General features: G+C 42.6%; 5 protein-coding genes across 24 annotated transcripts; 4 read left to right on the top strand and 1 right to left on the bottom strand.

Moving 5' to 3' along the window:
• Positions 1 to 40530: 40530 nt before the first annotated feature.
• On the bottom strand, positions 40531 to 48089 carry LOC109872804 (protein phosphatase 1D). Of its 5 annotated transcripts, none has more exons than XM_020464143.2 (7): positions 47333 to 48089; positions 46514 to 46739; positions 45011 to 45135; positions 44657 to 44838; positions 44321 to 44557; positions 44004 to 44076; positions 40531 to 41365 (listed from the first exon to the last, which is right to left on the bottom strand). In XM_020464143.2, exons 1-6 carry the CDS (start codon positions 47850 to 47852, stop codon positions 44005 to 44007), a joined length of 1362 nt encoding a protein of 453 aa, XP_020319732.1. In that variant the 5' UTR covers positions 47853 to 48089; the 3' UTR covers positions 40531 to 41365; position 44004. The 5 variants fall into 5 exon arrangements, with proteins under 5 accessions (XP_020319732.1, XP_020319733.1, XP_020319730.1 ...); XM_020464144.2 differs by having other exon boundaries at positions 40531 to 41368; positions 47333 to 48055; XM_031807966.1 differs by having other exon boundaries at positions 41252 to 41365; positions 43982 to 44076; positions 47333 to 48030.
• Positions 48090 to 56729: 8640 nt separating this feature from the next.
• Positions 56730 to 78045, top strand: LOC109872963 (amyloid protein-binding protein 2). Its single transcript, XM_020464401.2, has 13 exons — positions 56730 to 57116; positions 67804 to 67892; positions 68244 to 68395; positions 68469 to 68592; positions 68700 to 68868; positions 68967 to 69056; positions 71623 to 71690; positions 71782 to 71887; positions 71971 to 72095; positions 72472 to 72557; positions 72805 to 72995; positions 73271 to 73436; positions 73552 to 78045. Exons 1-13 carry the CDS (start codon positions 56979 to 56981, stop codon positions 73806 to 73808), a joined length of 1761 nt encoding a protein of 586 aa, XP_020319990.2. The 5' UTR covers positions 56730 to 56978; the 3' UTR covers positions 73809 to 78045.
• Positions 78046 to 80051: 2006 nt separating this feature from the next.
• Positions 80052 to 109018, top strand: LOC109872560 (ubiquitin carboxyl-terminal hydrolase 32). 3 transcript variants are annotated; one of them, XM_020463835.2, is made up of 34 exons: positions 80052 to 80280; positions 87922 to 88049; positions 89729 to 89834; positions 90093 to 90211; positions 90569 to 90728; positions 90841 to 90972; positions 91061 to 91168; positions 95720 to 95835; positions 95965 to 96027; positions 96125 to 96208; positions 96308 to 96369; positions 96468 to 96570; positions 96679 to 96868; positions 97031 to 97194; positions 97311 to 97451; positions 97558 to 97678; positions 98340 to 98494; positions 98650 to 98731; positions 98815 to 98889; positions 100343 to 100481; positions 100634 to 100739; positions 100900 to 101073; positions 101257 to 101431; positions 102157 to 102308; positions 102413 to 102536; positions 102871 to 103076; positions 103185 to 103369; positions 103488 to 103574; positions 103666 to 103786; positions 105588 to 105779; positions 105985 to 106228; positions 106332 to 106717; positions 106843 to 106935; positions 107074 to 109018. In XM_020463835.2, exons 1-34 carry the CDS (start codon positions 80223 to 80225, stop codon positions 107245 to 107247), a joined length of 4725 nt encoding a protein of 1574 aa, XP_020319424.1. In that variant the 5' UTR covers positions 80052 to 80222; the 3' UTR covers positions 107248 to 109018. The 3 variants fall into 3 exon arrangements, with proteins under 3 accessions (XP_020319424.1, XP_020319425.1, XP_020319423.1); XM_020463836.2 differs by having other exon boundaries at positions 96679 to 96871; positions 106009 to 106228; XM_020463834.2 differs by having other exon boundaries at positions 96679 to 96871.
• Positions 109019 to 109600: 582 nt separating this feature from the next.
• On the top strand, positions 109601 to 118124 carry LOC109872562 (fibroblast growth factor receptor homolog 1). 10 transcript variants are annotated; one of them, XM_031808549.1, is made up of 13 exons: positions 109608 to 109725; positions 109861 to 109993; positions 110091 to 110187; positions 111875 to 112133; positions 112236 to 112374; positions 112495 to 112593; positions 115011 to 115171; positions 115290 to 115427; positions 115519 to 115630; positions 115722 to 115821; positions 115939 to 116038; positions 116182 to 116280; positions 116561 to 118124. In XM_031808549.1, the coding sequence occupies exons 1-12, from the start codon at positions 109675 to 109677 to the stop codon at positions 116248 to 116250; spliced, it is 1458 nt and encodes a 485-aa protein (XP_031664409.1). In that variant the 5' UTR covers positions 109608 to 109674; the 3' UTR covers positions 116251 to 116280; positions 116561 to 118124. The 10 variants fall into 10 exon arrangements, with proteins under 10 accessions (XP_020319429.1, XP_031664407.1, XP_031664405.1 ...); XM_020463840.2 differs by having other exon boundaries at positions 109601 to 109725; positions 111875 to 112374; XM_031808547.1 differs by having other exon boundaries at positions 109601 to 109725; positions 111875 to 112374; positions 116558 to 118119.
• A 1553-nt stretch (positions 118125 to 119677) lies between these two features.
• On the top strand, positions 119678 to 139023 carry LOC109873170 (amyloid-beta A4 precursor protein-binding family B member 1). Of its 5 annotated transcripts, none has more exons than XM_031807624.1 (15): positions 119679 to 119915; positions 120614 to 121431; positions 121594 to 121799; positions 122054 to 122116; positions 122283 to 122359; positions 122468 to 122528; positions 126386 to 126532; positions 126621 to 126748; positions 126957 to 126962; positions 127906 to 128020; positions 128168 to 128252; positions 129831 to 129926; positions 132331 to 132446; positions 132592 to 132768; positions 133961 to 139023. In XM_031807624.1, exons 2-15 carry the CDS (start codon positions 120633 to 120635, stop codon positions 134120 to 134122), a joined length of 2238 nt encoding a protein of 745 aa, XP_031663484.1. In that variant the 5' UTR covers positions 119679 to 119915; positions 120614 to 120632; the 3' UTR covers positions 134123 to 139023. The 5 variants fall into 5 exon arrangements, with proteins under 5 accessions (XP_020320344.1, XP_031663484.1, XP_031663485.1 ...); XM_031807625.1 differs by having other exon boundaries at positions 119680 to 119849; positions 129831 to 129911; XM_031807623.1 differs by having other exon boundaries at positions 119680 to 119849.
• The last annotated feature ends 5156 nt before the right edge of the window (positions 139024 to 144179 follow it).

The raw sequence follows: 144179 nt of genomic DNA, 5'->3' as shown, positions 1-144179 counted from the left end.
CCATGTGCCAAAACCAGACGAAGCGCAAAGTCAACACAACCGGTAACAATCATTCCTACAGACAATCAATAGACAACTGGACAGAAATAACCAGCTGACTGGGTTCAAACAATCTCTGTTGGTCAAACGACCTATTTATGACATCTTAGTAATGGCAAATGAAAGGAAACCAATAATACTGGACCCATGCACACAGTGAGCTACTGACTGTGGGTCCAACACAGAACTGTAATCTCCGTTAATGATTCCTGGAAAGGTATTCCAAGAGAAGAAAAAAACCAGAGGAAAACTCCAGGTCATCCCTTACAAAGACAAGCAGCTGTTTAAACAGTTCCACGATACTGAAATTGGCTACAATTTATACAAAGCAGACTTCAAACAGCCAGAATGAGCAGACAGTATTTACATAACCCACAGGATAATGTTTCTCCACTCAGAAGACATGGCCCCCATTAATGGAGAGCAATAAAAGGGAGCCATTTCCACATCCTCCAGTTTTATCTAATGAGAGTCTGCTGATAGCGAGGACTACTTCACTTAACCACAACTGGTCTAGTAAAGTGCTTGACAGGCCACATTTACTTACATTTGTATCAGTGAAGAGAAGAAGAAAAAAAAGTTTCTAAAACTCATAAATTTGCCCCTTTACTTCATGGAAGAAACCTACTCCATTTTTAAAAAGCCCTTTTAGTAAAGAATTATAATTTAGCCAAGGGTTTCTAATGGAAATAAAGTACACTTCTACAGTATCCACACAGTCATTCATTAGTCATTACTCTGCACACCGAAAGCTATAGTTTCGATATCCAAATGTGTTATACTCCAGATACTTAAGTGAGAACGCTGAGAGCCTCGGTCTTGATGTAACCATGGTGAGATGTCGGTGACTCAGGTCATGAGAAGCCTCAGAAATACATTTCCTTGCCATGGGAAAGGACAATGTTATTATACAACCCACACACACACACACTCTCTCTCTCTCTCTCTCTCTCTCTCTCTCTCTCTCTCTTTCACACACACACACACTTTATATGAACTAAAGAGTGAACAAAAACTATTTTTATTATGCAACATATTTGAATAATATCTGAATAGTTAACTAAGAATAACAATTTCTGTACATATGATTGAATGTTTATACATTTATAATATTTGTAATGATATAGGAATTAATATTTAAAGAGGAAAAAACTAAAGGCTATTCGATATACAGTATATAAAAAATATATATATAGTAAATTATTACAATTGCCTTGGTTCCCATATCTTGACATGCCAACAATTCTGGGCTAAATTCTGACCCTTGAATTCCAAATATGTGTGATACAATATCATCATTTTAATATAATTAAAAGTCCATGAAAGTGTGCATCTAATCTAAAAACAACATAATTTAGGCTTGACAATTTATAAACACCAATTTGAATTATAGTGAAGGTTATTGCAGTTGCTGAATTGCATTTGTATCAAGTGAAACTTAACGGCACCACCTCACAAACCTTTTCTGCTACCTTCAAACAAGGTGAAGGAAGAACCAGACATAGCTGGCAGCCACATCCCTCCCTCTCTCTGCTAGGTAAATCTACAGCGCCCCACAGAGGACTTCACAAGTAATGCCATAAAGAGGCTCAAGTTGTTTTTATCAGAAACTCTGTGCATCTGAAATCCTGTTATGCAGGGAATGAGCTGACCTATTCATTCTATTAGTAATATACACTACATGGCCAAAAGTATGTAGACTCCTATAGACACAACATCTCATTCAAAATCATGGGCATTAATATGGAGTTGGTACCCCCATTACTGTTATAACAGCCCCCATCCAATCTTCTGGGAAGGCTTTCCACTAGATGTTGGAACATTGCGGGGACTTGATTCCATTCAGCCACAAGAGCATTAGTGAGGTCGGGCACTAATCTAGGGCGATTAGGCTTGGCTCGCAGTCAGCGTTTCAATTCATCCCAAAAGGTGTTTTATGGGGTTGAGGTCAGGGCTCTGTGCAGGCCTGTCAAGTTCTTCCACACCGATCTTGACAAACCATTTCTGTATGGGCCTCACTTTGTGCATGGGGGCATTGTCATGCTGAAACCAGAAAGGGCCTACCCAAAACTGTTGCCACAAAGTTGGAAGCACAGAATCATCTAGAATATCATAGTATGTTGTAGCGTTAAGATTTCCCTTCACTGGAACTAAGGGGCCTAGCCCGAACCATGAAAAACAGCCCCAGAACATTATTCCTCCTCCACCAAACTTTACAGATGACATTATGCATTGGGGTAGGCAGCGTTCCCTGGCATCCGCCAAACCCCGATTTGTCCATCAGACTGCCAGATGGTGAAGCGTGATTCATCATTCCAGAGAACGCGTTCCCCAGAGTCCAATGGAGATCTTAGGCTTGTGTGTGGCTGCTTGGCCATGGAAACCCATTTCACGAAGCTCTCGATGAACAGTTCTTGTGCTGACATTGCCTCCAGAGGCAGTTTGGAAACTCAGTAGTGAGTGTTGAAACCATGACAGATGATTTTTTGCACGCTTCAGCACTGTGAGCTTGTGTGGCCTACCACTTCCTTTCCACTTCACAATAACACCATTTACAGTTGACCGGGGCAACTCTAGCAGCGCAGAATTATTATGAACTGACTTGTTGGAAAGGTGGCATCCTATGATGGTGCCACGTTGAAAGTCACTGAGCTATTCAGTAAGACCATTCTACTGCCAATGTTTGTCTATGGAGATTGCATGTCTGTCTGCTCAATTTTATATACCTGTCAGCAACGGGTGTGGCTGAAATAGCCAAACCCACTAATTTGAAGGGGTGTCCATATACTTTTGGTATATACTAGCATATATTTAAGAGAACGATGTGTATTTCAAAATGTTGAAATTGATGAACGGAGCTCAAACCAATTAGACCACCAGTTTGTACAAAGATTAGGGAACTCCAAACCAAAAAAATCTAATTTGTCACGTACACAGTTTACAGCAGGTATAAAAGGTGCAGCGAAATGCTTGTGTGCTAGCTGCCTCAACGTTAAAGTACAATAATCAATAATAAGAAGTCAAATAGAAAATGTATTTAAAAAAGCAGCAGTAATAGAAAAGGGACTACTAATAGCCTGATATGTACACAATAGGATATACAGTATAGAGTATGCATGTTCTCTGTCAAGTATGATTGTATTTACAAATATAAAGTGGGTAGTGGCTTGGTCACACAGTTGAATAAATAGTATATACTAGAGCAGCAGCGTTGTGTGAGTGAGTGAGTGTGTGTATGTGTCTGTGTGTCCTTATGTCTGTGTCGATAGTCTCTGAGGTGCAAATAGTCTCCAAAGTGCAGGTCTGAGCAGGTAGACAGCTAGGAAATAGAAACCTCCATGACAAAAAAAATAAAGGATTCTTTACGGAAACTTAGATAAATATATGCTTTGAGAAGTGGTCAGCATTAGCTAGATATTTCTTAAGAATTAGACTTTAGCATGTATAAGCACAGATAGCTTTGGATTGTCAAATCAAAATCATATCCAACTTTATTTGTCACATGAGCCGAATACAACAAGTATAGACTTTACCGTACGGGCTTGTAAGTAAGCATTTCACGATAAAGTCTACACTTGTTGTATTTGGCACACATGTAAAGTTTGATTTGATTTTGATTTGATTTGATAGTCCAAAGCATGCAAAAAGTACTACACGTAAAGTGGTGTAAAACTGTGCTGTCACTAATGTGCTTTTACAAAAACTATTTATTGAGCATATCCAATGTACTTATTAACGACAACTCACTTAGTAATCATTTTATATGTATAATATTCAGTTGACATATTTTAGTCATATGTCCTGCATAATGCAATAGATATTACAAGCTTCATAAGCATGTGACTTCATAACTATTTAATCATTTAATCATACTGGTAGTAAAAGGCAACTTTTTACAGGATTTTCTTTCCTTCTAATAGTTTTTAGTGTGGACAAAGCTAAAACAATATGTTGCATTTGGACCAAACTCACTGAGTGGAAGCCACAGCTATTCTGCTCCTCACACAAGCCATTTCCATTCTGCCACCCAATCTACACCCACAAAACAACACGCAGAATACCGAGAGAGAGAGCAGTGAAGTAAATCCTGAGGTTGTTTTCTGGGGTTTGTGTCCATGTAAAACCTGTGAATGTTTAGTGACTTGGGTGAATCTACAGCGTTCACTCCAGAACTGGAGCACAGATTGTGTGTCCCTCACATGAAACTTATACCATCCTCTCTTATTTGGTCCTTTCTAGCATCAGAACTGACGCTCACGCAAACCCCACATTTTGGCTGATGATTTGTGAGAAGTGTCAAGTTTTATTTGAGAAAGTAGTGAATAAATAAAGTGGACACAATGTTTGAATTATCTAACCATGACATCCTCTCCTAGCGCCTGGTGGATAGGGAAGTATTTTTCAAACCTAAAAATATACTTCTATTCATGTGGTGGTTATATAAATGCATGCAGCACAAATGCCACTTTCACATGTATTGCCAGCACTTCTGTTTTAAATGTGTTGCGTGAATTATTCCTTCCCGGATACGCATTCAATTACACCTTTTAGAAGAGAACGCCTATAATGACCTATCAAATAAACACTTTGAGAATGAAGTTATAACTCATTTATTAAGTTATGACTACGTTTTAATTATAATTATATTATATTATAATTATATGTAAATAAATGTTCTATCAAACATAATGATAGTGAATTTGAGTCAAAGCTCACAATATTACTTGAAATTATATTGATCATTTTTTTCACGGTTTACAAAGCCTTCCTCCACTCTGTTTTAGTGTGACATAGACGAGAAGTGAGTGTCAACACAGAGGCTACTCCATATTCCAATTATAGACAGGTGAACCTTCCAACATCTCTTTGAAATGGAGGCTGATTTACAACACACACAGACTGCTGCTCGGAGACGCACAGTGTTTCCCTGCCATGATGTCACTCTGGCCCATTCCACATGTTACGTCCCCACTGGTCAGTCATTGAGCTGGGGAAATCAGAGGAGAGATAGGAGTTGCTGTTGCTGGTAAATAATGGGGATATTTATCTGTCTGCTGTTCATCTGCTCTGTGTCCACTGAGTGTACAAAACATTAGGAACATGCCCTTTCCATGACAGACTACCCAGGTGAAAGCTATGATCCCTTACTGATGTCACTTGTTAAGTCCACTTAAATCAGTGTAGATGAAGGGGAGGAGACAGGTTAAAGAAGGATTTTAAAATATTGAGACATGGATTGTGTATGTGTGCCATTCAGATGGTGAATGGGCAAGACAAAATATGTAAGTCCCTTTGAACGAGGTATGGTACTAAGTGCCAGGCGCACCGGTTTGAGTGTGTCAAGAACTGCAACTCAGCCCGGTTTTTCACGCTCAACAGTTTCCCATGTATCAAGAATGGTCCTCCACCCAAAGGACAACGTGACACAACTGTGGGAAGCATTGGAATCAACATGGGCCAGCATCCCTGTGGAACGCTTTCGCCACCTTGTAGAGTCCATGCCCCCATAAATTGAGACTGGGTATATTAGAAACGTGTTCTAATGTTTTGTCAATTCAGTGTACAACTCTTAAACCTCTGCCTGTTTGGGTACCCCAGTCTCAAAATGCTATGGTGCTGTTGCAATAATGACAGTGGGCTCCATATTAATCCCATATCGTCTAACAATATAAATCTGGTTTAAGGATCTAGCAATGTAGAGGACAGACATTGATAATGAAGCTGTAGATGTAGAGGCAAAACTAGAGCCAGCAGATCAACAACACTAACATCCACCACAATAAAATGCCGTCATTGTATCAAATAAGTCTCTCTTTTACAGTAAGTTTCTCCAAAAAACACTCGTGTTAAGACGAGAAGAATCTTATAAAATAACCTTACAGCATTAACATAGTATCACATTGATCTCCATAATCCATTGTTTGTAATGCCTGGCGAGGCTGCCACTCAACAGCCTTCAGACTATCTACCGGGATTCCTCCACTAACAAAACGCACCAGATAAAATCTCTTCAAATATTCCAGACATGCAGCAGAGACAAAGGCGAGAAAGGGTGGGGGTAACCAGTGAGACCATCTCAGACAGCACAGGGTCAAATAGGGATGTCTTTGTCACATTTTTGATCCGTGAAATGGGTGGCTTCAGTAGTCTCTGCCAATCCCTGGCCCCGGCCAGACAAAGTCACATGTGTACCTGTGCTTTTCATGTGGGCCGGCCTCAGACACTGAGGGAATAATTGCCTGGGCAGTGACAGATAATGGCTATATCCCTGCCCATCACCCTCTACAATCACATTCCTGGAGGATTGGCTTTCTCCCTTTTAAGGTAGCTGCTACATTGAACAGCTTTGATTAAAGCTCTGGCCTGCGATGGTTTTGGAATGTAAGGTCAAAGCAAAGGCCTCATGCCAACCAACGCTAACCAGCGCTATGCTGAACAGTCTCAATAGTGTGGCCCCTTGTTTCTCCCCAATAGTCCCCATCATGGAGTTGATGCAGAGTGATACATGATACTGTACATGTACAATTACTGTGTGAGTATTAAGGGATGGTGTTCCATATAAGTGGTTAAGTTTGATATACATACAGCCAAAGCCATACTAAAGGTAATATAATTCAGTTCATTGACTCCAGCATCTTCCAAGCCTTATCTTCAAAGGTCTGGGCCGATCCCAACTCAAGGACATAAAGTCATTCCAGGGTCTAGGACAGAAGGTATATAATGGAGACCACTGGCTTGACCCACTTGGTAAGTAAGTGTACTGCATTCTAAACTGGTTGACACTGAGTTACTGCCCTGGCCCCCCTGGCCCCACAGTACCCCCCTCCCCTGGTCGTCAGCAGGGCCCATTTCCCTCCACCACCAGCAGCAGCAACACCCACTGGGGTCAGTCCTGAGAGCCCTCTCAGAGAAAGAACAAGCAGAATCAGGCTGCCAGAAAGATAAGGCAAGGTCCCAGCCGTCCGGCGGTCACCATTATCAGTTTACTCTGGGAGAGATAACGCAGCTTTCAGGACGCTTTCTCTCTTCTCTGTGTTTCTACTGTTTACTGGGACCGGGATCAAAGCCTGACGCATGAGCAGCCTGCAATCCTCTGCTGTTCAGTCTTTGACAAATTAACCAGCACTCATCTGGACTGAGGCCTGCCCTCCCATTGCCGGCCCCTGCCATTCTCTCCTTTCCCATGGCTTTGTACACGAGCAGTCCGGCTCCCTGACGGAGCCTCGAGGTGTTTTACACAGCAATTACTCTTGCCTAATGACAGCCCACACTACACTAGGTTGTAAACTACAGGAGGGTCGTAAAGTCGCTGCCACCAGCAGAGGCGCAAGCTTTGTGGCATTGGCCTGCAGCTATGTGGACAGCCCACCCACAAACTCTACCTCACTCTCTGGGTCTCGCACAAAACACCTCTGGTCGGGGCAAGTGCACCAGCTTCCAACTCAGTCACCTCTCAGATGTCATACTAGTAAAGAATGCTCATTAAGTCAATAAACGGTATAGAGAAGGGACTCTTCCGGAACATCTGACTGTGCTGGCCACAGTGCTTGTTTTCATGCGTGAGTATGAGTGCATGTACGTGTGTGTGTATACCACGACCCTTTGGGAGTAAATATTAGTTCTGCTGAGTCAAACAGAACCTCACAGGTTAGTGAGGTCACAAAAACAGGTTACAGAGAACGCCATTTTGAGGCCGCAACTAGTCTTTACATTTCTACAACATAACAATGAGACACTGATACTTGTTTCAGAATAGCCTCTCTTAGTGGCCTTGTCAACTCTTTACACCTACATTTAAACGTAGTCTCGAAGATTGTCTCACCAAGCAAACATTTTTCAGGCCAATTGTTCCTAGGACAATAACCGAGACCTCCTATTTACCAAGTACTTCCTGTTTACCATGTACTTCCTGTTTACCATGTACTTCCTGTTTACCATGTACTTCCTACAGAGAGACAGTCAGCTCCCACTGTAAACAATGTTTGTTTTCAAGGCCAGAGATATTAAATATGCTTTATTCCGTTTCGATGGGACCATGGCAGATGACACATCAGTGTCCCTAGGCACTCTACCTGGTCAGCACTGACGGTGGCCTGAGTATGTCCCAAGGAGAGACTCAGGAATAAACCAAAATACTGAGCTCGCTCTGGTCTCAGATACTATGGGACAGTGAAAGTTTTTGACAATAAATGCACAGACTAGAATGCTTCCAGAAGCACTGAAGCTAGATATATAACCCCCACAAAAAAATGGTTAGATCTATCTCAGAGGAAATACAGACCTATACAATTGAAGAGACAACGGTTGTCATTATTTTCCAAAGGCAGCTAAGATTGAACTTCCAATTTGATTTATTAGTAGTTTAACCACCAACTTCACAATATTAGATTTTCCTTGTTGAAGCTCTGAAAGCACTATCGACGGAGAGAGGGAAAACTCAGCTGTATGAACACATAATCAGCCACTTATTACCACTTTCTAGTCATCACACTTGTTGTTTTGGCTTTGAAATATGTTGCTTTGGAAGGCAATGACTTGATTCAGAACAATGCTGCAATTCCACAGCTGCAAGACATTTTGTCGCACAAAGGTCTTGTATTTAAAAAGCAGTCTCTTGGTCTAAATAATGACTTCCACAAATCAATCCAACTCTTTCGTTTGAGAAAAAGAAGAACTATCTGGATTTTTTCCTTCTCTACGGATATCTTCATGGCAGTCCAGAGAGAGTCTGTTAAACAACACCCCCGTCATCTGGGAAAGGAGCCTGTATGTATGTCTGTATACGTGTATATGTGTGTGATGTGTATGTGTGTGTTTGTGTCTGTGTGTGTCTGTTTGAGGTTTATTCTGCTTTAGTACAGATACAGTGATTCTCAAGTGTGTCTGGGAGTCACATCTCTTGACAGTATTTAGATAACACAGGGAGTTACAGGGGAGGATTAAAGGCATTGGATGAATGGTGATTTCCAGTTATCGTTGAGACACAGAGCCGCAGTAAACACTGCACTGCTGGGTGGCCCTGCCGGAACCTAAACACACAGAGAGGGGCCATGCACTGTTACAAAACCTGAGAGTAGGGTTTCTTAACATGGCTCCAAGATCTTCTGTACCTCCTACATTACACACAGAGAGGAGCCATGCACTGTTACAAAACCTGAGAGTAGGGTTTCTTAATTAACATGGCTCCAAGATCTTCTGTACCTCCTACATTACACACAGAGAGGAGCCATGCACTGTTACAAAACCTGAGAGTAGGGTTTCTTAATTAACATGGCTCCAAGATCTTCTGTACCTCCTACATTACACACAGAGAGGAGCCATGCACTGTTACAAAACCTGAGAGTAGGGTTTCTTAACATGGCTCCAAGATCTTCTGTACCTCCTACATTACACACAGAGAGGAGCCATGCACTGTTACAAAACCTGAGAGTAGGGTTTCTTAATTAACATGGCTCCAAGATCTTCTGTACCTCCTACATTACACACAGAGAGGAGCCATGCACTGTTACAAAACCTGAGAGTAGGGTTTCTTAACATGGCTCCAAGATCTTCTGTACCTCCTACATTACACACAGAGAGGAGCCATGCACTGTTACAAAACCTGAGAGTAGGGTTTCTTAATTAACATGGATCCAAGATCTTCTGTACCTCCTACATTACAGACCGATTCATCACAAATATATTACTCCGTTTCTGTTTCTATTTCAGAGAAATGAAAGAATGCGCGATGGGAATGACCTCCACTGAAAAAGGTGTCGTACTTTGGTAATGCAATTAGGATTCCATGTCATGGTTGGTCACCCAAAGTGACTTTAAGATTAGAGTGGTGTTTTGGAAAAACAACTGCTTAAATAGCCTGACTTGTTTTTGACATTGTGTATTCATAAGATGGAGCTACCATGCAGACTACAGGAAGTCAACATATCAGCGTCTGTGCGCATGTGACCCATTATTGTAGTACATTTCCAAGAGTGAAGTCTTGGGGTGAGAAGCAATATTCAGTATTATGATTTGTTGTAGTCCCTTCGTCACATGTTTCCAATATTCTCAATGCAAAACATTTGCAGAATCCAATAAATAGTTGCAGGATGTTTCATATACAGAAGTGAGTTGCCACAGCCTCTCTCTCGCTCTGCTGGACTAAACAGATTGGAAACAGCAGCTGAAACAGTAACCTATGTCTTATAGGCAGCAGTAACAGCATTTTATATTCAAGTGTTGACTGTTGACAGACATTTTGAAGAGAAAAAAGTAGTCTTGAAGAAAAAGAGAGAAGTCTCTCAGCGGTCGAAGCACATTTGCTGGATTCACCAAGTTTTGGCATTCAGGCCAACTGTCTCTAGTCTAGGCTATAAATCACAGTGTGGAGTGTCCAGAAAACACACAATGTGGAGATGCAAAGACCAGGAAGGTAGCTAAAGATCGGGAGAGACCATGCAGGAAACAAGAGAGTGTTGATACTGAGTTACTGACTCACCCACACCTTATCACAATCCATCTTTCCCCTTGGCCACCCTAGTCTGGAATCCCAGACAGAGTCATCATACAGCACGGTCAGTTAGTTGTTAATGGTTTACCGACAAACCTGACTCACAGTTTCTTCACTTTAATTAATTTCCTAAACAAGGGGTTGCATGCTATTTTGCTCTTTGTTTATGTGTTAGTCTTAACAAATAGTTTCCACCCATTAATTGACATATGCCCAAACTCCTGGTCCTTCTCAGTGACTCCACTGTGACTCACAGAGAACACAGTAGAACAGTGATGATGACTGGACCTGCACTACTTTGGGTGGCTGGAGCCTAAATGAATCCCAGTGGTGGGAACCATCATGAGTGAGAACCAGGGGACCAGTATGCAGTGGTGTAAAGTACTTAAGAAAAGTTATTTAAAGTACTACTTAAGTCGTTTTTGGGGGTATCTGTACTTTACTATTGCTATTTGCCAACTTTTACTTTTACTCCACTACATTCCTAAAGTAAATATGAACTTTTTACTCCCATACTTTTTCCCTGACACCAAAAAGTATTTGTTACATTTAGAATGCTCAAGCAGGACAGGAATATGGTCCAATTCACGCACCAATCAATATAACGTGTCAACCCTACTGCCTCTGATCTGGTGGAATTACTACACACAAATACTGCACTTGTAAACGCTGAGTGTTGGAGAGTGTCCCAGTCTGTCCATAAACTAAAGAAACAAGAAAATTGAGTACTTTTTCCACCACTGTACTTAAGTACATTTTAAACCAGATCATTTTACTCAAATAGGATTTCACTGGATGACTTGTACTTGAGTCATTTTCTATTAAGGTATCTTTACTTTTACTCAAGTATGACAATTGAGTACTTTTTCCAGCACTGGCAGTATGGATGATCCAGCAGGGTGGAGCACACAACACCCCAGAGCTCTCACTGTGACAAGTCGGGGCCACAGCATGCCACATAGGCCCTAGTCATGGGGAGGTGGAGCATTGTTAAGGATGGTTCAGTGATAACTGAGAGCCATGATACATCCTCAACACAGTGACACCAGCTACAGAGATTTAAGAAAACCACACCCAAGGTCCCTTTGAGGACAGCGAGAGAGAGAGAGAGAGAGAGAGAGAGAGGGAGGATGGAAAAATAGCACTGGCAATTTGCTTGATACACACTGAAAACCACCAGCCTACCTTAACCACTGTAAAATCTACAATTTGCTGTTGTCCCATGTTTCCAACTGAACAAAGCCATACCAAATGTGACCAAAACCAAAGAGAGAAATATTAAGATTCTCACAAATGTTTTCTGTGTTTCTAGGAAAAATAACACCATTTCAAAAGGCTTTAGGGTTTAGAGAATGTGTAACCTTTTACTTCCCCACAGACCACTCAAATCTCAACCAAACCTCCATATCCCAGATTAGATCAAAGATCTGAACAGAGTAGCCCAGTTCCTGACAGTCAGGCAGTCTGTAACGCTCCTCTTTGTATCGGATGCCCAACACACAGGGAACATTTCACAGTCTTTACCATTCTCTTGTTCCCAATCTAATTGGCTTTGGTGGGGATTAGATTTATTGTAAACTTTTATCTTCGAAACTCTCCATAGTTTCCACAGTACTTCAGTTGTTTTGATGACATACGCGAACGTAAATACAAGTGGCAGAGCCAAATCCTGTTGTAGAGAGAAACTGTCGCCAAGGATGCAACCACAGACAAAATAGTCCTCTCCTCATGTAAAAACAACAACTCCAAACAACCAAACACACTGTGAGGAAGTTCACTTGATGAAATGTTATTTTAACTGAGAGAGATGTGGTGTGTTTGTTCCATCAAACCGTGCAGTGTTGTGTGACAAAGTGGCAGCCAAAGACAACACTTACACAATCTTAATGGAGACACCATAAAAGAAGCTACTGAGCCTTGGACCTTAAACATTGTCAAGGAACATTACCATCGGGCCCACAGAAAAATGGGAGTCTACCAGTTGAATGAAATGCACGTCTCTTTTCAGAGCCCATGGCCAAACACAGTCCAAAACCAAGCTAGTCTCTGTCTGACTGCTCTTCTGTGGAGGAGCAAATTCCTTGATTCTTATCAGAGAGGTAATTGAGGAGAATTATAGTGTCAGAGCCTCCTGGGCAGTAAGGGTCTGTCCACACCACCGCCACCCCCCTCCACCACCACCACCCTTCACAGGCTCCCATGATTTTACAGCTAATTCAATTCAGGCTTTTCCCTCTCCTCTCTAACCCTCTGACCACTCCTCCTACGAGACCTTTTTGATCATAGTATAAGCATTAAGAATTAGGGAGGCTAAACCACAGCAAGCTTGGCATGCAAGCCAATTTGCATCCTCCGCAGCCTTGTTAGGCTCACTAACGCAGGTATAACTGGTGACCGGCTTCGTCTTTTTCTTTGTTCTTTTGGTGCCAAACAATTTCACAACTAAAAACAATTATTGGGAAGGTTTTTAGATTTACACTGAATCAAATGAGGTGATAACAGACATCTCTCATTATTTCTAATCAGAACTGACAGTGGAGGCTGGGAGCGTTTGAAGTCCTCCGCATCCTGCTGTTATCTGAAACTAGCCGCCTGCAGACCTCTCGCCATGGGGCATCTGTGTTGGCGGCACTCAGCTTACCCCACTGTTTTTTAGGCCTTTCACAGAGATTAACGCAGTTGAGAAAGGTAAGTCATGGAAAGTGCTCACCACTGTAAATACAGTTGGTGCCAGAAAATATAGCCTAACCACACAGTTTTTTCCCCCATGTGTTATTATTGCAATAGTCAAAAAATATAAGAGCACATAAATGTTTTATTTTTCCTATTAAAAAAGTGACTAATCGCAGTACAAGTGCACACTTATTCAATGTGCATCTAGCCTACATGCAAAATAAACATTTATATCATTCCCATTCTATTTGTCAGGTGAATGTTGCCAACTCCAACAGTGGTGGACATACAAGTACACACATGGCTCCGAGGGAAAGTTCTGTTGTGAAGAAGGTTTTTACGTGACTCTACTCTGTGGATGGACCAAAGGTTGACCAATAGCGCCCCCTGGAGATTGTGCTACAACTGTCCGAGGTTGAGTCTCACCATACCGTCACATTCTTGTTGTTTGTAAATCTGTATACCCGACTGTTGCTGCCTACTCCTTTCACCTGTCCTTTGGTTCTTACAAATAAAAAATGCTTTGATCCAGCAACAGTAGCTTTTGAAAGTAGGCCCTAGTAGTGATGCTGATTTGTAGGCTGATATAAGTAATGTGATATTCTTCAACGCTCACATGATAAAAAGGCATCTGTAACCAGGTTTCCATTCAACCTTTTTATGCGGATAAAAAAAATGTCATGACATTTTTTCCTTATGGGGAAAAAAAAGTTTTCGCTAAACTTTCCAAATGTCGACAAAACGCTAGACAATGTGGGATCTTTTTGTTTTGGGTAAAATTAATTTATCGAGAAATCGCCGTGGATACGCTTTTAACGGGAAATAATAATCATTATATCTTAGTCAATTTGGAGTCACGCGATGACATTGTGTGTGGTCCTCCCACTACGCCTCGGGAAACCATGCAGTTTATTAGACTGCATATTAAATCAATTATGAACTTCACAGGGTGGTGAAAGTGCACGGTGATCTTGATGCTCCTTTCCAATAAATAGCAATGGTCTTTTTCTGGTGACGTGATGATCGATGTTTGACTCCCGTTTGAAAAATAAACATTATCGCTCTTATCCATAATAATCTCATCATGTAGACTAGTTTACCCACACAGCCTACCCGCAGCCTACTCCAGCCACTGGCTGGAGCGCTTGTGTCTAAGTATTCACATTTGCTTTTTAACGCAACAGTTTGTGACAAAACTAACGGTTGAAAATGCGATGGAAACACACTCAACTTCATATTTGTATTCTGTACATGAAAATGTAAGCGGAAAAGTGCATTTTATGTGCACTACGTCATCACGCACTGATCTTTATCTGTAACAGGTCAGCTTGGTGGGAAAATGTGCATATCTCTTTATGCTTATTTTTTTAGAATATTCGCATGAAAATCTGTGACCAATTGGATGGAAACCTAGCTTCTTACAGTAACAATATGACAAATGAAGTGCTAAATGTTTCAAATCGAATTCCTTGTCAGTAGAGCTGCATTAAATATCTTACCTTTTGTTTAGCTTCAGTAACACCATAATCACGACAATGGCTGAGACCCACAGCTAATCTGTGCCGCTTTCCTCCTGGTCAGATTCTTAATATCCCTCTATGATACTTCCTGTCTGCCTGTATAGAGAACACCAATTAAGACCAAGGCCACAGAATGAAAACTATGCTTTCTTTCTCCACGAGGTTCATTTCCAATATGACATGATTGCTTAGAGAAAGCGTGTTTACAGTAAGACTGTTGTCATGGTCTGCTCTCACCTCATTAACCTGGATTAACATGCTGCATTGACAACAGATGTGATGATACAACATTGCAAAGGATGTGGGACTAGTTTGAAACACATTATTTTGCAAATCAATGACTGATAACGTATCACGCATAAACTGAGAGGAATCACTTGTACAGTACCGTAGCAACAGACTAGGAATCATTTCATGATTTGAAGTATTTTATCTTGTATTTTAAAGTGTGCCCTTGCAGTGGAATAAACTCCCAGTGGTCTCAAAGGGCTTTGCAATGGAACGTTGTCTGCACTCCTATCTCTTCCTGGAGGAAGCAGAGCAGCGATAGGGAGAAGCAGATGCTGTGTGATTCAAAGCCTTCCAAGGAGCAGTTCCAGGGTCAGGACATCTCTACAGATCGGCCAGGGCTCCAAGGGGAGACAACGCTAAGGTCTTTGACAACTCACCATATATGCAGATTCCCTCTAGAAGTGAGCACTACAATTTCATGCTTCTCTGTAATATAAACATGCCCTAATAAGGATGACAGAGCCTGTTAATATCTGGGCTCGTAGCAACAAACCCATCCAACAGCAAACGACAATATAATCAACAGTATAGTATACAGTACAATAGATTCATTAATTGTGCAATACATTTCTGTATGACGGATAATTGCACCATGAGTTCTGCTGTATGTTAAGCCTTTAGGCATCAATAGGTTGCCTTGCCAATGTTGCAGAACATAGCTTTATTTCCCTACTGCAGCAGCTGTACCAGGTTACCCCGACCTCTTCTCTCCTCCCTTGTTCGTGACAACATTCCTACAAACACTCAGCCTCACACCTACAGAGGCCTGTCCACCATGTCAAGCAGCACTCGGCCATCTTCTCACCCTTTACCAATCAGATCACTGTCTCAGCCGTGCGCTTACAAGCACCATCTCTGTGTGTGTGTGTGTCTGTGTGTCTGTGTGTGTGTGTCTGTGTGCATCTACCGGAAGACCAGACTCATCAGAGCATGTGGGAGCCAGTGGAGAGGAGAGGGCCACAGTGTGGTGCGCTGGGGGAGAGAAAACCCTCCCCTGACAGGAGTGAGGAGCTGGCTCGGTCTGCTCCTAATGGACACCCGGTCTAAGGGCTAACGTCTCAGAGTAGACACCGCTCCACTTAAGAAGCCCAGGCTGATGTGTGGGAGAGGCATACTTACCCTTAAGTGCACCAAAGAGCTGCCTCTAAGACAGAAAGCCTGGGGAGGAGAGGTGTGGATGAAATGAAATGTCTGTAGTACTACAGTCGGTCTGTGGTTGGTACAGTGTGTTCTTGTAAAAGCTTTTGTTTTTCCATTTTAAATGAATTGACTCCCAGCTCTGGTGTTCTGATTTCAGGGGGATCTCAAATTGTTCTCTGTTGAAGGGCTTTAAAGAGACAGGGTGCCATGCCCTATATGCAACTCAAAAAGAGTGAGTAGCGTTGGCTCCTACAGTCTTTGTCTCTCAACTAGGCACTGTAGCCTGTGTATGAATAAATTAAGCTATGGTAAATCACACCACAACTTTTCAACAACAAAAGTCCAAGGTACACTTTGAAAAGTTGATCCAAAAGTAACTAAACTCAAACATCTACAATTTGAGTTGACCAGGTGATAAATCTGTGGCCACATTGTAATTATGGCCCAAACGTCTTATAACAGGATCCCCCGCAAAGAACAGCAAAAGCACCACCAAAACACTAAAACACAGACGCTTATTCCGGATGAAAACAGATCCCTTTATTACGGATGGTAGGACAATATTGTCCTGTCGGGTATCCTGTCGTTCTCTTTGAAAGAGAATTAGCAGCAGCCAACGTCTGTGAGGTAATCCTATTACACAGGAGACAGGGGGCTCACTGCACTCAATCAGAGGGTCAGTCCTCTCCTCTGAAGACGCCGCCTCTGTGGGGACAAAGGGCTGAGGAACGGCGCTAAGAGGCCTGGGAGAAGGCATTGCTGAGGTGACCTGAATGGCTGATTCTCTAGGCTCCCTCCAATCTCTCCTTTCACAGCAGCAGAAGGCATTTGGTCCTGACAGAACCCAGGCCTGCACCTTGACAGAGCTGAGAGCCAAGCCTTAGGAATGTGCTTCCAACAAGTCTGTGAGTGCTGGCACTACTGCCAGGGCTGAGGCTGAGCTGAGTATTTGAATGGCAGTGGTCCACCATGAGGTAGACAGAGCCAACACAGACATCCTCGGACCCGGCCTCCAAATCTACAGGGAAGCCAACAAGACTATTCCTGCTCTGATCTCTAACAGGGGCAAATGGCCACACTCTCAAAAATATATGTTATAAAAGGGGGGGGGGGAGTGAGGTCACTACCAGGACATAACTGTCCATGTTGAAATATAACATTCATGATTCTGGATTCAGTTTTATTTTCACAAAGCATACATCACAGTCCATTTATGAAAATGTTTAAAAGGGACTGGCAAAAGGTGTGTGGGGTCTGGTGGTGTTTGCGTAAGGGGTATAACTCAGTTCTCCCAAGCAAATAAAAAAAACACAACTCAGCTCATACCAACTTTTTACAACTCTCGGACCAGAGGTCTGCGTTCCTGGGGTCATGAAGCTCCACCACTGGAGGATGGAGAAAGGCTCTTACTCAATCAGCCATGTGTGAGCACAGCAAACGTTTCAAAAGCAACTGCCTTTCAAAGGCAACGAATCCCTTTGAAAACATCCTATGTGACATCAATATGCGTCAGAAACAGTTATTCTACTGTCAAAATTGACTACAAAGTGTAAATAGGATAATTCTGGTCATAAAGTCTGTCTCGTCTGAAACGGAGTTTGGAACATATGTGCGTCACAACGCGTAAAAGAAAGACGGGTTTTGATTTGGCGAATATCCATTTGCCCACTAACATGGGGTGAACAGCTGCGGTGATTGCTCTCTATCCAATAGCATAGACAGTGAGACAGACCTGCCCAGCAGCCAGACTTTGTTTACATAAGACGACCCGTAGCATCTTTTCTTTTCTTGAGAAATACCGCACCACAGAGGTTGGTGGGACCTTAATTGTGGAGGACGAACGTGTGGTAATGGATGGAGCGGAATGATATCAAACATGGTTTCCATGTGTTCGATGCCATTCCATTCGCTCAGTGTCAGCCATTGTTATGAGCCGTCCTTCCCTTAACTGCCTCCGCTGTACTGCACCAAACACCTTAGTTGGAGGTAAAATTGCGCAACTAAAACATCCTTGGCAAAAAACGTCAAAATGGTATTACAGATTTCGAGATTCATTCTGGGGATTGTGAGAAAGTGAAATAGGCTTCTGCGTCTTCAGTGTCTCATGGGGGACTAACATAATTAACCAAATGGGGAATCAGTCAGGAAAAACAACTCCAAGACTGAAATTTCATTTTTTCTAATGAGCAACAAAAAAACTCTTTAAACAGCAAACAGTCAAAAGAGCTCCATGTTAGAGGTCATTTTCTTCAGAGTGTGACATAGGTGGAGGGTAGATATGTTGAGATTTATGGCAAGAGATTTATTTTTTACAGTTTCCAGTCCTCAGACCAAACGGAAGGACGAACCTCTCTGAAAGGAACATATTTAAAATCTTCTGTTGACTCACTGCCTGCCTTCATTCGGCATAGTGAAAGCTGACATGCGTGACCACACCTGGAGGAGATTGGCAGCCTGTGCTGCCTGCTGAGATGACTAAAGAGCATTTACAGTACAGTGTGTGTTTATCTGGAGCACTGGCAGCGAGTGCGTCCTCATGACAAGGTGATGACAGCCCTCGCCACATGGAGAGATGTAATCTCCACTGAACAGGACAGACGCGCAGTCTGATTTAATACAAGGTGCAAACTAAGTGGACCGAACATGGAAACGGGCTACAAATTGCCACAATATCCCCTGACTCACCAATATAGAAGTATATAAAAACAGACTGTTTTGAAGCAGAAAGTAAAGAGAGATGTCTAAACACCAAATACAAATTCAAACGAAAATAGCACTAAAGTAAGGATTAGATCAGACCAGTAGAGGCTGCTGAGGGGAGGACGGCTCATAATAATGGCTGGAACGGCACAAATGGAAATGGCATCAAACACATGTAAACCTTGCGTTTGAGTTTTCACCATTGCACTAATTCCACTCCAGCCTTTACCACGAGCCATCCTCTGCAATTAAGGTGCCACCAACCTCCTGTGGATTAGACAGTAAACTACAGTATGTACAGTGGGGCAAAAAAGTACTTAGTCAGCCACCAATTGTGCAAGTTCTCCCACTTAAAAAGATGAGAGAGGCCTGTAATTTTCATCATAGGTACACTTCAACCATCAGTAACACACTACGCCGCCAGGGACTCAAATCCTGCAGTGCCAGACCTGTCCCCCTGCTTAAGCCAGTACATGTCCAGGCCCGTCTGTAGATTGCTAGAGAGCATTTGGATGATCCAGAAGAAGATTGGGAGAATGTCATATGGTCAGATGAAACCAAAATAGAACCTTTTGGTAAAAACTCAACTCGTCATGTTTGGAGGACAAAGAATGCTGAGTTGCATCCAAAGAACACCATACCTACTGTGAAGCATGGGGGTAGAAACATCATGCTTTGGGGCTGTTTTCCTGCAAAGGGACCAGGACGACTGATCCGTGTAAAGTAAAGAATGAATGGGGCCATCTATCGTGAGATTGAGTGAAAACCTCCTTCCATCAGCAAGGGCATTGAAGATGAAACGTGGCTGGGTCTTTCAGCATGACAATGATCCCAAACACACCACCCGGGCAACGAAGGAGTGGCTTCGTAAGAAGCATTTCAAGGTCCTGGAGTGGCCTAGCCAGTCTCCAGATCTCAACCCCATAGAAAATCTTTGGAGGGAGTTGAAAGTCCGTGTTGCCCAGCAACAGCCCCAAAACATCACTGCTCTAGGGGAGATCAGCATGGAGGAATGGGCCAAAATACCAGTAACAGTGTGTGAAAACCTTGTGAAGACTTACAGAAAACGTTTGACCTCTGTCATTGCCAACAAAGGGTATATAACAAAGTATTGAGATGAACTTTTGTTATTGACCAAATACTTATTTTCCACCATAATTTGCAAATAAATAAATTAAAAATCCTACAGTGTGATTTTCAGGATTTTTTTGTCTCATTTTGTCTGTCATAGTGGAAGTGTACTACCTATGATGGAAATTACAGGCCTCTCTCATCTTTTTAAGTGGGAGAACTTGCACAATTGGTGGCTGACTAAATACTTTTTGCCCCACTGTAACCTGACAATGTTATAACTGCATGCATCATTGCATGGAACATTGGCCAACACACCTTATCTTCAAATGTAACATTCCAATCACCTCTTTACACAGGACTGTATAATGTTGGCCACATTGACTCATAAGATGACCCAGGTAAAAGCACATCTTCTAATAGTGCGATGACGTGGAGGCCTGACATAAGACAGTAAAGCAGTGAGTGTGGTGCTGTCCGTCACCCAGGCCCCGACTGAGCACCAGCAGTGAGTCAGTGACATGATGGGAGTGATTGATGATGAGAGAGCCAGGCAGCTCCCCGCCTTAGTCTGGTCCAGACTGCTCATCAATACTACTGACTACTCTGATTATCACTAAACACTCTTAGGTGCAGTGATTAGAAAACACACTACAGTTAATCAATCCAGAGGTTAATGCTTCTCTGAATAATTGATGAGGGACAATTTACAAACAGTCAATGTAGTTAGAGGCTTTACAGACAGAGAACCCTGTCAAGATGGTTAAAGTGCTAATCTACAGTGGGGCAAAAAAAAGGATTTAGTCAGCCACCAATTGTGCAAGTTCTCCCACTTAAAAAGATGAGAGAGGCCTGTAATTGTCATCATAGGTACACTTCAACTATGACAGACAAAATGAGAAACAAAAATCCAGAAAATCACATTGTAGGATTTTTAATGAAATTATTAGCAAATTATGGTGGAAAATAAGTATTTGGTCACCTACAAACAAGCAAGATTTCTGGCTCTCACAGACCTGTAACTTCTTCTTTAAGAGGATCCTCTGTCCTCCACTCGTTACCTGTATTAATGACACCTGTTTGAACTTGTTATCAGTATAAAAGACACCTGTCCACAACCTCAAACAGTCACACTCCAAACTCCATTATGGCTAAGACCAAAGAGCTGTCAAAGGACACCAGAAACAAAATTGTAGACCTGCACCAGGCTGGGAAGACTGAATCTGCAATAGGTAAGCAGCTTGGTTTGAAGAAATCAATTGTGGGAGCAATTATTAGGAAATGGAAGACATACAAGACCACTGATAATCTACCTCGATCTGGGGCTCCACGCAAGATCTCACCCTGTGGGGTCAAAGTGATCACAAGAACGGTGAGCAAAAATCCCAGAACCACACGGGGGGACCTAGTGAATGACCTGCAGAGAGCTGGGACCAAAGTAACAAAGCCTACCATGAGTAACACACTACGCCGCCAGGGACTCAAATCCTGCAGTGCCAGACGTGTCCCCCTGCTTAAGCCAGTACATGCCCAGGCTCGTCTGAAGTTTGCTAGAGAGCATTTGGATGATCCAGAAGAAGATTGGGAGAATGTCATATGGTCAGGTGAAACCAAAATATAACTTTTTGGTAAAAACTCAACTCGTCGTGTTTGTAGGACAAAGAATGCTGAGTTGCATCCAAAGAACACCATAACTACTGTGAAGCATGGGGGTGGAAACATCATGCTTTGGAGCTGTTTTCCTGCAAAGGGACCAGGACGACTGATCCGTGTAAAGGAAAGAATGAATGGGGTCATGTATCGTGAGATTTTTTTAGTGAAAACCTCCTTCCATCAGCAAGGGCATTGAAGATGAAACGTGGCTGGGTCTTTCAGCATGACAATGATCCCAAACACACCGCATGGGCAACGAAGGAGTGGCTTCGTAAGAAGCATTTCAAGGTCCTGGAGTGGCCTAGCCAGTCTCCAGATCTCAACCCCATAGAAAATCTTTAGAGGGAGTTGAAAGTCAGTGTTGCCCAGCAACAGCCCCAAAACATCACTGCTCTGGAGGAGATCTGCATGGAGGAATGGGCCAAAATACCAGCAACAGTGTGTGAAAACCTTGTGAAGACCTCTGTCATTGCCAACAAAGGGTATATAACAAAGTATTGAGATAAACTTTTGTTATTGACCAAATACTTATTTTCCACCATAATTTGCAAATAAATTCATAAAAAAATCCTACAATGTGATTTTCTGGATTTTTTTTTTTCATTTTGTCTTTCATAGTTGAAGTGTACCTATGATGAAAATTACAGGCCTCTCTCATCTTTTTAAGTGGGAGAACTTGCACAATTGGTGGCTGACTAAATCCTTTTTTTTGCCCCACTGTATATAGTATACAGTAAGTTACATTGGTTGAAGCTGAAATCGGCACAAGGTGAACCAGTGCCCCTGTTCACCCCAGTGCATTTGTTGTTGTTTTGGTTTTGTTGATAAAAAAAACGGAGGAGCATCCAGCAACAATAAAACAAATACATACTCTGCTGTTCTATCGCGCGTGAAATTGTGTCCGACGGAATAACAGTGTTGGTTGTTTGAAGTAACTTGTTTGTTGTTGTAATATTGGGACCAGTCATGGCAGTTTCACCATGTACAAATTCCAGCTTTAAAACCAGCCACTACATAAAAGTACAGATTTCGAATCATTCTGAGTAGTCCGGTTAGAGCCTTGCTTGTCGGGGCTCTTACAGCTGTTCAGAGGGATTGGAGGGGTCGTTCTAGCTGGCTCCCGGGCTGTCCTGATCCATGGCTGGGCCCACAGACTCACAGGAGAGGAGATGCGAGCGAGAGAGCGAGAGAGAGAGTGGGGAGGGGGGGGGGGCCTGAGGCTCGGCCTCGAGGGCATCGTTACAAATTAAGGCGCTGTGCTGCAGACGGGCAGTCTGCACGCTTAGTCCCTCTAACTTAGTTTTCTCCGTTCACCTCCATCTCGGCGCAGCCCCTTTGATCTGGCCCACCATTAAGGCTAATGGCCCTTGTCTCGCTCAAGCTGTTGGGAGCTCATTAGGGGGCTTTGGAGTGGCAGGGGGATACAGACGTAACCTTAATAAATCATTGATAATGCTTGAGAGGCTGAGAGAAGACTGGAACCATATGGGAAGCAGAGTGAAGAATAAAGTATTGTATGGTAAGATATGTTACGTTTCAGGACACTGCTGGTCCTGGCCCTCCTGAAGAGATGGGTATTAAAGGTCAGGTAGTATGACATTTTACCCACATGGGTTTCAAGTGTAGGTTAAAGGCCTGCTGTCCTCTGATAAGTGGATATCAATATATTCGGGAGATCTGTTGGGAAGGAGAAAGGAACCACTTCTCCATGGTGAAAAAGCAAAGTTGTGACCCCTAATCTGCATCCACAGATTGCCCCACACCCCCCAGGTGTTGGTGAGTCATCGCTGAAGTCAGAGGCTGGCATGTGGGGTGAGCCGTCACAGGACCGCTGACAGGTTGAGCTGCATCCAGGGATGGACCATCATCACAGACCCCCACCACCACCATACAGGTGTCACTGGACTCAGGGAGAAAGAGTAAGGGAAGAGATAGCTACACATCACACAGAGACAGTGAGCCTCTTGGATCAACCACGTTCGGGCAAGGGAGACAATGTATTGCGTCAAGGGGACAATTTGCAACAGCCATTAAAATAAATGTCTCCATCTAAACCTATTAGGCCTGCGCGCCTTAAGTGGCAGCCACGTTAGCCAGTGGCTGGAAGATGGCTCCTGTGCTGATTAACTGACAGACATATTGACCCCTCTGACCCTGCTAAGCCCTGAGGGGGGAAACCACTGTCATGAGCAATCAATTTGACCATCCCACTGCAACAACTGAGCGTGGAGTTCTGCTGAGCTAATGGATCAAAGCAAACACACACACACAGTGTTGGTTAAGTCTTGAGGTTCCTCGGGGGTCTCCACCGAATTAGGTAAATCCGCTTTAGTTTTAGTGCCCCTCACTGCTGGAACAATCTGCAGATCTCATAAAAATTGGATGTTCTGGTGCCACTCAGGCAGTTTGAAGTGTTGATTGAGGACTGAGTAGCTAAGAAATGCAACTGTTGTTTATGATTGTTTTTTTTGCGTATTTTTGTATATTTTAACATGTACTTATGGATGTGTAGTTTTAAAAGTGCATATTGTATCATGTGTTGTGTGCACAGGGCTCACCTGGAAATTAGACCCATGTCTCAGTGTTCACTTCCTGATAAAATAAAGTTTACATTCTTTTACAATACACTATAGGCCAGCGTTTCCCAAACTAGGTTCCCAAAACCTGGGAACATCATGGGTGCACGTTTGTTTCTGCCCAAGCACTACACAGCTGATTTAAATAATCAACTAATCATCAAGTTTTGATTACTTGAATAAGCTGTGTAGAACAACGGCAAAATTGAAAATGGTCACCCCTTGGTGTCCCCAGGACTGTTTGGGAAACGCTGCTGTAGGATATATATATATATATATATATACTGTATATATATACTGAACAAAAATATGAATGCAACATGCAAAAGAGTTGGTCCCATGTTTCATGAGCTGAAATAAAAGCCTCCAGTATTTATGCTACAGTAGTTTATGTGTCGGGGGACTAGGGTCAGTCTGTTATATCTGGAGTACTTCTCCTGTCTTATCCGGTGTCCTGTGTGAATTTAAGTATGCTCTCTCTTTCTTTCTCTCTTTATTTCTCTCTCTTGGAGGACCAGAGCCCTAGGACCATGCCTCAGGACTACCTGGCATGATGACTCCTTGCTGTCCCCAGTCCACCTGGCCGTGCTGCTGTTCCAGTTTCAACTGTTCTGCCTGCGGCTATGGAACCCTGACCTGTTCACCGGATGTGCTACCTGTCCCAGACCTGCTGTTTTCAACTCTCTAGAGACAGCAGGAGCGGTAGAGATACTCTGAATGATCGGCTATGAAAAGCCATCTGACATTTACTCCTGAGGTGTTGACTTGTTGCACCCTCGACAACTACTCTGATTATTATTATTTGACCATGCTGGTCATTTATGAACATTTGAACATCTTGGCCATGTTCTGTTTTAATCTCCACCTGGCACAGCCAGAAGAGGACTGGCCACCCCTCATAGTCTGGTTCCTCTCTAGGTTTCTTCCTAGGTTTTGGCCTCTCTAAGGAGTTTTTCCTAGCCACCGTGCTTCTACACCTGCATTGCTTGCTGTTTGGGGTTTTAGGCTGGGTTTCTGTACAGCACTTTGATATATCAGCTGATGTAAGAAGGGCTATATAAATAATTTTGATTTGATTTGATTTGAAATAAAAGATCCCAGAAATGTTCCATATGCACAAAAATGTCATTTCTCTCAAATGTTGTGCACAAGTTTGTTTAGATCCCTGTTAGTGAGCATTTCTCCTTTGCCAAGACCTCCACATGACAGGTGTGGCATATCAAGAAGCTGATTAAACAGCATGATCATTACACAGGTGCACATTGTGCTGGGGACAATAAAAGGCCACTCTAAAATGTGCCGTTTTGTCACATAACACAATGATACAGACGTCTCAAGTTTTGAGTGAGCGTGCAACTGACATGTTGACTGGGGCTATGCCCTCCCAGACCCACCCATGGCTGTGCCCCTTCCCAGTCATGTGAAATCCATAGATTAGGGCCTAATGCATTTATTTCAATTGACTGATTTCCTCATATGAACTGTAACTCATTAAAACCATTGAAATTGTTGCATGTTGCATAAATATTTTTGCTCAATAGAGTAAAACAACTGTTGGCTGTATGGTATGTGTAGGACTATTTCTAATATGGCTACTAGAACCACAACAGTGTGGTGATTGGTGAATAAAAAGTCCAGTGAGAAAAGCTAAGAATTTGGAATGCGGGAACAACCAATAGGCCCTTGTGATTAAAACAGGTTGGTCCAAAGTGCTATCTGAAATGTAGTGACAATGAAAAAGCATGAATAGCAATGCAAATGTGGGTGTCGTCGAATGTGTTATTACCTTAACAACAAAACTTCTGCATTTTTTTTCCAAGGAGCAGCTGTCCTGTCCTGCTTTGCAAAGCCAACCTCTTAAGAAAGGTGTTGCAGACCTCACGAAAATTGAGTAATTCCTCTATAACCAAAGCCGTAGGGCTAACATAATGCCTGGGAAAATACTTAATTCGGTGGTATAGCCAATAGCCACCTTCTGCAAAATCCCAATTCCCGCTGCCTAGTCTATTTCCAAGTAAGTAGGCTAAATTAATGCGCAGGCGTTATTGCATTCGTAATGAAAGTACTCCTAATGTTCTTAGACATTGCATTATTATAGCTTCTCAAATAGCCCTACAACAGAGATCGTTAGACAGGCAGAAGTAAATCAAATACATCTCACACCCATAACTATAGCAGGCCTACTTACGGTTAACCCAGAACTAAAGTCTTGCATAATTGGTCAGATGTATGTTTACACAGCCCCCACACTACGGTAAAATGTCTTAAGGGACAGTTGACAATTAGGAAGATGCCACTTGTATTTTGCACAAGGACCTTGAATCACATTTTTATAGATTCTCCCTCTTCTGATGAACAATTTCCCTTTACTGATGTAGCCTAATGTAATTTCTACATACTGGAAAACAAAAGCACGGTTTTAGATTGCAGTGATTATTATGAATAATGTCTGAATGTCAGACCCTGAGCAGGGTTTTCCAATCCTGTCTAATATCTGGTGTGATTGCATTATATTAATGTATCAACTATGGTGAATCTGATTGTCCTTTAACTGGATATCCCAGAGGACCAGCAGGAGACAGATCATTGGATTAAACTGGGGTGATGGCTGCAACATACACAGAGCCATTATAATCAGTTTAGCTGTGAGAGCCTCACAAGAGCATTGCCTTTGATAGCAAAGATCAGCGTGGTCTATTGTAATAAGGTCATGTCTGATTTGAACATGGTTTGAGGTTTACTCGAAGGCACATGCTATATCTAAGCTGACAAACATCCATACCCTTCAAATACCAAGTTGGTACTACTTCAATTTAGAGTCGACCAGCACATCTCGGAAAACCCTTAATAATCAGTGAACCACAAAGCCTATGCCCAGAGATATGTATGGCTATCCACATTAAAGGATTCATTTAAACAGTGATGAGTATTCATAAGCTTTGATGGCAATAGTGCAAGTCCTCCACTCAGTTAGGAAAGTATTTCCATTGTGAGTGCCTTTGGCACAAATTCTAGGTAAATGGAACATCACACATGCTTTTTTCTTTTTTGTAGATCTTATAATCTTTGCCCAAAGCTGAACAAATCAACGTCTAAACCCAACAGAGCCACATTGGCCCACAGCAAAAATCTGTTTCCCATCCATGTGTGAAGAACAAGTCTGCATCTTTTTAGGTGGTCAACAAAAACCATACTTTTGAAATGATTATACAATACATTGTGTGAGGACATTTGCAAGTTTATGAGCTGGTTTATGGAAAGGATTATTCCCTCTGGAGGCTCACAAATAGCAGGTTATTTTCCGAACTCTTGTGTTGAGATGCCATGGTCTCTGGTTATTCCAAGGCCTGCTCTGAAGACAAGGCTATGCTTGAGAGGGATAAAGTATCAGATGTGGGTTCCTTCAAAACAGTCATTTCTTATGTGGTTGTTTGAGTATGACAATGTCATGTTGCTTTGGCTATGATGAGGGCTGGAATGGGTTGGGACTTTGTAGGAACCCTGCAGCTGAGACATCTAGGATAGAGAAGTACAGTGGAGGGCCCCCAACTGTGAGGTCTGAATGATGGATGTAGCTCATGGCCCTGACAACTGTGAGGTCTGAACGATGGATGTAGCTCATGGCCCTGACAACTGTGAGGTCTGAATGATGGATGTCGCTCATGGCACTGACAATTGTGAGGTCTGAATGATGGATGTAGCTCATGGCCCTGACAACTTTGAGGTCTGAATGATGGATGTAGCTCATGGCCCTGATAACTGTGAGGTCTGAATGATGGATGTAGCTCATGACCCTGATAACTGTGAGGTCTGAATGATGGATGTAGCTCATGACCCTGATAACTGTGAGGTCTGAATGATGGATGTAGCTCATGGCTCTGATAACTGTGAGGTCTGAATGATGGATGTAGCTCATGGCCCTGACAACTGTGAGGTCTGAATGATGGATGTAGCTCATGGCCCTGACAACTGTGAGGTCTGAATGATGGATGTAGCTCATGGCTCTGATTTCTGTGAGGTCTGAATGATGCATGTAGCTCATGACCCTGATAACTGTGAGGTCTGAATGATGGATGTAGCTCATGGCTCTGATTTCTGTGAGGTCTGAATGATGGATGTAGCTCATGACCCTGATAACTGTGAGGTCTGAATGATGGATGTAGCTCATGACCCTGATAACTGTGAGGTCTGAATGATGTATGTAGCTCATGACCCTGACAACTGTGAGGTCTGAATGATGGATGTAGCTCATGGCCCTGATAACTGTGAGGTCTGAATGATGGATGTAGCTCATGACCCTGACAACTGTGAGGTCTGAATGATGGATGTAGCTCATGGCTCTGATTTCTGTGAGGTCTGAATGATGGATGTAGCTCATGACCCTGATAACTGTGAGGTCTGAATGATGGATGTAGCTCATGGCCCTGATAACTGTGAGGTCTGAATGATGGATGTAGCTCATGGCCCTGATAACTGTGAGGTCTGAATGATGGATGTAGCTCATGACCCTGACAACTGTGAGGTCTGAATGATGGATGTAGCTCATGGCCCTGATAACTGTGAGGTCTGAATGATGGATGTAGCTCATGACCCTGACAACTGTGAGGTCTGAATGATGGATGTAGCTCATGACTCTGATTTCTGTGAGGTCTGAATGATGGATGTAGCTCATGACCCTGATAACTGTGAGGTCTGAATGATGGATGTAGCTCATGACCCTGATAACTGTGAGGTCTGAATGATGTATGTAGCTCATGACCCTGACAACTGTGAGGTCTGAATGATGGATGTAGCTCATGACCCTGACAACTGTGAGGTCTGAATGATGGATGTAGCTCATGGCCCTGATAACTGTGAGGTCTGAATGATGGATGTAGCTCATGGCTCTGATTTCTGTGAGGTCTGAATGATGGATGTAGCTCATGACCCTGATAACTGTGAGGTCTGAATGATGGATGTAGCTCATGACCCTGATAACTGTGAGGTCTGAATGATGTATGTAGCTCATGACCCTGACAACTGTGAGGTCTGAATGATGGATGTAGCTCATGACCCTGACAACTGTGAGGTCTGAATGATGGATGTAGCTCATGGCCCTGATAACTGTGAGGTCTGAATGATGGATGTAGCTCATGGCTCTGATTTCTGTGAGGTCTGAATGATGGATGTAGCTCATGACCCTGACAACTGTGAGGTCTGAATGATGGATGTAGCTCATGGCCCTGATAACTGTGAGGTCTGAATGATGGATGTAGCTCATGGCCCTGATAACTGTGAGGTCTGAATGATGGATGTAGCTCATGACCCTGACAACTGTGAGGTCTGAATGATGGATGTAGCTCATGGCCCTGATAACTGTGAGGTCTGAATGATGGATGTAGCTCATGACCCTGATAACTGTGAGGTCTGAATGATGGATGTAGGTCATGGCCCTGATAACTGTGAGGTCTGAATGATGGATGTAGCTCATGACCCTGATAACTGTGAGGTCTGAATGATGGATGTAGCTCATGGCCCTGATAACTGTGAGGTCTGAATGATGGATGTAGCTCATGGCTCTGATTTCTGTGAGGTCTGAATGATGGATGTAGCTCATGACCCTGACAACTGTGAGGTCTGAATGATGGATGTAGCTCATGGCCCTGATAACTGTGAGGTCTGAATGATGGATGTAGCTCATGGCCCTGATAACTGTGAGGTCTGAATGATGGATGTAGCTCATGGCCCTGATAACTGTGAGGTCTGAATGATGGATGTAGCTCATGACCCTGACAACTGTGAGGACTGAATGATGGATGTAGCTCATGGCCCTGATAACTGTGAGGTCTGAATGATGGATGTAGCTCATGACCATGATAACTGTGAGGTCTGAATGATGGATGTAGCTCATGACCCTGATAACTGTGAGGTCTGAATGATGGATGTAGCTCATGACCCTGATAACTGTGAGGTCTGAATGATGGATGTAGCTCATGACCCTGATAACTGTGAGGTCTGAATGATGGATGTAGCTCATGGCCCTGATAACTGTGAGGTCTGAATGATGGATGTAGCTCATGGCCCTGATAACTGTGAGGTCTGAATGATGTATGTAGCTCATAACCCTGACAACTGTGAGGTCTGAATGATGGATGTAGCTCATGGCCCTGATAACTGTGAGGTCTGAATGATGGATGTAGCTCATGACCCTGACAACTGTGAGGTCTGAATGATGGATGTAGCTCATGGCTCTGATTTCTGTGAGGTCTGAATGATGGATGTAGCTCATGACCCTGATAACTGTGAGGTCTGAATGATGGATGTAGCTCATGACCCTGATAACTGTGAGGTCTGAATGATGTATGTAGCTCATGACCCTGACAACTGTGAGGTCTGAATGATGGATGTAGCTCATGACCCTGACAACTGTGAGGTCTGAATGATGGATGTAGCTCATGGCCCTGATAACTGTGAGGTCTGAATGATGGATGTAGCTCATGGCTCTGATTTCTGTGAGGTCTGAATGATGGATGTAGCTCATGACCCTGACAACTGTGAGGTCTGAATGATGGATGTAGCTCATGGCCCTGATAACTGTGAGGTCTGAATGATGGATGTAGCTCATGGCCCTGATAACTGTGAGGTCTGAATGATGGATGTAGCTCATGACCCTGACAACTGTGAGGTCTGAATGATGGATGTAGCTCATGGCCCTGATAACTGTGAGGTCTGAATGATGGATGTAGCTCATGACCCTGATAACTGTGAGGTCTGAATGATGGATGTAGGTCATGGCCCTGATAACTGTGAGGTCTGAATGATGGATGTAGCTCATGGCCCTGATAACTGTGAGGTCTGAATGATGGATGTAGCTCATGGCTCTGATTTCTGTGAGGTCTGAATGATGGATGTAGCTCATGACCCTGACAACTGTGAGGTCTGAATGATGGATGTAGCTCATGGCCCTGATAACTGTGAGGTCTGAATGATGGATGTAGCTCATGGCCCTGATAACTGTGAGGTCTGAATGATGGATGTAGCTCATGGCCCTGATAACTGTGAGGTCTGAATGATGGATGTAGCTCATGACCCTGACAACTGTGAGGTCTGAATGATGGATGTAGCTCATGGCCCTGATAACTGTGAGGTCTGAATGATGGATGTAGCTCATGACCCTGATAACTGTGAGGTCTGAATGATGGATGTAGCTCATGGCCCTGATAACTGTGAGGTCTGAATGATGGATGTAGCTCATGACCCTGATAACTGTGAGGTCTGAATGATGGATGTAGCTCATGACCCTGACAACTGTGAGGTCTGAATGATGGATGTAGCTCATGGCCCTGATAACTGTGAGGTCTGAATGATGGATGTAGCTCATGACCCTGATAACTGTGAGGTCTGAATGATGGATGTAGCTCATGGCCCTGATAACTGTGAGGTCTGAATGATGGATGTAGCTCATGGCCCTGATAACTGTGAGGTCTGAATGATGGATGTAGCTCATGGCCCTGATAACTGTGAGGTCTGAATGATGGATGTAGCTCATGGCCCTGATAACTGTGAGGTCTGAATGATGGATGTAGCTCATGACCCTGACAACTGTGAGGTCTGAATGATGGATGTAGCTCATGGCCCTGATAACTGTGAGGTCTGAATGATGGATGTAGCTCATGACCCTGATAACTGTGAGGTCTGAATGATGGATGTAGCTCATGGCCCTGATAACTGTGAGGTCTGAATGATGGATGTAGCTCATGACCCTGATAACTGTGAGGTCTGAATGATGGATGTAGCTCATGACCCTGACAACTGTGAGGTCTGAATGATGGATGTAGCTCATGGCCCTGATAACTGTGAGGTCTGAATGATGGATGTAGCTCATGACCCTGATAACTGTGAGGTCTGAATGATGGATGTAGCTCATGGCCCTGATAACTGTGAGGTCTGAATGATGGATGTAGCTCATGGCCCTGATAACTGTGAGGTCTGAATGATGGATGTAGCTCATGACCCTGATAACTGTGAGGTCTGAATGATGGATGTAGCACATGACCCTGACAACTGTGAGGTCTGAATAATGGATGTAGCTCATGGCCCTGATAACTGTGAGGTCTGAATGATGGATGTAGCTCATGACCCTGATAACTGTGCTCTGCTTTATGTGTTTGTTTCATATTAAATGTTATGTGGATCAAAGAATAAATGACAGACCTGTGCTGAAATTGGGGCAGGACTGTGTATCGTCACTACTTACTTGAAGTGGTTTCGTCTAGAGGGTGGTCTTGTCATTGCCAAGCTGTCACCGGGTTCCAGAGGACCTGTGAAGTGCACAGGAAAATTCTAAAGTCTAAACAAAGCGGGTATTCTGCTTTAAAAGCCTTTTGAAGTCTCTTGTCTATAGTGTCCCCTACTGAATTACTACAGGCGGCAGGAAGTAGGACTCAGTCACCACAACAGTGGTTCTGTGATTAGATTAGGCTCTGAAAAGTCATGCAAAAATATGGTACAAATAAATCTGTACCATCTTTTCCCTTTCCTGACAACTTACTAACTTGTCTTTCCTGACCACAAAATTATGCAAGGTTTTGGAATGAGAAGGGCAACATGCAAACCCACTGAGAAGAGACAAGGAACAGGCACAACACTGTTGAACTGGAGACCTTAGTTTCCAGAGGATGGTGAGGAGAGGGAAACAGTAAAGAAGGAGAAGAAGAAAATCCCCAATAGTTCCCAAATTGTTTTCAAAGAAAAAAAAGGCAGAACCCTATTTAGATGTAGTACACCATAAACATGCTGGCTAATCCTGGTCATTTAGACTGTCACTATTGCACAAATTGTGCTTTCAGTCATTCACAAACCAACACTGTAGATTTGACTCCTTTTGTGTTTCAGCCAACCAGCCTTGAAACATGCAGGATTATTAAGAAAAACATTAAGCTCACAGAGTTTCTGATCTGTTATATAAACTATGAGAATTGATGACATAGGCTATGACTACTCTTCCTTTTGTGTGTGCTTGCACTGGCCTCCTTTAGGCGTTTGGAAAAACACCATTACTGACACCTCACCTCTATGTCTGAACATGTCATTCCCAGCAACACCTCCTCATCCCAACACGTTCTCAATTAGCCCAGCAAATCCTCCCACGTATTTCCCAGTGGAGACATACACCTCGCCAGTCAGAGATCCCTCGTAGTGAAGATGTTAATGTGCACACACACTCAGGGTAAATAGAGGCACACGCTGCAGCAGAGACGTGGGGGAGAAGTGTTTCCTTGCCATTAACGAGGGTGTCTGCTTAGTGGCTGTCATGAACATTTCACAATCACTCATGCCCTTAGATTGTGCAGCTTTCAACACTTTCCCAACGGGAAAAACATAAGCATGAAAAACATTTGGTTCAAAACCAGAGGAGGCTGGTGGGAGCAGCTATATATATGTATATATAGCATGATCATTATAATGGCTGGAATGGAATAAATGGAACGAAGTCAAATTCATTCCATTTATTCATATTCAATTCATATTCCATTACAAGCACCTTAACTTGTTTTTTCATGTCAAATGGTTCAAACCATTTTCGGGTTCGTGCTGGGTTTGCCTAAAGCATCGTAGCACTAAGATCATCATAATTCCTCTGACACTCAATGGATGAAAGATCATCATAATTCCTCTGACACTCAATGGATGAAAGATCATCATAATTCCTCTGACACTCAATGGATGAAAGATCATCATAATTCCTCTGACACTCCATGGATGAAAGATCATCATAATTCCTCTGACACTCCATGGATGAAAGATCATCATAATTCCTCTGACACTCAATGGATGAAAGATCATCATAATTCCTCTGACACTCCATGGATGAAAGATCATCATAATTCCTCTGACACTCCATGGATGAAAGATCATCATAATTCCTCTGACACTCCATGGATGAAAGATCATCATAATTCCTCTGACACTCCATGGATGAAAGATCATCATAATTCCTCTGACACTCAATGGATGAAAGATCATCATAATTCCTCTGACACTCCATGGATGAAAGATCATCATAATTCCTCTGACACTCCATGGATGAAAGATCATCATAATTCCTCTGACACTCAATGGATGAAAGATCATCATAATTCCTCTGACACTCCATGGATGAAAGATCATCATAATTCCTCTGACACTCCATGGATGAAAGATCATCATAATTCCTCTGACACTCCATGGATGAAAGATCATCATAATTCATCTGACACTCAATGGATGAAAGATCATCATAATTCCTCTGACACTCCATGGATGAAAGATCATCATAATTCCTCTGACACTCAATGGATGAAAGATCATCTTAGTGCTACGATGCTTTTGGGTAACCCAGCCCTGCTTCAAACTTGCCCTTGTCACCCACCTGAAATTATTTTGATGTATTTGATATTTGGTATTTTATTAGGATCCCCCTTAGCTTTTGCAAAAGCAGCAGCTACTCTTCCTGGGGTCCACACAAAACATGAAACATAATGACATAATACAGAACATCATTAGACAAGAACAGTTCAAGGACAGAACCTCATACATTTTTTAAAAGGCACACATGGCCTACATATCAATGCATAAACACAAACTATCTAGGTCAAATAGGGGAGAGGCACTGTGCCGCGATGTGTTGCTATATCTGTTTTTTTTTTAAACCAGGTTTGCTGTATATTTGAGCAATATGAGATGGAAAGAAGTTCCATACTATATGTTTTCTTGAATTTGTTCTGGATTTGGAGACCCCTGGTGGCATGTCTGATGGGATAAGTGTCAGAGCTGTGTGTAAGTTGACTATGCAAACCATTTGGGATTTTCAACACATTAATGTTTCTTATAAAAAGAAGAAGTGATGCAGTCAGTCTCTCCTCAACTCTCAGCTAAGAGAGACTGACATGCACAGTATTAATAGTAGCCCTCTGGTTACAATTAAGAGCAAAACGTGCCGCTCTGTTCTGGGCCTGCTGCAGCTTAACTAGGTCTTTCCTTGCAGCACTGGACCACACAACTGGACAATAATCAAGATTAGACAAAACTAGAGCCCGCAGAACTTGCTTTTTGGAGTGTGGTGTCAAAAAAAGCAGAGCATCCCTTTATTACGGATAGACCTCTCCCCATCTTTGAAACCACTGAATCAATATGTTTTGACCATGACAGTTTACAATCTAAGGTAACACCAAGAAATGTAGTCTCCTCAATTTGTTCAACAGCCACACCATTCATTACCAGATTCAGCTGAGGTCTAGCACTTAAGGAATGATTTGTACCAAATACAATGCTCCTAGTTTAAGAGATGTTCAGGACCAGTTTATTACTGGCCACTGATTCCAGAACAGACTGCAACTCTTTGTTAAGGGTTTCAGTGACATCATTAGTTGTGGTTGCTGATGCGTATATCATCAGCATACATGGACACACATGCTTTGTTTAATGCCAGTGGCAGTTCATTGGTAAAAATAGAAAATAGCAAAGGGCCTAGAGAGCTGCCCTGCGGTACACCACACTTTACATTAGAGCTGCTTCCATTAAATAAAACCCTTTGAGTTCTATTAGATAGATAGCTCTGAATCCACAATATGGCAGAGGTTGAAAAGCCATAGCATTTAAGTTTTTTCAACAACAGGTTATGTTCAATAATATCAAAGGCTGCACAGAAATCTAACAGTACAGCTCCCACAATCTTATTATTATCAATTTCTTTCAACCAATCATCAGTCATTTGTGTCAGTTCAGTACATGTTGAGTGCCCTTCTCTATAAGCATGCTGAAAGTCTGTTAATTTGTTTTCAGTGAAATAGCATTGTATTTGGTCAAACACAATTTTTTCCAACAGTTTGCTAAGAGCTGGCAGCAAGCTTATAGGTTTGCTGTTAAAACCAGTAAAGGCCGCTTTACCACTCTTGGGTAGAGGAATTACTTTGGCTTCCTTTTAGGCCTGAGGACAAAGACTTGTTAGGAGTGGCTATGGAGTCAGCTACCATCCTCAGTAGCTTTCCATCTTAAGTTGTCAATGCCAGGAGGTTTGTCATTACTGATCGTTAACAATAATTTTTTCCACCTCTCCCACACTAACTTTACACTGCTTTCCTTTCATTATTTGTTTTTTTTATACATGAATACGATTGCTCACTGTTTGTCGTGGGCATTTCCTGCCTAAGTTTGCCCACTTTGCCAATGAAATAATCATTCAAATAATCGGCAACATCAAATGGTTTTGTGATGAATAAGCCAAACTGATTTGATGAAAGATGGAGTTGAATTTGTCTTTCTAACCAGAATTGAATTTAAAGTACTACAAAGACTTTTTCCATCATTATTTTTATCATATATCTTTGCTTTATAAGGCAGGGTAGCCTAGTGGTTCGAGCGTTGGACTAGTAACCGGAAGGTTGCAAGTTCAAATCCCCGAGCTGACAAGGTACAAATCTGTCGTTCTGCCCCTGAACAGGCAGTTAACACCACTGTTCCTAGGCTGTCATTGAAAATAAGAATTTGTTCCTAACTGACTTGCCTAGTTAAATAAAATAACATTTTAATACAGTTTCTTCTTCTTTTTGTTGAGTTTAGTCACATCATTTCTCAATTTGCAGTAAGTCATCCAGTCAGATGTACAGCCAGACTCCTTTTGCACCATCTCTTTTAACCATACAGTTTTTAAATTCCTCATCAATGCATGGAGCCTTAACAGTTCTGACAGTTATTTTCTTAACAGGTGCATGTTTATCAATAACTGGAAGAAGCAATTTCATAAATGCATCAAGTGCAGCGTCTGGATGCTCCTCATTAATCACATCAGACCAACAAATATTTTTTTACATCATCCATATAAGAGCCACAGCAAAATATGTTGTATGATCTCTCATGCACTATTTTAGGCCCAGCTGTTAGAACTTTGGTTTTCCTGGATATAGGCACTATATTGTGATCACTGCATCCAATGGGTACGGATATCACTTTAGAACAAAGTCCCACAGCATTTGTAAAAATGTAATCGATACATGTGGATGTGACACTAGTGTGCTGTGCACCTCCCTTTGAACCTCAGCCATCCCTCTCCTAACCAGCTAATGAAGCAAATGCAGTCTTTGTTGGCATCTAGTGGAGAGATTATGACTGTGCAACACCCAAGAGCAAATCCACTTATCAACATGGTGGGGGTGATGGCTATTTTGAGGGCCCTGGCACTCTTCATGGATATCTGTATGTGTTTGATTGTTTTATAAGATGTTGATGGTTGTGCATTAGTAACATGTAGTCATTCTAATGCCTGACTTGACTTACCTTGATGAATATACTTCATCTCACTCATTTAGGTTTTTCCAGGTTACACCAGTTGAGGGCGCTGTCTGTCATCTCTGACTGCTCTTTCTTTTAGCAACAAGAAAACACATTCATTTGAAATGACGTATTTATTCAACACACTTATTTAGTCACATTCAAGGCAGGTATATATACATACATAGATTATCACTGTAATGGATGTAAAGTGGACATTTCTATGTAATCTATCTAGCAAATAATCATTTCTATTAATAAAGCCACCTTTAATACACTTCACCACAAACAGAGCTGATCATGCCACATTCACGTGAAACCCAATGCCTGGTTTTGCATAATATACTGTACAAATAAAATCATATTTACAAAAGCACTTCAATGCTATTGAAGATATTTTCCTGTTTTCAAAATAACACATAATTGTATTAATCTATGCCTGTACAAGATCGACATTATTCTGCAGTGTCAATGGTACCACAATGGTTGGTGTAAGAACAATTATCTGTGCTGCAAATGTGCAATTATCCGATTTGTAAATCCAGTGAGCCATGGGTGCACTAAATATGACATCATACACCATAGTATGTGGACAGCCTTTCATATTAGTGGATTCTGCTATTTCAGCCACACCCTTTGCAGACAGGTGTATAGAATCAAGCACACAGCCATTGCAATCTCTATAGACAAACATTGGCAGTAGAATGGCCTTACTGACGAGCTTCAACGTGGCACTGTCATAGGATGCCACCTTTCCAACAAGTCAGTTCATCACATTTCTGCCCTGCTAGAGCTGCCCCTGCTAGAGCTGCCCCAACAATGGTTGGTGTAAGAACAATTATCTGTGCTGCAAATGTGCAATTATCCGATTTGTAAATCCAGTGAGCCATGGGTGCACTAAATATGACATCATACACCATAGTATGTGGACAGCCTTTCATATTAGTGGATTCTGCTATTTCAGCCACACCCGTTGCAGACAGGTGTATAGAATCAAGCACACAGCCATTGCAATCTCTAGCTACTGTAAGTAGCTGTTATTTCGAAGTGGAAATATAGAGGACAACAACAGCTCAGCCACAAAGTGATGGCCACACAAGCTCATAAAACGAGACCCCCGAGTACTGAAGCACGTAAAAATCATCTGTCCTCGGTTGCAACACTCACAACCGAGTTCCAAACTGCCTCTGGAAGCAACGTCAGCACAAGAACTGTTCATCGGGTGATTCATGAAATGGGTTTCTATGGTCGAGCAGCCGCACACAAGGCTAAGATCACCATGCAAAATGCCAAGCGGCGGCTGGAGTGGTGTAAAGCTTGCCGCCGATGGACTCTGGAGCAGTAGAAATGCATTTCTGGAGTGATGAATCAAGCTTCACCATCTGGCAGATGAATCTAGGTTTGCGGATGCCAGGAGAATGCTACCTGTCCCAATGCATACTGCCAACTGTCAATTTGGTGGAGGAGCAATAATGGTCTGGGGCTGTCTCTCATGGTTCGGGCTAGGGCCCTTAGTTCCAATGAAAGGAAATCTTATCGCTACAGCATGCAATGACATTCTAGACGATTCTGTGCTTCCAACTTTGTGGCAAAAGTTTGGGGAAGGCTCCTTCCTGTTTCAGCATGACAATGCCCCCGTGCACAAAGCGAGGTCCATACATAAATGGTTTGTCGAGATCGGTGTGGAACAACTTGACTGGCCTGCACAGAGCCCTGACCTCAACTGCACACCTTTGGGAAGAAATGGAACACCAACTGCAAGCCAGGCCTAATCGCCTAACATCAGTGCCTGACCTCACTAATGCTCTTGTGGCTGAATGGAAGCAAGTCCCTGCACCAATGTTCCAACATCTAGTAGAAAGCCTTCCCAGAAGAGTGGAGGCTGTTATGGCAGCAAAGGGGGTACCAACTTCATATTAATGCCCATGATTTTGGAATGAGATGCTTGACAAGCAGGTGTCCACATACTTTTGGCCATGTAGTGTATTTCAGAGGTGTATTCCACTTGTCTGGTTATGAGAACTCAGCTTTGTAAACATAGCACTATTTGACTGATTGAAGTTTAAGGTAATTGTCAACAAACACATTTTAGCAGAGTCAAATATTTTAACTCCAAATATCTCATCATACAAGCAAGGCCAACTTCCCAACGGGGTGACATAATGAGCTGTCATTTGTTAATCGTTTTAAGATTTAATTCACACTTTTATGGATTCAGAAATCCAAGAGGTCATTATAAACTGACACAACAATCATAACTTTCATGAGATCAAATCCACTATACTTTATGAATATGAGGTATTTGAACACTTGCAAAGTAAATCACACAGCACTGAAACTACTTGACACCACATTTACACTTGCAGTGGGTGCCCTCCAGTGGATAGCTGAAAGCAATACATGAGAACAATGATGCAAGGCCAACTATTCATGGGGAACCAGGGAAAGATTCAACTATTTGAAATAACAATCAACTATGGGGATATATAAAGTATTCATAGCAGGTAGCACATTCTGGATATTCTACATTTAACACATGTAGTTCTGAAAACGCCATGGATCCCCCGATCCAAAACACCATGGATCCCCCGATCCAAAACACCATGGATCCCCCGATCCAAAACACCATGGATCACCCTCTCCCGATTCAAAACACCATGGATCCCCCGATCCAAAACACCATGGATCACCCTCTCCCGATTCAAAACACCATGGATCACCCTCTCCCGATTCAAAACACCATGGATCACCCTCTCCCGATTCAAAACACCATGGATCACCCTCTCCTGATTCAAAACACCATGGATCACCCTCTCCCGATTCAAAACACCATGGATCTCCCTCTCCCGATTCAAAACACTTATTTGGCATTCCTGACTGCACTTCACCTGTCCAGTGATAGAAACTAAGCACCTTGATCTCCGCATGTAGGTTAAAACAAGGTGTGGCATTTATCACCAAATTCATTCAGGCTCTGTGGTTTAGTTCAGGATAGTCAATTCATTATGATTTTCAAAAATACACATATTGCTAAGTATGAATAATGTACAGTTTGGAAAGCATTTAGTATAATATCTATTGGTACAGAATATGGGATTTTTTATTGATTTATTATTATTATTATTATAAACATAAAAGGGGGTGGAAATATGACCAGCAATATACACTAGATACAATATGTTTTCCATTAAAACAGTTAATAAACAAAAGATCATAAAAACACTTAAGATGTAAAGTAAGCATATACACAAACATCACATTTTTACAAAAATGTTTAGATGGTACCAGACTCCACTATAAAAGTATACTTAATCTATGAATGGAACAGTGGCATACTGTTGATACATGAGCACACAATGTTCAGATGCCCTTATGCATCTCTTTGCAGAATGATAAAGGTCATCATCCTAGTCAATCTGACGTCCGTGGTAAGATGAGGTTCAGCACACACACAAGGCAGCCTTGCGTTTCTGTGGTAGGATGACGGGAACATTGGGGGAGCGTCTCTGTCCCTTTCCACCTCGCCTCAGAGGGGTTCGGTCACTGAGTCTGCGGCGAGACGTTCTAGGGGACAAGGGACTGCGTGGAGAACGGGCCAGGCTGCGGCGAGGCATCCTGGGAGACAAGGGACTGTGAGGGGACCGACCAAGGCTGTGGTGTGCTATGCTGGGGGAGAGGGGAGTGTGTGGGGGCCTACGAAGCCTCCTCAGCAGAGGGGTGGATGGTGCTGAGAACCCTGGAGTCCCTGTGCCTTCAATTGAACAAACGTTCAAGGTTTTGTCTGTTGGGGTCACTCTCTGTGAGTCCACCTCTGCCAGGGGCTCTGAAGGGAGACAGAGACCAGCCTCACACAGGCTATTCCTCCACTCCAAAGCTGGGAGGGGGAGAAGCTCACCCACAGAGGACACAGTGTTAACCTCTGGGTTCTGCTGGAACAGGGCAGATAAACAACAGTTAACATTCTATAATCCATCAGTCATGATATGAAGCAAATCAAGCACACAGAAAGGGAGGGTTATAGCAACACTAATGTAGTTCTGAGCGATTAAACAAAATGTTGGTTACTTTCTGGTTTTCAAAACAACTAACTGACTGACATTGGTTCAATTATTTTAACTCAATTTTGCTGTTTTTTTTCTGTGAGCTTAAATGCGCACATTGTGCAGTATCTCTAGAGATAACTCAGATCAAGCCCGAACAGGGCGATGTAGTAGGGCGTTGTAGAAGACAATATTCTACATAGTTTACCACGGGGGGGGTAATTAACTATGAATTACCATAATTCATTGCACACCTAAATTATTGGTAGTTGGTATTCAGCAGTCATTTAAAGTATGTCTTATTCAACTTGAACTACTAAAATAGTGATGTTGTCAGACAGCATCTCTATAGAGATGAGATGGAACTAAATAAAGTCATCAAATAAAAACAAATGTAATATACACAACTGAAATATTTTAGTAAAGTGAATAAATGATGGTTAATAAGTGATACTCATTAGCAGTCACTCCCATCATGGGACTTTTATTAAAGGGCTTATTCTGTGTTGTTACAGCATTCAGCCCATATTACGCATAGTGCATTTAATGTTTTTTTTTTTTATGATCTTGACTGAAAACCAACCCGAACCGACCTCGGAAAGAACTAATCTCTCAGCACTAGATAAATGAGAAAACAAGGTGGCTGCCTTCATGTGGAACGTAACTGCCAATGATAGACATCCTCCAGCTCTCCCGGAGTTCTGGTCAACATCATTTTGTTAGTTTAAATCAGAACGATAAGAGAATGCAGATATGCAATTAACCAAGATCCATCACCTAACCCTGACTCAGAGGTCTGGACTGGATCAAGATGAAAAACCATAGCCAGACCACAAGCTACCTATTTAGCGGCTCTATGTCTAATCGTTGTTGTTTTTTTCTCTTCAATTCTGCATTATCAGCATCACAAGTGCACTGCAGGGAAAACGGGAGAAGATCAAACAAGTCCCACCCCCTCACCCTGAATAAGCCCACGCTCCACTTAAGAGGGCCGTGAAAAGGCTGTGGCAGCAGAAACCTCTTTCTCAAAGCTAAGGATCCAGATCACATTCTGTGCATGTGTTATTTAACTAATTTCTTCCCTACGTAGCTGCCGCTCACACTCCCATTCCTTCAGCTTCTCTCTTTACTAACCAACTTTTGAACCATGTTCTAGCCAGTCTCTGCCTCATTTCTGAACAGCTGAAATAAAATAAAAACCCTGCAGCGATTCGAACCAACATTCCAAAAGAGATATAGCCTACTATGAAGGCTACAACCTTCCCTGTCTGTTGTAACGGATATTGCAGTTGCACAAGCAGGACGCAGTCCCTACAAAAATCTGTGTTGTGTGTGATGTAGGCTATAGTTGCTGCCATAACGTAGACGCAGTTCCTGGAAGAAAAATAATAACACTACCACTAGACTACGTCTCTCTGCCTTCTGCTTAGCCAGTGTTCGCAATGATGAAACATTCGATCTCTAATTAGACGAACAGTACGTGTCGGTGTCTTGCTTGTGTTTTATATGCTGCCTAGACAGCTTCATGTAAGTCCTCACTTCAGTTTTGCATTGGGGCTAAACACAATCTGAGTTTTTCCTCGCTTCTTTCTCGATGATCCTGCAAGAACCGCACGAGTAGGCTACCTAGCTGTTCCATCTCTGGGCAGCCAAGCCGGTCACTAGAATCTGACAAGGGGCGAGTTCGTTTTGCGTCGACATGTAAATAGTTCTGTATGTCATCTTAATTCCCCCTCTGAAAAAAAGAACACAACATCGTGATCATGCTTGATCGCCTAATCTTTTGCAATAGTCTGAATATGTCGACCATGTCTTTTGTGGACAACATGAACGACACCAGACAAAGGCGTTCGTCGCTGATTTAGGAGGGGCAAGCGGCAGCGGAGCAGGCAGCTGAGTGAGCTCAACTATGTCAAATAAATCTGTAAGGACAGGAAAGCGGTATGGGAGTGTGCAGGGGCAAAAAAAAAAAAATCAACAATGCACATGTGCAGAAATATCTGTATTCTTATCCGCAGCAAACCAAGTTCAAGAAAATAAAGAACCGCAGCCACTCCGTTTACAGAACACGTCTGCCTGCTCTCTAGTTTCCCCTCTCTTACTAAAACACTAGACGGCTGCTTCTTTGAATGGGCCAACAGTACACAAGATGCACAGGTCTGTTAAAGTCAGAGTCCCTCTTAATATGGGAATACAGAAATCGGGGCCCACTCATCGTTAGCAGCTTTGTCTCCCTGTGCAAAAACAGCATCCCTGAGTGTAGCTACACTCCAACTGCTTGGTGTGAACACAAGCAATGTAGCCTAGCTGAACATTTAACAGTTGAGGGTAGTGACACTCCTAAATGTTTAATTATTGTTTTACAGTTCCCTACATCTGTATACATCTGAAATGTGACACCTTCAAATCTTAAAAACGATATATATTTTTTTACAACAAATGTCAATGACGTGGCCTTCATTTGAACAATTATCAATCACACGCTTGTACACGTTCATTTACAATTTACTTAGTGGACAGTCACCTCACTCCCATTCTAGGTGTCGCCAATGCCCATGTTCTTCATCAAAACAGACCTCCCCATCCTCCTCCTCTGTCTGTCCCAAAAAAACAAAAAGTCGTCTTGGTGAAGGAGCGGTCAGATTCTACGAAGCAGCCGTAAACGCCTGGAAAGACCCACTGACACTGGGGTTCCAGGTCGCACTAGCAATTCTGCTTTGTAATCAAGGCTTCAAATACAATGTTCAATGAAATGCACATAAAACAAACACAGGTTACATTTAAGCCTGGTGGAAGTATTCAAATGGGATGGTGCTGTTCTAAGTTACCCTTGGTACGTACCATAATGGGGCCGTCGTAACGGCGGGGAGAGTTTGCGGTTGTAACGGGGGGGATCTTATCAAGGCCCTCTGCCATATTGACATAGAGCTCCTGTAGGTGCATGGTCATGGGTGGCTCATCAGGGTGCTGCACGGTTATCACTATGACCGTTGTGTTGTCTGCACGGAGCATGCGCTGGCGCCAGAACAGCAAGGCCGTGCATCCTAACCGTTTGGCACAGGACCATCCCTTAGGGCCCTAAGAGCAGACATAGTGACACCATCAACCTGTTAGAAGGGCATCGGCAGACAGCCAAGACGGTTTGGTCTGAATGGGAAACAAGAAGCTCTGGCTTACCACCATCTGATCGTGGCACTCACACATAGCGACAGCATCCTTAGCTGGCATCATGTTCCACAATCCATCACTACCCAGGATGATGTAGCGGTGCTTCTTAGGGTCAATGGTCATTACAGTGACATCAGGCTCTGGAGAGACCACAAACTCCCCACTGTAGAAGTCATAGCTCCACAGGTCCCCTTTCAACAACAAACCACACACACACGCTTCATCACTGGGCAAATATTAAATGAAATGATTGGATGACAAGCTTACTGGAAATCATACTGTTTGCATAAAGGCAGCAGAGCGGTAAGGTATCTAGTGGAGGGCAGAGGAAACTTGTGTTTAGGCCAACAGTGTAGTGCTTACCCAAAGCTCTGGCCACAGCGAGAAAGGGAATCTGGTCTATGACAGTGCTCCTCCTGACAGGGCCATTGTGGGTCAGTCTGGGCCTCTTCCACACCACACGGTTCACCCCGGACTTCTTCACTACACTGAAAAAGGACACAAGCACAACAGGCACGGAGGATTTATTATGTGATCATATCCTGAACAAAAATATCAAAATGCAACAATTACAGTTCATAAGTTCATACAAGGAAATCAGTCAATTGAAATGATTTCATTAGGCCCTAATCTATGGATTTCACATGATTGGTCAGGGGTGCAGCAATGGGTGGGCCTTGGAGAGCATAGGCCCACCCACTTGGCAGACAGGTCAACCCACAGAATTAGTTTTTCCCTACAAAATGGCTTTATTAGCTTTATTACAGACAGAAATACTCATCAGCATCCCCCACGATCCCTCAGGTGAAGAAGCCGGATGTGTCGGTTCTGGGCGGGTGTTGTTACACTTGGTCTGCAGTAACAGACTCATTGGTCGGTCGGCCGGCTACTTTTTCTACTTCATAAATTTAACTTGGCTTCATTTCATTTAAAAGGTTCAATTCCCTCGTCAGAAAAGTCTGTATAGCCTTCTCCCGCTAGAATGAACAATACACAGTACATCTTCTAGTAATCTATTGATAGAACAGGTCACAGGTCAGTCACAAAGTGGGCGATGACAGGGTAACTGCTGGTTAACTGCTGGTAACCCAATTGTGCACCACCCCATGGGTCTCCCGGTCGCGGACAGCTGCGACAGAACCTGGACTCTAACCAGGATCTCTAGTGGCACTTCTAGCACTGCGATGCAGTGCCTTAGACCACTGCGCCAGTCCGGAGGCTGTTGGTGTGTGTCGCAACCGAGGAAAGACGATTTTTAGGCACTTCAGCACTCGGTGGTCCCGTTTTGTGAGCTCGTGTGGCTACCACTTCGCTGCTGAGACGTTATTGCTCCTAGACATTTCCACTTCACAATAACAACACAGTTGACCGGGCCAGCTCTAGCAGGGCAGACATTTGACGATCTATATTGTTACTCAACAGAGAATCTGTGTTTACATGACAGAACACCACATTTGTTATTATGTTTTTTCCACAATAAAAGAAATTGAAAGAGTACACTATATTTAGTTATTGCCAAAAATAAATTACAATAAGAGTAGACTACATTACCTTTTCTGACGAGATTATTAATCTCCCGCCTTCCCTCAAAGTCCCACACACAGTGATTGACAGGTCCAAAACCCTACCAACTCTGACAAACATCCTGCCCCCCTCCCTTACAACTCCACCCACAGTGATTAATTGACAGGCCAAACCGCTAAAGGGATAGTTAACCCAAATAACAAACTGACACATTGGTTTCTTTACAGCCAGAGCCAATAAAATACATAATTTGAAGAACAATTTGTCTGGCTACTCCCATGTACATACGGAACACACTGGGCACTGACACAAACTGAGACTGTAGTGTCCACTCCAACTCACCTGCCCCCAAGTCTCTCAATGCGCTCCTTCTCTTTGGGAAGTTCAGGTTTGTGGTCCTGTGTGACCTCCAAGGCCCTGATGTTCTTTTCACCGGGCTCTTTCACCCCAACAACCACTGCAGAGTCCCCCACATGGGCTACGTACATCAGATCCCCCCGGATCAGCACTATACTGGCCGTTGTTCCTGCAGTACTGGGCTGGCCGGTCAGAGTCTTGGGCCACTCAGCTGTAGGATTAAGATGGGGAAAGCATTGGAGAACATTATTATGAACAAACAACTTGCAGCAACACAGATGAGTGGATGTGACAATTGGCATTCGGCCATCATATGAAAGAAGTGTATTCAGATTAGAGGAAATCGGGAGACCTTTGGATGACACATGTCAGAGGTTGAGACAAGAACACGCTTGTCATGAGAGAAACTCATCATTGCTTTTGGAACATAAGGTTGACATGCTTACCTTTTATGCTCTACTTGCAGAGCTAGTAGGTATTCACAAACCCCCAAAATTGTTTTGTCTTCCCAAACCCCCGAGCAATAACGTTACATAGAAAATACCTGCTCATAAAATTGCCAGTTAATAGCTAATATTAAAAGGGATGGATATCAGAACTGTAGCAGAGGGGACAAGGCGATCATATTTGGTAGTAGCAGCAGCAAAAATGCATTAGTTAGCTACAGACTGTACAGTAGCTAGCTAAACCAGTTATTGTGGCGCCATAATTTCGCAACAATAACTTGGCGTTGTTGGCTAGCTAGCAGGTAGATCGCGTCAGTCAGCGAAGAAGATACAACCACGAGCTAACTAGTTCACTTACGTAGCTCTTTCCACATATCATGGTGGCAGGCAATGAACCCCTTTCGAATTGCTTCACAGACTTCTCCTTGATCTTCTGACCAAAACCCCCTTTGCTTTTTCAGAATACCCCACAGATTGTCTCGGGCAAAATGAGCAGCTTCTCGCCCTCCGTGACCGTCAAATACACCAAAAAACGCCACAGACTTCCGAACGACCGTGTGCACTGCTGGAACTTCTGCCTGGGAAATGTCCCCATGCTTCTCACATGTTATGTTTTCTGTCCACATTGCACTAACATGCACCGATTCTTGAACGTTTTCGGGGGAATTGCTTATTATGGTCTGCTCAGTATGACCATTCTCCTGTTTCTCTACTTTTGACTCCCCTTGTTGTTCTACCGAATTCAGACCACCCTCTGCTGGCTCTGGCTCAGGCGGTTCGTACTCCACTTTAAACTCAATAACATCCTCCATGTATCTCCTTCCCCCTTGCTCGGAAAATGCACTAACTCGGAAAATTAATGCGTCGTTCATGGCCATGAAAAATCCAAGCAAAGCTATACAATAAATACTTGTCCACCGGTTATGCTAAACCGTGTTTGAAGCCAAAATGTGCAATGATATCTGGATCGAAAAACCTTTTTCCCCGTTCCTTCTTTGCTTCTGTTTATTTTTCGACGATAGGTCGTAAGGTATTTGAACCGCCTGTGTGAAAATAGCCACAATAATGGAATTTACAGTTTGCCTTAAAAAAATAAAAGTCCCCAATTGAAACATCCAAACAGGATACACAGAGGAATAATACCATATTTGGACTAGATCATGTTTAACCAGGTTGGAATGTTTTTATATAGCTTCAAAATAAATACAATAACGAATTAATTTGACAATTAATAGTAAAGTTCAAATCCCACTGTGGATGTATTAGACTGCATTAATTGCTTTGGGGGCATACATATATGCACTGTACAGCCTTCCCTATGGAGTGTGCACCCATGAAGTGGGTTATCAGTTTACTCAGTGAGTCCAATTCTAAAGAGTATACACAAATATTAGCATCATAGCTCTTATTGCAGAACTTTGACTGCGGAGAATCCCCTCCACAGTTGGTCTATTGTGAGTGTTGAACATTCATATTATATTGTGAAGCCTTATCTATAGTGTCCACCCATGAAATGGGTATCAGTCTACTCAGTACACCCACATATTACAATTCCAAAGAGTTTAAACAAATATTAGCTTCATAGCTTTTATCTCAGGAATTTGAAACCACTGTGAAGTGAGCCACATTAGCTAACCGGTCAGCCTATAATAAATATTGAACATTCATATTACACTATTGTACAGCCTTGCATATAGTGTGCTCCGGGGGAGAACAACTTCTCTCTCTCTTTGAAGCCACAGAAGTTCAAGGCCGACCACGTTGTTAGCAGAAAACAGTATTATAGTGCATGGGAAAATGTACACTTTTTTTAAAGACAATCATGGTACCAATAATTGCTTCTAATAAACCAGATTGAACCAATTATTGTAAAATCGCACACAGAATAAATTATACGGATAATTTGGTTGCTAATGGTAGACTGCAGTACCCCAATCGGCCTTCAATAAAATTACTCAATGAGAGGCTGCAACACTGAGCTAGCCTGCAATGTCATTTCCTGGAGTATTTCGTATTTATATTGAACACAAATATAAACGCAACATCAACCATTCCAAAGATTTTACTGAGTTACAGTTCATATTAAGGAAATCAGTCAATTTAAATAAATAAATGTAGCCCTAATCTAAGGATTTCACATGACTGGGCAAGGGTGCAGCGATTTTAGGCGCTGCATCTCAGTGCAAGAGGTGTCACAACAGTCCCGTGTTCTAATCCAGGCTGTATCACATCCGGCCGTGATTGGGAGTCCCATAGGGCCGAGCACAATTGCCCCCAGAGTCGTCCTGGGTAGGCCGTCATTGTTAATAAGAATTTGTTCTTAACTGACTTGCCTAGTTAAATAAGGGTCAAATAAAAAAAACAGCTCTGGTGGACATTCCTGCAGTCAGCATGCCAGTTGCATGCTCCCTCAACATGAGTCATTTGTTGCATTGTGTTGTGTGACAAAACTGCACATTTTAAAGTATCCTTTTATTGTCCCCAGCACAAGGTGCACCTGTGTAATGATCATGCTGTTTAATCAGCTTCTTGATATGCCACACCTGTCAGGTGAATGGATTATCTTGGCTAAGGAGAAATGCTCACTAACAGGGATGTATACAAATGTGTGCCCAACATTTTAAAGAAATAAGCTTTTTGTGTGTACAAAACATTTCTGGGATTTTGTATTTCAACTCATGAAACATGGGACCAACGCTTTACATGTTGCGTTTATATTTTTGTTCAGTGTAGTATTTATTCGGATCCCCAATTAGCTACTGCCGAGGCAGCGACTACTCTTCCTGGGGTCCAAACAGGAAATAACAATAAAATACACAATATACATAAACCTACATTTACATAAAATAACATTTAAATTGATTGGTCGCATACACATATTTAGCAGATATTATTGTGGGTGTAGCGAAATGCTTGTGTTCCTAGCTCCAACAATGCAGTAATATCTAACAATACACAAAATACAAATCTAAAATTAAAAGAATGAATTAAGAAATATATAAATATTACGACAAGCAATGTCGGAGTTCAGAGTATCATTTTTTTTTTAAACAGTACATTCAGAAAGAATTCAGATCCCTTTACTTTAACATTTTGTTACGTTACAGCCTTATTCTAAATCTACACACAATACCCTATTATGACAAAGAAAAAACTGATTTTTAGTTATTTTTTTCAATTTATAAAATTAAACTGAAATATCACATTTACATAAGTATTCAGACCCTTTACTCAGTACTTTGTTTAAGCACCTTTGGCAGTGATTACAGGGTCGAGTATTCTTATGTATGAAGCTACAAGCTTGGCACACTTGTATTTGGGGAGTTTCTCCCATTCTTCTCTGCAGATCCTCTCAAGCTCTGTCAGGCAGGATGGGGAGCGTCGCTGCACAACTACTTTCAGGTTCCAGAGATTTTAGATCGGGGGCTCTGGCTGGGCCACTCAGGGATATTCAGAGACTTGTCCCGACTCCACTCCTGCATTTCCTTGGCTGTGTGCTTAGGTTTGTTGTGCTGTTGGAAGGTGAACCTTCACCCCAGTCAGAGGTTCTGAGCACTCTGGAGCAGGTTTTCATCAAGGATCTCTCTGTACTTTTCTCTGTTCATCTTTCCCTGGATCCTGACTAGTCTCCCTGTCCCTGCCGCTGAAAAACATCCACACAGCATGATGCTGCCACCACCATGCTTCACCGTATGGATGTTGCCAGGTTTTCTCCAGACGTGACACTTGGCATTCAGGCCAAGTAGAAGTTGGCTTACCATGGGGACGGGCCATCAGAAATAGATTGCCTGGTAATGGACAAATATATCCCACCGCCGAAAAGTGCCATGCTGCCCAGAGCAACCCCCCATCAGTTGACACCCTGGTTGCTTTATTAGAAAATCACCAGGTTACAGTACAGATGTTGCGAATCAGGAGGCCAGAGCCCAGTAGACCTGAATTCAAGGCCGAACTAACGTATGGTAGAAAGGGAGGCGCCTATTTGAACCCTGCTTCAAGACGGCCTCCTATTACTGAAGCCAGATCATCCCCGAGGCGGCGGCCGCTAGTTAGCGTGGACCAGAGAAGGTATTACACCTGTGGCCAGGAGGGACACCTGGCCTGGAGTTGCCTGGGATATGACTAGTCCCTGCCTCAGAGAAGACCACCAGAAGGTGCGAGTACATCACAACCTGCTGGGCCCATGAAGCCACTGCAGCCCCACAGAACCCCATCAAAATAGGCAGTCAGGATACGGCCGCCTTGTTGGACACAGGTAGTATGTTCACTTTCATCAAGCCTCTACTTCAGTGGAAGTTCATTAGTATCACAGAAAACAATAATGGTCCAAGCCAGCTGCCTTACAGTACACCACACTAGAATTTGCATCAGAGAGGCTTCCATTAAAGAAAACCCTCTGTGTTCTATTGGATAGATAACGGTCCATCCATTATAAGGCAGAGGATGTTAATCCATAACACCTAAGTTTTCAGCAATATGTTATGATCAATGATATCAAAGGCTGCGCTGAAGTCTAACAAAACAGCTCCCACAATCTTCTTATCAATTTCTTTCAGCCATTTGTGTCACCACTGAGCATGTTGAGTTCCCTTCCCTACAGGCATGTTGAAAGTCTGTTAATTTGTTAACTGTAAAATAACATTGTATTTGGTCAAACATAATGTTTTCCAAAGCTTTGATAAGAACCGGTTCTAGGCTGATTGGTCTGCTGTTTGAACCATTGCTATAACCGTAGCTATTTTTTGGCCGAGGACTGACCTTTGCTTCCCTCCAGGCCTGTGGGCACGCTCCGCGTTCTAGGCTTAGATTGAAGATGTGCCAAATAGGAGTCGCAATGTACTCCACTACCAACCTCAGTAATTTACCATCGAGGTGGTTTGTCCTTATTTACAGATAGCAATACTTTTTTCAACTCTTCCACACTTTGAAGAATTCAAAGCTGCAGTGCTTATCTTTTGTTATTTGGTCCGTTATGCGTGATTATGAAGTCTCTGCATTTGATTTTTGTATGTAGTGTCTAAATGTGCTAATCTTGTCAACAAATGAGTTATTAAAGTAGTTAGCAATATCAAAGGGTTTTGTTATGAATGAGCCATCAGCCTCAATGAAGGATGGAGCTGAGTTGGCTTTTCTGCCTAAAATGTAATTTTAGGGACTCCAAAGCGCTTTACTATCATTCTTTATATCATGTATCTTTGTTACATAGTATAGTTTTTATCTTATTTTTGTTTAGTCACTTGATTTGTCAATTTACTGTATGTTTGCCAATCTGCTGTGTTGCCAGACTTATTTTCCATTCCCTAGCCTCATCCCTCTCAGCCATACAGTTTTAACAGTCAGTTTCTTTATGGCTGTCAGTAACCGGAAGAAGCAATGTCATAAATGCTTTAAAGATGTGAAAAATATTTGTTGGTCTGATGTGTGTAATGAGGAACATCCTGACGCTGCACTTAACATAGGAATCATTGCCAAACCTATTGTATGACCGCTTATACACTATTTTAGGTTCAGTCTTAGTAACTTGGGTTTCCTAGACATGGCTATTATATTATGTTGGGGTGGCAGGGTAGACTAGTGGTTAGAGCAGTGGACTAGCAACCGGAAGGTTGCAAGTTCAAACCCCAGAGCTGACATGGTACAAATCTGTCGTTCTGCCCCTGAACAGGCCTAGGCCATCATTGAAAATAAGAATTTGTTCTTAACTGATTTGCCTAGTTAAATAAATATGTTCACTACATCTGATGGGTGTGGATACTGTTAAGAGTGGATTTCTGCAGCATTAATAAAGATGTGGCCAATACAAGTTGATGTTCTGTACCTTGGTTGACTGATAACCTGAACCGGGTTACAGTTTGAAGCTTTTTCTTGAGTGGACAGCTTGATGGAAGCCAGTCAATATTTACGGCACTGAGAAATATACCTCTCTGTTGATATCACATACATTATCAAGCATTTCACACATATTATCCAGATACTGACTGTTAGCACTTGGTGGTCTATAGCAACTTCCCACAATAATAGGCTTTAGGTGAGGTAGGTGAACCTGTATCCATATTACTTCAACAGCATTTGACATAAGATCCTCTCTATGCTTTACAGGAATATGACTCTGAATATAAACAGTGATACATCCTCCATTGGCATTTCTGCCTCTTTTGTAGATGTTATAACCATATATTGATACCACTGTATCATCAAAGGAATTATTTAAGTGAGTTTCAGAGAGTAGCTCAAACTGAGCATGTTATGCCTCCATGACACGCCATCTTAACCGACAGTCAGCACATTATACATATTGAACATTCATATTACACTGTACAACCTTACCTATAGAGTGTGCACCCAGGAACTGGAGTATCAGCCTACTCAGTGACACCCACAGATTAAAATTCTGAAGAGTTTTCACAAATATTACCGCGGTAGGTCTTATTGCAGGTCTTTGACTGTGGCAAATCCATAGTTAGTCTGTAATGCGTAATTGAACATTCATAACGAATTATTGTCAAATTAGATCGTTATTGTATTTATTGTTAAGTTTTGTAACAACATTCCAACCATGTCTAGAAATATCTAGTCCAAATATGGCATTATTCCACTATATGTATCCTTCTGCATGTTTCAATTGGGGACTTTTATTTTGAAGGCAAACTTCAAATTCCACTATTGGGGTTAATCGTTATTGTGGCTAGCTTCACAGAGGTCCAATAAACGTTCCGACGTCAGATTTCTACACCTATCAATCCAGCCGCTTTTACTGCCTGGCAACAATTTTGCAGTGGGTGCACTTGGTTTGAGCTTTGCGGCGTGCCGGTTGTTTCGCAATTTCTCCACATCCTATTTCGCTTTTACAAGGTTTGTGGACTTGGGGACATATTATGCACATTTGTCCAGTCTTGGCCACAAGAGCTTGTGGTGCTTTCAAAGTTGCTATTATTCAGCCTCTTAGTGGTCTCTGATCAGTTTCCACAATGCTTGCTTGTCAATGGACAACAATATAAAAATGTATTTTGTGTGCTGCAGATCTGTTACGTTTATGTTCCAGGGACACACATATTTTATTGAAAAATTAAAAAGGAATGACGTCCATAGGACAACGATGAATACTGATGATTAATTAAAAATTAAAAAAATGCTGTGAGTATGTGATTGATTGGTGACTGATTAACAGAGCAAGTATTTGGGATGCATTTACAAAACACGACACATATTCCACTTCCATCTTCTCGCATCGCCAGATCAGAGTTTGCGATCTCTTTGGCAAGATAGCATACAGCTGACGTTCCAGTACAGTCTTCCCAGCAGCCTGACTGACCCACGTGACTACACAGCAATGCTGGTTTTATGCCGCCTTCACGCACTTGTCGGAAGCTCTGAAGTGTCCGATTGCTAACTGGTTGAACGCGGCACGTGTATAACTACAACAAGTTAGCAAATTGGACATTTCAGAGTTTTCATGTTCCGACTAGCACTTGAATGCATCATTAGCAAGAGTACGGTCTACCCCCGTCTATCGACAGAATCCTGTGACGGGATCATCATCTGCGCAGCAGTGAGGGGGATTCGATTAATGCGCAGGGCAAACCGGGTTAGCGTTGACTGCATCCGGTTGGGATACTTCGGATACTACCGCTCAAAACAAAAGTGAAGTAGGTTAAGCACGCATAATGAGTAACGAGTAGGATTCTGTTTTCACATGCAAAAGTGATTGCTTTTCATAAAAAATTAAAAATAAAGTATATCTGCCTTCCCAATGAAAACTAGTTTGAAAATAAGATAATATATTTTTGGAAACGAGATGTTTGTTTCTGAATGATGCATCAGTTAGTTACTTTAAGGAGCAGTTCTCTCTGTGGGTCCAACCCCAGGATGTTCTGGAAAACAGTTAAAGACCTGGAGAATAAACCCTCCTCACAGCTGCCCATGTCCCTTAATGTTGATGATGTGGTTGTTACTGACAAGAAGCACATGGCTGAGCTCTTTAATCACCATCATGATCAAATCAAATCAAATCAAATTTATTTATATAGCCCTTCGTACATCAGCTGATATCTCAAAGTGCTGTACAGAAACCCAGCCTAAAACCCCAAACAGCAAGCAATGCAGGTGTAGAAGCACAGGATGACAGGATTCCAACATTTCCATATCTCCCACCCCTTCTAATGCGACTATCCCAGATGTGTCTTCCTCTTTTTCCCATGACCTGACCCGGTTTGCTAACTACCTCTCTCAAAGAGCGCAATGAATAAAGTCAGAACATCTGCTGTCTCAGCCACTGCCTGTCACCAAGGGAGTACCCCAAGGCTTGATCCTAGGCCCCACATTCTTCTAAATTTACATCACCAACATAGCTCAGGCAGTAGGAAGCTCTCTCATCCATTTATATGCAGATGATACAGTCTTATACTCAGCTGGCCCCTCCCCAAATGTTGTGTTAAATGCTCCACAACAAAGCTTTCTTAGTGTCCAACAAGCTTTCTCTACCCTTAACCTTGTTATGAACACATCCAAAACAAAGGTCATGTGGTTTGGTAAGAAGAATGCCCCTCTCCAAACCGGTGTGATTACTACCTTTGAGGGTTTAGAGCTTGAGGTAGTCACCTCAAACAAGTACTTGGGAGTATGGCAAGATGGTACACTGTCCTTCTCAGCACATATCAAACCTGCAGGCTAAAGTTAAATCTAGACTTGGTTTCCTCTATCGTAATCACTCCTCTTAACACTCTAGCTGCCAAACTAACCCTGATTCAAATGACCATCCTAACCGTTTTAGATTACGGAGACATCATTTATAGATCGACAGGTAAGGGTGCTCTCGAGCGGCTAGATGTTCTTTACCATTCGGATATCAGATTTGCCACCAATGCTCCTTATAGGTCACATCACTGCACTCTATAATCCTATGTAAACTGGTCTGTATCTCTGTACACCTGTCACAAGACCCACTGGTTGATGCTTATTTATAAAACCCTCTTAGACCTCAATCCCCCCTATCTGAGTTATCTACTGCAGCCCTCATCCTCCACATACAACACCTGTTCAGCCAGTCACATTCTGTTAAAGGTCCCCAAAGCACACACATCTCTGGGTCGCTCATCTTTTCAGTTCACTGCAGCTAGCTACTGGAACAAGCTGCAACAAACACTCAAACTGGACAGTTTTATCTCAGTCTTCATTCAAAGACTCAATCATGACACTCTTACTGACAGTTGTCCTGCTTCGCGTGATTTATTGTTGTCTCTACCTTCTTGCCCTTTGTGCTGTTGTCTGTGCCCAATAATGTTTGTAACATGTTTTATGCTGCTACCATGTTGTGTTGCTACCATGTTGTTGTCATGTGTTGCTGCCTTGCTATGTTGTTGTCTTAGGTCTCTCTTTATGTAGTGTTGTGTTGTCTCTCTTGTCGTGATGTGTGTTTTGTCCTATATTTATATTTGATTTATATTTTATTTTTAATCCCAGCCCTAGTCCCTGCAGGAGGCCTTTTGCCTTTTGGTAGGCTGTCATTGGGCGTAATTGTAAATAAGAATTTGTTCTTTAACTGACTTGACTAGTTAAATAAAGGTTAAATAAAAAATACAAAAATGAAATCATGCTGCCTTTGAAAACGACCGAGCGGCGTAGACGTTCGCTCCTCCCGTTCACTTCAGGTATGAACGGGCGTCACGGGCTATACTCCCTGTCTGTTTTGCCCGGTGCGGGTTCAATTAATCAAACTCCCTCAGGAACGAAGCGAAGTACATTTGACTCCGGCGAATCAGACCCCGAGTGTGAAAAACAGGGTGGGGGCAGAGATAGACCTTCTGGCAGACTGCACTGGTTCAGTGCGTATCCTAGGAACATGGCCGATGGTTAATGCTGGTGCTTAACCAGATGAGACAGTCAAAACTGTTTTGTTACATGAGAAGGTACAAGAAAAGGAGTTTAAACTTGGCAAGGTGGTTAGCTAGCTACCGACCGTCGATCGAGCAGAGGGGGTGTTATTGGCTGGAGAAAAGGAAAACAACATGGCGGCCTTGGAGCTCGAATGGATCCCAGAGACACTGTACAACACTGCTATATCAGCAGTGGTGGACAATTACAGTCGATCGCGAAGAGATATTCGTTCCCTCCCTGAAAATATTCAATTTGATGTGTATTACAAGGTAAGTTCTTAGTCTACTTTGCTAACTAACGTTATAGAATGTGATGTTCCCGAGTTGATTCGTTTTAGCTAGCCAATTAACGTTACAGCTAACGTTGCAAACTCTTTGCAAAGCAAACCAGCTGATTAACTTGCTTGCTAGCTATCCTGCTTAAAAGGTTAACAACAATATATTCCATTTAGCGGACACTTTTTTTTTATCCAGAGCGACTTGCAGTCATGCGTGCATACATTTTTACATGTGGGTGGTCCCAGGAATCGAACCCACTATTCTGGTGTTGCAAACACCAAAGCTGGGGAATGACGGTATCTTAAGGGGGAGAAGAAAAAATAGAAAAAAATGAACATTTTTTAAATTGAGGCTTCGTCATAATGTAAGTGTTTATATTATTCATTTATTTATTGTGGTAAGCTGGGGGAAAAATGAAAATGTGGTTTCCCCCCCCCCCCCCCTCTGTTTAATTAAGGAAGGGGAAGAGAGGACCCGAAGGTCTCCAGGTCGAATCCTGCCTCGGCCAGAAATAACATTTCTAAACAACCACCAAAAGTGTTCATTTTTTACTCTCACATTGGTCAATATAAGAGTTAATGTTACGATTATGGTAGCATAATTGTTATATATATATATATATATATATATATATATATATATATATATATATGTGTTCTAATGAGGTTGGTTTATTATGTACAGTACTCCCGCAACCTTGTTTATGCAATTAGTATCTTAAATGATCAGTTATCTGTTGCAGTGTCTTGTGGACTGCGTATTACCTGATGTATTTATAAATACATCACATCTATGAACATTTACTCAGAGCCACGTATGTTAGTTATTTAAAGTGAATAATGATTGACCTACAATCAAAAGTCATTCAAATAATTGGTTGAAATATAGAAAAATGTTTATTAATGTGAAATGTCACACACACACACACAGCCCCTAGGGACCCAAAGTAATGAGTGGGTATGGCACTGCCTGATTCTGAGTGAATGACACAATCGGAACCAAACATATGACAACATCCATGCAAACAGAGGGGAAAAAAACTCAAAGTTCTAGGGCTCGATTTAATCAGATTAGTGTTGGTCAACACCAGCATAGCGGTTGTTTTGGCGGTATCGGAGGTGAAACTGTTAGAGCTGTCAAATTCACAAGCAGAACCTTGTTACCTTATCACCTTGAATGCAACAAAACCACCTAACTTTATATTCAACAAATCCCATGCAGCCGCGTTAGAAACACTGAAATACGTGATGTTCTATTGTAGGCTATAGGCCCAACTCCTGACTAGACTGATAGGCTTTAAGTCCCCCCATCCAAATTAACTTCAAAATGATGCAATAGCCTACACTTTCTAACTCTGTTTTGAACTTCTAATGCGGTAAGGATAATAAAGGAGTGGTTTGTGACAGATGAGCAACATGGGTTAATGCTTGATCTGATTGAATCAAGCCCCTGGTTGTAGAAATAAGATTTAAAAAAGGACTAGAGTACAGCAGAGTCTAATATGGAAACTATTGATGTGTTGACACATCTCAAACAATCAGGTTTTTTGCATGGGTGGAGTTGGCTGGCAGCAGACTGGGCTGTGGGTGAAGCAGGCCAGGTACTGGTGGCAGCAGACTGGGCTGTGGGTGAAGCAGGCCAGGTACTGGTGGCAGCAGACTGGGCTGTGGGTGAAGCAGGCCAGGTACTGGTGGCAGCAGACTGGGCTGTGGGTGAAGCAGGCCAGGTACTGGTGGCAGCAGACTGGGCTGTGGGTGAAGCAGGCCAGGTACTGGTGGCAGCAGACTGGGCTATGGGTGAAGCAGGCCAGGTACTGGTGGCAGCAGACTGGGCTGTGGGTGAAGCAGGCCAGGTACTGGTGGCAGCAGACTGGGCTATGGGTGAAGCAGGCCAGGTACTGGTGGCAGCAGACTGGGCTGTGGGTGAAGCAGGCCAGGTACTGGTGGCAGCAGACTGGGCTATGGGTGAAGCAGGCCAGGTACTGGTGGCAGCAGACTGGGCTGTGGGTGCAGCAGACTGGGCTGTGTGTGAAGCAGGCCAGGTACTGGTGGCAGCAGACGTGGCGCTGGAGGAAGCAGGTTGGACTGTAGTGGGAGCATCCTGGGTGGGGCTAGGAGCAGAGAAATCATCAGCAGTGATGGTGAAGTCATCCAGAAGACTGCCAACTGTGGGGTCCGTTGCATAGTTCTCAAAATCAGTCTCCTCCAAGTCAGGGGGGTCCATGTCCTTCCCAGTCTGCCTGAGCAGGTAGTCTACACCAATCAGCTCTCCTGAAAATAAAATAAAAAAGCAAAACAAGACAGAAATGTTACATTAATATCTTCATCATATCAACACACTGACGTGCAGTTTTGTTTCTGCAATGTTTTAATGTATATCATGATTTTGGTTAAGAAATTACAGTTTGGTATGTATGTCTTAGAGGCTATAGCAGAGGAGAGCACTTAAGGCGTCGGCATGCTTCAGTTTGGCTGGCGGCTAGCCTAACCGACCAAGTATTCTTGCATACTCCCTTAAAAGACCTTTGCTTGAAAAAGTGGTACGAGTCGTCTCTTGTTGAATGATAGACTACTGAAGAATCCCAAAAGTTGACCTCGGCTACCAACTTCGGGCATTCCTCAAGACAAATAGTGTGCTCGACCAACCTTAAAAATGGAGAGATGTCACAATGTTGTCATAATATATGCACAATCTATTCAAAAGCATGAGGGCGCCTTTACAGAGGCTATAGCAGAGCGCTCAGTTCCCTGAGAGACAGCAGAGGCAGTGGTGGTCTTCACGCAGGCTGTAGCAGAGGGAGTCGGGGAGAAGGGCGAGGTGGTCTTCACAGAGGCCCATAGCAGGGCTGGGGAGAAAGGCGAGGTGGTCTTCACAGAGGCCCATAGCAGGGCTGGGGAGAAAGGCGAGATGGTCTTCACAGAGGCCCATAGCAGGGCTGGGGAGAAAGGCGAGGTGGTCTTCACAGAGGCCCATAGCAGGGCTGGGGAGAAAGGCGAGATGGTCTTCAGAGGCCCGTAGCAGGGCTGGGGAGAAAGGCGAGGTGGTCTTCAGAGGCCTGTAGCAGGGCTGGGGAGAAGGGGCGAGGTGGTCTTCACAGAGCCCCGTAGCAGGGCTTGGTGAGAAACAGGAAAAGGTATAAGATTTATTATGAAAATGATTTGAACGTAAACCATATTAAAAACAAATATGTAATCAAACAAGCTCTTGACAGGTTAAGCTATAGCTGGCACGATACACTAAAAATGATCACCGACCGTACCGATCACTTATCGCATGCATTTGGCTGATATCGTTCATTACGTTAGTTAGCATATACTAGAGAAATGTAAAGTTTGAAATTATATACGTTTGCCAATACCAATTTGGACATTTTGTATTTATCGCCCAGCTCAAGAATAAGCTACACTGAGTGGACAAAACATTAAGAACACCTTCTTAATATTGAGTTACACCACCTTTTGCCCTCAGAACAGCCTCAATTTATCAGGGCATGGACTACAAGGTGTTAAGTGTTCCACAGGGATGCTGGCCCGTGTTTCTCATGACAAATTGGCAGGATGTCAAGAATGGTGGGCCATTCTTGATACACACGGGACACTGTTGAGCATGAAAACCCAGCAGCGTTTTAGTTCTTGACAAACTCAAACTGGTGCTCCTCACACCTACTTCCATACCCTGTTCAAAAGGTACTTCAATCTTTTGTCTTGCCCATTCACCCTCTGAGTGGCACACATACACAATCCGTCTCAATGCTTAAAAATCCTTAGGTAACCGGTCTCCTCCCCTTCATCTACACTGATTGAATTGGATTTAATAGGTTACATCAATAAGGGATCAGAGCTTTCACCTGGTCAGTTTGTCATGGAAACAGCAGGTGTTCTTAATGTTTTGTACACTCAAGTGTATATATCATTTTTACCCCAACAGACTTACTAGGCACGTCATGCTGAAGTGATAAAGGAAGTAAAGAAGGAGAAAAATGTATATGTATACTGACAATACGGTCATGTGAGATTTAAAACATGACAATAGTTTTTCTCCATGTTTTGATGAATGTTAGTTCTAGGTGTTAGTTCTAAAAGGATCACGGTGCATGATGTAGTAATTAAAAGGCCACTCGCAGACAGCGGTTTGGGGCACTTGCAGACGTTGTCTATGGGCGGGGACACTCACAGAGGCTGTAGACAACTTGGCCAGGCTACAGACATCTAGTGTCAGTTTAAAAAAAATATATATATATATTAGTTACATTTTTAAGGTTGTACTGTTATGAAAACCAATCAAATTTTATTGGTCACATAAACGTATTTAGCAGATGTTATTGCTAGTGTAGCAAAATGCTTGTACTTCTAGTTCTGACTGCAGCAATATCTAACAAGTAATATCTAACAATTTCACAACATACCCAATACACACACATCTACGTAAAGGAATGGAATAAGAATATATAAATATATGAACAAGCAATGTCAGCGCAGCATAGTCCTACGATTTTTTTTATTTCACCTTTATTTAACCAGGTAGGCTAGTTGAGAACAAGTTCTCATTTGCAACTGCGACCTGGCCAAGATAAAGCATAGCAGTGTGAACAGACAACACAGAGTTACACATGGAGTAAACAATTAACAAGTCAATAATACAGTAGAAAAAAGGAGAGTATATACATTGTGTGCAAAAGGCATGAGGAGGTAGGCAAATAATTACAATTTTGCAGATTAACACTGGAGTGATAAATGATCAGATGGTCATGTACAGGTAGAGATATTGGTGTGCAAAAGAGCAGAAAATAAAATAAATTAAAACAGTATGGGGATGAGGTAGGTAAAAATGGGTGGGTTATTTACCGATAGACTATGAACAGCGGCAGCGATCGGTTAGCTGCTCAGATAGCAGATGTTTGAAGTTGGTGAAGGAGATAAAAGTCTCCAACTTCAGCGATTTTTGCAATTCGTTCCAGTCACAGGCAGCAGAGAACTGGAACGAAAGGCGGCCAAATGAGGTGTTGGCTTTAGGGATGATCAGTGAGATACACCTTCTGGAGCGCGTGCTACGGGTGGGTGTTGCCATCGTGACCAGTGAACTGAGATAAGGCGGAGCTTTACCTAGCATGGACTTGTAGATGACCTGGAGCCAGTGGGTCTGGCGACGAATATGTAGCGAGGGCCAGCCGACTAGAGCATACAGGTCGCAGTGGTGGGTGGTATAAGGTGCTTTAGTGACAAAACGGATGGCACTGTGATAAACTGCATCCAGTTTGCTGAGTAGAGTGTTGGAAGCAATTTTGTAGATGACATCGTCGAGGATCGGTAGGATAGTCAGTTTCACTAGGGTAAGTTTGGCGGCGTGAGTGAAGGAGGCTTGGTTGCGGAATAGAAAGCCGACTCTTGATTTGATTTTCGATTGGAGATGTTTGATATGAGTCTGTAAGGAGAGTTTACAGTCTAGCCAGACACCTAGGTACTTATAGATGTCCACATATTCAAGGTCGGAACCATCCAGGGTGGTGATGCTGGTCAGGCGTGCGGGTGCAGGCAGCGAACGGTTGAAAAGCATGCATTTGGTTTTACTAGCGTTTAAGAGCAGTTGGAGGCTACGGAAGGAGTGTTGTATGGCATTGAAGCTCGTTTGGAGGTTAGATAGCACAGTGTCCAAGGACGGGCCGGAAGTATATAGAATGGTGTCGTCTGCGTAGAGGTGGATCAGGGAATCGCCCGCAGCAAGAGCAACATCATTGATATATACAGAGAAAAGAGTCGGCCCGAGAATTGAACCCTGTGGCACCCCCATAGAGACTGCCAGAGGACTGGACAGCATGCCCTCCGATTTGACACACTGAACTCTGTCTGCAAAGTAATTGGTGAACCAGGCAAGGCAGTCATCCGAAAAACCGAGGCTACTGAGTCTGCCGATAAGAATATGGTGATTGACAGAGTCGAAAGCCTTGGCAAGGTCGATGAAGATGGCTGCACAGTACTGTCTTTTATCGATGGCGGTTATGATATCGTTTAGTACCTTGAGCGTGGCTGAGGTGCACCCGTGACCGGCTCGGAAACCAGATTGCACAGCGGAGAAGGTACGGTGGGATTCGAGATGGTCAGTGACCTGTTTGTTGACTTGGCTTTCGAAGACCTTAGATAGGCAGGGCAGGATGGATATAGGTCTGTAACAGTTTGGGTCCAGGTTGTCTCCCCCTTTGAAGAGAGGGATGACTGCGGCAGCTTTCCAATCCTTGGGGATCTCAGACGATATGAAAGAGAGGTTGAACAGGCTGGTTATAGGGGTTGCGACAATGGCGGCGGGTAGTTTCAGAAATAGAGGGTCCAAATTGTCAAGCCCAGCTGATTTGTACGGGTCCAGGTCCTGCAGCTCTTTCAGAACATCTGCTATCTGGATTTGGGTAAAGGAGAACCTGGAGAGGCTTGGGCAAGTAGCTGCGGGGGGGGGCGGAGCTGTTGGCCGAGGTTGGAGTAGCCAGGCGGAAGGAATGGCCAGCCGTTGAGAAATGCTTATTGAAGTTTTCGATAATCATGGGTTTATCGGTGGTGACCGTGTTACCTAGCCTCAGTGCAGTGGGCAGCTGGGAGGAGGTGCTCTTGTTCTACATGGACTTCACAGTGTCCCAGAACTTTTTGGAGTTGGAGCTACAGGATGCAAACTTCTGCCTGAAGAAGCTGGCCTTAGCTTTCCTGACTGACTGCGTGTATTGGTTCCTGACTTCCCTGAACAGTTGCATATCGCGGGGACTATTCGATGCTATTGCAGTCCACCACAGGATGTTTTTGTGCTGGTCCAGGGCAGTCAGGTCTGGAGTGAACCAAGGGCTATATCTGTTCTTAGTTCTGCATTTTTTGAACGGAGCATGCTTATCTAAAATGGTGAGGAAGTTACTTTTAAAGAATGACCAGGCATCCTCAACTGACGGGATGAGGTCAATGTCCTTCCAGGATACCCGGGCCAGGTCGATTAGAAAGGCCTGCTCACAGAAGTGTTTTAGGGAGCGTTTGACAGTGATGAGGGGTGGTCGTTTGACTGCGGCTCCGTAGCGGATACAGGCAATGAGGCAGTGATCGCTGAGATCCTGGTTGAAGACAGCGGAGGTGTATTTGGAGGGCCAGTTGGTCAGGATGACATCTATGAGGGTGCCCTTGTTTACAGATTTAGGGTTGTACCTGGTGGGTTCCTTGATGATTTGTGTGAGATTGAGGGCATCTAGCTTAGATTGTAGGACTGCCGGGGTGTTAAGCATATCCCAGTTTAGGTCACCTAACAGAACAAACTCTGAAGCTAGATGGGTAGATACAGTAGAATAGAATACAGTATATACATATGAGATGAGTAATGCAAAATATGTAAACATTATTTAAGTGGCATTATTAAAGTGGCCAATGATTTCAAGTCTGTATGTGGGCAGCAGTCTCTCTGTGCTAGTGATGGCTATTTAACAGACTGATGGCCTTGAGAGAGAGCTGTTTTTCAGTCTCGGTCCCTGCTTTGATGCACCTGTACTGACCCCGCCTTCTGGATGATAGCAGGATGAACAGGCAGTGGCTCGGGTGGTTGTTGTCCTTAATGATCTTTTGGGCTTTCCTGTGACATTGGGTGCTTTCCTTTTCTTTTCTTGAACTGCAAAAGAGAGAGAGAAACCGAATGGACACAATGATCAAAGAAGGAAACCAAGTCACCTGTCAAAAGGATTATCTGAATCAATGTTCTGTCATGGCAGCAGAGCCATAGTAATTGGGAAAAATATGACAAAAAATTAAATATTTACCATTGACAACAAGTTCAATGCGGTCCTCAATGGAGGAGTCTGAACAGCAGATACAGACGCTGGGGGTGCTGTAGGTGTTGGCCCAGCAGGTTCATTGGAGAGACCTGCTTAAAATATAGACGGGACATTACTAGATAGAGTATGGTACCTCATTTGAATTAATCAGGAAAGTGAATACATGTTTTAGCCTGTAAGCTTTATTAATCCCCCCCCCCCCCCCCCCCCGGGCTGCTGTTAACTACAGCACTCTCAAGCTCACCCATCCCCCACACAACGGAAACCGTGAGTCAAGGGGTGATGAACTCTGGCTCTCTCTGAAACTTTCATTAACCTGTTGTGATTGGTTGATAAGATCACAGCTTGGTACTTTGACACTGTGCATACTCTCTTTGTTACAATATGCAATGACAATTTAATGGCCAAATATTAGAATAAAGTTGCTGTTCATTAGTATTAAAGGCTTACATTTAATGACCGGTATTTCAAGTACTGTATATACAAAAGTATGTCAACACCCCTTCAAATTAGTGGATTTGGCTATTTCAGCCATACCCATCACTGACAGGTGTTTAAAATCAAACACCCAGCCATGCAATCTCCATAGACAAACATTGACAGTAGAATGGCCTTACTGAAGACGTTGGAAAGGTGGCATCCTATGACGTTGCCACAAGTCAGTTCATCACATTTCTGCCCTGCTAGAGCTGCCCCGGTCAACTGTAAGTGCTGTTATTGTGAAATGGAAATGTCTAGCAGCATCAACGGCTCAGCAGGAAAGTGGTAGGCCACACAAGCTCACAGAACGGGACCGCTGAAGTGCGTAGCACATAAAAATAGTCTGTCCTCGTTTGCGGCACTCACTACCGAGTTCCAAACTGCCTCTGGATGCACCGTCAGCACAATAACTGTTTGTCGGGATCTGCATGAAATTGGTTTCTGTGGCCAAGAAGCCGCACACAAGCTTAAGATCACCATGCGCAATGCCAAGTGTCTGCTGGAGTGGTGTAAAGCTAGACTACATTGGATTCTGGAGCAGACGAAACGCATTTTCTGGAGTGATGAATCACGCTTCACCATCCGGCAGTCTGACTGACTAATCTGGGTTTGGCAGATGCCTGGTGAACACCACCTGCCCCAATGCATAGTGCCAACTGTAAAGTTTGGTGAAGGAGGAATAATGGTCTGGGGTTGTTTTTCATGGTTCGGTCTAGGACCCTTGAAGGGAAATCTTAACGCTACAGAATTCAGTGACATTCTAGACGAGTCTGTGCTTCCAACTTTGGCAACAGTTTGGGGAAGGCCCTTACAGGTTTCAGCATGCACCCGTGCACAAAGCGACGTCTTTACAGAAATGGTTTGTCGATCGGTGTGGAAGAACTTGACTGGCATGCGCAGAGCCCTTGACCTCAACCCCATCAAGCACCTTTGGGAAGAATTGGAACTCCAATTGTGAGCCTGGCCTTATCGCCCAATATCAGCCGCCAGCCTCACTAATGCTCTTGTGGCTGATGGAATCAAGTCCCCAACATGTAGTGAAAAACCTTCTCAGAAGAGTGGAGGCTGTTATAGCAGCAAAGAGGGGACCAACTCCGTATTAATGCCCATGAATTTGGAATGAGATGTTTGATGAGTAGGTGTCCACATACTTTTGGTCATGTAGTGTAAAACAGTATGTTTTCTAGATGAACACACAGTTCAAATGTCACAGGCCTATGCATGTTTTGTTATTTAACTCTTGTCATAATACATACCTTCTTAAAGAGGTCATACCACTTCTACCTCGGAGCTGGCCTGTTGCCTGCATCGGGAAGGCCAAACCCCTGTGGTGGCAAATGTCTGTAAGCAAGACATTCACTTATAGGGCTTATGGGTCTTTTTAGGCATCTGAAACCAACAGGATGAATGTATCACACTACCACAATAACAATTTAGCAAGACATAGCAAACCTAATGTGAACTAGGCTAATGCAGTCAGCCTAAAATAATACACTGTGTTATTGGAAAACAAGTCCGTATTCAAGCAAGTAGGCTCATTGCAAATTTGTAAGCTAGGCTATATCATGGACTGATTTTTAATTAATCAACCATTACATATGTGTAAGTTACATTCGCTAAAGCTGTTTATAACTAGAAGTTTGTCCCCTGGATATCAAAGCATAATCTAACTTAGTTGGCATAATACTGTAAGCTGTTTATACATGGCTAGCTAGCCAACAAACGTAGCTAGCTGAAAATAATTCACCCAAATGGGCAATAACCTTGTTAAGATTAGCAGATTGCATGATATTTTGGCTCGCACCAACTTTGACAGTTCTCTTACCCATAAAAACAAATGTTAGAGCTACTGTAATGTTACCGTACTGTTACCATGCTAGCTAGATAGCTAGCTAGCTTGCCCCGCAGCTAAGCTAACCACTTTCCACAGGGTGATGAAAGTGCACTGTGATCTTGATGCTCCTTTACGATAAATATTGAGGGTCTTATTCTGGTGACATGACGATACTTGACTGCTGTTTTGACAAATAAAAACTATTCTCGCTCTTATCCATAATAATCTCATAATGTAAGCTAGCCTACCCACACAGCCTACCTGCACTGTACCCACACAGCCTACCTGCACTGTATCTGCGAGCTGTTGGCTAGAGCACACGTGCCAAGACCAGAGTAAACACGTTTGCTATTTAACGCAACTTTTTAAGACGACTATCGGTTGAGTTGAAAATGTAAGTGTACACAAAAATGTGTTTCCATATTTCGGAAACGCCACTGGTGTGAAAATGCACACATTTTCTTTATGCCGATTTTAGAATATTCGCATAGAAATCTGTGACCAGTTGGATGGAAACCTAGCTTCTGACACTCCTGTCCCTTTTTTGCTATCCTAACTTTGTCTTCATGTTTCTCCAGCTGTACCAGCAGGGTCGGCTCTGCCAGCTGGGAGGGGAGTTCTGTGAGCTGGAGGTGTTTGCCAAAGTTCTAAGGGCATCTGACAAAAGGTACTTTGTGTGTGTATATGTGTGTGTGTATATATATATATATATGTATGTATGTATGTATGTATGTATGTATGTATGTATGTATGTATGTATGTATGTGTGTGTGTGTGTGTGTGTGTGTGTGTGTGTGTGTGTGTGTGTGTGTGTGTGTGTGTGTGTGTGTGTGTGTGTATATATATGTATATATATATATCATATTCTGTATGGTAATCTGACTTCATGATCATGTGAAGAAAAAGGGATATGATGATCCTTGAGAGATCCTTGAATGTCATTGTCACGCATTTTGACCGGTTCTCATGTATGACTGTATCACATCGTCATGCCCGGTCTTTGTGTATGTGCCTGCAGACACCTCCTGCACCATTGCTTCCAGGCCCTGATGGATCATGGGGTGAAAGTGGCTTCTGTCCTGGCCAACTCCTTCAGCCGCCGCTGCTCATACATTGCAGAGTCTGATGCCCATGTGAAAGAGAAGGCTATTCAGTTTGGCTTTGTTTTAGGTAGGCGCCCGCACCCATCAACTTTCTTTACCATTTTGTGTCTGATTGTACTAATGTTGACCCTGTCCTGTAGGTGGCTTTCTGTCTGATGCAGGCTGGTATGGTGATGCAGAGAAGGTGTTTCTGTCGTGTCTGCAGCTGTGCACACTGCATGACGAGGTGCTTCACTGGTACCGTGCTGTGGAGTGCTGTGTCAGGTCAGTGGGTCACAGAGCGTTAGTATATCCAATTCTAGTTCTATGGCTGGTTACTCTTAGTCTGTATTTTTCCACAAAAGCTTACCAGATTCACTAATTTCTCTTAGGTTGCTTCATGTCCGGAATGGCAACTGCAAGTACCATCTTGGTGAAGAGACTGTCAAGTTGGCCCAGTTGTATATGGACAAACTGGCCAAACATGGTCATCAGGCCAACAAAGCTGCGCTCTATGGAGAGCTGTGTGCGCTGCTTTTTGCTAAGAGCCACTATGATGAGGTATGTTGCCTGGTAAAGATATATCAATTGGTTCTGTTAGATTCTTTTGGTGTTCTGGTTTATCATGTTGATCTCATCACTGATATTGTCTTTTGCAGGCCTACAGGTGGTGCATAGAGGCAATGAAAGAAATCACAGTGGGTTTGCCTGTTAAAGTTGTGGTAGATGTCCTGAGACAGGCCTCCAAGGTACGAGTGTTTCCTTTTCCTGTGTTATAGACATGTCTATGAATGTATTAATAAATACTTTTTGAGATGTCCCCATACTATTGTCACATGAGTCACTGCAGTACTCTGTTAGTCATAGATACTGCTTCGGACTGTAGTTAGTAGGGATGTAACGATTCACCGATACACATTGGTCCCAGATACAAAGTGCTTTGGTCTGAGGACCCCAAACCGAACCAAATGTAGCATACATTGGTCAGAGAATCGATTCAAACGTTACAAATCGCTTTCACATTTGTTTTTTATGTTGGTTCACTAACATTTATTACATGAATTCTACCTTCTGAAAAATACAGTGCTTTCAGAAAGTTTTCATACCCCTTGACTTTTTCCAAATCTTGTTGTTACAGCCTGATTTAAAAATAGATTTAAGTTCAATACCCCATAAAGTCAGTGGAATTATGTTTATTTATTTGACAAATTAATTAAAAATTAAAAGCTGAAATGTCTTTTAGTAAATAAGTATTCAATCCCTTGTTATGGTAACCTCATCTCTGTACCCCACACATACAATTATATGTAAGGCCCCTCATTCGACCACGGAATTTCAACCACAAAGACCAGGGAGCTTTGCCTCGCAAAGAAGGGTACCTATAGGTAGAAGTGTATAAAATAAAAATCAGACATTGAGTGTCCCTTTTTCATGGTCAAGTTTTTCATTATACTTTGGATGGTGTATCAATACACCCAGTCACTACAAAGATACAGGCATCCTTCTTAACTCAGTTGACGGAGAGGAAGGAAACCACTCAGGGATTTCACCATGAGGCCAATGGTGACTTTTTTAATGGTTGTGATAGGAGAAATTGAGGATGAATCAACAACATTGTAGTTACTCCACAATACTAACCTAAATGACAGCGTAAAAGGGAAGCCTGTACAGAATAAAAAATATTCCAAAACATGCCTCCAGTTTGCAATAAGGTACTAAAGTAATACTGCAACTGTGGCAAATTTGTCCTTAATACAAAAGTATGTTTTTGTGGCTAATACAACACATTGCTAATTACCACTCTCCATATTTTCAAGCATAGTGGTGGCTGCATCATGTTATGGGTATGCTTGTCATCGTTAAGGTCTAGGGAGTTTTTCAGGATAAATAAACGACTGGAGCTAAGCACAGGCAAAATCCTAGAGGAAATCCTGGTTCACTCTGCTTTCCACCAGACACAGGGAGGTTAAGACACCTTTGACCTAAAACACAAGGCCAAATCAACTCATGTTACTTATCAAGAAGAAAGTGAATTTTGTGGCCAAGTTATAGCTTTGATTTAAATCTACTTGAAAATGGTTGTCTAGCAATGATCAACAACAAATTTGATGGTGCTTGAGGAATTTGAAAGAAAATAATGGACAAATGTTGCACAATCCATGTGTGGAACGCTCCCAGCTGTGAATGAATACTTATGTAAATGAGATCTATGTGTTTCATTTCAAATTTGTAACAGTTTCTAAAAACTTGTTTTCACTTTATCGAACACCTTCAGTATTCAAATGCTAAAATGGCATGTGTGATATTAAGCTTTATTCGTTGAGTGCATTCTGAAAGTATTCGGATCCCTTCACTTTTTCCACATTTTGTTACATTACAGCCTTATTCTAAAATGGATTACATTCATTATTTTCCTTGTCAATCTACACACAGTACCCCATAATGACAAGGCAAAAACAGGTGAAGTCTTTAACATTTTATTATAAAAAATAAAAAACACCTAAGTTACATAAGTATTCCCCATAATAACAAAGCAAATACATCTTTCTAGAAATGTTAGCAGATTTATAAATTAAAAAATATATACCTGATTTGCATAAGTATTCAGACCCTTTTGTTATGAGACTCGAAATTGAGCTCCGGTGCATCCTTTTTCCATTGATCATCCTTTAGATGTTTCTACAACTTGATTGGAGTCCACCTGTGGTAAATTAAATTGATTGGACATGATTTGGAAAGGCACACACCTGTCTATTGTCCGTAGGATTCCGAGACAGGATTGTGTCGAGGCACAGACCTGAGGAAGGATACCAAAACATTTCTGCAGCATTGAAGGTCCCCAAGAACACAGTGGCCTCCATCCTTTTTAAATGGAAGAAGTTTAGAGCCACCAAAACTCTTCCTAGAGCTGGCCGCCCGCCTTTATGGTAGAGTGGCCAGACGGAAGCCACTCCTCAGTAAAAGGCATATGACAGCCCGCTTGGAGTTTGCCAAAAGGCACCTAAAGGACTCTGACGATGAGAAACAAGATTCTCTGGTCTGAGGAAACCAAGATTGAACTCTTTGGCCTGAATGTCAAGCATCACCTCTGGAGGAAACCAGGCATGAATGTTTATGCAACAAATGTTAGTGAATCGCATCTATTCAGTTTCTAATTAAACCAAATTTTACCGAATCATTTCAAACTAAAAGGTATGGTTCCTGTATCGTATCAGAGCCCATGTACTGTATCTCGAAACGTAGCGAATCGTCTGGGAAAGATGTACATCCCTAGTAGTTTGATCTTAGTGTGGTTTCATGTGTTTGGACCAACAGGCCTGTGTGGTAAAGAGGGAGTTCAGTAAGGCAGAGCAGCTGATAAAGCATGCTGTTTTCCTGGCACGGTAAGTTAGATTCACCACACTTTTTGTTTGAGTGTTGTACTCCTTGTCTCTGTCTCCTTCAGTAATGTCTGTTTCCTTATTGTTTCTGCAGTGAGCATTTTGGACACAAGCATCCCAAATATTCAGACACTCTCCTTGATTATGGGTTTTATTTGCTGAATGTGGATAACATCTGCCAATCAGTTGCAATATACCAGGTGGGTGAGTCAGTCTGAGATGTCGATTGACAGCAGAGAGGGTGTATCAGATGTGTGATATTGAAACTGTGTTAATATTCCAGACGGCTTTAGATATCCGGCAGTCGGTTTTCGGGGGAAAGAATATCCATGTGGCCACAGCACACGAGGACCTGGCATACTCCTCCTATGTCCATCTGTACAGCTCTGGCAAATTTGACAACGCGCTGTGAGTAATCAACCAGGGGTACTTGGCCTATCCACAGGGGGTATTTGAAGACTCATGAGACCATAGCTTTACTGGTAAAATGGACATGAGGGGTTACTTCTAGTGAACTCCAGGCAGAGCTAAATTCAGTTGGTGGTACAGTAACTGAGAAAGGTTGGGAACCACTGCTGTAAGGTACTTGTTGTCCATTTGATGTTATGTATGTACTTTTAGTCTCTCTTGTATTTGGAAGTTCATGCAGGCCAATTGCAGTGTCCCTCCCAAAAGTGATGTTCCTGCCTTTATTTTGTTTCCTAGGGAATGTTTGTGCTTTAGCTACTGTGTCACAGAGTTAAATCTGTTTATCTGCTGTGCCCCCTGGGTATGTTGTGTACAGATTCCACGCAGAGAGGGCCATAGACATCATCACTCACATTCTCCCAGAGGATCATCTGCTGCTGGCCTCCTCCAAAAGAGTCAAAGGTAAAACGGCTTTCACAACCATCTGTTTACTCTTGTCCCACGTTGTCCGTGATGGGCACGATGATGTCTGTGATTCTCAACTGCTGCCGAGTCAATTACTGAAGAGGAGTTGTTTTATTTTGGAGGAGAGGTCCGTGTTATTTGGATTAGATCAGTTGATCCGTTTTCATCTTTCATTTCCTGACTAACTTGAGGTGTACGTCTGACTCTCTGTACCTCTTCTGACTGTGCTGTGCTGCTCACTCAGCTCTGATCCTGGAGGAGATCGCTATTGACTGCCACAACAAGGAAACAGAGGAGAGGCTGCTCCAGGATGCCCATGACCTCCACCTCTCCTCCCTCCAGCTGGCCAAGAAAGCCTTCGGGGAGTTTAATGTTCAGACAGCGAAACACTATGGCAACCTGGGCCGCCTCTACCAATCCATGAGGAAGTTCAAGGTCAGAATTAGATCATCCCTCCCTTCCAACCCCTGAGACAAGTGTCTGTAGAAAGCATGCAGAAGGTGACCTGTGACACACTTTCATCATAAACTGCCATCCAAATGTTCTCCACGGTGTTTACGGACCCTGTGACCCACTTTTGGAGCAGGAATCTGCTCTCCAAGTAGGTTAAAATGTCACAGAGGCTCTGGGATTTAATGATGGCTGAAAAGCTGTATACAGACCCCAAGGCTGTGATTGACTGAGAGGTCTCATCTGTTTTTGTTTTTCAGGAGGCAGAGGAGATGCACATCAAGGCCATCCAGATCAAGGAGCAGCTTCTGGGTCAGGAGGACTATGAGGTGGCTCTGTCTGTGGGCCACCTGGCCTCTCTCTACAACTACGACATGAACCAGTATGAAGATGCTGAGAGGCTCTACCTGCGCTCCATCGCTATCGGTCAGTCACTAGTTTAGATGGGGTCTATTTGACCTTTGTACTCTTCTTTTGTAATCTATTCTTCCTCATTGTCCTATTCGATATTCTTACCAGTATGTGTGCTTTTCCCCTGCAGGTAAGAAGCTGTTTGGCGAGGGCTACAGTGGACTGGAATACGACTACAGGGGCCTAATTAAACTGTACAACTCTTTGGGGAACTATGAGAAAGTCTTTGAGTACCACAATATTTTATCCAATTGGAATCGGCTGAGGGACCGGCAGTTTGCTGTAGCTGATGCCCTGGAGGACGTCAACACCAGCCCCCAGGCCACAGAGGAGGTGGTGCAGTCCTTCCTACTGTCACAGAACCATGGGGCCGGCCCACCTGCTTAGGCTTCCTACACAGACACATGCACACACATGCCCACACGCAGATAGAAACGCTAAGGTGTTCACAGCTCGCTTAAATCTATTGAACACACCCTCTCCACATCAAGTTACACGGTTGGCCTTGCAATGGGCCACCTGGCTTTAGGGAAATGCACTATGGCCTGTGGAATGCATCTGATCCAGTCTTTTTATCGTTCTCCTGTGATCAACCCTGCAGTTAACATTTGATGGGAGGAATCACTTGCTATACACTTTGCATTACCTAACACCGCTTCCATCACCGTCAGTCTTCTGTTAGAGGAATTGAGACCGGGGGGGGGGGGGGGGGGGAGAGAGAAAACAATGAGAACATGGTGTTTTATAGAATAGTACATGGGTTTTTTTTCTGCTTCATTTTTGGTCAGAGCTTGCCCTTTATTGACCATTGATGTCCCCTGTAAGCATGGATTCAGCACCACTTGGCTTTTTGCTTTGGTCAATTATAAAAAGCCAGAGTGACTTTTTCTGGGTGCAATCCTTCTGTTATTGTGCTAATGTCATGAGGGAGTTTACAACCCATTTCATCCATGGACCAAATCTTCGGTTCTATTTCTTTTTGGAATATCTGTTTCTGCCTCACTCTAAAGATGTTGTTGGTCCTTCATGCATGCGTTTTAAAGGTTGTCTGTGATTTGATGAATTTGAAATGCACCAGCATGTGTATTGAATTGGACCACAATTGTGCTCCACAATTGTTGGACCACTGACTTATGGAATATTTGAAAGTGTACGTTAGAGTACCTTTGTGGAATTAAAATGCCAAGTATTTTTAAGGAATTTCATGAAGCTAAACCAAACACAAGTCAGCTAAAACTTGCTATTGAGATGACTCCCTCCCTGTCGGACTAAGACCCTCAACACACCGTTAACAATAGAATGGGTCTCGTGTTTTCATTTTAGAATGAAGATAGTAAAGGTAGTAGTGCTAGTGAACGGTTACCTAGTGCAACGTTAAGTAATGATGTACCCCATTTTGTATGGACTAGGTAAATAGAAATGATTGCCTTGCTTTTAAACATGCACGTCTGTCTCATGGCTGTTAATTTTACATGTGCTGTTATAGTCCAACTGAAGTCCAAGCCTTAGCCTTAAAGGACGATCAGCCCAAGGTGCTCTTGCTCTGGTTATTAGCATGCTTCCTTTCCATATGCCGACACAGGACAGAGACAGGAAGGTCACATGTTTGACCTGACATGCACTACATGGCCAAAATTATGTGGACATCGCTTCAAATTAGTGGATTTGGCTATTTCAGCTACACCCATGCTGATAGGTGTATCAAATCAAGGACACAGCCATGCAATCTCGAAGGCCAAACATTGGCAGTAGAATGGCCCATTTTGAAAAGCTCAGTGACTTTCAACGTGGCACCATCGTAGGATGCCACCTTTCCAGCAAGTCAGTTTGTCAAATGTCTGCCCTGCTATAGCTGCTATGGTCAACTGTAAGTGCTGTTATTGTGAAGTGGAAACGTCTAGGGGCAACAACGGCTCAGCCGTGAAGTGGTTGGCCACACAAGCTCTCAGAACAGGAGTGTAGGGTGTAGTGCATAAAAATCATCTCCTTGGTTGCAACGCTCTCTACCGAGTTCCAAACTGCCTCTGGAAGCAACGTTTGCACAAGAGCTGTTCGTCGGGAGATTTGTCAAATTAAGCTTCATGAAATGGGTTTCCAGCTGCATACAAGCCTAAGATCACCATGCGCAAATGCCAAGCGTTGGCTGGCGTGGTGTAAAGCTCGCCGCCATTGGACTCTGGAGCAGTGGAAACGAGTTCTCTGGATTGATGAATCATGCTTCAGCATCTGGCAGTCTGACGGACTAATCTGTGTTTGGTGGATGCCAGGAGAACACTACCTGCCCCCAATGAATAGTGCCAACTGTAAAGTTTGGTGGAGGAGGAATAATGAACTGTGGCTGTTTTTCGTGGTTCGGGCCAGGCCCCTTAGTTCAAGTGAAGGGAAATCTTAATGCTACAGAATACAATGACATTCTAGATGATAATGTGCTTCCAACTTTGTGGCAACAGGTTGGGGAATCCCTTTCCAGTTTCAGCATGCCCCCGTGCACAAAGCAAGGTATTTATCGGCGTGGAAGAACTTGACTGGCCTGCGCAGAGCCCTGACCTCAACCCCATCGAACACCTTTGGGATGAATTGGAACGCCAACTGCTAGCCAGGCCTAATCGCCCAACATCATTGCCCGACTTCACTAATGCTCTTGTGGCTCAATGAAAGAAAGTCCTCGCAGCAATATTCCAACATCTAGTGGAAAGCCTTCCCAGAAGAGTGGAGGCTGTGATCGCAGCAAAGGGGAGACCATATTAGTGCCCATGAATTTGGAACGAGATGTCCGAACAGATGTCTACATACTTTTGGCCATGTATTGTCTCTTCAAGCTAAGACTGATCATGTTGTCCTCAAATCAAGGACACCCAGTCCTTCTGAGGGATGACCGCCAGTACTGTTTGTCAGCCAGCTTGACTCAACAGCTTTGTTGTGTAAAGTATTGCACCATGGGTGATGAATTAGGATGAACCGAGTTCAAGCTTTAGAGACGGAAGGTGACAGGGAAGGCCGTTCTGAGGCAGATCAAGGGACAAGACATCTTAAAATCTGAACAGGTGAAGCAAATGGACATTCTCAAATTCCAACCCTTTTATCCCCAAGTGCTTTGCCTGTGTACATCTGAAAATAAAAACCATTTTAGATTTAAGAAATTGAATGTTCAAAAAAGTTTTCCACCTCCTTGTAAACTGTGGTGACTGGTATATGGTTGTCTTTATGTCCCTGGTTTTGTTTACAAGGCTTTAATTGTTTCTGGTGAATGTTACTGTTTGGGTCTGAATATCTGATGGTATTTGTGATTGCTGCACACATGAATTTGGGGCTGAGCCCCCCCCCCCCTCCTGTCTTTTACGTCTGTCAGTGTCAGCAAGACCGCTAAAAGATTCATTGAAGACGTCTCTCTGGAACGAGGCATAGCATCTCAATCAGGAGTTTCATCTTTGTATGTTATAGGTGGAACATCTATTGAGAGTTGAACACTTCTAGACACGTTTTCCACTGAAACTGGAGCAAATGCAGCCCATGTAGCTTTTTTTATTTCGTTTTTACTACGTGCTGTCTATATCCTCACATGCATTGCAAGGCGCCAGCCTTTTGTAAAGCACATTTATTTCCACACTAACATTTTAACCGTTGCTCACTCTGAAACTCTCATGTAAATAGAAAATGGTCTAATTCTAGAAGTATAACTATGGGCAAGTTTCACAGACCTGCATTAAGCCCACTCTTGGACTAAATTGTACTTTTGACTATGACTACTGTTATGGCTAAACTTAATTTGAAAGGTTTTGCATCAGAAACTACCCTGTATTTCATCCATAGTTAGTTAAACAATGTTCTTGACATTTTAAGGTCTTTATTATCGAAAGGTAATTTGGCCAACTCCTGGAGTCATTTAATCTTGGTCTGTGAAACTGGCCCTAAATGTGTTTTTAAAAGAGGTTGTTATACACACACACACACACATTTTGAGTTTAGGTATGACTCTGAGAGAAGTATTTGCAGAACTAGATTGCAGATATTCCATACATGCTGTATCAGAGTTTTTAAAGAACTGTGGTGTGCATTCATCTTTTGAAATATTGTATTTATTGTATACTGCGTGAAGTACTGCCTGCTGCATAGTTGTGGATACAGTCCTCTGGTAAGAGTGGCTTTAGTGGTTGTTCATCATGACATCCATGGCTACCCAGAAAGGTAAGACGAAATTGGAGGAATGTGTGTACTGAGAACATGTAAATCATTTTCATTTTATGTACTGCCTTCTGCAGTACCCCTAAATTTGAACAGATGGCAACAGTGACAGGCAAATGGCAACAGGTCAGCCCATTATTCTGTCATAGGATGGGATCTTTAAATGAAATTGCACAAACAATATGAAATGAAAGGACTTTCCGTAATCTCCTTTTGTTTCATATCAACACTACTGTGTTTTTGTACATTTTTTCATTAACATTTTACAAAGCTCTGAAAAGATGAAGGAATATTGACATGTCTATGAATTGAAAAGATACATGTAAACGTTGACATCATTAGTGCCACAGTGCGCTTTTTTATGGATAGATGAACGTTATTTGGCTTGTGTAACGCAATGCACCACCATTAAATGATATTAAACTTGTTTGTACATTATGAATCTGTGTCGGTTATTCTTTGGCAATAACACAAACTTACTAAAGTCAGTAAGTCTTGATTATGTAAACTTGCTGAAATATTTCAAGGGCTTTGATGAACTGCATCCAGTTGCAGCCCCGTAGTAGCCTGTAACTTAAACTAGCCTGTCACTAAACCAATACTATCGCCATCTACTGGCCGTGGTTAATCCTTACCACATTACATGTGAACTCTTTTTTTTTCGGTCCTTGCTGTCCGGGATCCTTGGGACGTCCCCACCCCATTTAAATTGAACGGTAAAATAGTAATTTCCCTTTATAATCATCCTTTCCTAGCTTCATTTCCTACTTTATTAGCATCCTTTCATATTTTCCTAATTCAGGGAAGGAAAACATGTCCCTTTCCTTCTTACCTCGCTCCCTTCTTCCTTTCCTAACTACTAGCCGTGGCACAAATAGAATGAGCCAGATGTTTCATCGGATTTATAGATCTGAAGTATCCTGCTGGCGATTCCAGGAAGCCCAGTGGTCGGCAGTGAGAGATGATGGAACTAGAAGGATTTTGTCCGACTTTCTGCTCATTTTCTCATCGATGAAACATTTGATTTCAAAACAGTTTTCTGTTCCCAAAACGAACATTTGTTGCCAACAGAGTTGACTAAGTTTTGTACACCTTACAATATGCAAAAGTAAAATAATAATTTTATATATATAAACAAATAAAAAAGGATGTTCAGAATCAGTGCAAGGGCGAATTGAGTTATTGCACATGCGCACTTCACAGAGTAGGCGCTCCCTAATGGAAATATAAAAATGCATGCTAGATTTGGAACTGCCCAGGCCTGTAAGAACGAGCCAATAGGCTCTCGCCAGCTGCTCCTCCTGCCAACTATGAAATAAGGAAAGGAAAGGGTTCTAGGAAATAAAATGAGGAAATGAAAGGAAATAGAAAAGGAAGCAAGGAAAGGGAGCTAGGAAAGGAGGTAAGGAGCTAGGAAAATAAAGGAGATAAAGAAAGGGAGATTGGGAAGGGAGAGAGGAAATGGGGGTAGGGGAGAATAGGAAGCCAGGAAAGAAGGAAAGGAAGCTAGGAAAAGAAAGGAGATAGGGAAGGAGGAGGGGAAAGGAGTTAGGGAAAGAAAGGAATCTAGGAAAGAAGCTAGGAAAGGAGGAAAAGAAGGGTGCTAGGAAAGGACAGGAGAGTGGAAAGGACAAAAAAAGGGAGCAAGGAAAAGGAATCTATGAAAGAAAATGATGGAAGAAAGGGAAGAAGGAAAAGGAACAAGGAAAGGGAGCTAGGAAATGTGGAAATGAGCTAGGAAAGGAGATAACGAAAGGGAACTAGGGATGGAGTTGAGGCAGCTAGGAAAGGAGGAAAGGAAGATAGGAAAGAAAAGGATGCTAGGAAAGGAGGAAAAGAAAGGGAACCAGGAAAGGAAATGGAGCGAGAAAAGGAGAAAAGGAAAGGAAGCTAGGACAAGGGAGCTAGAAAAGGAAAAAATTAACTAGGAAAGGTAAGGAGATAAGGAAAGAGAGATTTGGAAGGAGGAGAGGAAGCTAGGATTGGAGAGGAAAGGAATTTCAAGAAAGAAAAGGAGGCGTTTACATGTATGTGGTTGAGATGAACTATGACCAGTAGAGAGGAAAGGAAAGGAAGAAGAAAATGAAATTAGGAAAGGAATATAAGAAATTAGGAAATGCAAGGGAGCGAGGAAAGGAATCTAGGAAAGAAAAATTCACATCTATGTGGTAGGGATTAACCACGGACAATAGATGGGTATTGGTTTAGTGACGAGCTAGTTTTATGGTGTCTTCAAGACAAATAGGAACTCGAAAATAACCGAGGTCAAATCATGAAGTCGGTGATCTTCAGGTTGGAAAGTCGAAGCATTAGAAATATCGTTTTTTCCCCGAGTTCCTAGCAGTCTTGAAAGCACTGATTTAGTTATCCGAGGTCCCAGTTGTTTTGAACGCGGCAATAGTCACTGCCTTCTGCGGGGCTGCAGCTGGATACTATTGGCTTTGACAGGTGATCACGTGACTTTTAGTCGAAGAGGCATCGGCAAAGCTTCGGTATACGCAAGGCTCCCTAGACATTATTAGATAGTTTTGACCGCAGTGTACAAGCTAGTTAAATGAACAAAGCAGTTGGTAGCTGCCTTTTATATTTGTAAGGCTGCTGCTATGAAATGAGGAAAACATGGGAGCCAAAGAGTCAAGGATAGGTTTCCTTTCGTATGACGAGGCTATCAACAGAGGTAAACATAATTGACCATTTGCTAACCTTGGCTAGCTAGCTGTCAACATTAGCCAGCTAGCTAATGAATCTAACGCTAACTTCGTTTATGCTAGCTCTGTTGGATGAGTAATACGTTGCTAACGTTACTAGCTAGCTAACGTTAAGGACAGGCAATTAACTAGCTAACGTTAGTGGACTAAGGTTTAATTCAAATGGGTAGCTAGTACTGCTAGCTTCAGGCTAGCATTAACGGTAATTAGACGCAGTACTGCGGTTAGTTAGTTTACATACTATTCTTTTTTTTATACCCTAAAGATGTACGTTAAAGTACTGCCCTCGGGATCAGGATAGGTTGATGATGACATAGGTATTGGGGAGAGGCCAACGACCGGAAAATAAGGCCTAGAGCTACTGGTAGCTAGCTGTGTACAGTAACTGTCAGTGCCCTGTCATCTAGAAGTGCATGAATGACACCACCAAGTAACAGCTGCACTGAGAGGCTAACGCTAGCTGTTTGTTGACATTGTCAATTTCACCCGTTTTCTCCCCAATTTCGTGGTATCCAATTGGTTACAGTCTTGTCCCATCGCTGCAACTCCCGTACGGACTCGAGAGGCGAAGGTCGAGAGCCGTGCGTCCTCCGAAACGCAACCCAGCTTAACCGTTGGTACTGGGCCAATTGGGTCTCCCGGTCGCGGCCGGTCACCGCAGAGCCTCGACTCGAACCCAGAATCTCTAGTGGCACAGCTAGCACTGCGATACATTGTCAATTTAATAACGTTTCTTTGCATACGTTTACTGGCAAGAGTCATATTCAACGGGTGTTGGGCGTTAATCATTAAGTCTGTTATTCTGCGCTCTGGCACACTCGGACAAAAGTGCTTTTAAATTGGAGTATTTGTATTTATTAGGGATCCCCGACTCTTCCTGGGGTCCAAGGCACTTACATTACATATAAAACAGTACATCATATAACATAGTTACATTTTGTATTGTAGATATATAGTGGTGTATAATACCACCATGCAACAATATTACAATGTACATGTGTGTAGAGTGCAAAGATAGCCAGAGTGAATTTATCAACAAACCCTGTGTCTTTCTGGTGCCCTAAGTTTGCAATTTATCATATTCATGGTATGTTATGATATTCAGGCCTAGCCTAGCGCTGGAACAGCAACTGTGCAATCAGGGACCTGTAAGGCCATCTTATAATTGTTTTTATTTGTATTTAACTAGTCAGTTAAGAAATTATTATTATTTACAATGATGGCCTACCCCTGCCAAACCCTACCCCGGACGACACTGGGTCAATTGTGCGCCGCCCTATGGGACTCCCAATCAGTTGTGATACAGCCCAGGATCAAACCAGGGTCTGTAGTGATGCCTCTAGCACTGAGATGCATGACTTAGACCGAGGCACCACTCTAGTGCTGGTGATGATGGTGTATGTGTGTCTGCCAGTACTGTATCGTTGATGTTGTCTGTCTGGTGCTGTGCCAATATTTCATTTTATCGTATTCATGATGATAAAAAAATAGTTTTAAGTAAGAATAGGCATTGGTCTGAAGATGAAAAAGAAAAAAAATTCACATGAGCACCACAATGTCTATTCCACCCATGCACTGCTTTGACCTACTACAATCGCTATGTTGGTATTGTGCTTCAAATTACCTATGAGTAGGCAGGTTGCTTAGAATTCAAACCTTCTCAAACAGCCTAATTGGAACTCTTAGAGGAGGTGCTTCCACAATAATGTGACTTGTACCGCATACAAGGTACAGTATTGGATTCTTCACACACCACAGTATGACATTATCCCATTACGCTACTTTTTTATACTTTTTAAAATTAAATGAATGCAAGCTTTGCTTTTATACTTACAATACCATCAGGCTTGATTGAGCTGTTTTTTTCTTGTAGTACTGTGGTGCTTGCCTTTATTTCCTTAAACCTTTATTTTAGCAAAACATGTAATCATAATAACATCCTTTTTTTGGTCAGTAGTTGCCCATCATAACCGAAAGTGGTGGTGTGTTGGACACAGTAGCTCAGATAGAGCCTGTCTGCATTCCTGATTTCTGTAACTGATGGCTTACCTGTGTAATATTGAATTAGCTCAGAATCACTTGTGTTTCAAACATGGTTCTGTTTTATCAATTGCTGTGCCGATCAATGGAAAGTTCATTACCTCTGTCAAAATAATATGTAGCTTCAAGTTATGTACTTCTTTTTGCAATAAATATGGTGACGCATCAACAATAGGCATTTATAATAGGCCTATATCTAAAAATACATACAGCCACGTTTATTTAGATCAGGTAGTTAACCCACTGTTCCCCAGTAGGCTGTCATTGGAAATAGGAATTTGTTCTTAAATGACTTGCCTAGTTAAATAACTAAAATAAATATATATAGTACCAGTCAAAAGTTTGGACACGTTCTCATTCCAGGGTTTTTCTTTATTTGTCCTATTTTCTACATTGTAGAATAATAGTGAAGACATCAGAATTATGAAATAACACATGGAATCATGTAGTAACAAAAAGCGTTAAACAAATCAATATATATTTGAGATTCTTCAAAGGAGCCACCCTTTGCCTTGACAGCTTTACACACTCTTGGTATTCTCTCAACTAGCTTCATGAGGTAGTTTTCTAGAATGCATTTCAATTAACAGGTGTGCTTTGTTAAAAGTTAATTTGTGGAATTTCATTCCTTCTTAATGTGTTTAAGCCAATCAGTTGTGTTGCGACAAGGTAGGGGTGTTATAGAGAAGATGGCCCTATTTGGTGAAAGTCCATATTATTGCAAGAACAGTACAAATAAGCAAAGAGAAACAACTGTCCATCATTACTTTAAGACATGAAGGTCAGTCAATCTGGAAAATGTCAAGAACTTTGAACGTTTCTTCAAGTGCAGTCGCAAAAACCATCAAGCGCTATGATGAAACTGGCTATCATGAGGACCGCCACAGGAAAGGAAGACCCAGAGTTACCTCTGCTGCAGAGCCTCAGAAATTGCAGCCCAAATAAATGCTTCACAGAATTCAAATAACACACATCTCAACATCAACTGTTCAGGGGAGACTGTGCGACTCAGGCCTTCATGGTCGAATTGCTGCAAAGAAACCTCTATTAAAGGACACCAATAAGAAGAATAGACTTGCTTGGGCCAAGAAACACGAGGATTGGACATTAGACTGGTGGAAATCTGTCCTTTGGTCTGATGAGTCCAAACTTTAGAATTTTTTTCTCCAACAGCCGTGTCTTTGTGAGACGATGAGTAGGTGAAAGGATGATCTCCTCATGTGTGGTTCCCACCGTGAAGAATGGAGAAGGTGTGGGGGTGTCTTCCTTGTGCCACTGTCTGACTTATTTAGAATTCAAGGCACACTTAACAAGCATGACTACCACAGCATTCTGCAATGATAAGCCATCCCATCTGGTTTGAGCTTAGTGGGACTATGATTTGTTTTTCAACAGGACAATGACCCAACACACCTTCAAATCAAAGTTTATTTGTCACCGAATACAACAGGTGGAGGAGGCGGCATGGATGTGCATGTGCCCCGCCACTCTGGGAGTTGTGATTTGTTCGAAGTGGAGAGATGATTACAGTGAAATGCTTACTTACAGGCTCCAACCAATGGTGCGAGGGAAAAAAAGGTGTGTGTGTGTGTGTGTGTGTGGTGTAGGTAAGTAAAGAAATAAAACAACAGTAAAAAGACATTTGAAAAAAGAGTAGCAAGGCTATATACAGACACCTGTTAGTCAGGCTTATTGAGGTAGTATGTACATGTAGGTATCGTTAAAGTGACTATGCATATACACTGCTCAAAAAAATAAAGGGAACACTAAAATAACACATCCTAGATCTGAATTAATGAAAATATATTTACATAGTTGACTGTGCTGACAACAAAATCACACAAAAATGATCAATGGAAATCAAATGTATCAACCCATGGAGGTCTGGATTTGGAGTCACACTCAAAATTAAAGTGGAACACCACACTACAGGCTGATCCAACTTTGATGTAATGTCCATAAAACAAGTCAAAATGAGGCTCAGTAATGTGTGTGGCCTCCACGTGCCTGTATGACCTCCCTACAACGCCTGGGCATGCTCCTGATGAGGTGGCGGATGGTCTCCTGAGGGAACTCCTCCCAGACCTGGACTAAAGCATCCGCCAACTCCTGGACAGTCTGTGGCGTTGGTGGATGGAGCGAGACATGATGTCCCAGATGTGCTCATTTGGATTCAGGTCTGGGGAACGGGCGGGCCAGTCCATAGCATCAATGCCTTCCTCTTGCAGGAACTGCAGACACACTCCAGCCACATGAGGTCTAGCATTGTCTTTCATTAGGAGGAACCCAGGGCCAACCGCACCAGCATATGGTCTCACAAGGGATCTGAGGATCTCATCTCGGTACCTAATGGCAGTCAGGCTACCTCTAGCGAGCACATGGAGGGCTGTGCGGCCCCCCAAAGAAATGCAACCCCACACCATGACTGACTCACCGCCAAACCGGTCAAGCTGGAGGATGTTGCAGGCAGCAGAACGTTCTCCACGGCGTCTCCAGACTGTCACGTCTGTCACATGTGCTCAGTGTGAACCTGCTTTCATCTGTGAAGAGCACAGGGCGCCAGTGGCGAATTTGCCAATCTTGGTGTTCTCTGGCAAATAAGCGGGTGGGGGCTGTAAGCACAACCCCCACCTGTGGACGTCGGGCCCTCATACCACCCTCATGGAGTCTGTTTCTGACCGTTTGAGCAGTCACATGCACATTTGTGGCCTGCTGGAGGTCATTTTGCAGGGCTCTGGCAGTGCTCCTCCTCCTCCTCCTTGCACAAAGGCGGAGGTAGCGATCCTGCTGCTGGCTTGTTGGCCTCCTCCACGTCTCCTGATGTACTGACCTGTCTCCTGGTAGCGCCTCCATGCTCTGGACACTACGCTGACAGACACAGCAAATCTTCTTGCCACAGTTCGCATTGATGTGCCATCCTGGATGAGCTGCACTCCCTGAGCCACTTGTGTGGGTTGTAGACTCTGTCTCATGCTACCACTAGAGTGAAAGCACCGCCAGCATTCAAAAGTGACCAAAACATCAGCCAGGAAGCATAGGAAATGAGAAGTGGTCTGTGGTCCCCACCTGCAGAACCACTCCTTTATTGGGAGTGTCTTGCTAATTGCCTATAATGTCCACCTGTTGTCTATTCCATTTGCACAACAGCATGTGAAAATTATTGTCAATCACTGTTGCTTCCTAAGTGGACAGTTTGATTTCACAGAAGTGTGATTGACTTGGAGTTACATTGTGTTGTTTAAGTGTTCCCTTTATTCTTTTGAGCAGTGTATGATGAACAAAGAGTAGCAGAAGTGTAAAAAGAGGGGTTGGCGGGTGGTGGGACACAATGCAGATAGCCCGGTTAGCCAATGTGCGTGAGCACTGGTTGGTTGGGCCAATTTAGGTAGTATGTACATGAATGTATAGTTAAGGTGACTATGCATATAAGATAAACAGAGATTAGCAGCAGTGTAAAAGAGGGGTTTGGGGGGTGGCACACAATGCAAATAGTCCGGACAACCATTTGTTTACCTGTTCAGGAGTCTTATGGCTTGGGGTTAAAAACTCTTGAGAAGCCTTTTTGTCCTAGACTTGGCACTCCGGTACCGCTTGCCATGCGGTAGTAGAGAGAACAGTCTATGACTGGGTGGCTGGGGTCTTTGACAATTTTTAGGGCCTTCCTCTGACACCGCCTGGTGTAGAGGTCCTGGATGGCAGGCAGCTTTGCCCCAGTGATGTACTGGGCTGTACGCACTACCCTCTGAAGTGCCGAGCAATTGCCGTACCAGGCAGTGATGCAACCGGTAGGATGCTCTCGATGTTGCAGCTGTAGAACCTTTGGAGGATCTCAGGACCCATTCCAAATGTTTTTAGTTTCCTGAGGGGGAATAGGCTTTGTCGTGCCCTCTTCACGACGGTCTTGGTGTGTTTGGACCCATCTAGTTTGTTGTTGATGTGGACACCAAGGAATTTGAAGACCTCAACCTGCTCCACTACAGCCCCATCGACGAGAATGGGGATGTGCTAGGTGCTCCTTTTCCTGTAGTCCACAATCATCTTCTTAGTCTTGGTTACGTTGAGGGATAGGTTGTTATTCTGGCACCTGTGTAAGGGCTATTTGACCAAGAAGGAGAGTGATGGAGTGCTGTATCAGATGACCTGGCCTCCACAATCACCCGACCTCAACCCAATTGAGTTTGGGATGAGTTGGACCGCAGAGTGAAGGAAAAGCAGCCAACAAGTGCTCAGCATATGTTGGAACTCCTTCAAGTCTTATTTCATAGTGTTGATGCCTTTACTATTACTCTACAATGTGGAAAATAGTACAAATAAAAACCCTTGAATGAGTACATGTGGAAAAATTTGACTCGTGTGTGTGTGTGTGTGTGTGTGTGTGTGTGTGTGTGTGTGTATATATTTTACGGTTATGTTATTTTCATGACAGTCTTCATCCATAACCGTTGGTTATTAGTAATTTTGCCATTTCCTTTGGGTCGCAGAGATGCATCTTCCTACAATTATTGATAAGTTACAGGGCCTAAAATGAACCCCTGCCAAATGCGAGTAGATTTTGGCATTGATGGGTCAGATGTCTATTTCACCAGCCATGTTGGCAGGTGGTCAGGGCTTCACCTGCAGTCAATAAGTCAAGTACACATTTTATAGCTAAATTAATGCAGCAGTAGCTGTTTTCAAAGTGTTGGTCGTTTTGTTTCGTAGCTGGTAGTGAATCTCACACAAATACTAATCCTATGATATATATCCCACCTTGTGCAACGCGCAGCAACACTGCCTGGCTGGGGAGCTGTGTGCACTGATAGATGGGCTGAAGGTAAATTTTTAGAAGCGCTGTGCACATGCATAAAAGTTGGTCTAATTTACTCAAGTACAAAAGTGAGACTTTGTTATTGTGTTTTTTGGTAATTTACCTTTGTTTTGTTCACAAGAAAGATTGTTTTTCAATGTTTGCTTCAAGTGTTAGCATCGGCTACTATTTTATTTAACCTAACTAGGCAAGTAAGTTAACAAATTCTTATTTACAGTAACGGCCTTCCCCTTGTTCAGCAGCAGAACAAAATATTTTGATCTCGTCAGCTCGGGGATGTGATCCAAAAACCTTTCGGTTACTGGTCCAACGCTCTAACCAGTAGGCTACCTGCCGCCCCTAGTCAGATTCTTTATCTAATAGGCACACTGTCACTGAGGGCTTGAGTGACCTGCCCTTGTTGCCACGGGAGCCTCCCAAAGAATTATATGAAATGTATCAATATACCACATCACTTTTTACTAGTAATACATTTATTGTGTAAGAAACATGACAAAGTGTTGTGTGTAATTATGTCCCAAAAAATATTTTCGCTGATGAAAAGTCTGTTTGTTTTAGGCCCTGATATTAGTTATGATGGTAGCTATTGTAATACAATTTAACAGCCATGGTGGTTGTGGGTTGGGGTAAAGGATTTAAGCAGATAGCCTTTGCTTGTATTGGTGACCATGGTTTGATGCTCTGCCATAACCATAGTCCGTGTTTCATTTACAGAAAAGCGATTATATTTTCGAAACACTTACGGTTTCTCTATTCCTCCCAGTCACTGATGTGGAGCTCCAGCGTCTGAAGGATGCCTTCCGCAGGACCAGTGGCCTGTCCTGTTATATGAGCCAGCAGTGCTTCCTCAGGGAGGTGCTGGGAGATGTCGTACCACCCAGGGTTGCTGAGGTGAGCCTATTTCTACACCTGCATTGCTTGCTGTTTGGGATTTTAGGCTGGGTTTCTGTACAGCACTTTGATATATCAGCTGATGTAAGAAGGGCTATATAAATACATTTGATTTGATATTTAAACCGATAGAGGGCCCCAGTCTGATGGGAAGGATTGTAGCCTATTGTGCTCTTCCGATGTTAGTTCACATTAGCAGCAAACGGGCTTGACTCTTCCTAACAGCTTTTGGAATGTGGTCCTGCAAGTCAGAGCATTCATAATTTCACTTCTGCTTGACAGTGAAATTATGTTGAGCATAACTTTTGCCCTCAGAACAGCTTCCTTTCGTCGGGGCATGGACTCTACAAGGTGTCAAGCGTTCCACAGGGATGCTGGCCCATGTTGTCTCCAATGCTTCCCACAGGTGTCAAGTTGGCTGGATGTCCTTTGGTTGGTGGACCATTCTTGATACACACGGGAAACTGTTGACCAGGAAAAACCCAGCATCGTTGCAGTTCTTGAAACAAACCGGTGCGCCTGGCACCTACTTACATACCCCCTTCAAAGGCACTTAAATCAGGCTCTGAATGGCACACATACACAATCCATGTCTCAATTGTCTTAAGGCTAAAAAATCCTTTAACCTATATCCTCCCCTTCATCTGTACTGATTTAAGTGGATTTAATGTGACATCAATAAGGGATCATAGTTTTCACCTGGATTCACCCTATCAGTCTGTTATGGAAAGAGCAGGTGTTCTTAATGTTTTGTACACTCAGTGTATGTCTAATCAGTAGTCAAATTTTGGTTACCCAAGTGACTAACAGAGATTTTTTTTATGTAAATGGAATGTTATAGAAGGGTCCAGACACTTTTTGTTGTTGCAATTTCCTTTGTTTTTGAAAAACTTACCCCAACCAGTAATTCAATTCCAAATCCTCATTGTGCAGTATGGGGGCTCAAAAAACATGAACAAATGCTCCAGACACACAAATACATCCTTTTAAAAAACTGAAACGCTCTCAGTATAGTGACACAGGTCTTTTAGATGTTGTATACATGGAAATGGTCATTCCGAACTTTATCCACATCGTGTTATTCCATTTTGTGCACATTGAGCTGTTTCCCCTATCTAACATTATCCGTGGAGCCTACTGTTAGGATAGACGGTGAGGTAGTTAGGCTCGAGTCACAACAACATTGAATATGACATTGTGGATAAAGTTCAGAATGACTCTTTCACGTGTACAACATCTAAAGACCTGCATCACTATACTGAGACCTTTCCCGTTTCTAAAAGGACATATTTGGCTGTTTTTGCAGCCTTTGTTCTTTGTTTTTTCTGAGCCCCTGTACTGCACCACAAGGATGAGGACGTGAATCGCTGGTTGGAGTAAGTTTCTCAAACAAGGGAAGCCGCAAAAAAAGTGTCTGTACCCTTCTATAACATGCCATTTACATTTTAAAAAATGCAATTTGGTTGTGAAAAGCTACATTCTCCTTTTTTAAAGCTCTAATTAATCTTCACCTTTTGCATTTGTATGGGGATTTTAATTTTTTCTTTTTTAAAAAAAGATTTCTACGACAGCGCTCACTCTACAAAAAACAACCTGTCAAAGAAAGTAGGTCAGGACTGGGCATGAATGAGTTGACATGTTTACCTGAACTCAACCCAGCTCACTTCCCCTTTCTCTAGGTGATATACAGCTCATTCGGCGGGACCCCTAAAGGCCTGCACTTCAACAACCTCATTGTTGGGCTGGTTCTCTTGACTAGAGGACGTGATGAGGAAAAAGCTAAATGTGAGTATTGTAAGACAGACTTATGAAACCACTAGAGATGTTTGTGTTGACCATGTAATTTCAAGAATAATCAGAATAATATAAATAATTTAATAGGATCTCTGTTAGAATAATATTTAAACAAATGGACCATCTTCACACTTAGTGTGGTATGTCATTTATTTTCTTAAAAATATCTTCTGTGATTCATCCCCTTGTAAATATCACATGTGACTGAGTTGCATAACAAGCTAACCGTCTTTTGTGGCTCTCCTTCAGACATTTTTAGTCTATTTGCCAGCGATTCGGGCAATCATGCAACGCGAGAGGACATGGAAAGCATGCTGCAGACTGTGGATGGAGAGATCCCACTTTCTCTCAGGAAGTGTTTCTCAGAGGTCGGCTCGTATGCCTTAGTTGATTCGATATGTATTTTACTGTTTTAAACACAACTTTTGACAGCCATGTTTTCACATATGACCTCCAGGGTGGGTGCAAATCTGTTATTACCATTCAGTGGCCCGTTATTTATTAGGCTACCTTTTTGTTCTATTACCAGGTCTATTTTTATCTGCAACATCTGTTCACTACAATAATGCCACATCCTAATCTACCCTCGTATGCCTTATCTAATTGTAAACTGCTGACAGGATTTAGCACACCTAGGCTTTCTTATCTGTTTAACCAAGTGCACAGGGCTGCTAATGCTACTTAACACAGATAATTTGCACCTTTTTTGTTATTTTCTTTACCAGGGTGAGAAGGTAAATTATGAGAAATTTAAGAGCTGGCTCCTGCAGAACAAGGATGCTTTCACCTTCTCCCGCTGGCTCCTGTCCAGTGGGGTGTGTGTCACTCTGACAGACGATAGTGACACACCCACCTTCTACCAGACCTTGGCTGGAGTAACACACTGTGAGTGACGCTCATCCTGATCCTTTGGGAGATATACTAAACAATAGCCTAGGCTAAGGGTCCGATATGATCACTAGTCTTGTCATGCCGCTTATTGATTTTTCTCTTGCAGTAGAGGAATCAGATATCATTGACTTGGAGAAGAGATACTGGCTGCTGAAAGCTCAATCTCGGACCGGCCGATTTGACCTGGAAACCTTTGTCCCGTTAGTTTCTCCCCCTATTCATGCATCCCTAAGTGAAGGTAAGAGAAAACAGGATTGATTTATTGGATACTTATTTTGAAGGCAATCGTTACTACTTCCATCTTCAACATTTCTCTTTGTGTCCAGGTTTGTTTCATGCCTTTGATGAAAACAGGGACAATCACATAGATTTCAAGGAAATCTCGTGTGGCCTATCTGCTTGCTGCAGAGGGCCTTTGGCAGAGAGACAGAAGTGTAAGTGGATACACAAGCATTAAGCCTTGCTGTCATTTCTTCATTACTTTATGTTTCTATTAACTATTCCAGTGTTTTTTTTACAGTTAGAAAATAAATACGAGAATTTCCTGCTACAGTACGTTTCTATTAAATTATCTTGTGTCGATTCAAAACAGCTGGACGTAGTGACGTCACACCTAGGGCTGTTATGGTGATGTGACTGTGACTGGGTGCACTGGTAGTCACGAGTCATGACCGCAGTCAAATTCAATGTGACCGTTTGTCACGTAATTAGGCTTCTCCAGACTCTGATGCTGCCGATGGTCATTAGTAGCCTACTAAACTTGCTAACTACTCAGCACTCTATTGTTCCTGTAATCACTCACGCAAATGTAATCGAAAATCTAATCAAATCCAATTTTATTTGTCACATACACATGGTTAGAAGATGTTAATGCGAGTGTAGCGAAATGCTTGTGCTTCTAGTTCTGACCATGCAGTAATATCTAACAAGTAATCTAACCTAACAATTTCACAACAACTACCTTATATATATACACACACACACACACACACACACACACACACACACACACACACACACACACACACACACACACACACACACACACACAACAAGTGTAAAGGAATGAATAAGAATATGTACATAACAATATATGAATGAGTGATGGCCGAACGGCATTGGCAAGATGCAGTAGATGGTATAGAGTACAGTATATACATATGAGATGAGTAATGTAGGGTATGTAAACATTATATAAGCGGCATTGTTTAAAGTGGCTAGTGATAAATTTATTACATCAATTTTTCCATTATTAAAGTGGCTAGAGTTGAGTCAGTATGTTGGCAGCAGCCACTCAATGTAAGTGATGGCTGTTTAATCAAACACTTCATGAGTGCCTATGAGCTCATATTGGGCAACATTTCTATAGGGTATGCAATTGTGTGAGAAAACAGAGGATCCCATCAGATTTCCATTGGCTAGACCTACTATATTTATTTCTCAACTATTAAGAGCATTGCTTCGCTACGACAGGAGTAGAGCCTACCTACTGGCATGAAAATTAACCAATGAAAAAGCGTCCTCCATTCGCAACTTAAGTACGTAATAATTTTTTACCCCCATGCCCCTATTCTGAGACAGGTGAATGATAATGGTCCATTCTAAATCATAATTATTATCACACATATATGTAAAGACAACATTAAATAAAGAATAGTTTGATAGGCCAATATCGTCACCCATCACTTGTGAATGATGCCCAGCTTGTGCAAGAAACGGTGCATACCTTTTTTTTGCGTCTTTTTCAAAATCATAGTCACACACCTCATGTATGCTAACCTATAGGCCTATATATTTTGACAAGGTTTCTATCACAAAGGCCAAAGAACTTATTTTAAAATTAACCACATTAATCTGCCTTATAACTGGTGTTGAGCCTAACTGGCATACAGTGCATTCGGAATGTATTCCGACCCCCTGACATTTTCAACATTTTATTTCGTTACAGCCTTATTCTAAAATTGATTAAATTGTATTTTATTCTCATCAATCTACACACAATACTTCATAATGACAAAGCAAATTTGTTTCAGACCCTTTGCTCAGTACTTTGTTGAAACACATTTGGGAGCGATTACAGCCTCTAGTCTCCTTGAATATTATGCTACATGCTTGGCACATGCATTTAGGGAGTTTCTCCCATTCTTCTCTGCAGATCCTCTCAAGCTCTGTCAGGTTGGCTGGGGAGTGTCGCTGCACAGCTATATTCAGGTCTTTCTAGAGATGTTTGATTGGATTCAAGTCCGGGCTCTGGCTGCAGAGATGGTTAGCCATCTGGATGGTTCTCCCATCTCCACAGAGGAACTCTGGAGCTCTGTCAGAGTGACCATCGGGTTCTTGGTCCTGACCAAGGCCCTTCTCCCCCGATTGCTCAGTTTGGCTGAGCGGCCAGCTCTAGGCACACAAGTCTTGGTTCTTCCATTTAAGAATGATGGAGGCTGTGTTCTTGGGGGACCTTCAATGCTGCAAAAAATATGTGCCTTGACACAATCATGTCTCGGAGCTCTACTGACAATTCCTTCGACCTCATGGAATGTTTTTTTTTGCTTAGAAATGCACTGTCAACTGTGGGACCTTATATAGACAGCTGTGTGCCTTTCCAAATCATTTCCAATCAATTGAATTTACCACAGGTGGACTCCAATCAAGTTGTAGAAATATCTCAAGGATGATCAATGGAAAAAGGATGCACCAGAGCTCTATTTCGAGTCTCATAGCAAAGGGTCTGAATACTTATGTAAATAATGTATTTCTGTTTATTTTTAATAATTTGCAACAATTTCTAAAAACCTTTTTTCGCTTTGTCATTATGAAGTATTGTGTGTAGATTGCTGAGGAAAAATAATATTGAATCAGTTTTAGAATGAGGCTGTAGCGTAACAAAATCAAGGGTCTGAATACTTTCCAAATGCTTGTGAGATTGAAGTTTGGGCAAGATAATTTTCACCATAAAAATGCCCCTTTATAATAAAGCATTACATGCATAATTTGCCATCACTTGTTTACTCGCTAATTGATTGCATATTGTTACATTCATGCTTATAGTCTACTGCGGGTGTGCGGAGCGCCGTGCTTATGTGAAGGAATAGCCTAATAGTTTATCAACATTTTAAGCTAAACGGTCAGCCTCATTGCTTTTAAAAGGTTTTTTGATACTAGTGGTTGTATTTAATTTGGGCAGCTGTCTGATCCCACTACTGTCGCAGAGATATGTTTGGAATATGTATTTATTGAATGAAGGACAAGTTGACCAATATAATAGGTCAACATTTGTACTTTGGGGGATAGTAGATTGACACAGGCTTGTGCTTTTGCTATCCGTTAGGGCTACTCATCTTATTGGCTGATGAAAAGTAGTGAACAGTTCTAACATCTTCAATATGCGACTTGGAATTTGAAGGATGCTCGCAGTTGCGTCCCAGATGTGTCTGTCTTCATTCATTTGTAGCCTACTTCTTAGGTAAAATGCTTGTCAGAAGGACTCGATCACGTGATGGGCATGGGCTACATCTGAGAGTACCATGTGACTGAGAGGTGCTTCGGAGCATGGCAGTCGGCAGAAGGGAATTTATAATTAGCCTATTATATTCAGCCCAAGGGCACAATGGCTGTACAATGTTTGGAATTTTTTAGGGGGCATCACGGCCACACAAGGGAGATGAGGCCTGGAGAGAATATTATCAAGTGCTTGTCAAATTGTGAACGAGAGACAAGTGTGTGCAGCGTACTTTTTTCAAATCATCATTAGTCCCATCATGAAGCCTTAGAATGTATTAAACATCAAAACATATAGCCCAACGTTTGTATCATAGCTAAAGTTGCATAAAAAACTCTAAATTAAGCATGTAGGAGGACCAGTTTCTTAGTTAACTGCTCAACACAGAATAGCCACATGCACTTCCTATGAAATATCCTTTATTTTATTAAGCTATGTTCAATTGTATTCTTCATACTGTAAAATATATATATTTTTTTAAATGATGCCACGGAATTCTAAGCAAATATTGTCTGCTAAATGAACTAGTGTTGCCTACAGACATATGGCATAGCCAGATCAGGGCCTAACATAAGGACAACTCAAAGTATATTCTATTCTGTTCTTCTGAAATGGACTATGATGGTGGAGGCTATATTAAATGGATTTATTAGACTTTTAAAAATGTAGATGTGCATCAGTGTCTTGTTGGTTATGCTTGGAAGCCAGGACATGCTAAATGTGTTTATGCTAATGAATGGTCAATTACCGTGAGACAGGCAGTTATCTGCTTGACAATCACCAGCTGACAAAATTTCATGACTGCCACAGCCCTAGTCACACCTAAAATAAAAACTTTGTTTCTCAAAAAACTACAGTGTTGAATAAAAATGAAGTGTTTCCATTACCCATTTAGGAAAATTGCGCATTAATAAATAGTTGTCTGCCTGCCTGTATGCCCTCCCACCTGTCTGTATGTCTCAGGTAGCCCGAGAAAGCCAGCATGGATGAATATTTGCCATATTGTAGTAATTCTCACGTGACAACACATCGCCACGGTCCGTAACATGGTGAAACTTGCACTCCTGTAGATCTGAAATAATTCATCCAACCAGAGAGCAAGGCGAAGGAATTCAGGCATTATTGAAAGTCAGGACAATCCTTGTCCTGCAATGGAACATCATTTTTATAGATGTTGCAAGCAGTAGGCATTAGAATTAATTGTGGAGTGGCGTTTTATAGTTGTGTTATTAAATTATGTGCCCCGCATACCTTAAATTATTCAGCAATCGTAATTTATTCTAAAAACACAGTTTTCATCATTTGTCGCAAATAAAATGTTACAAAATCGAACTGCTAAAAATGTTGAAATTTCTCATCGGTCAGTTCCATTACACATGGCGCAAGGATTTTGTTTACGACATTGCTTTTGTCGAATAAACCTGGGTCAATGGAAACCTGCCTATTAACTGTTTCAATGTGGGACTTTCCCCTCGTTTCTTCTCCCCAGTCTGTTTCAAAGTGTTTGATGTTGACCATGATGGGCTTCTGTCTCGGGAGGAAATCACAGAAATGGTTGGGGCATTACTGGAGGTGTGGAAAGACAATCGCACAGACCCTCTACCTGTAAGTAACATTTAGCCATACTGGACATATGATGGACATGATGTAGAAAATGATAACTGTTGTAGTGTTAGTTTGTTTGTTTTAACCTGTCCCGTAACCACTTACCTTACGCTGCCTCTGTCCCCTTAGGAAACGCACAGTAATGTCCATGCCATTGTGGAAGACATCCTGAAGGAGCATGATACCACTAAGGTATTACCTTATTGCCTGCATTGCTTTGAATTTTTACATATTTCTTCAATTTTGTCAGAAGATGTTGAAACTGGAATGTTGTTGTTTTGTTCTTAAGAAAGGGCATTTGACCCTGGAGGATTACCAAATATGGAGTGTGATGAGTGCACTTGCCAATGAGTTCCTCAACCTGTTATTTCAGGTAAGAGCCAGCCACTGTGTTTCTACTTTGGTCATCATTATGTGCTGTGTGTGCTTTTCTGCTGGATCACCAGTCTTCTGCTCTCCTGTTGGTCCCTAGGTGTGCCATATTGTCCTGGGGCTGCGGCCTGCCTCGTGTGAAGAGGAGGGAAAGATAATCAGGTGTGTGTGTCTGTCACCATGTCATTTTCCTCTCCTGCTGTCATACACATGCCCCTCATCAATCTACCACTCACAAACTCATTGACTTGTGTCTGCAGGGGCTGGTTGGAGAGAGAGAGCAGACATGGCCTCCAGCCAGGAGACTACTGGTTCCTCATAGCAGTGCTGTGGTGGCAGCAGTGGAGAGACTACGTCAAATATGTAAGCAAGGCTTTTTAGCTGCTTGACACCATGATCATCTGTTTCTCATAATGTGCCCACTCTACAATATAATTTCTTTGCTGTTGTGGTTGTTGGCGCCTCATCCAGGACAACACGCACATCGTGGTGGAACAGCCGTCAGTGTTTGGCACAGGGAGGAGTGGTGTAGGGGCCCAGACGCAGGCCAGGGCAGAGCAAGGCCCAGAGGGGGAGAGCATTGCCAGCTCCCACAGCTCCCCAGAGGAAAAGTTCTCAGACAACATCTCCAGTGCATCAGAGGCCTCTGAGACAACCAGTGGTAGTGAGTGGCTGAGAATTCTCAGCATTGCATTTAGCAAAACAGTTAGATACTAGTGTAGCTTATGGAAATATTCCACTTAGTTGTTAACTACTGCATACCTGAGAGTGAGTCTTCCATTGAATGTCACTGAAAACAATTAAAACAATTTGCTCTCTTTAGGCCTTCTACCCCTGGGCTCGACTGCTACGGATATTTGCTTTGCCCGGCAGCATGAGACCCCAGATGCAGACAACCAGTGCTTCCTGGGGGCTGATGTGAACATGGCGGTTCTAAGGCCTGGGGCCATCGACAACCAGCCTCTGGTTATGTCGGAGCCCTTAAAGGTAAAGGTAGACACCGCCACCACAAACAACACTGTGGAAGTATGTTCCTATTCCTCAAACTGACATTGCCATATTGTTTCAGTTTTAAACCTGCCCCTCTTGAACTGTTCCCCCAGGCTCCCACATTGACCATGGAGGGGGGCCTACTGAGGCGCTCCCCATCCCTGATTCTAAGCAGGGACTTTGAGGTTGTGCCAGAGCCGGTGTGGAGGGCACTCTACCACTGGTACGGAGCCAACCTGAGTCTCCCCAGACCGGTATGTACAGTTTAACTTGTGGATTTTCCAGTTACCGTTATTAATCCTGATATTGTGTTAACCTCAAATTCCCGTCCCCTTTCCTCTTCTCCTGTGGCATTCCCAGGTGATCAGAAACACCAAGACAGACTGTGCTGAGCTAGAGCTGTTCCCCCGCCACCTGCTCTTCCTGAGGCAGCAGCAGCCCCCCGCCCGCACCCCCCAGAACAACGTCTGGGTCAATATGGGTAAGAGCTTCCCCTGCATGTGTCTCCAGCACCTCTCCAAAGGAGAGACAAGAGTAGCACAATGGCCTAGTGACTTTCTGCTCCAAGAGTGTGGCAGGGTCAGTGTCACACTGTGAATCTATTTTTACATCCGTGTTGTAATCTGATTATCTGACAGTCAGACCCTTTGTCTGAAGCGTGTCTGATTAGATCATACTCTACATTCAACTAATTTCAAAAAGTTGTACTATTTTTGCACTTCTGTAATTCTAGAATAGTTTGTCTTGTTGAATAATAGTTCCCGCGTGTACAGCTTGTGAGATCAGCTATCTATTCTCTCTCTACACAACCAATAAATCTTTTTTTTTTTTACGTGGACGTCACAAGACTGGTGGCAGCACGGGGTCACATTAATCTCAGTCATGTGAGATCACTTCTGTGTGGGGAAGTGGGTGCTCACTATGCATACACCCTTTTTTTCCCTGTGACACTCAGGGCAATATCCTAAGATGTGCACGATCCACTGACGTCAATTCATGATCTGCGCGGATCTCAAGTTGGGCCTCAATGATTGGCAGAGCCTTTGGCCACAGCAAAATATTCTGGAAATGAGCTACCACAAGCGTTTTATAGTTTTCCATCTATGAACAGTAATCAATGGTGTCTCCCGGTCCATCCCCAGGTAATGTCCCCTCTCCTAGTGCCCCCTTAAAACGTGTGCTGGTCTACACGGGCTGTTTCAGTAGGATGGGCACCATCAAAGACATCCATGAGTACCTGGCCCAGAGACTCCGCATCAAGGAGGAAGACATGCGCCTGTGGCTCTTTAACAATGAGGTGGGTGGGGACTCACAAGGTTGACCCATCATCAACATACACTACACACGCACAATAAACACCTAAGCTCCAATACACACACAAATGCACTCCACATTTTATTTGTATTTTTACAGTTCAATCTCAAATACCTTACAAAACAATGTATTCCACAGAATTATCTGACCCTTCTTGATGATGAAGACCATTCCCTGGAGGGGTTGAAGATCCCAGATGAGCAGTACATGGTTATAGAAGGTATGTATCATAATGAGTCTCTGTGTTAAATAGATTCATCATGTATTGTCAGGATGAGTAGATGGTTTCTTTGTGTTCATTAGTAAGGAGCAAGGACATGAGCTGGCCTGAGGAGATGTCCTTCATTGCTAACAACAACAGGATGAACAGACACAATGGTAAGACCATTACTGCATACAGCTACACCAATAGTACTACTATTGTGTAATCCTTATTGGGTCAGTCCACCTCAAAAAGCACAAGAAACAGGATTTTGACCCCGACCATCTCAATTTCTGTAGATGGAAAAGGATAAGATTAGCATTCCTGAAACATTATTTTGTTGAAATATAATTTGATCTCTGAGAAATTAAGCAAATTGATTGCACCCAACTTGGCCATTTTTAATTTATAGTATTCATATACCGAACATCTGATTTTGGACCATAATTCTTTCTAACAATGAGTAAGACATGAGGAATTCAATACAATGGTCAACAGCCACCCACAAGCAACATAGGGATAGCCCTCAGAGAACTGCCATTTGTTGGACTATTCAAAGAGAATTGGGTTGAAGCATTAGGTTGCTAAGAGAAGGACAAACTGAATTGCTTTCATGGAGGACTGGCTTAACGATTTATTTTCACCACGAGCAAAAGCTATTGATTTTCTACCCAAAATTGCAAAACATTTTGTGATCCATTTAATAAACACAAGAGACCAGAAAATTTGATAAAAGCGTGTGGCCATAGCAGGAACTGCAGCATCTAGTGGGAATAACCTGGTACTTTCACACAAATTTATGGTAAATAATGCAAGCAACTTCAATGGCTAATTTCTCTAAACGGGAGGGGACATCGCCAGATTCACAGGGAAAACATTACGTAGGATGAAGAATCAATACTCCAATCCGTAGCTCCATACTGATACTGTATATACTGGTGGTGTGTGTGGGGGAGTCCGTCGGTGGCTTTTGAGCTTTTATTGTCTTTCAATGGTCGGAAGAAGTTTGGTCCAAATTGGATGTTGGGTACTATATTAATTGAATATAATATGTACATCCTTTACATTTTAAAATGGCCAATTTAGGTGCAATCAATTTCTCAGAGATCAAATTATATGTCAACAAAATAATGTTGCAGGAATGCTAATCTTAGCTCCCGAGTGTTGCAGCGGGCTTAGGCACTGCATCTCAGTGCTAGAGGCGTCACTACAGACCCTGGTTCGATTCCAGGCTGTATCACAACCGGCTGTGATTTGGAGTCCCATAGGGCGGCGCACAATTGGACCAGCGTCGTCCGGGTTTGGCCGGGGTAGGCCGTCATTGTAAATATGAATTTGTTCATAACTGACTTGCCTAGTTAAATAAAAATACAAATCTGTTTCTAACTTTAGAACAATTTCAGAATAATATGTGATGGTGGGTGTCATGGCTTGCTGAATTGACATGGAATGACTCTATTAAGAATTTTACACTAACTGAGCTGATAAGTACTTTGATATATTATAGATAAGCCTGTCAGACAATACTCGTTTTGCTTTCACGCAACATTAAAGGGGTCGTACTGACTGTTGTAGAAGCCTTTGATGGTTAAATAGCCGCCTCAGACTGTTGCCTCCTCCTGTTCACAGTCCCTACTGAGAAAGGTGCGACTGGACTGAGCAACCTTGGCAACACGTGCTTCATGAACTCCAGTATCCAGTGTGTGAGCAACACCAAGCCTCTCACAGACTACTTCACCTCAGGAAACCACCTCTATGAGCTCAACAGGTATACGTGTGCATTATCTTAGATTTACAAGAATGCATTCTTATTATAAAATAATGCTTGTTATATACTTTGAGCAAAACTTTGGTTAAATAAACCCACAGCAAGCAGAGATGAGTGTGCAAGATTATTTGTACTGTTTCTCTTCATAACAGGACTAATCCCATTGGGATGCGTGGTCACATGGCCAAATGCTATGGCGATCTGGTACAAGAGTTGTGGAGCGGAACACAAAAGAACTTGGCCCCTCTGAAACTCAGAGTACGTCCACAAACAAGCCTTCAACTGACCCCCCCCCCCCCCCCCCCAATAACGCTAGAGTCTACCAACCTAAAAAGTACAGTCTTTCAACCTAAAAAACGAGAGTCAAATGGTTGTCTTTTCCCTTCTGTCCTTGTCTCTCCCCTGTCTCTTCCGTCAGTGGACGATAGCGAAGTACGCCCCGCGGTTCAATGGCTTCCAGCAGCAGGACTCCCAGGAGCTGCTGGCCTTCCTGCTGGATGGCCTTCACGAGGACCTGAACCGCGTTCACGAGAAACCCTACGTAGAGCTGAAGGACAGCGACGGGCGGCCAGACTGGGAGGTGGCTTCTGAGGTCAGAGTTCAGACACTTTTCCTCTTTTCATTGTGGAGCAATCCAAAAACCAGACCCTGGGTGAATTACCTCATGTAACTGTTGAGTGTAAATGTTGATTTGTGGGTGTAATATTAGCTTTCTGTGCCATCTTGAACTGCTAGAAGTTGTCTGATGTGAGGATGTGGTGTTGTGTTCCCCCAGGCGTGGGAGAATCACTTGAGGAGGAACCGTTCCATTGTGGTGGATCTATTCCATGGCCAGCTCAGGTCACAGGTCAAGTGCAAGACCTGTGGCCATGTCAGTGCACGCTTCGACCCCTTCAACTTCCTCTCTCTCCCCCTACCCATGGATAACTCCATGCACTTGGAGATCATAGGTGAGCCTTATAATGCAGTGTATACAGTACTACAGTTCAACATCCAGAAAATATTTCACGAAACGTCAAAGATTACCATCATATTGGAGATATTTGTCTCAGGATGTCTGTCCACCCTTTCCTGTGCTCGCCTCAGAGCTTTACAGTAACAGTGTGATATTTGTCTCAGGATGTCTGTCCACCCTTTCCTGTGCTCGCCTCAGAGCTTTACAGTAACAGTGTGATATTTGTCTCAGGATGTCTGTCCACCCTTTCCTGTGCTCGCCTCAGAGCTTTACAGTAACAGTGAGATATTTGTCTCAGGATGTCTGTCCACCCTTTCCTGTGCTCGCCTCAGAGCTTTACAGTAACAGTGTGATATTTGTCTCAGGATGTCTGTCCACCCTTTCCTGTGCTCGCCTCAGAGCTTTACAGTAAAAGTGAGATATTTGTCTCAGGATGTCTGTCCACCCTTTCCTGTGCTCGCCTCAGAGCTTTACAGTAACAGTGTGATATTTGTCTCAGGATGTCTGTCCACCCTTTCCTGTGCTCGCCTCAGAGCTTTACAGTAACAGTGTGATATTTGTCTCAGGATGTCTGTCCACCCTTTCCTGTGCTCGCCTCAGAGCTTTACAGTAACAGTGTGGTTTTGAATAGAAAGCTCCTTTGTTCCTGTTGTCTTGTGAGAGAAAGTATATTGGATCCCGTGCCTCTGCAACACTTTTGTCTTTGTTTCCTCTGTCCAGTCATTAAGCTGGATGGGTCATGCCCAGTGCGGTATGGGCTCCGGCTCAATGCAGATGAGAAGTACACAGGCCTGAAGAGACTCCTGAGTGAACTCTGCTGCCTTAACCCTGAGCAGATCCTCCTGGCTGAAGTCCATGCCTCTAACATCAAGGTAGAGCTATCACCAGCCATCATCTGTCCTCATCACTGTCCATCCAACCATCACTCTGTTCATATGCACATAGACTAGTGAAAGTCTGTCTACCCAATTTTTAGAATTTCCCACTGGACAACCAGAAAGTGCGTCGGGCGGTGAGCGGCTTTCTGTGTGCGTTTGAGATCCCGGTGTCAGGCGTATCCACATCTGTGGTGTCCTCCCCCACGCAAACAGATGGTGATGGTATACCGATTTGGTTCTTCTGTTTATCAGTTTGTTCTTCTCTTTTCAAAGGTACTTTTAAAAAAAGTTATTCAATCAAAGCCTTTGTCATATAAGGCTCTTTTTAAAAGCAATCAGTGCGAAGTGATGAAAATGCATAGTAGCAACCAAGAACATTTTATAATTTCAAGAAATGCACAGGTTTTAGATAACTGATGGAAAGGTAGCTACTTTGAAACTGAACAATATAACAAAGCTAAATGACCACCACAGTAGCTGTCAACACTGCTGTTATGTCTTATTTAAGTCTTCACTGACAACTTGACAAGCTGTTTGTTCTTCATGTCATCTCCAGAAGCTCCAGCGCTAGCAAATGGGAATGCTGCCAAGGTAACTGAGATTAACTCTCTGAAACTAGGAATGATCCCCAAGGGCATGCCCAGCACTGTAGTGCCCTGTGTCACAGAGGGCAGCCATGCCAATGGTCTCCCCAACGGCCACGTGATGCCCCCTCTGGACAGCACCTTTGCTGGGTACATCATCGCCATCCATAGGAAGATGGTGAGAACTGCAGGATGGGCTAAAGATGGAGACAAGATTATCAGTGCATCAAGATTAGTCAAAGTCTATATAATGCTCACTTCTAAACTGTTTTTGTTTGTTTTGTAGATGCGGGCAGAGTTATACTTCCTGTCCAGTCAGAAAAACCGACCCAGTCTGTTTGGGATGCCATTGATCGTGCCGTGTACAGTCCACACCAGGACCAGGGACCTGTATGACGCTGTTTGGACCCAGGTGTCCCGCTTGGCCAGTCCCTTACCCCCTCAGGAGGCCAGCAACCACGCCCAGGACTGGTCAGTCTCTCCAGACCACTCTGTGTGTTCTGTCAGGTGGCTTTGCAGTGCTCAGTCTTATCCTAATGGCACAGGTGTGTGATACTGTGCTGTGTGTTTTTGTTTGTTGTGAACACAGTGATGACAGCATGGGCTACCAGTATCCCTTCACCCTGCGCGTGGTGCAGAGAGATGGCAACTCCTGCGCCTGGTGTCCGTGGTACAGGTAATAATCTGCCCTCACAGTACAACATATCACAATACAGTTGAAGATGGAGAAGGTGTTAATTGATACCCTCTATTGGTGTCCATCACAGGTTCTGCAGAGGCTGCACAGTGGAGTGTAACGATGACAGGGCTGCTGTGGGGAATGCCTTCATGGCTGTGGACTGGGACCCCACTGCTCTACACCTCCGTTACCAGACCTCTCAGGAGAGGGTAAGAGAGACATGAGGCTGGGGATAAACACAGCAGTGGGACCCTAGAGGTCATATCAATATATTTATTCTAGGGATGTAATGATTATTTAAATAAAAATGTTTACCTTTATTTAACTTGTCAAGTCAGTTAAAAACAAATTCTTATTTTCAATGACGGCCTACAGGGGAACAGTGGGTTAACTGCCTTGTTCAGGGGCAGAATGACAGATTTTTACCTTGTCACCTCTGGGATTCGATCTTGCAACCTTCCAGTTACTAGTCCAACTCTAACCACTAGGCTACCTGATTCACCAATATGCATCGGTCCCCGGTCCAAGTGTTTAAGATATGAGTGCATCGGTCCGCAGGACCACAAACTGATCCAATGTAGCATGCATCGGTCAGAAAATCTATTCAAATGTTACAAATTGCAGGTCAAATAACATTTTCTTTTTCTTACCTTCTGAAAAGACCTAATCTTTTGTGACAACCGATGCGCCCTCTCTCCTTCAGTATTGAACTAAGCATGTAACTGTGTTAAGTCATTGATCTACAAGTCATTTTGCATGCAGAACAACCCCAGGCAATAACAGTAGGCTAGTCAAACTGCACACTGTACCCAGCTTCACTCGTAGACCAACAAGAGGAAGACCTATTCCTGATCTGATCTGGCACATCCTTACGGTTGTGGGCGGAGCAGTTGCTGTACCAGGCGGTGATACAGCCCGCCAGGATGCTCTCGATTGTGCATCTGTAGAAGTTTGTGAGTGCTTTTGGTGACAAGCCAAATTTCTTCAGCCTCCTGAGGTTGAAGAGGCGCTGCTGCGCCTTCTTCACGATGCTGTCTGTGTGAGTGGACCAATTCAGTTTGTCTGTGATGTGTATGCCGAGGATGTGTATGCCGAGGCATTTATATGTTTGTAAAATGGCTTGTGCAATATTAGGCTTTATTAGTTGAGCAACAACCAATGTAATTTGATAAGTTATTCTTATCAAATGCGCTGTTGAAAATTGTTTTTCCCGGAGTAAAAGTAGCCTAAGCTACTGCCAGGGAGACTACGCTCATCTGGCTATAGGTAGGCTAGATGCTGATCGGAACATTCAATTTTATTTCAGTTGTTCAGGTTCACCATCAGCGGTAGTTTTGCTTGAAACAATCAGTATGTATTGGGGAGTCCCATATGGTGGTGTACAATTGGTCCAGCGTCGTCCAGTTTTGGCCGGGGTAGGCCGTCATTGTAAATAAGAATTTGTTCTTAACTGGCTTGCCTAGTTAAATAAAGGTTGAATAAAAATAAATGTATTGTAATTTTTAGATATTCAGGGTAAAGTTGATTAATTTCATAACGAGGACAGCAATCACTTTTGCTACCCGCATGGTCGAAGTGGGAGAAGAGAAGTTCACTCCGAGTCTGTCAACTTCCAAACAGTCTATTCGATTATGAGACAGAGGTGAAATCCAAAGTTGTGCTATAAATTAATTGGTTATGTCATAGAAAATGTAAGATCAATATTGATACATTACTAGCTCTAACACTTTTAATGTGCAAAAATGTATATATACACACAGACACAGACAGATGTCAGCTCAGAGAGGCCCATCAGCATCAGATTTTACTGAATGTGTTTATGCAACCAATGTTAATGTGTCGCATCGATTCGTTCCTCTAATCAAACCGAATCGTTTCAAACTAAAACTTAACGTTTCTGTATTGGAAATCATGCATCGAATCGTCCTGAAAAGGAAAGATGCACATGCCTAATTTATTCCATATCTAATGGAACAACGACATTGACTAAGTAATGAGTGTGTCCTATAGATCGTGGAGGAGCACCCCAGTGTGGAACAGAGTCGCAGGGCCCAGGCAGAGCCCATCAGTCTGGACAGTTGTCTGCAGGCCTTTACCAGTGAGGAAGAGCTGGGAGAGGATGAGCTCTACTACTGCTCCAAGTGCAAGACCCACCGCCTGGCCACCAAGAAACTGGACCTGTGGAGGCTGCCGCCCATCCTGGTCAGATATACAGCTCATTCCCTCTGCATTAACTCCCCAGTCCTCTCCCTATTAATCTTAGTGTCTATAGGCAACAGTTGAAACCTATGCAAAGAGAAAGAAAGAAACCCCCAGTCCAACAGTTTGAATGCCATGTCTGAATTGCAAGACTGCACAGGACATCACCCACTCTAAAACGCTTTTATTCTGCCCATTTGAATGACAGATTATTCATTTAAAACGTTTCCAGTTTATGAATGGGCGGTGGATCAAATCCCAGAAGATTGTGAGGTTTCCCAGGGAGACGTTTGATCCCAGTGCTTTCCTGACTCCGAGAGATGCAGACCAAAGCCAACAGAGCTGGAGGGATGGGCTAGGGGAGGAGCTACACGACACAGAGGGAGGAGTACCAAAATCTGGGGGTGGAGACACTGTCTGTAACCCCACCCCAACTCTCAACAATGGGAAAGGTTTGTAAAGAGTCTTGACTGGGGTTTCAGATGTAGCTGTCACATCCCACTTATTCCTTTAGACAGGCTGGTGTTCATCTATGAATGTATGTTCTATTTTCAGAGTCTCTGTGCTCAGGGAGGATGGCCAGTACTCCCCTCAGCAGAGATGTCAGCCCCAACTGCAGCCCACAGAGTGAGGGCAGGAGGCAGGGCCGTGGACGGGTGTTGCCCCTGGAAAGCAGGTACCAGCTATCCCTCAGTAAAGAGAGTCTGGACAGTGGCAGGGAGAGCCCCATGGAGCTCGAGGCCAGCGGGATGGGGAGCAGGGGAGAGGGCCTCAGCGACTCTACCTCTGGAGAGGACACGGCTAGGGACTGTGACAACACAACGTCTGTGTCTGAGCTGGAGAGCAATGGCTACACCGAGGACAGCATAGATCTGGAGGCCTCCCAGGACCAAAGAGACAAAATCTGCATAGACCCCATGTACAACTTGTATGCAATTTCAGTAAGTATTAAATATTAGTTTTTTTCTAAGAATATTGCTCTTATAACCTGAAGACACAGGAGTGCAAAGTGACTATCTACCACCTGAAATATCCTCTTAACCACCAATCACTTTTGTGTCTGCAGTGCCATTCAGGGATCCTCGGAGGAGGCCACTATGTGACATATGCCAAAAACCCAAATGAAAAGTGGTACTGTTACAACGACAGTAGCTGTAAGGTAAGTGAAGTCATGAGTTTGAGATGCTGTGTTTGGAATACAATCTCTGGTATGTGATGCATTGTCCATTTGTCATCTATAACGCAGCAATTTGAAGTTCAAGTATAAACCAAGCTGCACTGTGTTTTCTGTGTTCAGGAGTTGAGGTCAGAGGAGATTGATGCAGACTCTGCCTATATCCTGTTCTACGAGCAGCAGGGAGTGGATTATTCTCTGTTCATGCCCAAAACTGACGGCAAAAAGATGGCCGACACAACTAGCATGGACGAGGACTTTGAGTCTGATTATAAGAAGTACTGTGTTCTTCAGTAATTAACTGTTGATGTGTCAATGTGCTGCTGGTTCATCGACATGCTTGTGCTAGAAAACCACCTTACTATTTGAATCTGAAATCTCTCAGGTTGAGATGAGCTGAACCTTAGAAATCATCCCTGGTGGTTAGAAGTGGACCACAAACCATTTTTACACCACCTCTTCTTAGTGGATAGACATTTTTTTCAAGCAATGGTACTCAAGTTATTTTGCGCTAGCGATGTCAAACAAAAGGAAGGGCTGTGTATTGGTTTGTTTCAGCATCAACACCTTGTCGGAGGGTGACCATGCTTAGGCCCATGGTGCTGGTCCTAGGCCAGATGTGACAAGTGTGTGTGTGTGTGTTTGTTTGTAAACCAATGCCAGTGGCAATATGTGTAGACACTAGACACATTTAATTGGTATTCTCTGTAGTTAAAGATGTTATAATACAATTGATCTAGTGAAATGTAACTGAAACCCCCCCCCCCCCCTCATTGAATTCTACAAAAAATGATTGCAGAAGTAGCAAGTGTTCACTACCTCATCATACCCTGCTTTGGACAGTAGTCAAATCCATAGTCACAATTCTAAAATGTCTCTAGTTCTAAAAAATACCATTTTTTTGTCTTCTTCAAATGTAAAGGAGTCAGACTCCAGACCGATAGGCCTGGATTAAATTCAGTGTTGCTGAACTACATTCATGTATTTGCATTGCAATGTATCTCTGTCTTTGGTGTTCATCACACAAGGTCTGCTAAGAACAAAGCCTCAGAACCCCTTACCTATCTGAGACAATCTTCCTGTAGCATCTGCTTGTCCCAATCTGTATGCAGGTCCATTCCAACAACATATCAGTCTGTGCCATGACAACATTGTGATGTTATCACATCAACAGTTGACTTTCATTATAGTAGCTACCAGTAGGCCATGACATACTTTATTATTGTGCCCAAGTTAACACAATTATTTATGCAAGTCATGAGATCACAACTTCAAAGAGCATAAGTTGTGGCTAATGTTGCATCTTTCTGAATGCCATAGGTATGATGTATTTGATTTAGGCAGAGGGACATTTCTTAGTTTTGAGTCGTTGCACCTTACCGTTATGCGACAAGTGAATAGATAGCTTTTCCCCTACGCGCCTCGGAAAACATGTATTTATTGTAGCTATGTTGACATGCACTATGTGAAACATTGTCACAAGGAGTTCAATTCATCTAATCATATGAAGACACAAAAATCTAACTGTTTAAGCCCTGAGCTATATCTGTTACAATCCACAGCTCTCATTTCTGCTCTGTCTTTAAAGGCTTGTTGAGGTGTATGCTTTTATTTGGTTAATCAATTACTGATTATAACATCTGGACAGAAACCTACCCACTCTACCTGACGTATGATGGTAGTACGGTAAGCATTCTGATGTCTTTGATTTTTAAAAACATTTTTAACCTTCGCTAACAGCTGCAGTGGTCATTTTCAGTATTGTCCCTCTGAAAACCTTGATACAGCGATTACTACTGAATGTTTATTTTATTTTTTGTCTATTTAGTTGTAATGTTTTCTTTTCATTTATTCTTAATTTAATGTACTTTTTCTAAAATGTTTATAGTCTAAATTTACTTTGCACTGACCCTTGTGGAAAAATGAACATGTACTGTACATAAATACTTTTGGAAAAAGGATGTATTGGAATATGAACTGCAAAGATCTGTCTTGTATATGGAGTGATTAGTTTATCTAACTATTAAAGCAGGCAGCCAATAAAATACACAGCTTTTGTGTCCCTTTTCATGTACAGTCTTATTAGGATGGTTAACATGAGCAATTGGATGGAATGTACATTTCTATATTGGTCATAACTTAATAACAATGTCCAGCAGCCTAAGTAAAGCTAGACAACATATTCTCAGGGCCACATACTTTCGATAAGCACAGCTCAAATAACTGTCAGGAGAAAATACATTTTAGTACTATTTCTGAAAACATAGGAAACCACAAAGAGGCCATGTCACCTCCACCTCCCTTACAACCTAGAACTGTGTGTGGGCTTTGTCAATCTATGTTCAAACCTTTTTACTGTTGGTGAAAGTAAGCTTTGCGTATCAGAACACAGCATGAAAATGGCTCCCACCCATAGCACTATCTGACACACACTTCCCTTGATAACCGTCAATCATATTGGGGTCCAATATGGTCATGTTTCATTTGAAATGATTAGTGGCCAGTTGTAAAATGTTAACCAGCTGCCGTTGTCACCCAAAAACTCCTACGAGTACATGAATATAGAATGACTTGAAAGCTTAATTTATCCAGCGAGACATAGTGATACTGATGACAAAGCCGCTCCTTCCTGTGAGTGAGGGACGGCAGGAAGCCACATAACAAAGTGAGGTGAAGAACGAACAGAAGTGGCCATCTCAGTGGTTGCAATAGAAAATATTTCACATGAATTTGGACAGAAGTTGCTTGAATATCTTACCAGCTTGGGCACTGTGGGTGAGGTGTACTCTTTCTCCATACAATTTAAATGTGTATAACTCTGGGGGGAAAAGTCATAGCTCTGCCTACTTTAGAACCCTTTCAATGTAATTTGTTTCATACCATTTCATATTTTTGCTCTTGACTCCTCAGATGAAGGCAACATACACACTCAACAGAGAAATGTCATATTGGAATGCAACAAGTAATCACACAGAAACTTCCCTCATCAGGAACTCAAATATAACAAATGATCTTGGTTATGAATTCTCAAATCCTATAGTAGGTGAGTCGTGTAATCATATGTAATGTGAGATGGAAAGCTTACTGTTGTTGACAGTTTCTCAAGCTCTGATGTAACTGGTGAATGTGTATTTTCTCAGGAGGTGGCAGATTAAACGGGATGTTCTACATTCTGATCAGTATTTCTGGGTTTACTGTCACCATTGTCATTTTAATGGCAATTCTGTGGACGAGGAAGTAAGCTTACACCACTTGTAAAGATATCAAACATTTGTACCTTTCCTAAATACAGTATTGGTAGTAGATGTGACTGTTCCATACTGGATGCAACCTTACTACACCAAATACAGTTGATAACATACAGTACCAGTAAAAAGTTTGGACACACCTACTCATTCCAGGGTTTTTCTTAATTTTTTATTATTTTCTACATTGTAGAATAATAGTGAAGACATCAAAACTATGAAATTACACATGGAATCATGTAACCAAAAAGGTGTTAAACAAGTCAATCAATATTTTGTATTTTAGATTCTTCAAAGTAGACACCCTTTGCCTTGATGACAGCTTTGCACACTCTTGGCATTCTCTTAACCAGCATCACCTGGAATGCTTTTCCAACAGTCTTGGAGTTCCCACATATGCTGAGCACTTGTTGACTACTTTTCCTTCACTGTGGTCCAACTCATCCCAAACCAACTCAATTGGGTTGAGGTTGAGTGATTGTGGGGGTCCGGTCATCTGATGCAACACTTTATCACTCTCCTTCTTGAAATGTTCCTAATTGACTGACCTTCATGTCTTAAAGTAATGATGGACTGTTGTTTCTCTTTGCTTATTTGAGCTGTTCTTGCCATAATATAATAATATTTTACCAAATAGGGCTATCTTCTGTATACCACCCCTACCTTGTCACAACACAACTGATTGGCTCAAACACATTAAAAAGGAAAGAAATTCCACAAATGAACTTTTAACAAAGCACACCTGTTAATTGAAATGCATTCCATGTGACTACCTCATGCACCTGGTTGAGAGAATGCCAAGAGTGTGCAAAGCTGTCATCAAGGTAAAGGGTGGCTACTTTGAAGAATCTCAAATATAAAATATGTTTTGATTTGTTTAACCTAAATGTATTTTCGCCTAAAATGACATACCCAACTATAACTGCCTGTAGCTCAGGCCCTGAAGCAAGGATATGCATATTCTTGGTACCATTTGAAAAGAAACACGTTGAAGTTTGTGGAAATGTGAAAGGAATGTAGGAGAATATAACATAATAGATCTGGTAAAAGATAATACAAAGACAAAAATAGTTATTTTGTATTTTTTTGTACCATCATCTTTGAAATGCAAGAGAAAGGTCATAATGTATTATTCCAGCCCAGGTGCAATTAGGTTTTGTCATAGCAGCAGTGTATGTGCAACGTTTTAGACTGATCCAATTAACCATTCTATATCTGTTTGAAATGTTGTATCAAGACTGCCAAAATGTGCCCAATTTGTTTATTAACAACTTTTCATGTTCAAAATTGTGCACTCTCCTCCAACAATAGCATGGTATTCTTTCACAGTAATAGCTACTGTATATTGGACAGTGCATTTAGATTAACAAGAATTTAAGTTTCCTGCCCATATCAGATATGTCTATCTATGTCCTGGGAAATTGTCTTGTTACTTACAACCTCATGCTAAAGCGCATTAGCCTACATTGGACACAACATCGATCCCGAAAAAGTAAACTTTTTTGGTTACTATATGATTCCATGTGTTATTTCATAGTTTTGTGGTCTTCACTATTATTCTACAATGTAGAAAATAGTAAAAATAAAGAAAAACCCTGGAACGAGTAGTGTATAACTGACTGGTAGTGTATTATACTACTAGTGTATAATACTACTAACATGCTTCATATCCTTTCCAGGTATCGCACTTTGATTCACACCATTCGAGACCTGCAGGGTGTTGAGGGTCTATCGGGCAGAGCTCCTCCATCTAACCCCCCATCTAGAAGTCCCCTAACCTTGAGGAAGTGTTTGGGGCATGTGACAAGAAGCCATCCCACACGAGAGCTTGTCTCTGTCACTCTGGGACAGGGGTCACAGGACACCAACTTAACCACTCCCCTTGAAAGGCAGACAACCAAGTCTGCTTCTCAGTCTCTCTGGAGACCACGGCAAACTGTAAACTTACTGTGTAGAAAAAGCAACGGTGTAAAAAAAAAAACATTCTCATATTTGAATTTAGCTGTGAAATGGTGTAACAGTGTGGACTTAATTTCCCAGGTTTCCTGCTTCAACACATCTGGGCTAGGTCTACAGCATATCATCAAAGCAGGGAGGGAAGGGGTGTACTACAAGGCTAAGGTGATACGTGGCACATGCAAGGGCCACTTCATTGTCACCTGCAAGATTATCAAAGAGGGTTAGGACACATCCATCAAGCTCACTAACAAATTCATCATCAATCAAAGAGACAATGCACTTTAATCATTACAATAATATCAATCACAGAGTAATGCCCTCCAACCCTCACCATCTGTAGGGGCTACTCACAGGAGAGTAGCCAGAGAGGTGAGAATCATGAGGAAGCTGGGTATCCACAAGAATGTGCTGCAGCTGCTAGACTGGAACATCACACAGGGTAAGAGTCACATACTACACTCAGCAAAAATATAAACTTATAAAGTGTTGGTCCCATGTTTCATGAGCTGAAATGAAAGATCCTAGACATCTTCTGTACGCACAAAAAACGTATGTCTCTCAAATGTTGGGCACAAATTAGATTACATCCCTGTTAGTGAGCATTTCTACTTTGCCGAGATAATCCATCCACCCGGCAGGTGTGGCACATCAAGAAGCTTATTTAAAAAGCATGATCATTACACAGGTGCAACTTGTGCCGGGGACAATAAATGACCACTCTAAAATGTGCAGTTTTGTCACACAACACAATGCCACAGATGTCTCAAGTTTTGAGGGAGTGTGCAATTGGCATGCTGACTGCAGAAATGTCCACCCGAGCTGTTGCCAGAGAATGTAATGTTCATTTTTCTACCTTAAACTGCCTCCAACATTGTTTTTGAGAATTTGGCATTATGTACAACAGACCACTTGAATGGCATTGTGTGGGTGAGCGGTTTGCTGATATTAACAGTGTGAACAGAGTTACCCATGGTGGTGGTGGTGGTGGTGGTGTTATTGTATGGGCAGGAATAAGCTATGGACAATGAACACAAATGCATTTTATCGATGGCAATTTGAATGCACAGAAATACAATGACGAGATCTGAAACTTTTGTGAGGCCCATTTTTTAAAGGTGTCTGTGACCAACAGATGCATATCTGTGTTCCCAGTCATGTGACATCCATATAACATACAGTGGCTTGCGAAAGTATTGACCCCCTTAGCATTTTTCCTATTTTGTTGCCTTACAACCTGGAATTGTAAAATTTGTATCATTTGATTTAGACAACATGGCTACCACTTTGAAACAAACAAGAAATTAGACAATAAAAACTGAAAACTTTTCCCCCCTTTTCACTATTCCCCCCCCAAAGTCAAAACTTTGTAGAGCCACCTTTTACAGAAATTACAGCTGCAAGTCTCTTGGGGTATGTCTGTAAGCTTGGCACATCTATCCACTGGGAGTTTTGCCCATTCTTCAAGGCAAAACTGCCCCAGCTTGTTCAAGTTGGATGGGTTCCGCTGGTGTACAGCAATCTTTAAGTCATACCACAGATTCTCAATTGGATTGAGGTCTGGGCTTTGACTAGGCCATTCCAAGACGTGTAAATGTTTCCCCTTAAAACACCTCTAGTGTTGCTTTAGCAGTATGCTTTGGGTCACTGTCCTGCTGGAATGTGAACCTCTGTCCCAGTCTCAAATCTCTGGAAGACTGAAACAGGTTGCCCTCAAGAATTTCCCTGTATTTAACACCATCCATCATTCCTTCAATTCTGATCAGTTTTCCAGTCCCTGCCGATGAAAAACATCCCCACAGCATGAAGCTGCCACCACCATGCTTCACTGTGGGGATGATGTGCTCGGGGTGATAAGTTTGCGCCAGACAGCGGTTTCCTTGATGGCCAAAAAGCTCAATTTTAGTCTCATCTGAACAGAGTACCTTCTTCCATATGTTTGGAGAGTCTCCCACATGCCTTTTGGCGAACACCAAACGTGTTTGCTTATTTTTTTCTTTAAGCAATGGCTTTTTTTTCTGGCCACTCTTCCATAAAGCCCAGCTTTGTGGAGTGTACGGCTTAAAGTGGCCCTATGGACAGATACTCCAATCTCTGCAGTGGAGCTTTGCAGCACCTTCAGGGTTATCTTCGGTCTATTTGTTTCCTCTCTGATTAATGCCCTCCTTGCCTGGTCTGTGAGTGTTGGTGGGTGGCAGGTTTGTTGTGGTGCCATATTCTTTCCATTTTTTTAAATGGATTTAATTGTGCTCCATGGGATGCTCAAAGTCTTCGATTTTTTTTTATAACTCAACCCTGATCTATACTTCTCCACAACTTTGGCTCTGACCTGTTTGGCAAGCTCCTTGGTCTTCATGGTGCCGCTTGCTTGGTGGTGCCCCTTGCTTAGTGGTGTTGCAGACTCTGGGGCCTTTCAGAACAGGTGTATATATACTGAGATCATGTGACAGATCGTGTAACACTTAGATTGCACACAGGTGGACTTTATTTAACTAATTATGTGACTTCTGAAGGTAATTGGTTGCACCAGATCTTATTTAGGGGCTTCACAAGTTTTTTTTTTTTTCCTTTCACCAATTTTGACTATTTTGTGTAGGTCCATTACATGAAATACAAATAAAAAACATTTAAATTACAGGTTGTAAAGCAACAAAATAGTAAAAAACGCCAAGGGGGATGAATGAATACTTTTGCAAGGCACTATATGAACTGCAACTCAGTAAATCTTAGAAATTGTTGCATGTTGCATTTATATTTTTGTTCAGTATCGTTTATTTAGCATTGATTGTTTCTGCATCTTGTCCCATGGCAAAAAGTGGAAAGGTGGTTTTGTGTGTGTTTTATTTCCCTTTACTCCAGCTCCTTACATGCTGATCCTAGAGTCGGTGAGCAGTGGGACACTGCGCAGTTTCCTTCAAGTGAATCAAGACCAACTGAGCAGGGACAGTCAACTGCAACATTTCTTCACCATAGCAGCATATCACATTGCCCATGCCATGAGACACCTGTGCTCTAAAATGGTACATTAAAATAATTCTAAAAATCCATCAACAATGTCATATTCAATATTTTTCCTGTGGTCACCACACATACATATTTGACCCCATCAGTTCTGTTCCACAATTGTTCATACTCCAGGTGGTGCACTGTGACCTAGCCCTGAGGAACATTATGGTGAACCATTTTCCCAGAGAGGTGAAGCTGGCAGAGTTTGGACTGGCCCAAGACCTGACTCACAAAAGGAGCCATCGCAGCAGCTGCAAAGTGGACCACATGGTGAGGAGGACTGTACTGAAGTCACCCAGACATTGTGACGAGAGCATAAAGCTATCTCTAACTTGGCTGTTCTTTGTGCTTCGCTTCACAGCAAAGTGTGCCCCTGCGTTGGTATCCCCCAGAGTACTTCAGAAACAACTACTACAGCTTCAAAGGGGATGTCTGGGCCTTTGGCATTGTGCTGTGGGAGATGCAAACATTTGGTAAGATGGAAAGAGCACCTGAGATTAACTGAATGAAATCTATTCACTAATGTTTTAATAATGAGTCATTAATGATTCATCTTAATCTTAGGGACCTTACCATATCCTAACCTGGAGGCTCCAGAGTTGGTGGTGCGCTATGTTTGCTCTGGACAAAGGAACTCAGTCCCAGAGACATGTAGGCCAGAGATGTGAGAAATGGTCCCCTTTCTGGTTAATTTTTACATGTAATATTTCCAGGAATATCAACTGCTCTTGTCTATTTGCATGATACTGGTGTGCTAGTAAATTGACCCCTTTACTTCTAGACTGCAGACGATTAGGGACTGTTGGCTGGAGCCAAACACTCAAAGGCCCTCCTTCAACGACATAGTCAGAGACCTCGAGAACATCCTGGAGGATGATGAAGTACGTGTGGCTTCTTCCGTTAGCATTCCTTCTGCATCTCATATCCTTCTCTGTGGATTCAAATTATTTAAGAGGCTATCTGGGCATGCAACATTTGACCTTTTCATGCAGTTCCTTGTGTTTGTATATTGTCTGCACTGCAGGATTACGTCAAAGTGGACAACGGAGTCCCAATGGCCAATATTGAATTTGGCGACCAAGGTCAAATCTAGCCCACTCTCCTTCACGGGGACTAAATATGTGTAAGTTACTTGAAGTAGCATAACATGTTTGGATGTGCATGTCTGCAAAATCATTTTTTCCCCCTTTACTTAGGATAGTAGGCAGTGGTGTAAAGTACTTAAGTAAAAATACCTTAAGTGCTACTTAAGTAGTTTTTTGGGGTATCTGTACTTTACTATTTATATTTTTGTCAACTTTTACTTTAATCCCACAACATTCCTTAAGAAAATAATGTAATTTTTACTCCTTACATTTTCCCTGTAACCCAAAAGTATTCATTACATGTTTAATGCTTAGCAGGACAGGAAAATTGTCTAATTCACGCACTTATCAAGAGAACATCCCTGGTCATCCCTACTGCCTCTGATCTGGCAGACTCACTAAACACAAATACTTTGTTTTGAAATTATGTCTGAGTGTTGGAGTGTGCCCATGGCTATCCGCAAATTTTTAAAACAAGAAAATGGTGTTGTCTGGTTTGCTTAATATAAGACATTTTAAATGATTTATACTTTTACTTTTGATACTTAAGTATATTTTAGCAACTACATTTACTTTTGATACTTAAGTAGATTTAAAACCAAATAGTTTTAGACTTTTACTCAAGTAGTATTTTACTGGGTGACTAACTTTTACTTGAGTCATTTTCTATTGAGGTATCTTTACTTTTATTCAAGTATGAAAACTGGGTACTTTTTCCACCACTGGTATGACATACTGTAGGTCTACTACAATGAAACGATATAGAATAATGCATCCTAAAAGGCCTACAGATCCCCCTCAGGTACAAATAATAAGAACATTATTCACGTGATACAGTACCTAACTGGTGCACAGGATTTGGTTCCAATGCAACATTTTCATTGTGTGTTAGAAAAGTTGTACATGTCATTAAATAGGCTACAATTGTTAGTGATTTTGACTTTCTTTAAATCAATTTATATGTAGCATAGCCCAGGACTCAGGGTTTTGTCCAGGGGTTCATGCAAGAATTCGGGTTAGGCCTACTAAGATTTATGGATTTGAAATAAAGGGGAGTAGCTAGTTAGCCAGCTAAGTTCTTGAAAAAAGACACCACAAACACTGCTTGACAGTCTATAGACCCAGTCCCATGCCTATCTTTGGCAGCAGTGGGTAGTAATGCTCTACAAGTAACATGTACTTAAAGCTGCAATACGTACCTTTTTGGGGTAACCCAACAGAAAATCACATAGAAATGTGAGTTATAGATCTGTCATTCTATTTGAGAGCAAGTCTAAGAATGATACGTCTAAAAAGTGGTAGATCTGTTCTTTGTGAGCTATTTCTATGCTCCCCATTTTTTACTTTAGTTTTTGTGTCTTTTATTTTTGGTTTTGTCCACCAGTTTCAAACAGTTGAAAATACAATATTTTTGGTTATGGAAAAAATATTTCACAGCGATTCAGATGGTACAATGATTCTCTAAACTAAACTTGTTTGTTTTGTCACATAAAATTCAATTAGGCAAACTATTATAATTTTAGCAACCAGTAAATGGCAGAGAGATTTCTGCATAGTGCATCTTTAAGCACATTTTCCGGTTACAAAAAAAAGATTTTGAAATTGCAGTAAAAGTGCAGCAACTGCAGTCGACTGTGGTATTTTGGACGCAGTAATTTCAGAATAACTGCAGTGTACTGCAGTTGAACTGCTGTTAAACTGCACTGAGACTGCAATCTTTTTAAGTAAGGGTCACTAGTCACTAGTACTTTTCTAGTTACTCTCTGTGGGCTGTACTTGAAGTAGCATGTTCCCGGGAGGGACATTATGTTCACTGTCAACAACTGGTGCTGGTTATAGTGCTGGCAGGGTGAAATAATAAATGAATGTCAAATCAATTACACTAAGTTGTTGTTCTTTCTGTTTGCTGTTACAGTTTACCATATGGTATAAGAATTACCAAACTAAATCTGTTAGTAGGCAATTCTGCCACTCTATAACCAGTTATTATGCTGTTATTAGCACTGCTGTAAGATTTGCTAAACATTTGTTGCCCTTTTTTTGTTAGTCTTACTGCACTATTTCTTGTTTTTGTCATTTTTAAGCTTCTGCATTGCCCTCTGCAGCATATTACGATTCCTAGGGTGCATTTAGTCTCCCATGATGCAACGCTCCGCCTAGTTAGCCCGCAGTTAGTTTAGCTAGCTGGCTATCAAGCCCAGATTAAGTTTAGTCTAAATATATTGCTTACAGTATGTCATAAGCAACAACACATCTGACCTGCTGATCCTCAACACTGGGGCCCCTCCTGTACTCCCTGTTCACCCACAACTGTGTGCCAAGCACAACTCCAACACCATCATTAAGTTTGCTGACGACACAACAGTGGTAGGCCTGATCACAGACAATGATGAGACAGCCTATAGGGAGGAGGTCAGAGACCTGGCTGTGTGGTGCCAGGACAACATCTCTCTCAATGTGAGTAAGACAAAGGAGCTGATCGTGGACTACAGGAAATGGAGGGCTGACCAGGCCCCCATTAACATCGACGGGACTGAAGTGGAGCGGGTCGAGAGTTTCAAGTTCCTTGGTGTCCACTTCACCAACAAGCTATCATTGTCTAAACACCCCAAGACAGTTGTGAAGAGGGCACGACAACACCTTTTTCCCCCTCAGGAGACTGAAAAGATTTGGCATGGGTCCCCAGATCCTCAAAAAGTTACACAGCTGCACCATCAAGAGCATCCTGACTGGTTGCATCACCACCTGGTATGGCAACTGCTCGGCATTGCACCGTAAGGCACTACAGAGGGTAGTGCCTACGTTCCAGTACATCACTGGGGCAAAACTTCCTGCCATCCAGGACCTCTATACCAGGCAGTGTCAGAGGAAGCCCAAAAAATTGTCAAAGACTTCAGTCACCCAGTTTACAGATATTATTAGACAAAGACAACCTGAGCAACAAATTGCAGGGAGTTCCATTATAATCACAACTACAGACAGGTTATTATAAATCACTGAAAATGACTGTCCATAATATAAAGTCACCTCATGGATCCTATTCAAAAACGTCACAGAGAAGCAATTTCTGGTTTTCCTCATCACTAAACAGTTAATAGACATGAAATCATAAAATGACACTAAAACTGTGATGGGCATCACTAAATGTTTCATAATAACCAACCAAATGTTAAAAGGGGCTAACTTGTCCTTTAAGTAGTTTTCTGACCAGATAATTATTTACGCTTACGAGTAGTTTCTTGAGGGGGCTATTTTTACTTGAGTAAATTACAATCTAAATAACAGATTTTCAGTACTCTTCCCACCCCTGATCTTGTCTGACTATCATCACTTATAGAGGACGAAGCCCATACACACTGTTATAAGATCAGCTTTAAAATGTTTTCCATAACAGAAAAGGTTTAAATGTAGGAGGGTAACGCTGATCCTAGGTCTGCAGCTGCGTCTACGGATCATTTCGAATCTAGGGAATGACGTTCACAAGTGACGTAGTTTGCTGCTTTTGCGGTTCACAAATTTGGTTTCGTTCCACGTCGTCTTCAATGTCGCAAACCATTACATTTAGCTATTTACCACTGAAATAAAGGTGTGGAAAATACAATTTAGGGTAAGTTACCATGTCGCTGGCACCCAAGACAAGGGTGTGTTTATAACTGGAGAATGATAGTGCTACGTGAGTCACAACTAACGTACTAGCGAATGTTACTGTAGCTAGCTAGCAAACAGCTTGCTAGTAACTCGAGCTAACTAGCCAATGTGATGCATTTGACGGCTTCTAGGCTATTATACAAAATATACAAAAAATATATATAGCTAGCTAATATGTGTGCCATACGTGGTTTAATATAACTATTGATAGCCTTTTTTCTTCAATTTTGGCAGCTTTAGCTAGCTAGCTAAGAAACAAATATTCCAAACATTGTTCGTTATGTAGGGCAAACTAGCTCGCAAGATGACATGTCCTCTGTCCCTCTTTTTTGTGCATAGTAGCATCTAACTTGCTTACAGGCTTGCAACGAACTAGACATGCAGTGGGCCTTTACGAGCGAACGTCAGCTAGCTTAACATGTAACGTTAGTGTGGGCTTTTACCTAACTTTAGCTATTCTATAGTTTGTTGCTTGCACAGCCTTGGAGTCCAACTGGGAGGAGCTGAAATCACTGCATGCCTAGCTTTGCTAGTAGTTAACGGGTTGCAATCATATTCATGCTACATTTTAGAAATCAGATGAGACTCAAATTAGATCTATTTAATGCAGACCATTTAAACACTGATACATGAACTCTGTCTCCACACAGTTGTGTATGCTGTCGTAGACAAACACCCTTGTTAATCTTTATACCTGATTTTCTGTCCCCCACGTCCAAACAGTGGCTCTAAGCTCCCTGCCATGTCTTTGGAGAAGACCTCCGACCTGGCCAATGAGAACACATGCTTGCCATCCTCGCTGACCCTTGACCTCCGCTACCCAAATAGTGTTCAGTTTGATTCTGACCTGAGCAAGAAGGCCAAAGGCACCACCACCTCCTCCACCAAGAAGCGCCACAACTATGCCACATCCACACCTTTGGACCTGCTGAATGGCACCATGGGTAGCAATTGCATCGATGAGGAAGAGTCCAGTCAACAGAGAGAGGAGGAGAGGGTTCGGAACCAGGAGAACGAGCAGGGACAGCACTGCACTGGGACCAATGCCAAGTGGCTCAAGGAGGGTCAGAATCAACTTCGCAAAGTGGCAGAGAGGCAGCAGGACCAGAATATAAATTCTGACCAGGATTTGAATCACAACGAGAGCCCAGATGGAAACCCCAACCATAACTCTTTAGTGATGGACCAGAAGGAGGAAGACAGTGAGCAGAACCCGTCTTCTAAGACCCTGAGGTCCCTCTGCTCTGACCTGAATGAGCCTCTGCTGATCGACACCTCAGAGACCCCTCATGGGAAGGAGGAAGAAGAAAAAGAGGACGGGGATGAGGAAGAGTCTCCACTACTTCCAACAGGTGGAGAGAGGGACACAGACTCGTCTGAGGCGCAGAGTAGCAGTGAGTCTCAGAGATATGACAGTGGAGAAGTGAAGGACACATGCCTGCTGTTTCAGGGCAGAAACGCAGCACCCAGTGATGAGGACTCCAGTTGCATGTCACTGTCTCAGGGCAGCACAGCCAACAGCACGCCAGACAGTGACCCAGGTAAGAGGGGAAACAAAATGTCTTAACAATGGATGGGCTTTGAATGTAGGTTTGTGTGTAAGATTCGCACTTTTGTTTTTGTCACAAACAGGAAGTGGGACACAGTCCAATTGTGTTCTGGGTTATCTTATATTTATCTCACCGTTCTTCCTTGTTGTATAGAGTCTTACTGGGACCGCAGTGCGTTTGAGACGGACACAGACCTGCCTGCAGGGTGGATGCGGGTCAGAGACGAGTCAGGTACCTACTACTGGCACATCCCAACAGGCACCACACAGTGGGAGCCCCCCTCTCCCCTAGAGGAGGGAGAAGCCCCAGAAAGACCCTCCAGTACCTCCCCTGCCATCACACCCAACGTGGAGCCAACGGTGAGAGCTAGAGGATAATGTTGAGGACATTGTTCTTGCCATTTGATAGAAGACTACATTGTTCCACATACTGTATCAGGACTGTGAATGAAAAATTGTCTGAGCAAGTGGATTGTACGTGCATTGACCCATCTGCCGGTACTCAATGCCTGCCCGTGCCACACAGTCATTGTATTTCCATTAAGCCCCCACTGCTAGTGCGAACTGATTTAGTTTTCTAATTGGTCCTTGTCTCTTTTTTTTTGTATTTTCAGTTGATGTGGAATAGTCTCACCCAGTCCCGCCCAAACAGATTTAATGACGAGGAGTTCTGGAAGGTAAGGGCCAACTACTTGAAACAAGCCCAACATCAATTCCGTTTGAAAACCTTTACATTGAACATTGAGATGTTCAATGTTTAGGTATCAACTGCTTACTATTTACTTTATCAAATGTAGAAATATGATTGGTGATTTTGACTTCTTACTGTTGTTTTAAATTCAGGAGGAAGATGCCATGGCTGATCAGACCCTAAAGGATTTTGAAGGAGCCACATTGCGTTATGCCTCTATCAACCTCAAGTGAGTCTCCCCCCCCACCCCCACCATGTATGGTGTCTGTTATCATTAGATGCTCCTGACTTGTGTAGATGACAACTAACTGATAGTCTGATTCCTTTCACCTCCTAGCTGCTCACAATCTGAAGAAAAGGAAAAGATGAACTCGCTCATCAATGACCCGGAGGCTAAGGTATGTACTCTCACTTGGACACATGGACATAACCATCATTCCACTCCAATCCCACACATATTTTTCTCTCTGTCAACATTCAACCTAAGTTCAGTCGCTCTTTCTCTGTCCTCATGTCTTTGTGTGGCTTTATTAATAAATGCATCAACATCGTCCCCAAAGTCACTGTACGAACAAACAATGCATTCAGAAAGTATTCAGACCCCTTGACCTTTTCCACATTTTGTTACGTTACAGCCTTATTCTAAAATGTATTAAATAAAATCCTAATCACACTACCCCATAATAACAAAGCAAATACAGGTTTCTAGAAATGTTAGCAAATGTATTTTAAAAAATTATAATTATTTTACTTATACTTATTTACATAAGTATTCAGACCCTTTGCTATGAAACTTGAAATTGAGCTCCGGTGCATCCTGTTTCCATTGATCATCCTTGATGTTTCTACAACTTTATTGGTGTCAACTGTGGCAAATTCAATTGATTGGTCATTATTTGGAAAGGCACAAACCTGTCCATATAAGATCCCACAGTTGACAGTACATGTCAGAGCAAAAACTAAGCCATGAGGTTGAAGGACTTGTCCGTTGAGTGCCGAGACAGGATTGTGTCGAGGCACAGATCTGGGGAAGGGTACCAAAACATTTTGTCAGCATTGAAAGTCCCCAAGAACACAGTGGCCTCCATCATTCTTAAATGGAAGACATTTGGAAGCACCAAGACTCTTCCTAGAGCTATCAGCCCGGCCAAACTGAGCAATCGGGGGAGGAAAGGGCCTTGTTCAGGGAGGTGACCAAGAACCCGATGGTCAGAGCTCCAGAGTTCCTCTGTGGAGATGGGAGAACCTTCCAGAAGGACAACCATCTCTGCAGCACTCCACCAATCAGGCCTTTATGGTAGTGGCCAGACAAAAGCCACTCCTAAGTAAAAGGCACATGACAGCCCGCTTGGAATTTGCCTAAAGGCACATAAAGGACTCTCTGACCATGAGAAACAAGATAATCTGGTCTGATAAAACTAAGATTGAACTCTTTGGCCTGAGTGTCAGGCGTCATGTCTGGAGGAAACCTGGCACCATCCCTACGGTGAATCATGGTGGTAGCAATATCATGCTGTGGGTATGTTTTTTAGCAGCAAGGACTACGATCCTGACTGGTCTCCTAGGAAAGATGAACAGAGCAAAGTACAGAGAGATCCTTGATGAAAACCTGCTCCAGAGCACTCAGGACCTCCGACTGGGGCAAAGGTTCACCTTCCAACAGGACAACAACCCTAAGCACACAGCCAAGACCACGCAAGAGTGGCTTTGGGACGAGTCTCTGAATGTCCTTTAGTCGCACAGCCAGAGCCCGGACTTGAACCCGATCGAACATCTCTGGAGAGACCTAAAAATAGCTGTGCAGCGATGCTCCCCATCCAACCTGACAGAGCTTGAGAGTATCTGCAGAGAAGAATGGGATAAACTCCCCAAATACAGATGTGCCAAGCTTATAGCGTCATACCCAGGAAGACTTGAGGCTGTAATTGCTGCCAAGGTGCTTCAACAAAGTACTGAGTAAAGGGTCTGAATACTTATGTAAATGTCATATTTCAGTTATTTTTAATAAATGTGCAAACATTTTTTTTTAAATCTGTTTTTTCTTTGTCATAATAGGGTATTGTGGGTAGATTTAGAATAAGGCTGTAACGTAACAAAATGTTAAAGTAAAGGGATCTGAATTCTTTCCAAATTCACCTTATCCCAACCAGAAGCCATGGATTACAGGCAACATCTGCACTGAGCTAAAGGCTAGAACTTCTGCTTTCAAGGAGCTGGACACTAATCGGGACACTTAAAATAAATCCCACCACGCCCGCCGATGAGCCATCAAACAGGAAAAGCATCAATACAGGGCAAAGAATGAATCCTACTACGCCGGCTTTGACGCTTGTCAGATGTGGCAGGGCTTGCAAACTAACACGAATTAAAATGGGAAACCCAGCCATGAGCTGCCCAGTGACGTGACCCTACCAGGAGAGCTACATGCCTTCTATTCTCGCTTCAAGGCAAGCCACACTGAACCATGCATGAGAGCACCAGCTGTTCCGGGTTGACTGTGTGATCTCATTCTTCAAAGCCGACGTGAGTAAGACCTTTAAACAGGTCAACATTCACAAGGCCGCAGGGCCAGACGGATTACCAGGATGCGTACTCCGAGCATGCACTGACCAGCTGGCAAGTGTCTTCACTGACATTTTCAACCTCTTCCTGAACCAGTCTGTAATGCCTACATGTTTCAAGCAGAGCACCATAGTCCCTGTGCCAAAGAAAGCCAAGGTAACTTGTCTCAATGACTATCGCCCCGCCCCGTAGCACTCACATCTAGCCATGAAATGTTTTGAAAGGCTGGTCATGACTCACATCAACACCTTCACCCCAGACACCCTGAACCCACTCCAATTTGCATACCGCCCCAACAGGGCCACAGATTACATAATCGCTATTGCACTCCACACTGTCCTCTCCCAGCTGGACAAGAGGAACACCTATGTGAGAATGCTGTTCATTGACTATTGCTCAGCGTTAACCTTGGAGGGCACTATGGTGTTTATCACTAAGCTCACTACTCTGGGACTGAACACCTCCCTCTGCAACTGGATCCTGGACTTCCTGACAGGCCGCACCCCCGGTGGTGTAGATAGGCAACAACACATTAGCCACGCTGACCCACTACATGGTGTGGGCCCTTGGGTGTGTGCATTGTCCCCTCCTGTACTCCTTTTTCACCCACGACTCTGCCCGCGAACGTCTCCAACACCATCAAGTTTGCTGACGACATGACTGTCGTAGGCCTGATCACCAACGACGATGAGAAGGCCTATAAGGAGGTCAGTGACTTGGCAGTGTGGTGCCAGGATAACAACCTCTCCCTTTAATGTCAGCAAGACACAGGAGCTGATCATGGACTACAGGAAACAGCATGCCGAGCACGCCCCCATCCCCTTCGATGGGGTGGGTCGAGAGCTTCAAGTTCCTTGATGTCCACGTCATTAAGGAATTCACATGGTCCACACACCAACACAGTTGTGAAGAAGGCACGACAATGCCTCTTTTCCTTCAGGAGACTGAAAAGATTTTGCTTGGGTCCTCAGATCCTCAAAGTTCTACAGCTGCACCATTTTTAGAGTATCTTCACTGGCTATATCACAGCTTGAATGGCATCCGACCGCAAGGCGCTACAGAGGGTAGTACGTACGACCCAGTACATATGGGCCAAGCTCCCTGCCATCCAGGACATCTATACCAGGCGGTGTCAGAGGAAGGCCTTAAAAATGCTCAGACTCCAGCCACCCAAGTCATAGACTGTTCTCTCAGCTACCGCAACGCAAGCGGTACCAATGCACCAATTCTGGAACCAACAGGACCCTGAACAGCTTCTACCTACAAGCCATAAGACTGCTACATAGTTAGTGCAAAAAGGGTCAATGCAAGTAGTCAAATTGCTTCCTAGACCAACTCTTTTGACTCATGCACACACACTGGACTCTACCCACACACTCACACATACCTACACTGACACTCCTACATACACATACACACAGGCATACTGTCAGGAAAAACACACAATCCTTACAGAAGCTGCTACTACTTCTGTTTATTATGTCATGTTGCCTAGTCACTTTACCCTTACCTATATGTACATATCTATCTCAATTACCTCGTAGCCCTGCACATCGACTCTGTACTGGTACCCTGTGTATGTAGCCAAGTTATCGTTACACATTGTTTTTATTTTTTCATTGTTGGTAAGCATTTCACTGTTATTCTTCACCTGTTTGCGAAGCATGTGATAAATAAAAATGGATTTGAATAGGTTTTTGCAGTCCGGTCTCTTGGCTGGGTGGAGATATCAGAGGAGGAGATGGCTCCAGGGAAGAGCAGTGTGGCTGTCAACAACTGCATCAGACAGCTCTCCTACCACAAACACAACCTGCACGACACGGCTGGGATCTGGGGAGAGGTCAGATAATGGCTTGTGTATGGGAATATAACCTCGTAATGTTGGTAGAACAATGTTTAGAGAAATGTGTTGTAATGTTTCCACACAGGGAAAAGACATGCTCCTTGTTCTGGAGAATGAGATCTTGAACCTGATAGATCCGTTGGGCCAGACCTTGCTGCACACCCAGCCTATCGTCAGCATCCGAGTGTGGGGAGTGGGCCGGGACAACGGCAGGCCAGTCCCCTGCTACTCTAACTATTATTTTTTATTAATATAATCTACATTTCAGATTTTGCCAGTTTGCTATAGGAAATGTTTGTTATTTTAGTTTTATTTGCCTGGCTTTTAACTGAATCTCAAGTTGCCTTTTGTGAATCCTGCTTTGTTTTCTGTTGAATTGATTTGGTGTTTTCTCTCTAACCTGCTGCACTTGGGCACACAGGGAGAGGTAGTGTATTGTTGTATCCACCATCTTCTGTCACATAGGTTGTGGTTGTCATAGTTACAACGTTGGCTTGTCAGTTGTTGATTCCACACCCCCATCCCATAATGCTTGATGTTCCTCACTCACACCCATGACTTTCGATCAGTTTCTCTGAAAGTAGCACCTATACACTGTACAAAACCATTTAAGAACGCCTTCCTAATATTGCCCCCCCCCCCCCCCCCCCCCTTTACCCTCAGAATAGCCTCAATTCGTGGGGGCATGGACTCTACAAGGTGTTGAAAGCGTTCCACAGGGATGCTGGCCCATGTTGACTCAATGCTTCCCACAGTTGTGTCAAGTTAGCTGGTTGTTCTTTGAGTGGTGGGCCATTCTTGACAAACACAGGAAACTGTTGCGCGTGAAAAACCCAGCAGCATTGCCGTTCTTGACACATCGGTGTGTCTGGCACATACTAACATATCCCGTTCAAAGGCACTTTAAAACTTTGGTCTTGCCCATTCACCCTCTGAATTGCACATACACAATCCATATCTCAAGGCTTATAAAATCCTTCTTTAACCTGTCTCCTCCCCTTCATCTACACTGACTGAAGTGGATTGAACAAGTGAAATCAGTAAGCGATCATAGCATTCACCTGGTCAGTCTGTCATGGAAAGAGCAGGTGTTCTTAATGTTTGTACACTCAGTGAAGACTAGCCATCAATAATAGTCAGACTACGTTAAGTGTTCTCTGTCATAGTTGTGGTTACATTTGTTCATTGTATTTTTGGTTGATAGTTCTCTTGAGTAGAGACTGAACAATATTGGTCAAAGATCCTTATCAGTATTGACTGATTTCAGCATTGTCCGTTTCATCAGCCTCATTTGTCATGATCAGCCTTTATAACAGCCTCTTTCTCTGGTGATACCTCTTTTTGTTTGTGTGTGTTTGTGCTAACTTTAGGGACTTTGCCTACGTGGCGAGAGACAAACTGACTCATGTTCTGAAGTGCCATGTGTTCAGGTGTGACACACCTGCTAAGAACATTGCCACGAGCATGCATGACATCTGCTCTAAGGTAAGCCCATCTGCTATGGTGCATTGCACCATACTCTGGTCTCCAAATGTAACTTTTTTCACATGACTGTGGTTCAGGGGTGGATGTTTGTCCTCGTTGTTTCAAATGTTGAATTTAAGGCTAAACTGTGTCTTTCCTTATCTGTAGATAATGGCCCAGAGGAAGTCATCCAAATCCTCTTTGAACAGACTGAACACAGACCCCTCTAAACTGGCAGACATTCCTTTCCAGGGTAAAACACTGGCACTTTTACTGTATGACTATTAGGGATGTAATGGTACAGTGAGCCCACGGTTCGGTATGTATCACGGTTTGTGGGCCACGGTACGGTTTCAGTGTCTTTCTATTTAAGAAAAGTGTGTGCTTGTATGACACTCATACAGAAGATGAGTGTCATACAATCCAGTACATAGTGAACCATCACAGTGAGGTAGCTTCCAGTACATAGTGAGGTAGCTTCCAGTACACAGTGAGGTAGCTTCCAGTACACAGTGAGGTAGCTTCCAGTACACAGTGAGGTAGCTTCCAGTATACAGTGAGGTAGCTTCCAGTACACAGTGAGGTAGCTTCCAGTACACAGTGAGGTAGCTTCCAGTACACAGTGAGGTAGCTTCCAGTACACAGTGAGGTAGCTTCCAGTACACAGTGAGGTAGCTTCCAGTACACAGTGAGGTAGCTTCCAGTACACAGTGAGGTAGCTTCCAGTACACAGTGAGGTAGCTTCCAGTACACAGTGAGGTAGCTTCCAGTACACAGTGAGGTAGCTTCCAGTTGCTCTGGAGGTCCAACTATCAGTGGAGAGAGCTAGATGGGGTATCTATGTCAATTTGTTTTCTATTTCTCTCTGTGATGTTTCATCGAGTTTGGGAATTTCCTTGCTGCTGAAATGTGTGCAGGAGACATTGTAACGCAGTTATATATTTTCCATCAGGTGACAAAGTACTGAGTTAGTAACCACCGAATAGGGCTGCAAATCTTTGGCTATGAGTACTCCCACTGCTTTCGTTATTTCTATGTTTTTCTGAATTTGTTGCAAATTGTTGTTAGAAGGCAGCAGCGAGAGAATGTGGTGTTTTCGCTAACGGGTGGACTCTCCTTACTCCATCTACAAGGGATACGGCTGGGTTATGGCCACGTAAATGACACATCATGTTGGAAGTGTTTCCACTCGAGTCACCGAGTGGCAAGGCAATGCTTGCGGACTGTACTTTGTTTACGGTCTTCTTACCCTCGTTGTCCTATTGAACGCTGAATCCACAATGTTCCCCCACAGCGGATTTGAAAGACGGCGGTGCTTCTTCAATTCGCTTCTCTCTGTCTCGTTGGTGCACGCCATTGTCACGTTGGAGCTGAGAGAACATTTCTTTTTAGTTTCCCCTCTTTTTATGGGGCCCCGTTAGGGAGGTTTCCTACTGAGATGTCATTGCAAATCGTCCATTGGTTGTTTGAGGGAGTTGCGGTTGCCACATTTTGAGACATTGTTGTGGAGTAAAGTTTGTCAGACCCAGGAGCTCCCTAACGGCCACAAGCTGAGCGTTTGCTTCTGTGGATTTGAATGTACAACGTGCGTGTAGTCTGCAGCGCAATGAGCACGTTTAGGAAATGATAGGAAAATGACAGGCATACCATAATTCCACGGTTCACGTGTGCGTATTGAACCGTAGGGGGCATACCGAAAGGTTCGATAACATTCGTCATCCCTAATGACTATACTATATGTATAATCTGAAACCAAATGCATCTATGGTCCTTTGTATGGTTTAAGCATGAGGTCTTCTGTCTCTCTCACTCTACTCTATTCTCCCTACAGAATTTCCTGCACCAAAGAATGAGCTGGTCCAACGCTTCCAGGTATGTTACCTAGGTAACGTGCCTGTTGCCAAACCCGTAGGTAAGGAACGCTTTGGTAAGGAATGCTTTTTCTTCTCTTTCCTAGCTGTTTGTTGGTGTATCTTGTGGTGTTTTGAACAATGTTTCAGGGAAACTTCAGTCACTGCCTTTATTTAACATTCCACTTGTCCTCCTGTATGTTGGTACTGTGTTTAAATGAATGCTAACTTTCTACTAAGTTTGGTTTCACTAAATGAAATGCATTCAATACACGTTTACTTTATTGAATGACTCAAATTATTGCACGTATTCTACTAATTTCTCCTACAGATTGTGATACTGATTTCTTACTGTGTGAAGTCTCAACTTCAATGAGCTATCCCCTTGTTATGAATATTAAGCTTTTAAGTGAATATTGAACGAACACATTTCTAGTAATTCCTTCCTTCCATTTTCCTAATATTCTCAGGTATTGCGTGTACTCAGACAGATGTACAGTGCATTTGGAAAATATTCAGACCCCTTGACATTTTCCATGTTTTGTTACGTTATAGCCTTATTAAAAAATGCATAGTTTTTTTCCCTCTCAATAATCTACACACAGTACCCCATAACGAGAAGGCAAGCACAGGTTTTTAGAAATGTTAGCAAATGTATATAAAAAAAAGTGATAACATTTCCATCAGTATTCAGACCCTTTACTCAGTACTTTGTTTAATCACCTTTGGCAGCGATTACAGCCTTGAGTCTTGTTGGGTATAACGCTACAAGCTTGGCACACCTGTGTTTGGGGAGTTTCTTCCATTCTTCTCAGTAGATCCTCTCAAGCTCTGTCAGGTTGGATGGGGAGCGTCGCTGCACAGCTATCAGTTCAAGTACAGGCTCTGGCTGGGCCACTCAAGGACTTACAGATACTTGTCCAGAAGCCACTCCTGTGTTGTCTTGGCTGTGTTCTTTGGGTCCTTGTCCTGTTGGAAGGAGAACCTTCGTCCCAGTCGGAGGTTCTGATTGCTTTGGAGCAGGTTTATATCAAGGATCTCCCTGTACTTTGCTCCGTTCATCTTTCCCTCGATCCCGACGAGTCTCTCAGTCCCTGCCGCTGAAAAACATCCCCACAGCATGATGCTGCCTTAGCCATGCTTCATCGTAAGGATGGTGCCAGGTTTCCTCCAGACGTGAAGTTTGGCATTCAAGCAAAAGAGTTCAATCTTGGTTTCATCAGATCAGATAATCTTGTTTCTCCTGGTCTGATAGCCCTTTAGGTGTCTTTTGGCTAAATCTAAGCTGGCTGTCATGTGCCTTTTACTGAGGAGTGGCTTCCTGGGGCGGCAGTGGTTAGCGTTGGGCCAGTAACCGAAAGGTTGCTGGATCGAATCGCCGACCTGACGAGGTAAAAATCTGTCATTCTGCCTCTGAGCAAGGCAGTTAACCCACTGTTCCCCGGGCGCCAAAGACGTGGATTCCAATTAAGACAGTCCCCCACACCTCTCTGCTTCAGGGGTTGGGTTAAATGCGGAATACACATTTCAGTTGAAGGCATTCAGTTGTACAATGGACTAGGTATCCCCTTTCCCGTCTGGACACTACCATAAAGGCCTGATTGGTGAAATGCAGCAGAGATGTGCTTCTCCACCTGCATTGCTTGCTGTTTGGGGTTTTAGGCTGGGTTTCTGTACAGCACTTTGAGATATCAGCTGATGTACGAAGGGCTATATAAATAAATTTGATTTGATTTGATTTTGATTTGAGATGGTTGTCCTTCTGGAAGGTTCTCCCATCTCCACAGAGGAACTCTGGAGCTTTGACCATCGGGTTCTTGGTCACCTCCCTGACCAAGGCCCTTTCCTCCCCCAATTGCTCAGTTTGGCCGTGCGGCCAGCTCTAGGAAGATTCTTGGTGGTTCCAAACTTCTTCCATTTAAGAATGATGGAGGCCACTGTGTTCATGGGGACCTTCAATGCTGCAAAACATTTTTGGTGCCCATTCTCAGATGTGTCTCGATACAATCCTGTCTCAGAGCTTTATGGACAAATCCTTCGACCTCATGTCTTGGTTTTTGCTCTGACATGCACTGCCAACTGTGGGACTTCATATAGACCGATGTGTGCCTTTCCAAATCATGTCCAATCAATTGAATTTACCACAGGTGGACTCCCAAGTTGTAGAAACATCTCAAGGATGATCAATGAAAACAGGATCCACCTGAAATCAATTTTGAGTCTCATATCGAAGGGTCTGAATACTTATGTAAATAAGGTATTTCTGTTTTTAATTTATTTTTATATATTTGCACAAACATCTAAAACAGTTTTTGCTTTGTCATTATTGGGTATTGTGTGTAGATTGATGAGGATTCAATCCATTTTAGAAAGAGGCTCTAATGTAACAAAATGTTGAAAAAGGGAATGGGTCTGGATACTTTCCGAATGCACTGTAGATGTAGCTGCTAGCTAACCTAGGTGGTTGTTATTCCTATCCAGGTATGGACCTAGTTAATGTTGCCCTCGACACAGCAATGAATTCCAAAGTCAAGGAAGAGTGGACGTCAGTTACTGTGAACGTGGCCTCAGCCACACTTACCATAATCACAGCTGAGGTGAGTACACATATAGATGGTCGCACTCAAATGTACACACAATCTCAAAAAATATATATTTTTTAATGTCTTTCCAATTTGAAGGTCTGAGGTTGTTTAAGTTTCTGTAGGAATATAACCCAAGGCGTTCTGTTGTTTCTTGCAGACAGAGGAGGTTCTGTCAGAGTGCCGGGTGCGGTTCCTGTCCTTCATGGGCGTGGGGAAGGACGTCCACACCTTTGCCTTCATCATGGCCGAGGGCCCCGGGGACTTCATCTGCCACATGTTCTGGTGTGAGCCCAACGCAGCCAGCCTCAGTGAGGCCGTGCAGGCCGCCTGCATGGTGAGTGCAATGTTTCCATCAGCCAGTAATTGCTGGCTTTTGTCCGATACAAATTAATTGTCCGGCAGAAAATATCCTATTAAATCAATATCCTCTAAATCTCACAGGCTGTTCATGGAGCTTGGTTCAGGTTGTCTTTCAATCCCATCATCTCTCTACTCTGCCTGTCTGTTTTGAGCTCACACTCTCGCTAGCAAACTTTCAACATTGTATTAACTGGGCTCTGCCCGCAAAGATTCAGGAGCCATTGAGTTTGTGACAGCTGTGTGCAGACAGGAGAGAAGTGTACCGCTATTTTATGTTTTGCTAGATATCCCTATAAGACGGATGGGACGTCTTTCGGATGGAACGTTAAACGGGTGTCCTGACTCTGCGGTCATTCAAGATCCCATGGCACTTATCGTAAGAGTAGGGGTGTTAACCCTGGTGTCCTTGCTAAATTCCCAATCTGGCCATCAAACCATCATGGTCACCTAATAATCCCCAGTTTACAATTGCCTCGTTCATTCCCCTCCTCTCCCCTGTAACTATTCCCCAGGTCGTTGCTGCAAATGCGAATGTGTTCTCAGTCAACTTACCTGGTAAAATAAGGAATTTAAAAAAAGAACGTTGCCCCCTATAAGGAAATGTCATAAATCCACAGCATGGAGGACTATTTAGATGACGTCATTTTGCTTCCCTCCTCTACCTCTAATCTAATGCCTGGTTGTGTAGTTGGCTTAAAAATGCCCAAAACAATGCAAATCAAGCTAGCTAGTTGGCTAACTAGCTACTGTACCAAGGATGGAGGCACAGACGAGTGGAAAATTAGATTGACACTGAAACAGAGAATATTTACAAGCCAGGTGGACAGAGACGTGCATTGTGCAAGTAGCCAACATCGACTTGGTAGGCTATCATTCCTCCCTGCATGATTATTGTAGTCACGTCCATGTGATGTCAGTGAATCGGCAATGTGTAGTCCTGAAAAAGCATTACACAACAAATGACTGCATTCAGATGGGTTCTTATTTGATATGCCAACTTTTTCACTGGGTGAGTGGTTCTTCTCGATATGAGGAGTTTGCCAGGATTGGATTGTTTTACGAAGAGAAAATGGTTAACATACACAGCCTTGTTGCACCATATATTTTGAATTCCAAGTTTATATTTCGAATGAGATTTGGTGCTAATTTTGTGTGCCTGTTGACAGCTGCGCTACCAGAAGTGTCTGGACGCCAGGCCGCCCAGTACCAACTCCTGCCTGCCAGGCCCGCCGGCTGACTCTGTGGCACGCCGTGTGGGCTCAAGTGTCAAGAAGGGAGTTCAGAGCCTGCTGGGCAGCTTCAAGAGGTCTGGGTCCCAGACGCCTTGAGAGGTGCCAACTAACCCACTACACACCACTCTACCCCCAGGCCAAGCCCACCATGATAGCCATGGCTCTCCTCACTCCTCCACTGCCTCTCTCCCCATTCTGAGGTGTTATGGTAGAACCTGCTTCCCTTCTCATGGGCACTGTGGGCTGCCTTTTGGGTTGGGGTACCAGTAAACCTAGCGCTGCCCACAGCTCCTCCATGCGTTACACTTCCTTCACTTCACCTTTGGTTGGACAAGTAGGCCATCTTTTCACTTGTTTGTTTAATCTGTGATTTATTAAAGGTCCAATGCAGAAGTTATCTCAATATCAAATCATTTCTGGGTAAGAATATAGTACTTTACTGTGATTTGTTTTCAGGTAAAATGGTCAAAAATAAACAAAAACAGCTTCTTAGCAAAGAGCAGTTTCTCAAGAATTTAGCTAGGACTGTCAGGGAGTGGTCTGAGGGGGGAAACAACATTTATTTTTATCGGAAGAGATGTTTGGAACTCTTTCTTATTGGTCTGTTAAGAGGAAACTTGGTCTAGTTTACAAAGTACCAACACTAATTATGCTTAGGAAAACAGTTCTGTTCTGTAACATTGTCTCTGCTATTTGTTTTGCAGAACAAATATAGTATATTATTTGTGAAAATGGAAGATGTGCAATTGAATTGTGAATGTGGTTGAGCTCATGCCATGTGCTTGTGGCACTCAAGTTGGTTTTCATTTAAAAATGGATATCGACTTGAAAGAAATTAGAAGCAGTGGCATGAGAAGTCTACATAAAATGCAGCATGGTGAATGAGTGTTGAGCTGGAAGCACTAAAACATGCTAGCTAGCTAATATAATATTTGGCAAATAAATATTTTGGATATATATAGTTTCTATAGTACATTTGTTGTGATGCCGTTTTGTTTTAAGTCCCCTCTTCCTTCTGGGGGAGCTGGTAAACCAGCAAGTTGTGATGCCGTTTGGTTTTAAGTCCCCTCTTCCTTCTGGGGGAGCTGGTAAACCAGCAAGTTGTGATGCCGTTTGGTTTTAAGTCCCCTCTTCCTTCTGGGGGAGCTGGTAAACCAGCAAGTTGTGATGCCGTTTGGTTTTAAGTCCCCTCTTCCTTCTGGGGGAGCTGGTAAACCAGCAAGTTGTGATGCCGTTTGGTTTTAAGTCCCCTCTTCCTTCTGGGGGAGCTGGTAAACCAGCAAGTTGTGATGCCGTTTGGTTTTAAGTCCCCTCTTCCTTCTGGGGGAGCTGGTAAACCAGCAAGTGCAACAAGTTTTAGTGAAACGTCTCATGTCTCAAAGAAAGCTTAGGCTGTCTGTTACTGCACTCCAAGTAGACAGTATGTTGGAGGAAGATGGAAGCTTTCTATTGTGTGGAAATGGATCTGAAGTTGTCATCCTTTTTTTGCGATCAGATGTTGTATGTTAGTCTGTTTAACCATGTTCTTTTCTTATCTGTTTAACAATGATTTTGTTTACACGTGTCAAGTGTTATAATTGTTTTCCTTTACTCCATTGTGTATGTCTAAAACTTAAAGTTTTAATTTAGTTACATCTGAGCAGTGACAGCTATTTATAGCTACCCCCTTGTCCTTTCAAACTGTTTATAAGATCTGACAACTTTTATGCCTCCTAATTAATTGGGTCTAAGGGATGAGACACTACTGTCATTGTGATAGACATGTCACTGAACTTGACAGTGTCTGTCAGTAACTCACAAGTCATTTAACTTCCACTTCCTTTTTTTATTTCAGTTTTTAAACTCCTGACTGCCCTCTGCTGGGCTTTAGAATAGTTATTTTTCATTAGCAGTGTGTCTGACGACACAACAGGAGAGCTAACAAGCCTGATGCATTTTGTTGTGCAAAGATTGTAATTACGGAAAGTGTTTGTTTTTTACCCACAAACAGTGTTTGTCTATGAAATATTCAGGCTGAAGTATGTGTGGAAGTTTCCTCCTTATAGCGTGCAGTATGTGTAAATCATATGAACACTTCGCTGCATATAAACACATCTTTAAAGTACACTATCCCATAGTTGACTGACGAGAGCATAGTCTTCCCTTTTTGTTTTTGAATGCAGTTGGTTAAAAAAAACTTTCTTTTTCAAATTAAATTATTATATTTTTCTAAGTGTGTGTGTGTGTAACATATCTGTGAGATGGAGATGCCTTTTTACCCTCAGTTCCTACCACTATGTGGTCACTGTTGCAGCAGTGTTTCCAAATCTGTATCACCATACTATTTATCCCCCTCCTTCACTTTATTGTGCCACATTTTCTCCAGCTCTCATCTGTTTTGGACAGCAATTTGACCAGACAAGAAGCCATAGGTTAGGCTTTGCCCTGGCTTTAGTTGCTCGCTCACTCTTAAGTACTGACTAATAAAAACAGACACATATGTACAATGTAGTTTTTTTTGTATGACATTGTTTTTGTTGTAACTGAATTTGTGTGATTTTCGTCACGCCTATAATTTTTACTCCTTACTCTACACACGAAGTACTCTACACTACTTACTGTAAATGTCAGACATTGGTTGCCTTGTACAAACAGAGCTTCCTGCTGTTAGTATATCATTTATTTTTAATTCACACTGTAATATTGGACCATGCTTTGAGGCCTCAAAAATACTATCAAGAATTTGTGTGACTGTACATTTCACGTGTCATATGTTTTCCCTTCCATTTCAATAGTGACTGTCACTACACATGTCCCCAATCCACTTATTGCTCACCTGTTTCTTTTGTTTTGCTGAGAAATCAGTTATAACCCATTTATATATTCAGTGTAGATGTTAACCAGTGGGTGCACTTTGCATGGCTGTTATATAAGAACTGACCCTAGCTTCTCAGAACAGGGGAGCACAGAGGGTCCTCAGTATGTTTTCAGCTCTATAAGGACAAATATAGGCCACGATGGGAAGTCTGAGTACTGGTATACGTTAGCCCTACTAACAAAAACCCCATCGGATTGTCAATGTAGATTCCTTGTTGTAATGCTCAAGATATTTAGGTTGCTTTGGTGATGTTCAAGGTTAAATATTTGTCTTATTAAGGATGAATCATTGCAATAAAAATGAGTAATACATGCTTTTCTTTAACTTAAGATAAATTATTGAAGGATTTACATGTGTTGAAGATAAGAAACCGACTTTGATCCAAATGTACCGCAACACTAATATGATAGGGCTGTGATCATGTCCCCTGTCATAGGCCATGGAAAATATCTAGGTTCAGTTTTTAACAAACGTGAACTTTTATGTCTGCCTTTTTTGTTTTTCAGATGTGTTCAGTGTGGTGTTAACCTTTCGATGTGAGGTATTTATTAAGCCTTACAATGAAGTGATACCTTTTTGTTCACACTCCTGTTTGTCAGCCATGTGTATTTTTTAGCTTCTGTTTTCTTTAATATCCACTGGTGACTGTAATGCAAAAAAAAGTGGTCATTTACATATCTGAAGAATGTAAATGAGGTGTGTGTATGTATATACAGTACCAAATAAAAGTTTGTACACCTACTCATTCAAGCATTCTTTATTTTTACTATTTTCTACATTGTAGAATAATAGTGAAGACACACTATGAAATAACACATGGAATCATGTAGTAACCAAAAGAGTCTTAAATTAATCAAAATATATTAGGCTTTTTTGAAGTAGCCATGCTTTTCCTTGATAGTTTGCACATGCTTGGCATTCTCTCAACCAGCTTCACCTGGAATGCTTTTCCAACAGTCTTGAAGGAGTTCCAACATATGCTGAGCACTTGTTGGGTGCTTTTCCTTCACTCTGCGGTCCAACTCATCCCAAACCATCTCAATTTGGTTGAGATCAGGGGATTGTGGAGGCCAGGTCATCTGATGCAGCACTCCTTCACTCTCCTTGGTAAAATAGCCCTTACACAGCCTGGAGGTGTGTGTTGGGTCATTTTTAGTGGGACTAACAAATGATAATCCCACTAAGCGCAAGCCGGATGGGATGGCATATCGCTGCGGTAGCCATGCTGGTTAAGTGTGCCTTGAATTCTAAGTAAATCACAGTGTCACCGTTTCTTGGCCCATGCAAGTCTCTTCATCTTATTGGTGTCCTTTAGTAGTGGTTTCTTTGCAGCAATTTGACCATGAAGGCCTGATTCATGCAGTCTCATCTGAACAGTTGATGTTGAGATGTCTGTTACTTGAACTTTGTGAAATGCAGCCCATTTATTTGGGCTGCAATTTTGGAGGCTGGTAACTAATAAACATAGCCTCTGCAGCAGAGGTAATTCTGGATCTTCCTTTCCTGTGGTGGTCTTCATGGGAGCCAGTTTCGTCATAGCCCTTGATGGTTTTTGTGACTGCACTTGAAATGTTCAAAGTTCTTGAAGTTTTCCAGATTGACTGACCTTCATGTCTTAAAGTAATGATGGACTGTAGTTTCTCTTTGCTTATTTTAGCTGTTCTTGCCATAATATGGACTTGGTCTTTTACCAAATAGGGCTGTCTTTTGTATACCACCCCTACCTTGTCATAACACAACTGATTGGCACAAACACATTAAGACGGAAATAATTTGTGGATAATTTGTGTATCTAACTTTTAACGAGGCACACCTTGTTAAATTGAATTGCATTCTATGTGACTACCTCATGAAGTTGATTGAGAGAGTGCCAAAGCTGTCATCAAGGCAAAGGGTGGCAATTTGAAGAAACTCAAATATAAAATACATCTTGATTTTTTTAACACTTTTTTGGTTACTACATGATTCCATATGTGTTATCATAGTTTTGATGTCTTCTATTACTCTACAATGTAGAACATAGTAAAAATAAAGAAAAATCCTAGAATGAGTAGGTGTGTCCAAACCTTTGACTGGTACTGTATACATATAAATGTATGTAAATATTGTGTCACAGGACAAAATAAAAAGTGGAACTGTATTGTTTTGTGGGCCATTGTGGTGTTTGCTGAATAACACTGTGAGTAGCTACTTACACATCACCTCATATTCACAATGCACTCCAGGAATGGTTTAAAAACTAATGATTGCAGAGTTAATGCATACACACACACAGTTCACAGAGTTACTTGGATATATTTATTTTATCATCAATGTGAGTGCCACTGTTCAAAAGACTGAACAGTATTGAGAATAATTGTCATGCCCTTGGTTAGCTCAGTTTACAGCTGAATTGAAGACTTTACTAACATGAATATTTATGAGGCTGTGTCAATAAAACAAAGCCAACACCATCTACAATTATTTCAATGTTTTATTCCCCCTTTCCACTTTGCCTGCTGTTAATATCCTAAATGAGTTACACACACACACACACACACACACACACACACACACACACACACACACACACACACACACACACACACACACACACCCAGCCAGGGGTAAATATATTCACATGTAAACATACTGTGTTCCAGTTGACACAGTCGGTGGATTTACCAGTTCCATATTCTCCCAGCCCTGTATTTGCTTTCATCCTGTTTCTCTAATCGTCACAGACGTTGGGTTCCCCAGCAGTGCTTCTGTTGATTTTCAGTATGCCGCCTCCTTTCTTGGTCCAAACTACGCTGTTGTCTCACAGAGCTTTGTTTGTCATCATAGAGTATTACTTTAGATGCAGCTGATAGGCCTACAGCTCCCCTGTTTGAAATGAAGAAGACAAAAAAGTTGTTTTTATACTCTGCCTGTATTCACAAGGTGCTAATCATGATTTAATGTAATTCAGCTTTTTAAGACTCATCACATCATTCATTATTTCCATAATTTTCTCCTATATTTGGAGGTTTGTTTAAACAATGAATGAGCCCACTGGGCACACTATGTAATTTCAACGTGGAGAATTTGGTAATATTTGGTAGATACGTCGATCAATGAGATTCCAACCTATTTTCACCCGCTCAAAAAGAGGCAAAAGTCTGTTAAATTCCTAATGTGTTATCGCTATGCTTTCAACTATCGAAAAGCACAATCAAATTCCAATGGAAAATCAATGTCTGATTTTTGGTTTAGTTGTCACCTAAATGTTTTAGCACTGCGCTTTCAACCATTTAAAAACACATCAAAGTTCAAATGGGAATACGATGTCAGATATATTGTTTATTTATATAAAATCGTAATGTGTTGTCACTGTGCTTTATTTAATAGCACAACCAAATGACCTGGATTGCAGTTGATATTACATTAAAGTACATGGCGCAAGTGATCAATGCCGTTTGAGATTCTGTACAGATTATTATAGCAATTGTGAAGATTTCCACAGACCTGGGACCCTGAACACAGTTTCTATGATTACATAAGAAGACGCAGTGTTACAGTAGCCTCAAAATGTGGCCATGGATGTGTTACTCATTTTAAGGTTGAATAAATACTCTCACATTCGTTTGTAAAATAGCCTTAATCAACCTCTTGGGGATGGGTGTCCCTAAACCGGGACGGTTTTTGCTAACGTATGCTAATGTGAGTAGAATGACGTTGTACACGACAGCCAACTTTCCGGGACATACAGTCGTGGCCAAAAGTTTTGACAATGACACAAATATTAATTTCCACATAGTTTGCTGCGTCAGTGTCTTTAGATATTTTTGTCAGATGTTACTATGGAATACTGCAGTATAATTAAAAGCATTTCATAAGTGTCAAAGGCTTTTATTGACAATTACATGAAGTTGATGCAAAGAGTCAATTCACTTCTGGGCCACATCCTGACTGATGGCAGCCCATTCTTGCATAATCAATGCTTGGAGTTTGTCAGCATTTGTGGGGTTTTGTTTGCCTCTTGAGGTTTGACCACAAGTTCTTAATGGGATTAGGTTCTGAGGAGTTTTCTGACCCAAAATGTTGATGTTTTGTTTCCCGAGCCACTTAGTTATCACGTTTGCCTTATGGCAAGGTGCTCCATCGTGTTGGAAAAGGTATTGTTACCAAACTGTTCCTGGATGGTTGGGAGAAGTTGCTCTCAGAGGATGTGTTGGTACCATTCTTTATTCATGGCTGTATTCTTAGGCAAAATTGTGAGTGAGCCCACTCCTTGGCTGAGAAGCAACCCCACACATGAATGGTCTCAGGATGCTTTACTGTTGGCATGACACAGGACTGATGCTAGCGCTCACCTTCTCTTCTCCAGACAAGCTTTTTTCCGGATGCCCCAAACAATCTGAAAGGGGATTCATCAGAGAAAATGACTTTACCCCAGTCCTCAGCAGTCCAATCCCTGTACCTTTTGCAGAATATCAGTCTGTCCCTGATGTTTTTCCTGGAGAGAAGTGGCTTCTTTGCTGCCCTTCTTGACACCAGGCCATGCTCCAAAAGTCTTTGCCTCACTGTGCGTGCAGATGCACTCACACCTGCCTGCTGCCATTCCTGAGCAAGCTCTGTACTGGTGGTGCCCCGATCCCGCAGCTGAATCAACTTTAGGAGACGGTCCTGGCACTTGCTGGACTTTCTTGGGCGCCCTGAAGCCTTCTTCACAACAATTGAACTGCTCTCCTTGAAGTTCTTGATGATCTGATAAATGGTTGATTTGGCTGCAATCTTACTGGCAACAATATCCCTGCCTGTGAAGCCCATTTTGTGCAAAGCAATGATGACGGCACCTGCTTCCTTGCAGGTAACCATGATTGACAGAGGAAGAGCAATGATTCCAAGCACCACCCTCCTTTTGAAGCTTCCAGTCTGTTATTCGAACTCATTCAGCATGACAGAGTGATCTCCAGCCTTGTCCCATCAACACTCACACCTGTGTTAACGAGAGAATTACTGACATGTCAGCTGGTCCTTTTGTGGCAGGGCTGAAATGCAGTGGAAATGTTTTTTGGGGATTCAGTTCATTTGCATGGCAAAGAGGGACTTTGCAATTAATTGACTGATCACTCTTCATAACATTCTGGAGTTCTGGAATATATGCAAATTGCCATCATACAAACTGAGGCAGCAGACTTTGTGAAAATTAATATTTTTGTCATTCTCAAAACTTTTGACCATGACTGTATACATGTCTTATATGGGCAGAAAGCTTAAATTCTTGTTAATCCAACTGCAGTGTACAATTAACAGTTGCTATTACAGTGAAAAAAATGCCATGCTATTGTTTGAGGAGAGTGAACAACAACAAACTTTAATCACGTCAACTGGTTTGATACATTCACTTCTGAAGGTCAGTAATGGAATTACATTCAGTAATCTTGCTCTGATTTGTCATCCTGAGGGTCCCAGAAATAAAATGTAGCATAGTTTTGTTTGATAAAATCAATTTTTATGTTAAAATGTAGGACCTGGGGTCTACAGTTTGACCCCACTGCTGTCTCTGGCTCCACACCCACCCCGCCCGGCCCAGCCATCTCGATGTGTGAAAGTTAGTGAATATTCATGTATGACATTCCTGGGATTGTGTGAACTTTTATTTTTTAGTTCCATATCATTTTTGTATGTTCTCTAGTTATGTACTTGTCCAATTCGGCACATTTGTGCCTCCTGGCAGACTTGATCCAAAATATTGTGCTGTAATGTAATTCTTCACTGGATCAGTCTGAAACTTTGCACACACACGGCTGTCATCTGGTGGCCAAAATCAAATCCCACCTAGACTCCTGTCTGAAAGTATGGCCTTTCTCTTGCATTTCAAAGATGATGGTACAAAAAAAATGTTTGTTTTTTCTTTGTATTATCTTTTACCAGATCTAATGCGTTATATTCTCCTACATTAATTTCACATTTCCACAAACTTTAAAGTGTTTCCTTTCAAATGGTATCAAGAATATGCATATCCTTGCTTCAGGTCCTGAGCTACAGGCAGTTAGATTTGGGTATGTTATTTTAGGCGAAAAAAAAAAAAAAAAAAAAGGTATGAGCCTTAAGTGGTTTTTAAAGGGAAACTCTGCCACTTTTCAACCTCATAATTATTCTCTTCAGCACCAAACCAGTGTCTACATATGTGAAAATGGTGCATGTCTATGTTTTGTATAAAACATAATGTTAAGTTCTACCCATGACATAAAAAGTTATACATAAAAACATTTTAAAAACAGTCATTTTCAAACACTAACCACGTTTCCATCCACATTTTTTATGCAAGTAAAATATACCGTTTTTTTTTTTTTATCACAACAGCTGTGATTGAAACGTGTATTTTTTGTATAATTTTTTAAAACGTGGACTTATAATATGTTCGTTCTATGTGGTGGATTTTTTTTTGTTTCTGTAAAATGAATTATGAAATGAAGGTCTAAATGCCTTAATGCGCAAATATTGATATAACAGCCATTATATGGAAGTAAGCCTGGAGTCAAGCTACGCCCGGGGAAACCATGCAGTTTATTAGGCTACAGATGAAATAAGTAATGACAAACTTCACAGGGTGGTGAAAGTGCCCGGCGCTCTTGATGCTCCTTTCCAATAAATATTGAGGGTCTTATTCTGGTGACATGATGATCAATGCTTGACCGACGTTTGACAATTAAAAACATTATTACTCTAATCCATAATAATCTCATCATGTAGACTAGCCTACCCCCACAGTATCTGCGAGCTGTTGGCTAGTGCTCATATGCCAAGACCAGAGTAGGCACATTTTGTTTTTATTTTTTTATTTTTTTTATTTAACCTTTAACTAAGAACAAATTCTTATTTACAATGACAGCCTACCCCAGTCAAACCTGGAGTACGCTGAGCCAAGTGTGCGCCGCCCAATGCAGCAGTTTTTGTGACAAAACTATTGGTGGAATTGAAAACGCGATGGAAACACATTGAACTTTAGATTTTTATTCAGATCATGACAACTATCGCGATACGTCATCACACACTGATTTTTATACGTATATTTTATATCCGCTGATGAGGATTTATTGTCAAAACTGGAGGATGCTGCCTGCCTATGAGAGCCAGGGGGAACAGAAGCCCATCATACAGCCAAGAGGAGAAATCGAGTACACATGAGGTGCAACCTTCATAGCACTGAATCATTTCTCAACCGGATCAGATACGGACATTTTGTTCACACCTGGATAAGGAACAAGTTCCATTTCTGTTGCCTTTGTCACAGAATGAATGTTCCCTAAAATACTGTGTTGTGGTGAA

The sequence above is a fragment of the Oncorhynchus kisutch genome, linkage group LG28 (assembly GCF_002021735.2).
Source record: "Oncorhynchus kisutch isolate 150728-3 linkage group LG28, Okis_V2, whole genome shotgun sequence".
Lineage (NCBI taxonomy): Eukaryota > Metazoa > Chordata > Actinopteri > Salmoniformes > Salmonidae > Oncorhynchus > Oncorhynchus kisutch.
This window is presented reverse-complemented; position numbering and strand designations above follow the sequence as displayed.

Bases quoted from the DNA above. Each gene is read 5' to 3' on its own strand.
- LOC109872562 (XM_020463837.2), top strand. From the start codon at position 109,675: ATGAATTTGGACAGAAGTTGCTTGAATATCTTACCAGCTTGGGCACTG. The intron at 109,726-109,860 runs GTGAGGTGTACT...TTGACTCCTCAG, and splicing joins TACCAGCTTGGGCACTGTGG to ATGAAGGCAACATACACACT. The intron at 112,594-115,010 runs GTAAGAGTCACA...CCTTTACTCCAG, and splicing joins AGACTGGAACATCACACAGG to CTCCTTACATGCTGATCCTA.
- LOC109872560 (XM_020463834.2), top strand. From the start codon at position 80,223: ATGGGAGCCAAAGAGTCAAGGATAGGTTTCCTTTCGTATGACGAGGCT. The intron at 96,571-96,678 runs GTAAGCAAGGCT...CGCCTCATCCAG, and splicing joins GGAGAGACTACGTCAAATAT to GACAACACGCACATCGTGGT. The intron at 101,074-101,256 runs GTCAGAGTTCAG...GTGTTCCCCCAG, and splicing joins ACTGGGAGGTGGCTTCTGAG to GCGTGGGAGAATCACTTGAG.
- LOC109872963 (XM_020464401.2), top strand. From the start codon at position 56,979: ATGGCGGCCTTGGAGCTCGAATGGATCCCAGAGACACTGTACAACACT. The intron at 67,893-68,243 runs GTACTTTGTGTG...ATGTGCCTGCAG, and splicing joins CTAAGGGCATCTGACAAAAG to ACACCTCCTGCACCATTGCT. The intron at 68,869-68,966 runs GTATGTTGCCTG...TGTCTTTTGCAG, and splicing joins CTAAGAGCCACTATGATGAG to GCCTACAGGTGGTGCATAGA.
- LOC109873170 (XM_031807624.1), top strand. From the start codon at position 120,633: ATGTCTTTGGAGAAGACCTCCGACCTGGCCAATGAGAACACATGCTTG. The intron at 126,533-126,620 runs GTCAGATAATGG...GTTTCCACACAG, and splicing joins CGGCTGGGATCTGGGGAGAG to GGAAAAGACATGCTCCTTGT. The intron at 132,447-132,591 runs GTGAGTACACAT...TGTTTCTTGCAG, and splicing joins TTACCATAATCACAGCTGAG to ACAGAGGAGGTTCTGTCAGA.
- LOC109872804 (XM_020464141.2), bottom strand. From the start codon at position 47,852: ATGGCCATGAACGACGCATTAATTTTCCGAGTTAGTGCATTTTCCGAG. The intron at 45,136-46,513 runs GTGAGTTGGAGT...GTCCTTTTTCAG, and splicing joins ATTGAGAGACTTGGGGGCAG to TGTAGTGAAGAAGTCCGGGG. The intron at 44,839-45,010 runs GTAAGCACTACA...TGTTGTTGAAAG, and splicing joins CGCTGTGGCCAGAGCTTTGG to GGGACCTGTGGAGCTATGAC.